Source organism: Schistocerca piceifrons, chromosome 11 (assembly GCF_021461385.2).
Source record: "Schistocerca piceifrons isolate TAMUIC-IGC-003096 chromosome 11, iqSchPice1.1, whole genome shotgun sequence".
In the NCBI taxonomy this organism is placed as follows: Eukaryota; Metazoa; Arthropoda; class Insecta; order Orthoptera; family Acrididae; genus Schistocerca; species Schistocerca piceifrons.
In genome coordinates this window covers 134,996,404-135,125,318 of record NC_060148.1, presented here as the reverse complement: position 1 = coordinate 135,125,318, position 128,915 = coordinate 134,996,404, and the positions used below count along the sequence as shown (strand labels likewise).

Sequence of the window (128,915 nt, the reverse complement as noted above, 5' to 3'; positions counted from 1 at the left end):
AAGAAAATGAAAAAATCTACAAAGTAATGGAGCTAAATAACTACAAATATTCCAGATTTTAGTTTTAGACCTCTTTCCTTCGGCAGATTCTTATAATACAGCGTTGTATGTATGTCTGTTTTCACCTCTGCAACTGAATGTAGCCCAGTCAACTGGTTGTTGTCCCACAACGAAACTGCGGAAGATCTTTTAATTACGTGTTTTGGCCTACTAAATAATAATTTCGTTGTTGCTGCCTTGTGGCACACTGGCTTCACAACGAGAGATCCAGAAAGCCTCAAAATTTTCACTCTCTTCTCAGATTTTCGTTCGTTTCACGAAGACTATCTACATCTACATCTACATTGATACTCCGCAAGCCACCCAACGGTGTGTGGCGGAGGGCACTTTACGTGCCACTGTCATTACCTCCCTTTCCTGTTCCAGTCGCGTATGGTTCGCGGGAAGAACGACTGTCTGAAAGCCTCCGTGCGCGCTCTAATCTCTCTAATTTTACATTCGTGATCTCCTCGGGAAGTATAAGTAGGGGGAAGCAATATATTCGATACCTCATCCAGAAACGCACCCTCTCGAAACCTGGCGAGCAAGCTACACCGCGATGCAGAGCGCCTCTCTTGCAGAGTCTGCCACTTGAGTTTATTAAACATCTCCGTAACGCTATCACGGTTACCAAATAACCCAGTGACGAAACGCGCCGCTCTTCTTTGGATCTTCTCTATCTCCTCCGTCAACCCGACCTGGTACGGATCCCACACTGATGAGCAATACTCAAGTATAGGTCGAACGAGTGTTTTGTAAGCCACCTCCTTTGTTGATGGACTACATTTTCTATGCGTTTCTCGGAGTTGAAAACCCAGCACAAAATTACAGCAGCCAAACTCTTCTACAAAACGCACCAATCAGGTCTGATTTTGTGACGAGCGGTGACGGCGCTAGAGCGCGCTGAAGAACGGCGACTGCCGAAAGTTCGGAACGCTCCTTTAACGGCCGTCATCTGTTGTTCTCTGCTATTCCGGCACACTGCAACGGTACGGCACGCTTCAGCAGAGGGGAAACAGCCCAGAACTCCGTCTGCGTTCTTCCCATCATCAAACACAACGGCATTCACAGCATATATGTTGTGATAAAAGTAAAGTGATATCTTTTGAAACGTGTTCGTATTTATTTAAACTCGTCTTTTAAAGTGTGTCTGGTATCTGAGTAATTGTTGAAATTTGATACCGAAATACGTAAATCTCAATACAGTGCAGCAGAACTGTATAAAAATGTAAGTGAAGGACACGCTACACGATGCGAAATCCCCTGTAGCCAGTTCATCAGACAATTTGCCTGCGAGAGAGCAGGCCGTTTTGAATGTAATTTATATACGCAGCTTGTCTACAAAACTAATGACTTAGATTAAAATGTTGGCCCTGGATACTGTTAATCCTTATCTTTGGACATGGAAACAATGACTGTACCAGAACTGCTTTTGTATTTGTAGTACAAATAAACATAGAATTTAACGCATCTGAGTTTGTGTCAAACTGCTTAAAAATTGACAAATAACACCTTTCTGAAACAATTTACCGATCAGAAACGTCTGAAATGATATGATATCTTCACAGATGCATTCTGGTGTGTGGCGGAGGGTTCTCTGAGTACCACAGGTGTTTCAGCCTTTTCCTGTTGCAGTCGCGAATGTGTTGTAGTCTCATCAAAAAGTTGGAAATCGACTGAAAAACTTTACGCCCACAAGAGTAAACAGCTTTCATAAGTTTCATCTCAAAGTATCAGTTCCACTTACGATTAGCAGAAGTACCGAGCGCATCCTTCACGTACTTCCGTTCAAAATTTAATTTTTATACAGTTCTGTTGAACTGTATTGAGATTATGAAACTGCATTGTCCTCCTATTTCCAAAAAGCTCCTTCACAACTTTAGTGGACAAGGTTCATTCTCACGCTAGGCTTACTGTAACTGAGGAACCAATCGAAAATGGAGCTGAAATTCTGCCGTTTGTATTGACATGCTTCCCATGTATCAATGATTTCGGAACGGAGGACTCTAGAATATTCGGTAAGTAAAAGGCCGTGCCAGGTTAGTCCTCAGGGACGGTGCGAGAAATATCTTTGGACTACTCGTCTGTTAAGAGCTCTGTCTGGTTTTTCGTCCTTTGGCGACAGATCGACGTTGGGCGGCCATTGCTCCCAGAATTCACTCAACTCGTGACGTGTTTATTACAACCGATCCAGCGCCGTCACGCATGCAGCACGCTATAATCTGGAGAACTTGGCCTTGAATTGTTCTCACTGTCTCTACGTGGTATTAGTTAACTGCAGGAGCGTCTACCGAAAGTTCTCAGAACTAATCTCGCTTATAAGCAGTAACAATGGTCACACAGCAGTAGGGACGGAAAGCTGCGTGAAACGCGAAGTCAGTAGCAACGAGATTCTAAATTCCGGTCGCAACGTAGGTCGTAAAGAGAGGTCGACCATTGGTGTTTAAAGCAGTGAAAAGTAGGATTGCATTAGAGAGATCAGTGGAGATCCCTAATGTAAAATAATTTTGTTTCAAGACAAGCGTTAAAGTTAGATCAAATGTGGTAATGGAACGCTTCTATAGACTCAGCAGCAACAATGGTGGAACAGTTTGAGGGAAACCTGGAGAATGTTTCGCGTGAAATTGCTGGCCATTTTAGGTGGAAACTTTATCCTGCCATCTATACAGGGAGACAGGTGGCTAAAAATGGTGGTAGGGCCAGAAAATCATAATACACTGATCCAAGTACTTTACGCAAAAACTACCCCGAGCCATTAATCTGAGAACCCACTGGTGAACATAACATCTCAGACCTGTCGGTAACAAAGAGACTCGAACTTTTCGAATCTCTTGGGGTAGAATTGGGAATCGGCGATGACAAGGCCGTTACAGCATCACTGAAGACGACTGTAAACAGGAATACAAAGAAAGGTGGGAAGGTCGTTCTGCCTAGCAAGAGCGACAAGAAACAGGCTTCAGACTACCTGAGCAGTCAGCACCAAAATTTCCTCTGCAGTACTAAAAGCGTGGGTATCAATGGAAGAAGTTGAAGAGTATCGTACAGTACGCTGTAGGATCACAGCGATGAGTTTAAGGCACTGATTTCCATACAAGTGCGCCTCGGCGCACGCCCGAAAACGAGAGAACAGTCTACAGAAATGGCAGAGATCCGAATGTCAACAATGAAACTCGAGCCACAGAAAGAGTTCTTTGTGGGAAGCGATCCACACCTGTAACATGTTGCGTTACTCTCTACGTGACGAAAACCTGCGTAAACATTCGGTCTGGTGGTTTAGGCAAAAATGCTTACGGCACTTTTATCCACGTACAAGTAGCTTCAGGGAGCGACATTTACGCCGCGGGGAAAGTCGCAGGTGGGGGCGTGACGCGGAATGTGTGCAGCGAATCCGGCCGAGGGCCGCGCATGCGCAGAAGCAGCGGGCAGGGCGGGAACAGGCGGTAGGGGCGCTGCATGCAGAGAGAGGGAGAGAGAGAGAGAGAGAGAGAGAGAGAGAGAGAGAGAGAAGACCGGCCATGCGACGGGGAGGCCGAAACTAAATCGGGATTATCACTTAGCATATAAAATCTGCAACACTGTTTGGCGATTCGAGCTCCAGTTCTACTCAACAGTTTAAAATTGAGCCGTGATTGCAGACACCAGCGTCCGGCTGGCAGTTAATGTCACGATATTACAAAGATATTTTCTCCCGATCTACCAGTAATTTCGCCATCGTATCTCAGCACTTCACATCTACCTAATGGCCGTATACGGTGTACTAACACTAAACACCATTTCGATAACAGTTGTTTCACTTATGAGACAAAACGTTACGTCGCATTATAAAATTTCTGCTGCAAACTTCAGCCATACGCAGTGTCATAACAATAACAAACTACACAAGTATGTGAAATACGGAAATGTTTTCATTACTCGAAGTATGTCGGTACAAAATCCCCCTGACCTAACGCTGTCTCCAGCACACGGCAGGCCAGTTTCCAGCCGAGTACGCAGCCAGACCGCCCGACACACACTGCCTGGTACTGCCGTGAAAGGAAGCAACACCTGTGCTGTCGGCAACAGACCTATAATGAATATGGTTGTACCAATACTACACAAGTTGATTGCATTTGTCAAATTCACGACTACACCCACATTTATGGCGCAGACTTCTAGAAAATTGACACAGCAAATAGGACACCCTGTTTCCATTTCTCATTTAAGTGCCAACACGAGATATTTCTGCATTATGGGCATTTTCCAAAAAGCGTGAGAATCCAGTTTAATGGCAATATCATCTCCGGAATCCAATCGAGGGTGGAACGGAGTGGAGCGCAGTAGAAACAGACCGACATTTCACCACCACTTACACACGTAACTTCATTACCGCATCCTACACAATGCAGGAAGGCCATCCTTGCATAAAATATTGCCCGGTTTCGGCCGACAGTTGTGAATTCTGTATGTCTGCAGAGACGCCCACACGGCCGTACCTCTTTAATACACCGACTCTCGTCCGCCGACCCAAGTTTTGTTGTTTCGCGTCCTCTGCTATTTATACCCAACATTGCGGTAGTAACTGCATTAATCATTTCGTACCACGTCGCACGCAATCTTCCACACCGTCGCCGTGGTACTGAACTCTCTGTGTAGAGGTGACACAGCGCACTCCTGTACCCAGTTGCTGCCTGTAGCGAGGTGTGAGAGGTTACGGCAAAACACACACCGTGGTCTCCAGAACTCAACGTAGTGCCGTCAAGTCGATCTCACGTCGTACACAATTCGCGCCACGCTCACTGTTTACACGTTTCGTCATTTATCCATAGCCACAGCTACACTACGCGCAGCAGAGAATAAATCCTTACCATCATCTGATGAGCGTAATTCCTGTTCAAAAAATTCTTCGCATTCAGTCTCGCCACCCAGGTCATAGGGAGTGCCGTGAATGTTTCGCAGCTTGCTACGGAGATTTAGGATTGGCGCCAACTGAATGCATCAAAATGAAACACGCACCAATGGCAAACACCTGTAAGGACTGTGTGAAGAACAAAATTGTTGTTAACCTCTCAGATGAGCGTTTAAATAGTGCAGTATGTGGTTCGTTGGGACTGAAATGCTCGATAAAACCGACTGCTGGTTCTCCGAAGTGAAGAAATCTAGGCAGTTACTCTCGTAAAGAAACGGCCAGCGATAGTGACGTAGATGACCAGCAAATGTTCCCGAAATAAATTTAAGAATTAAAATTTGCATGCCGCAAGTACGGAAAGCGTTGGTGTACGGTATGAAAGAACGTACTGAGAACTGGGTGGTGAGGAATGCTTACATACTGGTAGCCCTGATGGAAAGCAATCCGATGAATAGGGAGATGCAGAATAACGAGAAATCCGGTCGTTAATAATCGCGACGTTTAATATACACACTTTGGACCTATTCCTATGAAGCAATAGAAAAGTCAATCAGTGACAGAAACACCACCTTGTATGACATGGTTTCTGATATTACTAACGATATAAGGAGCGAAAGAATTTGTACCTTCACCAAGCTGGACTATCCGCTCCCAAAACATCGCAGAAATTCACGTCTAGAAAGATAATAAAGAAGGTACCGAGAAGAAGGTCTTAAAAGTATATAATTCATATTTAGGTGTTGGTACATCTTGCCTGATATGTAAAGAATAGGACCGCTGTTTACAGTGACTCTACCGTGAACAATGAAACCAGTCTCTGAATTTGCGATTAAAGGACGCTTTCATTGAGAGGCGTAAAGAAGCGGATTTGCAGTCAGTATCTGCACCCACATTTCTATACAAGGTATTATACATTATCATTCTGGATGGCTCAATGTTCATTGTTACCTGTGTCAATCGGCTGGAAAGTGCAGGACTTGTGCAAAGTAGTGACAGACTCATTGATATCTGGAAAAATGGCAACATGAGTGTTGTTACAGTCGTAATGCATCACGCTTTCCTTCCGCTTTCACAAAGCATATCGCTCTTCTTTATACATTTGTGTTTAGCAGATCGAAACGAAACTGAAAAGCCACAGTCTTTCCCAACCAGAATTAACCATCGAAGTGTTGCCAGAAAACAGTTCCACTCTTCCGCTAAACAGCTACTTTCTACATTCCGCGTCATACTCTGATAACAAATTAAGTTCAGCCTGTGTCACATCTGCAACGAAAAAAGTGTTTTCTATTTCTGGCGACAATTTTTTGGGGCCTTTCATCTTGCTACAGCTGCTTACGTCCGTCTGAGCAGCTGCCAGGGAGCGCCAGGAAACAGGCGTCACTGCGCACGCGCGGCGGCGACTACGTAGCAAGCCCGAGGTTCCTGTGAGCAGTTGCCAGCGCGTTCGTGCGCATGCGCAGAGCTGAATTCGCGTATGAGCAGTGCCCTCTCCCGCTCCTGGCCTCTTGAAACGCGGCTGTTTGCCGTATGAGCAGCAGCAGCGAGTAGCCAGATGCTACCCAGAAAACATTTTTAATAATGCCAGACTCGCGCATGCGCAGAGCAAGCTGAGTTACAGTGCGGGTTCATTCTCCACGTGACTCGTGTGTATGTTACGTGATATTGCCGGTCTCTCTTCCTTTACAGCTCCTACGTCAAATGAAAAGGAAACACATTTCTGTGTCTGGCAGCCATCAAGTGAATTAATATACATTCTCCTAATAATGAAAGATTAAAATAAGTTAGTAGGTTCATTTTTCTGATTTTGTATTATTTCCACCTTATTAGCAATCAACCATTAATGTCTTAATGAAGCTATTTCTGTCAGGTCTGTGGAGAAATTTGGATCTATTAATTTTTTCCGTTTATGAAGTTAAGTTTATTTGAAACGAAGTCTTTCGTTCCGCACTATTGGCGATAACAGGTATGAAGCTGACTAAGCAGGCATATTTGGTCAGTAGTTTTGAACTAAATGTTTTGTTTCAAATACACACATCAAATAAAGTTTTGCATCACCCCGGTTCCCAGATTTCCTGAAGACAGACGTTGGTTGTGGATATTGTATCACAGACACGGTCCCTTTGATTGTTCAGAGATGTTACTAAACTGTCCCAAAAGACGTAAACAACCGTGACTGAGCAGCGCCAATTAGACGGAGGGGGTCCGACAGCTGATGAGTTCCAGTCGTTCCACCAGGAAGGAGGTACACGGCTTGTGTTGTCTGTAGTTCAACCATGCCTAGACGGTCAATATTGCGGTTCGATCCCGTCCGCATTGTTACTTTGTGCCAGGAAGGGCTCTCAACAAGGAAAGTGTCCAGGCGTCTCGGAGTGAACCAAAGCGAAGTTGTTCAGACATGGAGGAGATACAGAGAGAGACAGGAACTGTCGATGACATGCCTCGCTCAGGCCGCGCAAGGGCTACTACTGCAGTGGATGACCGCCATCTATAAATTTTGGCTCTGAGGAAACCTGGCAGCAACGCCACCATGTTGAATAGTGCTTTTCGTACAGCCACAAGACGTTGTGTTACGACTCAAACTGTGCGCAATAGGCTGCATGATACGGAACTTCAGTCCGGACATCCCTGGCGATGTCCATCTTTGCAACCACGACACCATGCAGTGTCATTCAGATGGGCCCAACAACATGCCGAATGGACCGCTCAGGATTGGCATCACGTTCTCTTCACCGATGAGTGTCGCATATGCCTTCAACTGGACAATCGTCTGAGAGGCGTTTGGAGGCAACCCAGTCAGGCAGAAAGCCTTAGACACACTGTGTAGCGAGTGCAGCAAGGTGGAGGTTCCGCGCTGTTTTGGGGTGGCATTATGTGGGGCCGACGTACGCCACTGGTTGTTACGGAAGACGGCGTAACGGATGTACGAAACGTGAATGCCGTCCTCCGACCGACAGTGCTACAATATCGGCGGCATATTGGCGACGCATTCGTCTTCATGAATGATAATTCGCGCCCCCATCGTGCAGATATTGTGAATGACTTCTATCAGGATAACGACTTCACTCGACTAGAGTGGCCAGCGTGTTCTCCAGACATGAACGCTGTCGGACATACCTGGCATAGATTGAAAACGTTGTTTATGGACGACCCCACCAACCACTCTGAGGGATCTACGCCGAATCGCCGTTTAGGAGTGCTGCAATCTGGACCACCACCTCTGAAGGTCTCGCTGTATGGTGGTACAACATGCAATGTGTGGTTTTCGTGAGCAATAGAAAGGCCGGAAATGTACAGTTTCCAGAACTCTCGGAACCGAGGTGATGCTTTTAATATATAGAACGTAATAGTAAAAATGTTAACCAGATGTAATTACTTACCGAATGAAAGAAGGAGGTACTGGTTTCTGTGTGTTTAAAAGCGTTCTTTCGGGCAGAGCATCTTCATTTTGAAATAAAACACAGTTGTTGACAGAGAAAATAGTGGCAGCCAGATTAAATTCATAAATGTGCTGAAAAACAACAGGAGAACAATGCTATTAGTGCAGTTGATAAGGGAATCTGTAGACAGCATTGGAGATAGCAGAATGTAATGTTAAAAATGTAGCCAGATGTAATTACTTACCAGAGTAAAGAAGGTTCTCTACATCTGAAAGCCAGCTTTGCAGCAAGGCGTCTTCCCTTTGCAAATAAAACGCAGTCGATGGCAGAGTAAGTAAGATGCTCATTAACCTGCTAATAAAAAGAAGGCGAACAAACCCATTGCTACATTTCATACAGGAAGCGGTAGACAGCATTCGACGTTGCAGGACGTAATATTAAAATCGTTAATAAGATGTAATCGCTGTTATTTGCACTTCTGGATTTTGTGCGTACTATGTGTGACTCAGGCGCTAAGAGACACTTCTGAATCGCTTATCATTATTCGCTCGCAGTCTTTGCTCAGACCAACTATGTCGCTGGAAGGTGTGCTCGATTTTGTCATCGCTGCTGGAATGAAGGAAACATTTTTTTATTTTGTGACACTGCAGTCGCGCGTAGTTAGAGTCATTGTTGAATCAGACAGCCATGTGAAGGAAATTGAGATTTTTCATTAAAGATTGTTTAAGTTTCACTGTAAGGGTTTTTTCATCTCTGCCAATTATTTTTCTAACAATTGTGAGAGTAAGCATGTGACATAAATGTTGTCCTTTTTCAATGTTAGTGCATGTTGTAACATAAATTTCTTACAATTAATAATATATCAGATAATGTAAAAACAGTTTGTTACAGGCATATTTCACCTAAGAGCATTGTGCACATGTTCGGTCCAAGTCATTTTTGTTTAAAGGAGTCTCTCACTCAGTGGTGTGTACAACACAGTTTACTTGCTGTCTGGAGCATCGGCAGTAAGCTCTCAGCAACTGAAGTAAGAAATTCGCAACTGGCGCGCAGAGCAGCAAGCACTGCGTTTCCAAGCAACTACATTATGAGGTGAGACATTTCCATTTCACGATCTGTTTGTTACGAAAATGATCAGCGCACAAGGACCATTTCATGTACTACATTATTTGGCAGACCATTGAAGCACAGGGACAACTTTGTTTAATTCAAGAGATTAACAGTAAAGTTCAGGATTTAATCAGTTTGCACATTTTTACAATATGAACAAAGTAACAGAACGTATCATCTCCTTGAAAGACATATGATACACGCTATTGCAGGACAATGAAACAGCAACAAATGAATGTATACCATCCGGCTATAAACGTACAAACTGACTCACATAATTTCACCGCAGCAGCTGACTACGACTCTCCAGTTACACTGTTTTGTGATGCAGCATGTAATAAACGCAATGCCAATAATTCTTGCTCTACGATCCCAGTACAAAAGACTAAAGTTAGAGGACACTTAAAATTTACTCTCCATGGCCAGACATTTTATCCTCTCTCGTCACCCGGGTGGTCCGGTGACAGGCGGGTTCTGCTGATCTTCAGGGTTATGCCGACGGGTGTGAGGGAGCAGAGTGGTGCTGTCCAGACACCAACATTGTCATAAGAATGGCGGCGACACGCCCACAGGGGCCTGAAGGAGCGGCTGGGGTCAGGGATTCCGTTACTTCGCAGAAACTTTGTGAAAACGCTGTCTGAAGGGCTACGAGCAAGGTGTGGGAATGACTCGTGTTCCCAGGCAGTCTTGGCGGGCAAATTCCCGCCTTTTCTGCAAAATCATAACTGCGATTGGCCTGATCAGGGGATAGCTCCGTAACGTAGCAAAATCGGCGCAGAAATTGGCGCCAAGATTCTCCATTGGTGGAATAGCAGTGCTTCGGCAATAGAGTGGAATTTTCCACCGGTTTTCGAGTTGCTGATTGGCACGTTTAACCACAGCCACTGTGACGGGGGCCTGTGTTCGACTTGTACGGGTGCTCTTAGCAGTGCAGAGCCTCGCCTTTCGGTCTGAGTAGGTTACAAGTCTGAGCTCTCACTGCTCTGGACAACCTGCCTCCCGTCGCCTGTCTAACATACTTTCATTTAATTGTACCTGTTTGACGAAGTTGCTGAAGTTTAGACTTCAACGCAACTTTCCGAGTACAGTTGGCAATTGAGCATTCTGCGCACAAGCGGCCTATGTGGTCGGTCTTGAGCAGTTTTGACTAAAGTTGATTGTATCGGAGTTATGGTGTGACTTCGCTTGTTAAACTCAGTCACTCTGCCGTCAGTGATTGTGTGGTGAGCCTTCTTTGTCTCCCTCAGAGGTGCATTGAAACTGCTAGGAAATCTTAAGTCTAGAACAACCAGGCCACGAGAATTAGTATTGGGCTATACCCGCGACATTATCACCACCATGACGGGACGTCGAAGCAACAAGCCATCGCCTCCGGTACGCCAGATCATGTTCTTGCAGTAAAGAAAACAGCCTGGTGATGTACGTCTGCAGCGCGGCAGATTAGGGAGTTTTGCTACGTGATAATCAGAGCTCAGTGGAGCACACCTGTTTGCGTTCTTCCTATCTTGGTTCTGTCTTGGGTTTTCATTGTATGAGTTCTCACTACTGTTGTTGCGCAATTAATGTTCTGCTTACTGCGTGTTTTTCTTAAGATTTGAGTTGCACGTTATTGGCTCCACATACCACTTGGTCATAAATGTCACAAGCTAGTTTATGGACAACTTCACCTTCACAGCGATTATCTGTCTATCGAATTGGTGTATTGTAAATGTTTCATGCGTTTTTCATTTTGAATTTTGTCAGAATAAATCCAATTGTTATCTTGAACAGAACTTTCATTCTATAGTTAGGTAGAGCAATCCTTCCATCTGTCATGACATTAATTAAACTTTCCACTGACAAAGTAATTTTTCTCCAATTAAATTCCTATCTACTCCGCTTGCAGGGTCGATAACAATAAGTTTGCATTTCTTTTATTAATCCATGTGCGACAGAAAAAGTCGGAGTTAGGAAACGGGATCTTAGAGCATCATTTCCATATGCGAATTTAGCTGAATTTAGTGCTAAACACGGTGCTAGCCCCGGCACAGCTTATATGGCAGTAATTTGAGTATGGTGCAGTTTACACTAATCTAAGGTAGGACCGTACATGCTGCCAGCAAATAGGTTCCAGTAATCAGGTAATGTAGGGGACTGGTTCAAACAACAAACGCTAATGGAGTTTCCATGAGAAACACAAGCTCGACAGAGAGAGAAGTTGTGTTTCTTAGCAATGGACTATTTGTCAATAGATGTGAAGCTATTACAAAGATTCCTGTCACATTGTTGACAGTTCGTAGTAATAGACGGAGAATCATCGAAGGAAATAGAAGTGATTTCCAGCGTTTCCCAAGTAATGCTGTTCCTTATCTATATAAACGATTTCGGAGAGAATGGAGGAACCGTCTGAGGTTGTCTGCAGATGATGCTGTCATTTACCGTCTAGTAAAGTAATCAGAATATCAAAACAAATTGCAAAAGAATTTAGAAAAGATACCTGTATGGTGCAAATGTTGGCAGTTGAAAAGTGTGAGTTCATCCACATGAGTGCTATAAGGAATCTGTTAAACTTTGGTTAGATCAGTCAACGCAGTAAATTGAACTAAATACCTAGTAATCACAATTATGAACAACATAAAATGGTAAGAAAATATAGGAAATGTTGTGGGGAAGGCGAACCAAAGAGAGCGTCTTATTGGCTGGAGATGCAACAGATCTGCTAGAGAGACTGCCTACACTGCGCTTGTCCGTCCTGTTTTGGAGCATTTCTGCTAAGTGTGGGATCCCTACCACATAGAATTAACAGAGTACATCTAGAATGTTCAAAGAAGGGCAGCACATTTTGTATTATCGAGAAATAGGGGAGAGAGTGTCTCTGACGTGATACAGAATTTGCGTGGACATAATTAGAACAAAGCCGTTTTTCGTTGCGGCAGAAACTTCTCACAAAAATTCGATCACCAACTTTCTCATCCGAATGCGAAAATATTTTGTTGACGCCGACCTCCATAGGGAGAAATGATCATCATAATAAAATAAGGAAATCAAAACTCGCTTGGGAAGATGTAGGTGTTCGTTTTTTTCGCGCGCTGTTTCAGATTGGAATAATAGAGGATTATTGTGAAAGTGGATCGATGAACCCTTTGCCAAGTACGTAAGTGTGATTTGTAAAGCATCCATGTAGACATAGATGTAGATTACTAGTTTACTGCGAGTGATATTGTAGTGGACCTAAAAGGCCGTTTATTGTTCTTTTACTTGCTCGCATAAACTGTGGTAATAATTCATTTAATGCATGTATGTTTTTTTATGTTGTTACTTTCTTTTTTGTTACCCCAATTTTTTTGCGATATAACTTTTGCCTATGTAATTAATCACGTGAGCGGCAATGGAATTTTATTATATGTATGTGTATTATCTTTCTTTTCTGTGATACATTCTTTGGTTTCGGAATAAACCCCACTGCCTTTAAATATTGTTTCTAAGTAGCATCTGTGACTCAGATATGACGTCGGTCAAAGCCATAGAGTAGAAAAATCTCTGGAGTAAGCATTGCGTGCTGCGCGCGTTGTCAACATTAAGCTGAAATTGTGACGTGATCTCGGGATGACTCTTTTTAAGACCAGTTCACCTTGGGCATCAGGTTCCGTCACGTCAAATCCAAACATTCCACAATGCACTCCAAACGGCGGCATTCAGACAAGTCGTCGACAGACCGTCACGTCACGTCACGGCAGCTCAAGGTTTCTCGGGAAGGAAGTATCGACGGCATCATCGTCTGCTAACATCGTAAGTTAACCTATTTTGCCGCGCTCAGTCGTGGTATAGTAGTGGATTGAGTGCTTTTGTAACTTCTTAATCTATATTTAGTTATTGTGTTGTGTTTTCGTGGCAAATTGTAGATGTACCATGACGACTTGGATGTTTATTGCATTGGATATTGTTACACAAGCAACGTGAGATATCTGAAGGCGAAATATTATTTACGTTTCACGATAACGGAACAAATGCCCACTTTCCCAAAGCACAGATATGTCGATGTTTTGAAATGTTGTGTCACATCTCAGTACTTCAACAAACAAAACTGATCAAGAACGCAAGTAATGAGGTTTGCTTTACCCATTAATCACCTTAGTTCCTCAACTGCAGTACTGTACTCTGACGCGGACTAAGCGGAATGACGTGACGGTGCCATGACGTGATGCCCGCTAATTTTGCTCATCAAAGCTAAGAGAACAATTTATTCTAGGTATCAAATGCAAATTGTTATGGTGTCTACAAAACGCTTGTCCCAAATACACAGCACATATGAAGGGAATCTGTCTGCACTGACGATATGGCGGCATTCAAAATTTATGGGGCGTTTTATGGGCAAACCTACGCCGTCCCCAGATCACGTGCCCACGGTGGCAATGTGTGTCGACAACAGAAAATCAGTTCTGTGCATCTGAATGCGCACTCTGTGATTAAAGCCGTCGGTGAAATCGGACACTAGAATTTGTTCATTGTTTCTTTCTGTTTGTGTATCATTAAATGAGGCGTCTTTATCGTCCTCGTGCCAGTGTAGTTCGTATCCTTAACACCAGTGCAGTACTGTCGCATGATCTTGGCCTCTCACCTCCCTAGAATTGAATCAGTAGAGACTGCGCCAATTCGAGCTGCTGATATGTTGATTCATTTCGCTGTCAGGTTTGCCATTCAGGCCATAGATCTGACGCTATAGTGGTCTGCAACAAATTGCTTACAAATATTGTAATGGCAAACTTTCGCCATTGTCTGTACCATGGTTATATATGGCACATGGATATTTTTATCATTTAAACCGGTATATGATGTGGGTATTTCTTTCGGCATGCTGTCATATTTTTGTGCTATGAACATGCTATTTACACCTTGTGGTCACTATTAACAGATGATTTTATGTACCTATGATATTCCTGTGAACATGGATTGTCCATCATGGACTTACAACCTATGCTATTCATATTTGGCCATGTCAACCATCATTTTCCATAGTATATTTTCAGATGAAACTCACTACATATGTAACTGCTGTACTGATGTTCATTCTGTGGCTCGATTGTTTAATGACTGCAAAACATATTTGCTACCAGTCTGCCATAGATTTATACGATTCTGCACTTTCTGCACGCAGGGACATCCATTTCAATAGATCTTGACAATGACATCACTTAACAATATCTAATTTTACCTAACATTGTTGACTTAAGGCCAAAATCATGATGTTGTTGTTGTTGGGGTCTTCAGTCCTGAGACTGGTTTGACGCAGCTCTCCATGCTACTCTATCCTGTGCAAGCTTCTTCATCTCCCAGTACCTACTGCAACCTACATCCTTTTGAATCTGCTTAGTGTATTCATCTCTTGGTCTCCCCCTACGATTTTTACCCTCCACACTGCCCTCCAATACTAAATTGGAGATCCCTTGATGCCTCAGAACATATCCTACCAACCGATCCCTTCTTCTGGTCAAGTTGTGCCACAAACTTCTCTTCTCCCCAATCCTATTCAATACTTCCTCATTAGTTATGTGATCTACCCATCTAATCCTCAGCATTCTTCTGTAGCACCACTTTTCGAAAGCTTCTATTCTCTTCTTGTCCAAACTATTTACCGTCCATGTTTCACTTCCATACATGGCTACACTCCACACAAATACTTTCAGAAACGACTTCCTGACACTTAAATCTATACTCGATGTTAACAAATTTCTCTTCTTCAGAAACGCTTTCCTTGCCATTGCTAGTCTACATTTTACATCCTCTCCACTTCGACCATCATCAGTTATTTTGCTCTCCAAATAGCAAAACTCCTTTACTACTTTAAGTGTATCATTTCCTAATCTAATACCCTCAACATCACCCGACTTAATTCGACTACATTCCATTATCCTCGTTTTGCTTTTGTTGATGTTCATCTTATATCCTCCCTTCAAGACACCATCCATTCCGTTCAACTGCTCTTCCAAGTCCTTTGCTGCCTCTGACAGTATTACAATGTCATCGGCGAACCTCAAAGCTTTTATTTCTTCTCCATGGATTTTAATACCTACTCCGAATTTTTCTTTTGTTTCTTTTACTGCCTGCTCAATATAAGATCATGATGTTAATATAGAATAAGGAAGTTTTATACAGTCGTAAGGTGGAAATATCATTCAAAAGCTATGCTCGTCATTGTGTAATGCTGGGTTTCATTTTGGTGATACATAACTTATAGCAGTGACCGTCATTTGCACAGTTGTGCATCCCATGATGTGACAGGTTCGCCGACGACGAGTTCATCTAGGAGCACACACGCGAGCGATATATCACTAGCAATGTCGCTAGAAATTGGTCACAAAACACGGCAGCGATTTATACAGCAATTTTAATCAGTAATTCGAACGTCACTACGTATGGAACACCTGCTATCAAAAATTATCTGCAGTGATTAACAAAATTTCGTATGTCGGTTAATACTCGCAGAAAACAAGAGTTGAAATGTATTGCAGTTGTTTTGGGATGTTACCGACTGGACACTGTAACATATCAACTAAAATGGTGTTGAGATTTAAACTGTCTGCTCTTTTCCTTTTTTCATTACCTCGGCGTCAGTACGTTAATCTGTCAGTGGTTTAGGGTCGCGGAATGCTCCTTCCTGTTGCCAACCTTTTACCCTCTCCTAATTTTTGGAGTGAGTGGTGGGGGACAGAGACAGTTTCGGCATTCCTAACAAGGGCTCAGGAATACGCCATTGGAGCTTATATGTCTTTATAGCATATTTCATGGTGTATGACATGGTTGTCAGTTAATTTTTCTCAAAATTTCCCTGGGAAAGAACTACTCACGACAAATCAAAAGTATCGTCAGTGTCAAAGTAGGTTCAGGTCATACTATTCTCAAAGAATAGGGAGTAGGCAAAACAAGCACCATTTCTTGATAAGTAAAACAGGAAACTGGTGACAAACTGCTTTTAATAAATACTTTAAACATGGAGTCACATAACAGTACAACAGTTTAAATTCGTGGATCGGACTCAGATTATTCTGATTCTTTCTTTTTTAACACCTCGCCGTATTCTTTCACGTAGTTTAGGTGTTCGTTCAACGCAACTAGTCTCCCTACCCTGTAGCGATTCGGTTCTAAGCCAAGTCTTTATTGTTCGTAGGGTATTGAAGGATCGTTCCATAGTCACCGTTGCCATGGAATAGTACTCAAAATATTTAGTGCTTTTATAATGGTAGAGAAAAGATTCTTGCGCTAGTTGAACAGAGCAGCAATCTATAAATCACCTAATTTGGAGCCAGAGATACATTTTCTCCTCCATCAGTTGTACTGCAGGTGCAGTTCAACGGCAGTGACATTAAAACCGTGAAACTCTTAAAACAACTCTGCGTTTTTATGGAAGTGCGCTGTACTACTTCTGCCCATATTGAGCTGATGTACGTTGTTCAGAGCAAACGCCGGAATACTTTCAGGGAAAATTGAATTCTTAATGGAGACGGGAGTGATTCGATGTATGGTAATACGACCGAACGTCATCAGCACTTCCTCTCACTTTATGTCAAACATTTTCTTTCGAATTTCTATTTACAAACCAAAAGTCAAAATTTAATTTCCACCTCCGGTCCCCCTGCAGGAGCAGCCTGTGCTTCTACAAGTAATTCCTCACTCATCGTGTCTCCTTCACTTAGGTCTGCACTCAGAAGTTCTAGAAGCCATGCCGTGTGTTCACCCACCGACTTACATTGCAGGACATGAACAACGGGTACCACAACTCTAGAGACCTCGCTACTACAATTCTGCAAAGAATAGATAAACTACACCAACGTTTCCTTTGAAAGGTGGATGACGGAATACCATGTTCTGTTACTTCGTAAGTAATTATATCTCATTAACTTTTTACAAATTAATTTCCGACATCTCACTCACTTATTACAGATTCATACACGCCATGTAGTAATACGCTTATTCTCCTGTTCTTCATCAGCAGCATAACGAGTACCACCTGCGTGCCACCATTAACTCTGCCGTCGACTGAATTTTATTTGCAAACGGATGACGTCCTACTAGAAAGCTGGCTTTCAATTGTAGGGAAACTAGCACTTCTTCCATTCGTTTGATAAGTAATTACATTTGGTGAACATTATTAATATTACATTCTGCTACCTCACGTGCTATCTATAGATTCCTATATGAAATGTAGTACATCTATATTTACATGTACACAGAGAATCCGTAAGCCACAGTTCGGTGCGTGGCCGAGGGTACTCTGTACCACTACTTGTTGTTTCCCTTTCTGTTCCACTCGCAAACAGAGCGAGACAAAAACGACTCTCCATATGCCTTTGTATGATCCCTAACTTCTCGTATCTTCTCTTCGTGAATCTTACACACAACGTATGTTGGTGGCAGTAGAATCGTTCGGCTGTCAGCATCAATTGCCTGTTTTCTAAATTTTCCCAATAGTGTTTCTCGAAAAGAACTGTACGACCGAGTGCGTTTTATTTGGAAAGTGAACATGCCCTACTCAAAAGATAGCTTTGAGACGTAGGGAAATGAGTACTTCCCTGATTCGTTTGGTAACTAATTACGTCTGGTTAACATTTACAAAATTGCATTAATGCAATCAACATATTCCTATATGAAACGCAGTAATAGGGTTGTTCTCCTGTTCTTTATCGGCAGGTTAACGGGCTTCTTTTGATTGCCAACATTTACTTACTATGCAATCGACAGCGTTTTTCTTATTACTTTATTTATAAGATGCCCTACTCGATACCTGGCTTTCAAATGTAGAAAAATAGTAGTTCCTTCTTTCGCTTGTTAAGTAATTACATCCGGATAACATTTTTAATATTACATTCTGCTACGTCAAATGCTATTTACAGATTGCTATATGAAATGTAGTATTAAAATGATTCCTTTCATTTGATTTGAGATTTCGTACTAGTTTGCTGTTGTTTAGCTTCGGGTGATCTGTTCTACTGCGAAAGTAACGTAATATAACTGTCTGCCAGAACGCGACATGATTCTGGCCCTGTTGTATAAACATTCTAAAAAAATGTGAACATTATTATTAACATCTTTTATGAAAGAAAGTGGTCCCCGTGCGTTAATGGTCTGTAAATAATGTTGTTCGTGAAATGGTCAGTCTCCGTTGATAACTTCCGTAGCGAACGGCTCCTGAAATGAAAATACCTCACCTCGTAATGTAATTGCTTGGAAACGCGGTGCTTGCTGCTCTGTGCTCGTCAGTTGCAAATTTCTGACTACAGTCGCTGAGAGCCCAATGCAATGCTCCAGACAGCAAGTAAACTATTTCACACACATCACTGAGTGAGGTACTTTTAAATGAAAATCATTTGGATCGAGGTTGTGGACAATGCCCATAGGTGAAAATCCCTTTAACCACCTTTTTTCAAAATTATCTGATATATTATTACTTGTATGCAGTTCATGTTACAACATTTATTAACACTGACAAAGGACGACACCGATACCAAGCTGTTACTCTTGCAAACGTTAGACAAATAATTAACAGACATCAAAAACACATCACAGTTAAAATTGCACGATCTTCAATGAAAAATCTAAAGTTCTCTTATATGGGTGTCTCATTCAACAGTGAATCTAATTACGTGCGACTGCGGTGTCACTAAATAAGAAATGCTGCTTTCATTCCTCTTCATACTATTTTCTAATCTCATTACATCTCTTTCCGTTCTAAACACTGATCAATTCTTTCTCCTCTTTTTCACAACATTGAGACACAAATCTCTTTCCTTGAACACAGACGTAGCCACCTCCACGGCTACTCTGCCACGAGTCCCCTGCTCGGCGCCCGCCTCGCTACTCCTCTGACGTCACAACTCCCCCGCTCTTCGCTGCCAGCCAGCCACGGCAGGACAGACACATCTCCCAGCGACTCGGCTGCTCTGACCACAGGCTGCGCGCGAATCGTAAGCGATCCAAGATTGTCGTTTAGCGTCTGAGACTTACATAGTACGTATACATTTCTGAAATGCCAATAACAACAGTAGAACTCTTTCACTATTCCACAGCCTCTCCGGCCAGAATTTTGCAGGAGGATTTTTACATATGGCAAAGATTGTACTGAAACATTCGCCTGTGTCATATTATACGAAAATAGTAGTAAGCCTCGAAGTAGTATTGTATTTTGTAAAGAAACATAAAAAAGATTATGGAATATTCAAAACATACATGTCACGTGCACATAGTCACTGTAAACAAGTGATAAAAAGTAGTGGTGCTAAGTCGGTTATAAATTAATTTGCAAAAATCTTTGTACATTTCGTGCTCAGGTACACTCCAAACAAAGTTACAAATGTTGTTTATATTGGTGTTCAGGTTTACTTACAAAACTTTACATTCCGTTTGAAAGAAGTGTGCACAGGGTAAAAAAAAATTGTGCACTACATTAGTGTGCACTAGTGGCAAAGTCATTAATTGTGAGAAAAAATGACATTCATGGCATTTTTCTTTGTCGTTATTTTGCACAAAATCTCGTGTAACTGATTGTGATTACATTGTCTTTTAGCCGTAGCAAACATGTATCGAAGCAATAACTTTTCGTGGTTTTCATACACGAAGCTGTTGACATGAGTGTGCACAGTAAACGAAGTGACACATGTTGAAGTGTCTTCCAGCACTTATGACGCTGTAATATCCCATAATGTGAAAGCGTCGTATCGTGATTGTTTGGGAGGCGGCTGAGAGCACACCGTGTGGGCGCAGTACGTGTCTATAATAAATCCAGTGACAACTCAGAGCCAGACCGCTCACAAAAGGTATTTACATGTCATTTTAATACAATGTCTGTGCAGTCATCTAAAATCACGATAATCGATTTGGCATGTCGTGGTAAAGAAAAGCTTTATAATATTTCGAACTTTCTCACAGTGCAGAGAATAACTCTACTCAAGTCGATAAATGTGCTGTTTTCACAAAGTACTTATATTCTGTTACAAGACAGTGAAAGAAAATAGGGCATATAGATTTATCTAAAACTACATACGGTCAATTCTCAGATTAAATGACAAAAAATAACAAACATTTCTTACGAATATCGAAATTACAGATATGTCGGTAGTGACATCTCAGACAGAATCATCATAATCGAAATCTGTTTTACACTGTGAGAGAAAAGAAACATTAAAATATAGTAATCACTGGTTGATTTGCGTGTGGATTTTCCGTTGCCCATATTCGACAATTCCGTGTATTGACATAATTTGTCAGATAGAAGTGGGCGTCGTCTGTCCACAAAATCATCAAAAAAATATTCCAGTTAAGATGTGTTCTTTTGCAAATTATACTTCAGAACTGTAATAACATTATGAATTTTAAGTAATATATATATATATATATATATATATATATATATATTTCAGTTACTGTAATGATCATCAAAAGCAACATTAATTAATTCAATGTGAGGAAAAGTGCGAGAGCGAAACCTGAGTAAAAGACTTTGTAATTAACACAACTGTACGAATGGGCAGCTATTGCCTGAGATACCACAATTTTGCAGCAGTGCAACTTTTCCAGATTGGGAAGTAAAAGTTTGCGTGGCAGTGTTGCGCAACCCGCCAGCGGCCACGCCACGGCAGGGGACGTCTGCATCGCCGGTGAGACACGCTGCCCACAGACAGCGGGCAACAGCTGCCGGCGCCTTGCCGACAGCGGGGAAGCGCTGCACGTTCCGGACCACCCCTGTGGCGCCCTCTGCACTGTTCCCCGACCCTCGTTGGAACTTCCCAGAGTCCTGCGTCAGTGCCACCTGGTGAGGATAACACACCGGACAGCGACACTCGGGCAGAGTGCAGGCGGGCGTAGAGTAGCCGTCTTGCATCTTGCACGTGTTGTGCCGATACAACGCAGTCTTTGGTTTACTTTCCCCCTCAACATTATCTGTGTGATTGTTCCAGTTTAAGTTGAGGGGCAGCATAAATTGCATTTTCGTTTTATCTGAACGGTTATATAATTCATGTCAAAATATTGCCTGTTCTACGAGTTTGTTTGCAAGGCCATCCTTCACAGCAAGCACAGATATATTTCATTTGTAAGTAAAACAGACTTCTCTTGCGGCACTGCCTTTTATTCTCCCAGACGCGTTTCCCTGTTTTTCACTGTAAGGCATCATCATTAGGATCTGTAATGATGCAGTTATCATACATGTTTGTTTTGCTCTGTACTATTCGTATATTACAAAACAGATTTATTTCTGGTTTTATATAATTGCTGTTCTGCGTGTTTTTGGTTGGCATCTGCGTCTCCCCTCATCTGGTCGCATGCTGAAGGCCGCACTGCCGCTCTATTCACGAAACATAGGCACGTTTTTATGTTTCGAACACTTTTCTTCAAACTTTTCATTTTGTTTGCCCTTGTTGTTGTGATGTAGTGTCAGTCTTCTGTCACTAATATAGATATCTGATGGCAGACTGCGACTTCAAGACGTAACTACTTTGAGTTCACTGTGTATCCCGGAGTCTGGTATTTTTACATGCATGTGGCCAACGTAACGAAGTGTATACCTAAAACCATTGTCTATCTGTGTGTGTGTGTGTGTGTGTGTGTGTGTGTGAGTGAGAGAGAGAGAGAGAGAGGGAGGGAGAGTATACATGCAATGATTTTCTTCTGTAGAATTTTGAATATGAATGTAATACCTGTCAAAAAATAGTTTAAAGTTTTTGTGTTCAGTTGAGCTGAGTTTTGGGTCAATGTATTGTATTGTTATCATTATTATTGCTATTACAGCCCTCTATTGCAGTTTTACACTATTATTTTACCTGTTAACGTAAACAATGAGTTGTTTGGCATATGCACTTCATCAATCAACAGGGCTTTCTTTTCTGCTTTGATTTTCTGTGTGCGGTAATTTTCTTGCATGGATGTCTGCTTCTATTGTTGATTCTAATTATTTTCACGTCTTCTTCTCTAGTGGTTGTTTTGAGATTGTGTTCTCTCAGGTATTCTGGAAATGTGGAGTGATTTGTCCCATGCTTCGCGGATCTCATGACTTCTTTGTACCTGACATTAGCTGTTCTGCCTGCTTATCCTATGTATCTGCCAGCACAAGTGATACACTGTAATTGATACATACCTGCTTTCTGGTATATATATGTCTGTTTTTTGTCAGCTTCGTGGTGTATTTTTGGCAGAATTATCTGTTATGTTTGCGATGTTAATTTTCTGACTTTTCAAAATGTTGGTGGTTTTATGTGTGGGTTTCTCTTTGTATATCACGACTGTGCGCCAACCTGTGTTTTCTCGTATACTTTCCCGATTACTCTGTGTAGTTGTTATGGTACTGAGTGTAGTGATTCTGTTTGGTTATGTTGTGATGTTGTCATTGGTTTCGTGCTTTCTGCTTTTATTTTACTATTAATTTTGTTGTTTAAGAATGATACGTATCAAATCAGAAGTGTAGCATAACGGCATCATTATTGATCCTGATGATGCCTTAAACTAAAAAAAGGGCGAAACGCGTCTGGGAGCAAGGGAAGGCAATTTTTTTTTTTTTTTTTACAAAACAAATATTCGCCTGTTTTTTTCACCGAGCACTGCGGCTTCCAGTGTTCAAATGTCCAAATTCCTAAGGGACCAAACTGCTGAGGTCACCGGTCCCTAGACTCACACACTACTTAAACTAACTGCTGCTGAGAACAACACTCACACCCACGCCCGAGGGAGGACTCGAACCTGGGGCGGGAGGGGCCGCGCACTCAGCGACATGGCTCCTCTAACGGCGAGGCCAGTCCGGGCGGCTCACGGCTTCCAGTGGACAACAAATTACCGAATATCACCACAGACAGACATCCGTCTCTTCTGAAAATTCAGTACAAGTTATCCTTGTCTTCATAACCCCCGTTCCCAGATCACTGAAGCCTGGGAAATGTGTCAACACAAAAGGCAACATTTCACTCGAGTTGTTGACGGGTGGGCGAGTCACACATGGCCCGACATGCGAAAGACAGGGCCCCATCCGCTACTGTCCCGAGGCGGCTCTCTGGGAACTCGAATTCCACACTCAGTGTTTCAGTGCCGCGTTCAGTCCTTCTTCCAGTCATAGTGGGAACTCATACTTTCAGCTAAAACAGATCAAAGCAGAATTAATGTTCACGGAAGAGCAGTAAGTGAGAGGTCCAGTTACTTGGGAAAGGCCAGCAGGGAATTTTCCAGATGAAAAACTCGCATCGTACCACTTTCAACACGAGGAGCACAGGCACCAGTAGCTGTCCCTTGCTTATAGTCAACGTGAGAAGGGCGATCCTTTAACAAATGAAACGGTCATAACTAAACAGGTGCACTCATATTTCGTTCATGTTTCCACACACGGTCCGTCTGTGACGTCTTCCCTGTTACTGCAGGTCCAAACCTCACTGACCTCGGAGCACAGGACACAGTTGACAGTGAGGACCTGAGACTAATTTTCGGTGTGCCAAAAGTCAATCAACAGGTCTCGATGACATGCTCATCGGGTTTTTTCACACATGTCTGGACATAACTGGACCCACATTTACAGAGATTGTGAATGAAGTTACCGCTGCCTTCCATATTCCTCTCATGTTTCTTGAAGAGATCATTACACTCCTACCAAAGAAAACTTGTGTTCACACGGTGGGAGGTATTGAGCGAAGCTCTCAACTAAATGCAGACTACAAACTCTTCATGAAACGCTTCGTGTCAGAACTAAAAATCATAAATGCATTAGTCTTCACCGGAAATGCGGAGATGCACAAAACAACATTTCCCAAGTCGTTTGTGCGTACAGGGGTGTGGCAGCTCACGCAGTAAGGAACACGTGTGATGTCACCAGCTCTTCCTTAAGGCTTACGATTGTGTCAGCCATGAAGACATGTGGCACAACTCTCGCATAAACTTTTAGTGAACGTTTTACAAACTCCATGAGGAAGCTATTAGCCACTACAGGTTGTGTAATAGCTGTCAAAACGGCTCTGAGCACTATGGGACTTAACTTCTGAGGTCATCAGTCCCCTAGAACTTAGAACTACTTAAGCCTAACTAACCTAAGGACATCACACACATCCATGCCCTAACCAAGATTCGAACTTGCGACCGTAGCGGTCGCGCGGTTCCAGACTGAAGCGCCTAGAACCGCTCGGCCACACCGGCCGGCAGTCTGAAGAATATCGTGTTTAGTATCCTAAGAAACATTAGGAAGTAAGCTTTTGTTTCATGGACGTACATCACTACTTGGTAGTATTCTAATACTAAAAATGGTGGTCTGTTTTGTACATTTTATGGCATTGTAAGAAACTGGTGTGGCTCTTGCACAGTTCTTGGGGCTGTGAGTCGAATGAAGGAACCCGGCGAACAGCATCGAAATTCAGCCACCACAGAACTCAGACTACAGCCTGGCTAATCGCCCTGCCCATTTGTTTCGACACATTCAATGTGTGGGCGACACACCAGGCCCTTGACAGCAGAAATACGTTAAGTAGCTCTGATTTCTGAATTAGATTCAGCTTGCTGTTCGTTACAGCCGTGACAGTAATCAGTATTTAAAGCCAGTTTAATGTTATCGCATATGACATCTGCACACGCAGCACTTTGAATGTGTTGGCGGCGCAGCTCCAAGACGACCGGCGGAACGGAGTACAGGACACAGTGGGCAGTGGAAACTTGTGGCTCCAGTTTATCGTTGTGCCTGTTGCCTGTCGAAATAGAGAGTAAATTTTTTACTGGATGAAGATCAGATTCGTCTTTTAGAAAGAGGCCCACATCATCAGCGTACGCTGTGCATGTTACTTTTCTTGTTTCTACTGAAATTCCATTTATTGTTTTTTCAATCAATATGAAGAAGACGAACGAGGCTGAGACATACACGAGCACTGTAAGCAGACAGCCCTGCCTGACAGACCTGCGAGTTGCCACAGCACCTGTTTTTCAACAGTTGATATGTATTGTAGTACTTGCATTGCTCAGTAAATCGATCGCCAAATCTAAGTTGTGCACGAGTTGACGTAGCTGTTTGTATCTGACACTCAGTAAACGTGTGGAAGTGGGGCGGAAGAACCGCGGCTGGGTCACGTGCTGCTGCTGCTGTGCGTGGCATCACGCGTGTGTACGCACAGACGGCTTGGGGGCTGCTCCCCCGTGCAGGTCCGCATTGACGGTGATGGCTAACAGATTCACGAATCGCTGGTTTTAATTTCGATACTAGGATTTTTACAACGAGTTTGTAATCGGCATTTAGGTGAGTTGCTGGGCGAAGATCTCCCACTCTATGACTACGTGTTTGCTTTGGTAGGAAAATAATCATTTTCTCCAAGAAATTCTGAATTTGGGTGGCAACAACAAATTCATTCATATTCTCTGTAAAATGGTTCCAATAACGTCCAAATACGTTTGATAAAATTGATTTGGGCACACGCCTACATCTACATCTACATGGATACTCTGCAAATCACACTTCAGTGCTTGGCAGAGGGTTCATCGAACCAACTTCACAATAGTTCTCTATTATTCCATCTCGAAAGCACAGCGGAGAAAACAAAGACGTATATCTTTCCGTGCGAATCCTGATGTTCCATATTTTATTGTAGTTATCATTTCTCCCTCTGTAGGAGAACAAAGTATTTCCGCAATCGGAGGAGAAAGTTCCCAACTGAAATTTCGTGAAAACATCCCGCCGCAATGAGAAACGCCTTTGCTTCAGTGATGTCCACCACAAACCCTGTACCATGTCAGTGACACTGTCTGCTGTATTTGTCGATAAGACTCCAAAAGAGGGCGGCCAAGCGTAGTGTAGGCAATCTCTTTCGTACATGTGCTGTGTCTCCTGAGTTTTCCGCCAATAAATTGCAGTCTTTGTTGGCTTTCGTCACAATATTTTCTCTGTGTTCTTTCCAATTTAAGTTATTCGTAATTGTAATTCCTTGGTATTTAGTTCGGTTTACGGCTTTCAGCTTTGTTTGATTTATCGTGTAATCGAAGTGTAAGGGCGTCCTTTTACCACTCGTGTGGATGATATCACACTTTTCATTATGTAGCGTCAATTGCCAATTTTCGCACCATACACATGTCTTTTCTAAATCGTTTTCATCTTCTGATGTCTTTACTAGACGATAAACGACAGCATCACCTGCAAACAACCCAAGACAGCTGCTCCACCTGCCTTCTAAATCGTTGGTATAGATAAGCAACAACAGGGGGTCTGTGACACTAGTTTGCGGATCAGCATAAATAAGTTCTGTTTTACTCGATGACTTTCCGTCAGTTAGTACGAACTGTGACCTATCTGACCGAAAATAAGAAAATACAGTCGCATATCTGAGACGATATTCCATAATCACGCAAATTGATTTCAAGTTGCTTGTGAAGTAAAGCGTCAAAAGACTTTTGTAAATTTAGAAATACAGAATCAATTTGAAATCACGTGACAATAGCACTCAACTCTTCGTGTGAGTAAAGGGATAGTTGTGTTTCACAAGAATGATGATATCTAAATCCATGTTGACTGTATGTCAATAGACCTGCTGATTAATTTTTGGATATTGTTTTATAAATTGTCTGAAGTCATCACTGTCAACTCGGATCTATGGGCATTCCATGTGTTTTGAGCTGAGTGAGGTTTGAGCCTGCAGTGACGGGGAAGACACTGCAGAAGGGTCAGTCGGGCTGTGAGCGAAAAGAAGAGTGGGCGTGTTCAGTTATGGCGGTCTCCGTTGTTAAGCGGTCGCCATTCTCTTGCTGAATGCATGGGGATCTCTTTTCCATTCTGTGTTTTCCGTTTTCAAAGTGCTTCAGTGCGATATTTTCATCTGGAAATTTCCCTGCAGGCCTTGCCTAGCAACTCACCCTCTCTTGTGTTGTGTTTTGAAGCGCATTAGTTCTGCCTTGATCTGTTTACGTTGACAGTGTGGGTCGCTATCAGGAGCAGCAGAAGGCCTAGCGACACCTGAAGCAGTGTCTGTGAAGTTCGGCTGCAGTTTCTCATCACAAAGCTGCGTCACAACAGCAGCCGGTGAGGACCTTCCGTACAGCAGGCCTGGCGCAACTCGCCTCTGCACTGTGACTGGGTTTAAACTTTGCCGCTTGTGTTGACAAATTTCCGTGGTACCAGCGATTTCGGAACAGAGGTCCTGAAGAGGAAGAAACTAGTATTGAATTCCTAAAGAGAACGAGGTCCGTTTGTGAAGCTAATCTTAATTTTAGGCTCATTTCAAAGCCACAATCGTCCGTATACTCAGCAGGCAAAATTTCAGCTTGCGTTAGATAACCGGTTAGACTTCCTGAAACGTACTTTTCATCTATTCTACTCGCCACACTTTCAAAAATGTGCAAAATCATTTTGATCTTAACGTAGAATGTGCCATACGTCAGTTAAGCTAAAACAACTAATTAGTTGCTGTAGTTCTGCATATTTATTAAGTGTTATAATTTCGTCTGCAGATCCAGCAAATAATTAAAATCCCTACCACATATTATGCTACTATTTGAATTTGGAGGAGATTTGAGATATGCTGACCAAAATCATCCGATCGTGCACGTGTAAAGTTAGCCCCGATGGCGCGTCAATATTTATAATGAATGCCTCTCCGACAGAACATGCAATTGCTCCTTCGCTGGGCTAGAGTTGGAAATTTTTAACAGTAAGATTATGCTTTAAAAGAATAGCCGTTCCTCAGTTGATTACTGGGTCGATATTAATCATAGCTTCCAAGTCATGCAATGTTCCCATTCCTGTCGTTGAGACTTGCTGCAGAAATATGACGTCAAACGTGCCGTGTTGTATTAAATCATCTAGCGCACCATTTGTAACAGAGGTTGTTTTCGGATTAGTATATAGTGTTAGCACACGGTAGAGTGACATTACACAGGAGTAAAGTCCTGTGACAGAATTGCGAAATTGCTGGGAGAACGGGAGAAAGTATCTTTGTAATATTGTGACGTTAACTGACAGCTGGGTGCTGATGTCTTCGATCACGAGTAAATTTTAAACTCTTGAATAGAACTGGAACTCGAATCACTAAACAGTATTACAGATTTTGTATGAGAAGTGGTCATCCTGATTTAGTTTAGGCTAGGCGCAAACTGCGACGCGACGCGACTGGGACGCGACACGCGCCTGCGCCAGGTCGCGCGGCATTCTGGTTGCGGCACAGTTTCTCGCGCCGCGCGTCGCGCTTGCCAAGCTAGCAGCGTGGGAAATTTTTGGCGGGGAGCGGAAAAGTAGCCCGGCCATGTGCTCACATCGGAGCGGCTCATATGAGCAGTGGTAGCACTGCCCATACGATAAATTTTGTCTTACTGTGTACTAAATTTTATTGCCATTGGGTAGCGTTTCGTTTTACGCCATTTAAACGATCCAGCTTTCTTTGTTAGTACGTTATACTTTTATGTTATTTATATCTGCATAGTTCTGTTTCGTTTTGTTGTTTTGTTTTTCTTCTGTAAAGAAAAATGCATACTTCAGTAACTAATGAGCCATTGGCCGCTGCTGCCTGCATCTCGTGGTCGTGCGGCAGAGTTCTCGCTTCCCACGCCCGGGTTCCCGGGTTCGATTCCCGGCGGGGTCAGGGAATTTTTCTCTGCCTCGTGATGGCTGGGTGTTGTGTGCTGTCCTTAGGTTAGTTAGGTTTACGTAGTTCCAAGTTCTAGGCGACTGATGACCATAGATGTTAAGTCCCATAGTGCTCAGAGCCATTTGAACCATTTTGAACCATTGGCCGCTGGAATTGTATCATATGCTTCCGCGATGATTTCAGATCGCAAGAAGAGACAGAGAGTAGTGAATAAGGAAGCAAGGAATATTATAAAATCATGTGATTAGGAAGCAAGGCAGGAAAGTAAAACAAGGTAACCTTCTCACTGCCTAGTATGCTCGTGTATCTGTACGATCTGCTACAAAAATTTAGAAAGAGAGAATTTCCACAGGTGTGATCCGTTTGTGCTCCTGGTAAAAAGCGTCCAAGATCTGAAGCATAAAAGTCTCTCTGTGATTACTTAGATATGGATGTAATAATGTAATAGGACACACTGTACTACATGCATGTGAACAACATATTTCCACTGCAAGCTAGAAACAGTCGAAAAGCAGTCGCAAATAACAATGTTTTAATTGGTTCGCCGTGATGAGAAAAAGTATTTCAATTGTTGCATGCACATTATCAGCATTAATAAAAAAATTATACGACAGGCTACACATAGAAGAAAATGGTCGGTATTATTACGATAGTAGGAATGTTATGATTAGATATATTTAATTTGTTGAACTGTACTGTTGACAAAGGCAGATCTACTTTCATGACTGTTTTTCGAAGCCCAACTCACAAGGCACACATGGCTAGCTTGTGCATTCCTGTCGCGCGCATTATCCTCCGCTGCTGACAATACACTGACCATTGCGTTGTGCGACAGATCAATTGTTTATTTTTCTGAATAACGACTATTTTATTCGCGATCACGCATTGTCAGTTTGGCAAGCCGTAGGTGAGTAACCAGTATCTGGCATGTGCCTATCATTCCGCCTGAAGGATCGCTCGTCATTATCTTAATACTACTCCGATGAAGAGAAGCAATAAAATCCTTTGGTAAGTTTCCATTCCAGTGGCTCAGTGTTAAAAATACGATGGGTTACTAAAATTCCAACAGAATTGGCAATCTATTTTTCTGTCAATTGTTAACCTTTTCTCATTCGAAGAAGCATTACCGTTTGTGAGTAACGGCCACATTTCTCTTGGTGACTGGTTTAATTGTACGTCCTTTGTCACAGTGTAATTTGCCAAACTCATCTCACAGCAGCTATTGCGACAGAATTCCGAAACGGAGTGCCTCATTAAACAAGTAATTGGCAATCACAGAGCAACAATAGCTTACGAAAAACCTCATAGTGTCGGTTTGCAGTAACATACAAGAAGTAATTTCATGTTTATTTTCATACTAGGAAGCTCTTGTTTCGCTAGCTGTCGATAACTCTTAAAAAATTAGTCACTGGAGTGAAATAAATAGAAAGGGAAGTATAAGTACTGATATATCGCCATAGATAAGAAAGTTCCGTGTGCTTAAGAGTTGACAAAACACTCTCCTCCTTGTGTGCTATCATTCGCCAAACTTTCGTTTCGATGTCTCGAGCTGTTTAGGAGATATGAGAGATGTTGCGAGTATTTCAATCTCGCGGGCGTGAGATCGGAAGTGAGCACGCTACATAGGTTCCATTTCCTCGAGATCGGAGGCAGACAGAGTCCTCCTCCCAAGTCTAAACAAAAATTCAGCATGTTAGCTAAATTTCATACGCAGCAACAAATGGTGTAATACTCACCAAACGCAAAATCATAGCGACCCTTAATTTTCGTTGGAAACTTTTTGAGTTTTGCGTAGTGTCTTACTAAAACGTGTACATCACAAATGGTTCAAATGGCTCTGAGCACTATGGGACTTAACATCTTAGGGCATCAGTCCCCTAGAACTTAGAACTACTTAAACCTAACTAACCTAAGGACATCACACACATCCATGCCCGAGGCAGGATTCGAACCTGCGACCGTAGCTTTCACGCGGTTCCAAACTGAAGCGCGTAGAACCGCACGGCCACACCGGCCGGCCGTGTACATCACAATAAGAATGGTCATTAGCGAGATGATGGACACTTCGCCACGAAGCTGATACATAACGATTTTGAGGAAGATAACAGGTTGCGCGCGCTTCGGTTCTGTCAGCGCAGAGCGTCGCCAGCCGGCGGGTGCGAGGTGTCGTGTGCGCGTCGCAGTATGCTCTGGACACCCGCGCGACCCGTGCGTGTCGCGCTGTAGTGTCGGGTCACGTGACACGCGCTGTACGCGTCTCACCTTGCCTAACGCTGCCACTCACGGCGTATTTATTGCTGCGCCGTCACGTATGCGACTTTAGTCGACTCGCATCGGCCATGCATTGCTCTACTGTAACACAATACATTCTGTGCAACCGCTATCTACATGTCTGAGGAGACTGTGCAGCCCTGATTCGTGCCCAAGTAATGATGAATTATCGTAGAGTACAGCACAGAACACGAAAAACATAAAGATACAGGAAACAGGGCGACAGCCTTCAAAAATTCCTCAACTTTGGAATCTGACTTGAGTCTGTGTGTTTATAAGCCACATCTGATAGTAACTACTGTGTTCAAAATCTATAAAGGAACATGGCTTAAAGGCTTCGTGTACTCATGACAAACTACTGTGGCTGTTCTTATAGCGTTCTGCTCATGTGTTCCAACAATACGTTTTTGTTTCTTTCTTTATTTCTTTTCTTGGTACTGTCACTACTCTCCAACACAATACTTGGAGTCATTTTACATTTCACAACACTTCTGCAGAAATAGCAACGGTTCAACTACGGAAAGAGAAACGTAAAGATATAGTGCATGAAGTATTCGGTAGATGGCATGCCAGTATGATCACCATTGAAAGGGCACTATTCCAGGAGTAAAGCCCTTTCATAAATGATGCCGCTGTAACGACTCGCAGTAACACATTTCAGGTATAAAGGCAATAAAGCTCTTCTCATACCAAAAAAAAAAAAAAAAAAACTGTATCTATGTGTGTTGGATCCGTTACCGCTCTTAACTCATTTTGTCAAAATTTGGACTAAGGCTCTTTCAAAAATGATTCTTCAGTCAACTGTATCCCCTTACAGTAAACAAGACAAATCGTGACGTGACGCAGTTGTCAACAATACACGGCTCTCGTCATCGGCCCACGCCGTATCCCAGCAACGGTTTTGATCCGAAAGGCGAGCAAGGCGGCTGTTGCTGTCCCCGTCGCCAGCAGTCTCTCAAGAAACAGAGAAATGCGGCAACAGCACGGAGCAGCGGCAGCGGTCTGTGCCGAGTCACCGACCAGCGTCTGCTGTCTGCCAAAGCACGGCCACCGAAATGACTGCACCTTCCTGCGCATGCGTAACATTAATTCTCGACTCCTGCATGTCTAATAAATATGATCTTAGACGCAGCACATATATATTAAGAATAATATAATTTTACAAATCAGTCGAGCGGATTATTCGTACGAATCTATCTAAGGCAGTCACTGTAGGAAAAAGATTAATTTTATGTATCTTTTAACTACAGGAAGATCGGGCGTCTGCAGATTATAAATATTCCTACAAAGCTACCATGCCAAGTGCTTTCTTCGTTCGATCTATTGGATAATGCTCGACAACGTTAGCACATCGCCATGGTTTCTTGAGACACGCGCCCTCCATGGGCCTATCGTAAGGCATAGTTTATTTTTACAAGATTTTCCACCAGCCTAGATATGAATTTCAGGCATTAAGTACTACTTTGGTTCAATTCTAGTGTCCTATCCCACCCGTCAACTTTGACTAGCGACGTCGTGACATCAGCGGTCTACGATGCGAAAGATGAAAGTGTCCCGTCATTAAATGTTATCTGCAGTTGTCTCAGTGCCTGAAGTAAACTGTAAATATGTCGCGAATTCCGAGGGTACGGTTAGGCAGCACCGCAACCTCAGCGCGCAACTTACACTGATGCCAGTGAATCAAGCAGCAATCGTATTTTTCATACTTGGTTCTCACAAAATATTTAGCTATTTATTTCCCAATAAGATATGATTTCCGAATGTGAGGTCGGGCAGGAATCGAAAGAACAGCATAATTGGTGCGAATGGAACGGTTAGCTCGCATATTTATAATCTTGATTCCCACGAATATTTGGCTGTATTTTTCCTCAAATTGCACGATTTATGAGGGTGAGGTTAGGCAGGAGACTATAAGAGGACAGCCAGGCCTATACAGGTAAATTGTAGGTCTCTACTGCACGGTGCGTTATTTTTGCTGACATTTCATTAAGTATCTACTGTTATTACATTTTAGGATTTTTTTGTTTTGTTTTTGTCTTTGTACTTGAGTTGTCTAGATCAAGTTTAGTTATGGATTCCAGAATTTCTTTTTTTTCGGAGTACTACAGAATGCGACAGTAGCAACAGAAATACAGTGGCACAGAACAGCACTAACCAATTGCAAAAACGCTGAAAATAATGAAACTTGGACTCGATATGTTGAACTGAAATATGTAACTCCATTCTCGTGACCGGTTCGAACATTTGTCACTTTTTGTGAATTTTCCTTATCCCTGCAGTGCTTCTTTTTGTAATTCTGTGCTTATTTCTCCTTATTTCCTGCTTATCACCTCTTTAAGTTTTCTATTTTTTTATAATTGAATTTGATCAACTATAGACAGCTTAGAACCTAAGACAATGGTACGGCGTTTCTCTTCTTCCCAGAATCTCTTTATGCATTGGCTGGTGGCCTGGCTCTGTTCATTTGACATCAGCCTCCTAGGTTGTGAGTTTTGTTGTCGGACAAGAAATTTTGCACTACTGACCTGTAGCCTGAAATTTTCTCTGTTTTGTCTGGTGTCTTCTGTGACGTTCGGTTTTGTCATATCCTTTCTTGGCTGTTCCAGCCACCTCGTGATGTTTTTTAATTTGGAAATACGAGATTAAAATTTTTCTCCAATAGCCTGTAGTCATTCGTACAATGACCGTAAAACTTTCATCTCCTCTTTCTTATTGTGTCTGCGACTGTTCCTGTATTTCCCTATAGCTCTTCATTTCTCCTCTTCGTCAAGCTATTAGTTTAGTTCTTTTGTGGCCCTGAAGTCTTTCTGCATTTCCAGTTCTTCTCCTTCACCTCTTGTACTCGGTGTTAGGTATTTAGATCTGCATGGTGCATTCGGTGTAATTACTGTTGCGTGGTGTTAAATTTTTGCCTGGAATGATACTGATTTTTTATTATATCGGTTTCGGGTGAGTTTGTTTGCTAATTCAATTTTCCTCGATCTTTCTTTACTTGTGATGTTGTCTAACCATTTGATTGTATCCATTCTCCCACATAAGCTTATCAACTCTTTTGACGTTTCCATTTTGTGTTTGTATATATTTTTCTCTATTGTGTATATGTTCAACGTATTCCGTTTTCGCTTCCGACGTTTGTAATCAGGTTGTAGCTCCAATTTTGTACAGTGTTTCTATCATTACCTTTTCATCTGTTTTGTCCTTAGAAATCACAGAAATATTGTCAGATATTTCAAGTCAGATCATGCTCTTTCTTGTTCTAGATGGATTCCTTCGACGTTTTCCTCTTGTAGTTCTCTGTCCCTCCCTGTCATGTCCTTGTCTGATGTCAGACTGAAGAGAATCGGTGAGAGCCCATGGCGCTGCCCAACCCTGTGTCAGTTGTGAAGGCTTCAAAAACTTATCCTACGAATTCAACTTTTGAACTTGCGTCTGTAAGTGCCTGTTTGACTAATTGTCTGCTGATTTTCTCAGCGCCTACTTCTTCCTCTGTGAAGGACACTGTCTGACCGTTTACACAACCGTAGGCTTTTTTTGAACTCATTGAATATAACGACTGTGTTGTGGTTCTATATTGTTCTGATCCTGATGATTCTTTTCAAGTTAGAAATTTCCTCTGGGCAAAAACTATTTTTCCTCAATCCCGCTTGGTAAACGCCAGTTGTGCGTTCTGATTGGTCTTCTGTCTTACCCAATAGAGGTCCTACAATTAAGTTGGATACATGTGTGTGTCCGTCCTGTCTCCCTTCTTATGTGGCGGATGGATTATGGCTTCCTTCCAGTCGTCCCGTACTCCTCCTTTCTCCCAGCAACATTTCATAACCTCGTAAAAGGTTTCAGCTGCCCGCTCCCTCCTAGTTTTCACATCTCAGCCAATACCCCGTCTTCTCCTGGCGCCCTGTTGTTTTTCGGCTGGCCACTGTTTTGTTGAGTCTAATGCAGTTATATGGCTCTCAAGGCGCGATTTCCTTTAGAGGCTGTCTGAAAGACTGTCTTTGTGTTGGTTCCTCGCAGTTTAGAAGGTTGTTGAAGCATTTTGCTAGTAATACAGAGTTGTGTTGGTTGTTGGTAGTCAGTTTGCCTTTTGAATCTTTGAAGTACAACTGCTTGTACCCTGTTATTTCTGCTTTGAAAACTTTTTAGAATTCCCTTGCGTTGTTCTGTCTGAATTCTGTATCTATCCGTTTCCCATATGTTCCTAATTATGTCATTTTGCCATTGTTGTGTTTGATTTTAAATTGTCCCTGCCAGAAACACCCACTTTCCCATAATAACGAGCACCAAAACATATACTGAGATTAGTGAACACAGGATTGTCGTAGCGAAACTGAGTGTTGTAACTCCCTGACGAAAGATTCGTAACCCAAAGACTGGAAACTTGCACAGGTCACACCAATACTTACGAAACGCAGTAGGAGTAATCCATCAGTTTACAGGGCCATATTACCAACGTCTATTTGCAGCAGGATTTTGGAACATATATCGTGTTCGAACATTATGAATTATCTCTAAGAGAACGGTCTATTAACACACAGTCAACACAACTGGCTTTTATTCACACGAAGTATTGAGTGGTGTTGACAAGGAATTTCCGATTGATTTCGTCTTTCTAGAGTTCCAGAAGACATCTGACACTGTATGTCACAAGCGGATTGTAGTCAAATTGCGTGGTTATGGAATATCGTCACAGGCTGGCCAGTGACTTGATTCGTGATTTCCTGTCACAGAGTTCACAATTCGTATTAATTGGCAATTGATCCTAAATAATGAAAACTGTGAGGTCATCCACATGAGTGCTAAATGGAATCGGTTAGACTTCGGTTAGACGATAAATCAGTCAAATCTAAAGGCCGGGCCTGCCGAAGTGGCCGTGCGGTTAAAGGCGCTGCAGTCTGGAACCGCAAGACCGCTACGGTCGCAGGTTCGAATCCTGCCTCGGGCATGGATGTTTGTGATGTCCTTAGGTTAGTTAGGTTTAACTAGTTCTAAGTTCTAGGGGACTAATGACCTCAGCAGTTGAATCCCATAGTGCTCAGAGCAATTTGAACCAAGCCATCTAAAGGCCGGAAATTGAACTAAATACCTAGAAATCACCGTTACGAACAACATAAATTGGAAAGAACGCATAGGAAATATTGTGGGGGAGGAGAACCAAAGACTGCGTTTTATTGGCTGAAGATGCAACAGATCTACTAGAGAGACTGCCTACACTACGGTCGTCCATCCTCTCCTAGAATACTGCTGTGCAGTGTGGGATCATTACCAGGTAGAATTAATGGACTTCATCGAGGATGTTCAGGGAAAAGCAGCACATTTTGTATTATCGAGAAATAGGGGAGGGAGTGTCACTGACATGATACACGATTTGGGGCGGCCATATTTAAAACAAAGGCATGTTTCGTTGCGGCAGAACCTTACAACGAAATTTCGAACACTAACTTTCTCCTCCAAATGCGAAAGTATTTTTTTTTCGCCGACATCCACAGGGAGAAACGATCATCATCATAAAATAAGGAAATCAGGTCTCGCTCGGAAAGATACATCTGTTTGTTTCTTCCGCATTCTGTTTCAGACTGGAATAATAGAGGATTATTGTGAAAAATGGTTCGGTGAACACTTTGCCAAGCACGTAATTGTGATTTGCAAACTGTCCATGTAGATGTAAATTGCGAGTTTTCTACGAGTGATATTGTAGTGGACTGTAAAGGACATGCATGGTGCTTTCACTTGCACACGTGAACTGTGATAATTAGTTTGATGCATGTATGGTTCTTTATGTTGTTACTTTCTCTTTTGTTAGCTCAATTTATTTGCAATATAGCTTATAGCTGTGTAATTAATCGCATGAGCTGCAATCGAATTTTATTGTATGTATGTATATTATCTGTCTTTTTTGTGATACATTCATTGGTTTAGGATTGAATCTCATTGCCTTTAGATGTCGCCTCTAAGTAGCATCTGTGAGTCAGATATGGCGTCTATCAAAGCCATAGAGTAGAAAAATCTCTGTTGTGAGCATTGCGTGATGTGCATGTTGTCAACATTAAGGTGAAATTGTCGCATGATCTCGGGATGACTCGTTTTAAGACCAGTTCACAATGGCCGTCAGGTCTCGTCATGTGAAAACATCCCACAATGCATTTCAAGTGGCGGCATTCAGACAAGTCGTCAACAGACCGCCACGTCACGTCACGTCACGGCAGGTCAAGGTTTCCAGGGAATGAAGTGTCGACGGTATCATCATCTGCTATCAGCGTAAGTTAACTCGTTGTATAGTAGTGGAAATTGTGCTTTTGTAACTTTTTACTCTTCATTTTCTTATTGTGCTTTGATTTCGTGGCAAACTGTAAATGTTCGATGCCGACTTGGAGGTTTTTTGCACTGGATGTTCTCACACAAGCGATGTGAGATATCTGAAAGCGAAACATTATTTAGGTCTGGCAATAACAGAAGAGACGCGCACTCACCCATAACATAGAAATGTCGACGTTTTGAGGTGTTGCTTCACGTCTCAGCACTTCAGCAAACAAGACTGATCAAGAACATAAGTTATGAGGTTTGCTTTGGCCATTAATAACCTTAGTTCCTCAATTGAAATACTATACTCTGACACGGACTAAGCGAATTGACGTTACATGACGTGACAGACAGTGTGAATACACGCTGACGTGATGGTGCTGTGACGTGATGTCTGCTCATTTTGCTCGTCAATCCTGAGAGAACAATTTATTCCAGGTATCAAATGCAAGTTGTTATGGTGTCTGCAAAACGCCTGTACCTAATACACAGCACATACGATTGGAATCTGTCTGAACTAACGATTTGGCGACATTCAAAATTTATAGGACGTTTTACGCACAAACCTATGCCACCCCAAGAATACACAACCAATGTGACAACGTGTGTCGACAACAGAAAATAAATTATGTGCATGTGAATCCTCACTCTATGGTCAAAGCGGAAGGTGAAATCGAGCACTAGAATATGTTCATTGTTTTTTTCTGTTTATATATCATTAAATGACGCGTCCTTGTGCCAATGCAACTCGCATCCTTAACACCAGTGCAGTACTGCCACGTTACCTTGGCTTCTCATCTCCCTAGAACAGAATTAGTAGAGACTGCGCGAATTCGATCTCCTGATATGTTGATCCGTTTCGCTGTTAACTTTGGCGTTCAGGCCATAGGCCTGACACTATAGTGGTCTGCAACATACTGGTTACAACGCAAAATATTTTAATTACAAACTTTAGCAATTTTCTGTACCGTGCTTATGTATGACACATGGACATGCTTCTCATTTAAACCAGTATATGATGTGGGTATTTCCTTCGCCATGATGTCATATTTTTGTGCTATAGCCATAATGTTTACACCTTGTGGTCACAGATAACTTTTCTTCCAAACATGTATTTATTTATAAATGTATTCACAGATAACATAGTTCTTCCAAAGATGTTTGATTTTATGTACCTACGATCTTCCTGTGAACATGGATTGTCCAACATAGACATGTTATTCATCTTTGGCCATGTCAACCAGTATCTTCCATAGTATAATTTCAGATCAGATTCATTACACATGTAACTACTGTACTGATGTTCATTCTGTGGCTCGACTGTTTAATGACTGGATAATATACTTGCTACCTGTCTGTCGTTGACTTAGACCATTAAGCACTTTCTTGATGCTGGAACATCTATTTTAGATCTTGACGATGCCTTCACATACACTATGTGGTCAAAAGTATCGCGATACCTGCCTGAAAATGACTTACAAGTTCGTGGCGCTCCCCATCAGCAATGCTGGAATGCAATGTGGTGTTCGATTTGTTATCATCCACAACTTTAAATGGATTACACGCTTTCTCTTTAAAGTACTTTAATCACCACATGGGGTCGCAGTAACCTTGAAAATTAAATTTCAAATGGTCTTGGGAAATCGTAAATTAAAGAACAGGAGAAAAGTTGTGCATAATTCGGGCTAAGCTTGCCAGGACTTAGTCAGTCGTATTCCACGCTAAACTGCAGCAGCGACAGAGATGTCCCTCAGACGCCGACTTCAGTTCTCCAGGCTGGAGTGAGAGCGGCACTGTTGCAGGGACGTCGCTGCTGAGGAAAGTGGAAGAGGAAAAGGGGTTCATCTCGGAATCCCAAAGTGGGAGGAGAGAAGATTAAAGAGAAAGGAAACAGAAATAAACGCGGAAACACTATCTAATACAACGTTTCTGGCGATTGGCAACCCAATTTGGCCCGACCCGATTCTGCCGAAAACCCGCAGAAATTGACAGGTATGTGGTATTAACGTCGGAGAAAAACGGTACATTGCCTCCTGTGCGGTAAACATTCGTCACAAGTAGTATTGCTGTGTTTGGGACAGAATTGAACATTTGGATTTGCAGCTTCAGATTGAATAACGTAACAGTTTCTGAGACAACCTGCTGGACCCCCAGTACTTGCCGCCTACCAGAGTGAAAACTTTCTGAGCCGAATTACCTCAATGAGTGTGCCGAATTACCTCTCTAAGTGTGCGTCATCATGGTTTGGTGCAACTTACAGAATCGCGACCTTCGGTTGTATGAATGAAACGGAGAATGTACTTTATACTCGAAATTGTGGAGAACATTCCCAGGTTCGCGCGAATGAAGCGAATCGGAAAATATACTTCACCGGAGAAATTTCTCAGCTTGAGTAAATGAGTGGAAGAAGCCGCTAAAAACAAAGAAAATGCTCCTATTTCGTATGAATAAAACTAGAGGGGCGAATCACGAACCGAGAACATTCTCCGTTTTTTGAAGTGTGCTCTGTAGCATACATCGAACTGATTAAGTTTTGATGACGTTAGCTTTTGCACACTTTTTGGTATTAAAGGCAGAGTTTATATTGCCTGGAAGGCAAGAAGGTATACGTACCCGAAGAAATACAGAAGAGAGGAACCGTAGAAACTTCTACGAGTTTTACAATAAAAACATTATTTGCATGGCGAATTTCCTTCGAAAAAATCATGAAAGAAGAGATGAGCGACCTTTCAAAAGAAGTGAAAATTAAAATGTTTTTGTTGCTATTTAGTAGACTCAAGTTTTCACACTGATGTACGAGAAGACTTTGGTATACACAACACCTGTGCCGCTGACGTTTCCGGAGATTCATGTCTTCTCACACCGTAAATCTTACACTTCGTTAAGTTCGAAATATAGACGAATCAGAAAAATTAACAGCTGGTTGATTACAAAGCTAGCGATCGGTTTCTCGTAACGAACCCCACGGGCGATCGCTTGCATCCTTGACGCGCAAGCACACCATTCTGCGTCGTATTTAAACAAAATTATCTCTTCTTAGAGAACTCGGCCATAGTTCCGGTTTGGAGTCGATGAAAAATGATGTAATTTTAAGATTTCATTCACATAATGTGTTGACCTAACTTCAGTAACAGAAAAGCTTCCCACATGTCGTAAATTCAGTACGATCGCAGAAAATGCATTTTTCTAAATTGTCTTCAATCGTCTTAACAATTTGCTGCCGCACATAAAAGTGAAATCTAAACGTAGTGCAACTCTTCCCAAACACACTGACGCCAGTTTCATCTTTGTACACTGAACGCTTTGCCTGTTTGAGCGAGCTGAATGAAGTCTGACGTTATGCGTGCGTTCTGTGCGTTCTGTGCATACGACACACACAGAGAACCTTCTCAGGGAGGTGGGGAGGAAGTGGGAAGGAAACTCTCTCGCCACAGAATACGCTTCCGATTTTTCATTCATGCGAAACTGAAAACTTTCTGAGAGAATATTCTTTTGCTCTGATAATCTTCTCCGGAGAAGGATGTCTATATGTATACGACTCCTAATCCTCATGATTTCTCCCCATGAATGCGAAATCGAAGGGCGTACTCATGACATAAACTAGAGAAACTGTGGCGGGAGGGGGCAGTTCATGCTATTCGCAAAGAATTGGGAGTAGGCAAACCAGGCATCATTTCTTGATAGAGAAAACAGAAAATTGGTGACAAACTGCTTTCAATAAACATTTTCAACATAAGAATGCACTCCCGAAAGAATACAATAATTTAAGTTCTTGGATTGGACTCAGATGTTTCTGATACTTCCTTTTCTTAAATCTCGCCGTATTCTTTCACGCAGTTTCGGTGTTCGCTCAGCAGGAACAACGCAGCCAGTCTCCCTCGTCTGTCTCCATTCGGTTCTAAGCCAAGTCTTTGCTGTTCGTATGGTATTGAAGGACCGTTCCATAGTCACCGTTCCCGTGGAACAGTACTCAAAATATTTACTGCTTCTATAATGCTAGAGAAAAGGTTCTTGCCCTAGTGAAACAGAGCAGCGACCTATAAACCACTTAATTTAGAGTCAGAGACACACTTTCTCCTCAATCAGTTGTACTGCGGGTGCAGCTGAATGGCAATGGCAATAAAACCGTTAAGCTTTTAAAACAACTCGGTGTTTTTATGGAAGTTCACTGCGCTACTTTTGCCCATATTCAGGGGATGTAGCTTGTTCAGAGCAAACGCTGGAATACTTTCAGGGGAAACTGAATACTTAACGGAGACGCGAGTGATTCGATATACGGTAATACGGCCGAACGTCTTCAGCACTTCCTCTCATTTTACGTCGAACATTTTCTTTCGAATTTTTGCTTACAAGCGGAAGGTCAAAATTTAATTTCCACCTCCGGTCCCCCTGTAGGAACAGCCTGTGCTTCTACAAGTAATTCCACACTCATCGTGTCTCCTTCACTTAGGTCTGCACTCAGATGGTCGAGAACCCACGGCGTGTGTTCACCCACCGACTTACACTGCTGGACATCCACAACGGGTACAACAACTCTAGAGACCTCGCCACTACTATTCTGCGAAGATAAACTACACCAACGTTCCCTTTGAAAGGTGGATGACGGAATACCACTTTTTGTGACTTGGTAGATAATTACATCTGGCAAATTTTTTTAGAAATTAAATGCCATTATCTCACACACTCATTACAGATTCATACACGCCACGTAGTAATACGCTTATCTCCTGTTCTTCATCAGCAGCATAACGAGTACGGCCTGCCTGACACCATCAACTCTGCAGTCGACTGCCTTTCATCTGCAAACAGAACATCCCCTGCTCGAGAGCTGCCTTTCAGATGTAGGGATGTGTCTTTATTTCTTTAATTTGATAAAAATGATATCTACAAATTCCTGTAAGGCATGTAGTTCATCTACACATATGGGTTACTGCTGCTACGATGGCAGCTTATCAACATTTAAGAGAGTCTGAACGTGGTGTTATAGTCGGCGCACCAGCGATAGGACACAGCAACTCCGAGGTAGCGATGAAGTGGGGATTTTCCTGGACGACCATTTCAATCGTGTACCTACAATATCAGGATACAGGAAAACATCAAATCTCCGACATCGCTGCGGACTAAAAAACATCCTGCAAGAACAGGAGCATCAACGACTGAAGAGAATCGTTCAACATGACAGAAGTGCAACCCTTCCACAAATTTCTGCAGATTGCAATGCTGGGCCATCAGCAGGTGTCGGCGTGCCAACCACTCACCGAAAAATCGTCGAAAAGGGGTTTCGGATCCGAAGGCCCACTCGTGTATCCTTGATGACTGCACAACACAAAGCTTTACGCCCGTCAACACCATCACTGGACTGTTGATGATTGGAAACACGTTGCCTGGTCGGACGAATCTCCTTCCACATTGTATTGAGTGGATGGACGTGTACGGATGTGGGTACAACCTCATGAATCTATGGACCCTGCATTTCAGCAGGGGACTGTTCAAGCTGGTGGAGGCGCTGTAATGGTGTAGCTGGCGTGATATGGGACCCGTGACACGTCTAGATACGACCCTGACAGGTGACAAGTACGTAACCATCCTGTCTGATCACCTGCGTCCATTCACGTCCGTTGTGCATAACGACGGACTTGGGCAATTCCAGCAGGACAATGCGACATCCCGCACGTCCAGAACTGCTACAGAGTGGCTCCAGGAACACACTTCTGATTTTAAACACTTCCACCGGCTGTCAAACTTGCAGCATACTGTTCAGAGGAGATCTCCACCCCCTCGTACTCTTACGGATTTATGGACAGCCCTGCAGGATTCATGGTGTCAGTTCCCTCCAGCACTACTTCAGATATTAGGCGAGTCCATACCACGCCGTGTTGTGGTACTTGTGCATAAAATATGTGGACTTGAACAGCAAATTTTAAGTGCGTCTTTAGGGTTACATCTACTCCTTTTCCAGAAACTGCTCCTCTAGCTTTAGACTTATCTAATACGACTGTAGGGCAAGAATTATTCGGATTGCGTTTATTACATGCTGCGTGACTAATCAATGTAACTGGAGATCCATAGTCAGTCACCGCGGTGAAATTACGTGAGTCAACTGATGTGTTGATAATCGCACGATACACATTCTCTTGTGGCTGTTCTTTTCCCTGCAATAGCGTGTCTATTATGTCTTCCAGTGCGATAATACGTTCTGTTACTGTGTTCATATTGTAAAAATGTGCAAACTGATAAAATCCTGAACTTAAGTATTGATCTCCTTAACAAAATCAAAGTGGTCTGCGTGTGTTAATAGTCTGGAAATAATCCTGTTCGTGAAATGATCCCTGTCCGTTGATAATTTTCGTAGCAACTGATCCTGAAACGAAAATATCTCACCGCGTAATGTAATTGATTGGTAAGTACTAGCGCCTACTCGCTCATAAATTATTTTGCAGAAAGCTTCGTCCATTTCGTGCTCAGGTGAACGCCACGTCGAGTTACAAATGTTGTTTACATTGGTGCTCAGGTGTACTCAGAATATGTTACATTTCGTTTGAAAGAATTGTGCACAAGTTAAGAAAATGGTCCACTCCAGTATTGTGCACTAGCTATAAAGTCAACAATTGAGGCAAAAAAATTACATTCATGGCATTATCTTTTATCGTTATTCTGCTCAAAATCTCATGAGACTAATTGTGATTATATTGTCTTTTAGTCGCAGCAAGTATGTATCGAAGCAATGTCTTTTCGTGGTTTTCACACACGCAGCTGTTGGCCTGAGAGTACCCAGCACGCTATGCAGCACATGTTGGAGTGTCTTCCGGCATTCGTGACGTTGTAACAGCTCACCAGGTGAAAGCGTCGTATCGTGACTGTGTGGGGGGGGCGGCTGAGAGCAGACTTGGTGCACTCCGTACGTGTCAGCAACAAACCGAGTGACAACTCAGAGCCACACCGCTCACAGAAGGTACCTCCATGTCACTTTAACAAAATGTCTGTGAAGTCACCTAAAATCATGATAATCGATGCGGCATGTCGTGGTGTAGAAAACGTTAATAATACCTCCAACTTTCTCACAGTCCAGACAATAACTATACTTGAGTCCACGAATGTGCCGCTTTCACAAAGTACGTATATTCTGTTACGATACAGTGAAAGAAAATAAAGCTGAGACGTTTATACTGTGTGAGAGAAAAGGAACATTAAAATATAGTAATAATTACATGTACAATGCATTGTGAAAATATCGATAGGCAAACATTGTTATCAGTCTTCTTACATTTTACACGTGCATGAGTCGACCACTCGTGTTGTTATGCAAGAGTACAATGCTGATTTCTACACAGTGTATGTTTTTATATACTTGAGTACACTCGTCGAAGGATACAGCCTAAAGGGAAGGACAGGAAAGAAATGTGAACAATATTTTACTGCTGTAGAGGAAAAAAAGAAATTATCACATTTGTCTGTCATCTGTCAGTCGTAAAACATAAAGCAAATGAAAATGTATTCCGAAAACTTTAACTTATGCACACGCCAATTACTTATAATTACCCCAAATGCAAAATTTAAGTAGTATCAAGGCGAGTACTTAATGTCTGTCAACAAGTAAAGTCACCGTGCAGAATGAAAATAAATAGGAAATTCTCTCTTTCCGATGAAGTCGATTAGCTATAGGCGAAAAACAATGACAAATGATATTATCCTGTGAATGAGACGAAAATCGATTAGCTCAAGCCAAGTCACAAATCGATCAAAGCAAGTACATGGCATGGCTATAAGGGTCTTCAATCCTTCACGTTGCCGTTCACAAAATGATGAATTCTGCTAAATGACAGTGTTTATCTTCCTGTAACTTCATAGCCTTGTATTATCGTTTTGCAACGCCTTGTCACAGGCCGTTAGAAATAGCACTCGTCAGAGAAACGCAGCAAAACACAATCAACAAATCACGCACCAAGGCTAAAAACATGTAATCCGCAACAACTTCTAGCATCAATACGCCAAACTTCATATCTTAAATCATAAACGCCTGCATAATAGTCATAAAAAGTTCGCTATCCTCACTTCCTACACTCCTGGAAATTGAAATAAGAACACCGTGAATTCATTGTCCCAGGAAGGGGAAACTTTATTGACACATTCCTGGGGTCAGATACATCACATGATCACACTGACAGAACCACAGGCACATAGACACAGGCAACAGAGCATGCACAATGTCGGCACTAGTACAGTGTATATCCACCTTTCCCAGCAATGCAGGCTGCTATTCTCCCATGGAGACGATCGTAGAGATGCTGGATGTAGTCCTGTGGAACGGCTTGCCATGCCATTTCCACCTGGCGCCTCAGTTGGACCAGCGTTCGTGCTGGACGTGCAGACCGCGTGAGACGACGCTTCATCCAGTCCCAAACATGCTCAATGGGGGACAGATCCGGAGATCTTGCTGGCCAGGGTAGTTGACTTACACCTTCTAGAGCAAGTTGGGTGGCACGGGATACATGCGGACGTGCATTGTCCTGTTGGAACAGCAAGTTCCCTTGCCGGTCTAGGAATGATAGAACGATGGGTTCGAAGACGGTTTGGATGTACCGTGCACTATTCAGTGTCCCCTTGACGATCACCAGTGGTGTACGGCCAGTGTAGGAGATCGCTCCCCACACCATGACGCCGGGTGTTGGCCCTGTGTGCCTCGGTCGTATGCAGTCCTGATTGTGGCGCTCACCTGCACGGCGCCAAACACGCATACGACCATCATTGGCACCAAGGCAGAAGCGACTCTCATCGCTGAAGACGACACGTCTCCATTCGTCCCTCCATTCACGCCTGTCGCGACACCACTGGAGGCGGGCTGCACGATGTTGGGGCGTGAGCGGAAGACGGCCTAACGGTGTGCGGGACCGTAGCCCAGCTTCATGGAGACGGTTGCGAATGGTCCTCGCCGATACCCCAGGAGCAACAGAGTCCCTAATTTGCTGGGAAGTGGCGGTGCGGTCCCCTACGGCACTGCGTAGGATCCTACGGTCTTGGCGTGCATCCGTGCGTCGCTGCGGTCCGGTCCCAGGTCGACGGGCACGTGCACCTTCCGCCGACCACTGGCGACAACATCGATGTACTGTGGAGACCTCACGCCCCACATGTTGAGCAATTCGGCGGTACGTCCACCCGGCCTCCCGCATGCCCACTATATGCCCTCGCTCAAAGTCCGTCAACTGCACATACGGTTCACGTCCACGCTGTCGCGGCATGCTACCAGTGTTAAAGACTGCGATGGAGCTCCGTATGCCACGGCAAACTGGCTGACACTGACGGCGGCGGTGCACAAATGCTGCGCAGCTAGCGCCATTCGACGGCCAACACCGCGGTTCCTGGTGTGTCCGCTGTGCCGTGCGTGTGATCATTGCTTGTACAGCCGTCTCGCAGTGTCCGGAGCAAGTATGGTGGGTCTGACACACCGGTGTCAATGTGTTCTTTTTTCCATTTCCAGGAGTGTATTATTTCATCACATCTTCAATATAAAATTCCATAATTCATTGCTACACATACTTCATCTATAATTAATCCTTGTCTTCACTTCACATACGACATCTATAGTAAATTTCTTACAGTCACTGAAGAAACCCTGATTGTACCTCCGTGTTAGAGTATCTCAGTGGAAGACGCTGAAATTAAATATCTCCTCCGACTGTTGAGAGTACGTGTTATGCCTGTGCAAATAAATGTACTCTACCCGTTTTCTCAGTACTATCTGGAATCCGTTACTGCATACTTCTGTACGTTATCCTGTAAGAGAAAATGCATTACGACGACCAAAATTCGATGTTATTGTTTCTCATGTTGCTTTTATCTTCTGTGATGCCTTTTCTTCTTCGAAAAACTCATTGCTGTCTTCTTTTACCTAACCTTTGCTTGTAAAATGATGTATTCTAAAGATCTGGGTAAGTTATGTTAGAACATGACGTGGTATATCCTCTAACGATCATTGTATCTGTAACATAAAAGTCATAAGGCAGTGAAAATAGAGGTACGAAATGGCTTGTACTTATAGTACTGTAACAGGAAAAATATTATTTTCGTCATTTACGTGCGAATGAAAGAAAACCCATAGAAACAGCTTGACTACTGTGTACAAACGGTTGATGTCATAAGAAAATGAAATACGTGTTGTCAGAACGTAATTGTTATATGTCGGTATGGTGGTGTCATTAAGGAGTAGGAAGTCAACCAATTATTTAGTGAACGGTTTTATATTGGTGATGTGATGAAGACCTCTCGAAGCTTTCGTTGTGAATGTTTCAAGATGTCCTACATTCGGAAATGGGATTCGTCGAGTCCGAAATAGTCCGTTATAAAGTAATACAAATTTCTGACACCTGTTCTTTGCTTTACCAGATAATCGATGTGCTCGAACTAAAATTGTTTGTCGAACTTGAGATATTCCAGTGTGATTTACCTTCTTTTGTAGCATTTCCTCTTCTCAGCTGCCTCTTTTGCATTAGCCATTGCAATGTCAATGAGTTCACGATGACGTAGACGCCGTGACTTGGGGAAAGAAACAAGTTCTTTTATTTTGTCTGGCGGATTTTTATTCTTCAAAACTAAATGTGGCGAGAGCAAAGTTGAATCAGTAGGAAGTGTATTAACGGTGTGCTGAAAAATCTGTCCCATTCAGTGTGCTTTTGGGACCGTCTGTTGGTGCTTCAAAGCTGTCAACCTTGTCTTTGATTACTCATCTGCATTGTCGGTAGCAAAACACGTGTCAGTGGAAAATTGTGTACACCATCGTGTATTGTTGTGCGCGAAAAAAGCTCTAGTCTGTTAATTTCTCGTTCGTCCATTGAAAAGCTCGGCTGAAACTGTAATGCCGGTTGGTGGTGAGTCATTATACCTGGTTAACATTTTTAATTTTACATTCTGCTACCTCAGATGCTATGTCCTGATTCCTATATGAAATTCAGGAATAGAGCTGTTCTTTATCAGCAGGTTAACGACCATATTGTGGCTGCCACCATGTACTCTGCCATCGAGTGCGTTTTATCTGCAACGGGAAGATGCAGTAGTCGAAAGCTGGACTTGAGATGACGGAAAATGAGAATCTGTTTCGTTTGATAAGTAATTGCATCTGGTTAACATTTTCAACATTACATTCTGCCGCTTCAAATTCTATCTAGACGTTCGTATGTAAACAATAGTAACAGAATCGTTATGCAGTTCTTTATCATGGGGTTAACGAGCATTTCCTCGCTGCCACCGTTTACTCTGATGTCGACTGCGTTTTATTTGCAAAGCGAAGACGCCCTGCCCGGAAGCACGCTTTTAAACGTACACAAATCAGTACCTCCGTCTTTCTTTTGGTAAGAAATTACATCTGGTTAATTTTTTTTTTCCTATCCCGATTGGAGGGCGGCGCGTGGGTCTGCTCCTGAAACTGAAAGGTTGGACGAATGAAGGAAGTGAGTAGGAGCAGGAAAAGGTAAAACTCGTCGGTACTGCAAATAAGTAAAAGTGGTTTACTGGTGCATGGATATATACAGAGGCATGCCTAACTCTGTACGTGGGTGCGAAGCCTTAGACGCGTCGTAAGCAGAGCAGAGCAGAGCAGAATGCCGACATGGAGCGCAGTGTCCCGGCCTCCTGCCCTTTGATCAAATGGGCTGAACGCGCAGCGGAGCTCGCAGAGCAGAGCAGAGCGGCACAGCGCCGGCCGGCTAGAGGCCGCTGTCGTCCGTGTCCGGCGTGCCGCCACCTTGGGAACTTGCACGTACGCCGTGGCAGCGTAGCTATCGATACCACAATTTTTACTACATTAAAAGTGTTAAAATTTTGTGATAGTAACGGAAAAGAAAAAGGTTGTTATCTAATGTCGTATTATCAAGACCTTGGTGAGTGTCTCTGCTGTTTCTTTGCGATAGTCTACCGTTAACTGAAGACCACGGCATGCGCCTCTTGCTGACACACTGGTGACGTCATAACACCACCGCCACACACGTTGGCCCCGTAATCGAGTCAGCCTGACATTATTGCCTCTCACCGGAACAGCAAGTCAACACTTTGAAGTCTGGAAACAAACAAACTGAAAGGCATTTACTAAAAAATATCTTAATACACAACTAAATTAAACTACAGTTCTTTTACAAATAATCTGTATACGTAATTGGCTTTCGTGTGAAATGGCTCAAAGCATTCTGGCATGCACAGCGCAACATCACACACTGGACAACAGTCTGTTGTTTCTTTCCTTTCCCACACTCCATTTTCTTTTTTAGCTTTGCCACCAGACACTTAACACCATCTCCACGGCCACGCTTTGCTGTCAGTTGGAGGAAATTTTCTTCCAAAATGTCGCCCCGTTAGTCTGTCGCCTGCAGTCGAAGGGTCCGCCCATACTTGTTCCTTTCCGGCCACCGTGGCCAGTGTTTCTCCAGTTAACACACATGAGTTTATGTGGAGGATGTGGTTACCTGTGCAGCATTTTATACGTAACTGTTTACTATTCCCCAAATCAAAATTCTGTAGATAAGTAAGTCAGATATAGGACTTGCCAACATGTTTTGTATTATTTACAGTCTGTTACGTCATGTGAACGAATTGTTTTATTTTTTTTTAATTATGTAGTGCTAATTACTAATTATTCTTACAAGTTTCAAATAATTCAAAATGTATTTCATGCTTTACTTCAATCCTGTAGGCTACATTTGTAAATAATTTCCGAACACCGGATTTTGCAAGATTCAGCTGCCACTCACTCACGTTACGGAAGAAACGTTTGCGGTTAACCCACGATTTGCACCGAGCAATGAAATCTATATTCACCGATGTTATGTGGAGGAGGTTACAATTTAATTTCCGTTATCCTCTGCGAATTATTTTGGAACGAGGTAGACCTTTTTTTGCTTTCACAATTGCAGTGTCACGGTCGGTAAAGCTGACAGGGGCTGCTTCGTAATCCTGCACAGTCACTCACAGCCCGCTGTGGTGTGGAGTCTGTCAGGCCTCGAAGCTGACACTGGCGAGGCGTGCGTGCAGTGAGTGCGTGTGGCGGCGCGCCGCTCAGCTGCGGCTCCCGTGTCCAGACCTGCAGTCAGATTTTGCAGGGCATAACACAAGGGTGTCGCGCCTTTTGACTCTATCGCCCTTAAAATACAATTGAAATGTCCTGCGCTGACGAAGTCGCCTTTTGCCTGTCTCAGAAAATACGGGACTCGATCGCTGAAAAATCTTTCCCTTGGAGCTCTCTTGTTTGATGTGGAGGGAGTGCAGAGGTTTAGAGAGGTGACCACATTCACAACGCCTGTCACAGTTCGTGCTCCCGGCTCTTTTTCTACATCCTTTAGTTACTGTGTTCGTGAAGAGTTACTCACCGCAAAATCTGCATTACGAAACTCTGCACTTGGCCGGTGGCCACCCGAGCGAGAAGCAGAAGGCGTACTTCTGCGCATGCGCGGGCGTAGCGAATCCCTCTGCTGATTCTGTGATGCTGGCACCCTTTCTGCCTCCAGACGGCTGTCGCGCTGGACCTGCACCGTACGTTTTTGACAGTTCCGTCACTCTCTTAATAGTAACTGGTTACAGAACAGAGGAGCGTTCCGTTCGGACAGCTAGGCCAACAAATTTAATTAGAATCAATGTTCATGTACATCGCATGGTACAGTAACTGTCACAATGTATCTGTGAAAATATATCATTTCAGAGGTTCCAAATACGTAAATGAAGTCTAAATACAAAGATTAACAATCTTCAGGGCCAACATTTTAATCAGAGTCATTTGTTTTGCAGACATATGACATATACAAATTAGACTGAAATCGGCCAGCTCTCTCGCAGGCGAATTGTTTGACGTACTGAGCAGCCCCTAATTCGCATCGTGTAGCGTGTGTTTCACATATACATATTTACCAAAAGATGTGGGAAATCCTGATTAAAAAAAAAATAGTCCGATCGTGCATATGTAACGTCAGTCCCGGATGGCGCGTAAATATTTAAGCGGAATGTCTCGGCGACAGAACATGCAATTGCACGTCTGCTGGGATAAAGTTGGACGTTTTCAGGTGTAAACCCATCCCTTAAAAGAACTGCCGTTGCGTTGTTTATTTCTGCATCGATAGTAATGACAGCTTGAAAGCCAGCTGATGTTCCTACAGCTGCCGTTGAGACTTGCTGCAAAAATAATACATCAGACGTGACATCTTGTATTAAATCATCTGGCGCACTAATTGTAACAGAGGTTGTTATCGAAATAATGTTTAGTGTTAGTACATCGTGGGCTGCCATTAGATAGATGTAGCGTGCTGTGACGTAACTGCGAAATTGCTACGAGAGTGGGAAAAAATATCTTTGTAATACTGGGACATTAAATGGCAGCTGGACGCTGGTGTCTGCGATCATCACCGACTTTGAAATTGTTGAGTACAACTGTAGCTCTAATCGCTAAACAGTATTACACATTTTATGTGGGAAGTGATGGTCCTGACTTAGTTTCGGCCCCCCTGTCGTGTGGCCGGTCTTTTCTCCGCCACCGTGGTCGGAACGCCCCTACCGCCTGCTCCCGCCCCGCTGCTGCTTCTGCGCATGCGCGGCCCTCTGCCGGATTCGCTGCCCGCATTCTGTGTCGCGCCCCCACCTGCGAGTTTCCCCTCGGCGACTGCGCCGGCCGTTTGCGCGGGCAGTCTGACGACGGGAATTCTGAAGCGCGAATGACGCCACCTGTTGCTGTTTGCAAGTGAATAGCAGTGTTGTAAGCGTTTTTGCCTAAGAGACGAGACCGAATGTTTACACAGGCTTTAGTTACGTAGAGAGTAATGCAACATGTTACAGTTATGTTGCTCTTCCCGGAAATAACTGTTTCTTTGGCGTCATTTTTATCGATGAAATTCGGATCTCGGAAATTCCTTTGTTATCTCGTGATCTGGCGTGCAAGACGCGTACTTAAATGAAATCAAGTGCCATGAAGTAGTCGCTGTGAAACCGGCCTTGAAACGCATTTGGTCGGTACACACCTGTCTGAAGCGTATTTAACAATGTTCTTCCACTCCTTCCACTAATACCCGCGCTGTTGGTGCTGCAGAGGAAAGGAAAGGAAAGCTGAAGCCTGTTTCTCGTCGCTCTTGCTGAGCACAATAATATTCTCAACTTATTTTCTATTTCTCTTTACGGACGTATTCAGTGACACTGTAACGCTCTTGTCATAGCTGATTCCCTGTTCTATCCTAACAGATTCGAAAAGTTCAGGTCTATTTGTCACTTGCAAGCCTAAGATGCTGCCTTCACGACCCGTTTCTCAGATTAATGGCCCGAGGTAGTTTTTGAGTGAAGCACTTGGATCAGTTTCTCACGTTTCCCTGGCCCTGCGAACAGTCTCAGCCACCTATGTCGCCCACTGCAGAGGTGGCAGGTTAAAGGTTCCACCTAAAACTATAACATGGCGAGGAAATGCACCCCAGATGTTCTCCTGGTTTCTTACTTTCCATTCAGAGCTCTTAATAGACGAGTAGTCCAAAGATATTTCTAGCATCGCGACTGCAACAGGAAAAGGCCGGAACAGCTGTGGCACTCAAACTGTCCTCCGCCACACACCAGAATGTATCTGAGAAATTATCATTTCAGACTTTCCAAATCGGTAAATTATTTCAGAAAGGCGTTATCTTGTGAAATTTGGAGCAGTTTTGACACAATGCGGGATGCGTTACATTTTATCTTCATTTGCGCAATAGACACGACAGCAGATCTGGTGCAGTTATTGTTTACAAGTTTGAAGATAAGGATTTACAGTATTCAGGACCAATATTTTAATTTCAGTTATCTGTTTTGCAAACAAATGGTATGTATAAATTACATTGAAAACCACCTGCTCTCTCGCAGGCGAATTGCTTCACTGTACTGGCTAGCCTGGATTTCGCATCGTGTAGCATGTGCTTCGCATACTCCCGTTCAAAATTTAATTTTTACACATTTCTGTCGCACTGGACTGAGATTTACGTATTTCGATATCAAAATAAATTTTAGCAATTTCTCAGATACCAACCACACACTTACAAGCACTAGTTTAAGTAAATGCGAACACGTTTGAAAATATATGACGTCCGTTTCGACAGCGGATGTCTGCCGTGAGTGCTATTGTGTTTGACGATGCGAAGAACGCAGGTGGAGTTCTGGGCTGTTTTCCGTCTGCTGACGCGTGCCATACCGTTCCAAAGTGCCGTAATAGCAGAGTGCAACAGGTGAATGGCGTAAGGCGCGATCCGAATTTTGGGGAGTCACCGTTTTTTTAGGACGCTCTAGCGCGGTCACCACTCGCCGTCAGAAAATCACTGCTGATTGCTGCATGTTGTAGAAGAGTTTGTCCAATTTAATTTTGTGTTGGGTTTTCAACTTTGAGAAACACGTAGTCTTTGTGAAATAAATGAAAATCTGAGAAAAGTCGGAAAATTTTGAGGCTTTCGTTGTGAAGCCGACATACTACAGGGCAGGAAGGACGAAATTTGGATTTAGGAGCCCAAAACGTATGATTCTGGAATCGCTGAGAAAAGCTCCATCGCAGTTTGTTACCAATTGGTATTTTTGGTCATTGCACGCAGGGTGGCTCTGGATAGTTATTCCTAGGTATTTTACGGTAGGTAACTTACGGTTTCCACCAATTTGTGATCAGCAGTGTAATTGTACAGTAGTGGATTTCTTTCCCTGTGTATGCAGAGTATATTACATTTATTTATGTTGAGGATCAACTGGCAGAGCCTGAAATATTCATCAATGCCGTGGAGGTCACTCAGCAAGTCAATACTGTCTCCTGGCGCCGCTGCTTCCTCATAGAGAATGTTAAGGAGCTTCCGTGTGTAACGCCGCCACATGAGGGCCACAGAAGCTCTCGTTCAGAATGCAGTCTGCCACTTTGGTCACACATGCACGCACGGGGATGCCAAGTCTTAATTGTATCACAGCAGAGAATGGAATGAATGTTCCAAATGTGGTCTGCTTCCAACGCGTGTACAGAGACGCAAAACTGTACTTTGGGAAAGTGCCGTATAATTCCAGTGATGGCTGCATGTCCCACGTGATTGAGTATAATTCCCTGAGAGATGGTAGTTTGTTCTGTAAGAGCAGCAAGTGAGGTGTGTGGGAGAGGAATGATTTTAGGTGGTTCTCCAATTCCCTTTATTTGAAGGTGAGCTGGGAAGACTGTTGCAGATGGTGTGAGCATGATGTGGTGTGAGCACTGCTAAAAATGTGACATTACAGTTAAACATGAAAATTGCTTGTGCGGTGCACGCACTGAAGTGAATTCAGTGTGAAATCTGAAGTGAAGATACATTCTAACTAAACAGCTTATATGGTAGTAATTTGAGTAAGGTGCAGTTTCCGGGGATGTAATGTAGCAACATAGACACTGCTAGCAAATGGTTTGGAGTAATTATGTAATGTAGGAGACTGGTGCAAAGAACTAACATTAACGAACAACAACCGGTATTCTCGCATTTGTCTCTTGGAAGAGATTAGGTGTTTACATTTCGAAATACAGGCGGTTGTGAGAGACGTCGGCTGTATTCTTGTAAGCTGTTTGAATATTGTATGTGGGACGAGAAACGCAAGACAGAGAGGGAGAGAGAAGTGGAGTTTATGAATGATGGAGTATTTGTCAATTGTTCCTGAGCTTTTGCAGAAATTGCTTGTGAAATTTTTTACAGAGTGAATTCTGAAAAGGAAGCTTTGTCACGTTGGTTTACAGATATCTCCTGTTGTTGCAGTAGTTGTGGTGTTACTGGAGTAATTGTGTGGACTGCAAAAGGTAGAAATGAATAGAGAAAGCGATCTTTTTTTCAGTTTTTTATTTTAATATTATGTGGAATGAAGTAAGTACATGATGTCATTTCCTCTACTGACACGTATTAACGCTGTGTTAGCATCTCGACGAGCTGCTGATGGTCGCACAGCCTGGCCATGTCCAGGGGGGTGCTCCCGTCATCATCAGCCCTCGCCCCCCTGTCGGCTCCGGCCTGCAGCAACGCAGCCGCCGCTTCTGCGTGGCCATTCTGTGCCGCCCAGTGCAGCGGCGTCCACCCCCACTGATCCCTGCCGCTGGGGTCGGACGCCGCAGAGAGCAGCAGCCGCACCACAGCCGCGTCGCCCCTCTCTGCAGCGAAGTGCAGGGCGGTGAACCCGAACAACTCGTCCCTCGCCGCCACGTCCGCCCCAGCCGCGAGCAACAGCCGCACCTCCTCCACCGCCCCCACCTTAGCCGCCTTTATCAGCCTCCTGCCTCGCTCCTCCTCAGAAGGGCTCCTGCACAAAACATCGACACACTTACTCTCTACTATCGAGACACACACACACACCAAATGAAAGAAACTGTCACGGCCGCAAAACTGCCAACAATTCTGAATACACTTCCACAAATCTAGAAATCTCGCTTCTGCGATACAGGTTAACCAGCGTATTACAGACAGATCCACAGCACTAGCCCATAATCAAAAACTTCAGCCATCTGCCATTAAAAATAGGTGCACTCCATCTCCTAACAAATTCATTTGGCACATTTCCTCAATTCACTCCACAGATCCGCCTCCTTTCACCTCGGCATGCAGTTGCTACCCAATCCTTCATCTACATTCAAACACACCCCTAAAACTACCTTCTCTGGGTACCAATTCCTTCTGTCACTTAGGAAGAAAACACTAGAAACCATACACATCTGTAAGTACTGAAATAATACTTCCTCACCAGACAGCTAAGTGATTCAGACCAGTAACATGGAAATTTTCTGGCATACCGACAAAAAATATAAAAGTCACTGCTTCGTACACAATAAGTTGGTCGACATATTTGAAATACAACAAGGGCACCAGGTCGACTTTCCCTGACACACACACAAACACACACACACACACACACACACACACACACGCACACACACACACACACACACACACACACACACACACACTACCCGCTGCATAATAATCGTCACATGTGCTCATATAATCATGCATGCAACAAGAGATACATCCACTGGAACATTCATTTCCATCTACTTACACACTTTGCAAGCCACCATATGGTCTGTGGCAGAGGGTATCCTGCACAACTACTATACTCAGTAATGTTAACTTTGTGTAACTTTTTGCAATTTTTGAAAATTCTGCACAGAAACTAAGTTACACACCGCGTGAGGCAGTATAGTTAAAAAGGTCTTCGGAACTGAAAACGTATACCAACTATGTTGCTCTTGAATAAAATTTTTGTTTCAGTAGTAGTAGGAACACTTAAACCGTAACTTTAGACAAGTCTCAAAAAAGTACTATATTTCCTGTATCTAATGCTATGCATAAATTAGATCATGCCAGAAAGAAATCAGGTGTCTGTAAGAAATAGAAACAGACAGTGTTGATTCATTATCGCATGTTCACTTACAAATATCAAAATACTTGTACAGATCTGGCATTGCTGAACTTGAACCAATGTCGCGAGAACCTCTCCCCACAGCTGATGCAAGTTAAAGGCTAATCCCAAGCGAGAGGGCCAGTAAGAAGCTCCAAAGACAATTGAAATACTAACTAGAAACTACAGAGGTAATAAAACTGGTGCATTTAGTACAAAATAATCAATGTAGGTGGAGCAGCAACCGTATGAAACAAAAGTAATAACTGGTACATATAAAAAGTTCTCGACTGACTGCAGTCATCTGCTTTTTCCGTTCCGCTCCCAAACAGAGCGAGGAAGAAACGACTGCCTGTGTGCCTCTGTACGAGCGACAATGCCTCTCACCCTATGTTCGCGTCCATTGTGTCAAGTGTACATTTGCCAGAACTAGAACTGTTCTGCCATCAGCCTCAAAAAACAGTTCTCTAAATTTTCTCAACAGAGTTCGTCGAAAAGAACGTCGCCTCCCCTCCAGTGATTCCGATTTGAGTTCCTGAAGCTTCTGCACAATACCTCTGCGCCACTCGAAACTACCGGCAGCAAATCTAGCAGCCCAGCTGTCAGTCCTTTAGCTGTCTTCCGTTAATTCTACCTGTTGCCAATACCAAACACTCGAGCAGTACTCGAGAATAGGTCGCACCAGCGGCCTACGTGTAGCCTCATCTACAGGTCAACCACACTTTCCTAAAATTCTCCCAACAAACTAAAGTCGACCTCCCGCCTTCCCTACCACATTCCTCTCACGCTTGTTCCATTTCATTTCATATCGCTTTGCGAACTTTCGCTCAGACATTTAAGCGACGCCTCTGTGTCTAGCGGAACACCTCTACTGCTGTACTTCAACATTACGTGTCTGTTTTTCCTACTCACCTGCATCAACTTACGATTCTCTACATTTACAGATGGCTGCCATTCGTCACACCAACTAGAAATTTTGTCCAACTCGCCTTGTGACCTACGCTCACTCAACGACGACATCTTACTGCACACTAGGGGACAATCAGCAAACAGCTGCAGATACCTGTCCACCAGACCATTTATGTATACAGACAGTAACAGCGGCCCCACCACCTTTTTCTGGAGAACTCCTGCCTCTGGCGAACGCTCGCCACTGAGGACAACATACTGGGTTCTGTCACGTAAGAGCTGAGGTCCACTCACATACATAGGAACCTATTCCACATGTTTCTATATCCTGTTCTGTGGACATGTACGAATATGTTATTCAGAGGTGACCGATTAGCGCACCACATCACAGGAAAATCTGCACAATGCAAAGAATTGCGATCTTTGGGGTAAAAATTGCTCAGTCACCTCTATTGCAATCACGGATTGTATTAAACAGTCGGAAGAGAAAGAACTGGGTGCTAATGTTGCCTATCACAATAAAAGGATTGTAGTTTACACAAAAGACAGCCTTGCCGCTATTGGACGCATCAGAAAGGCACCCGAAAATAAACCACACGGTTTGCCAGAATCGCCCAGAAAGTGCACTAAGAAATTTGGGGAATAAATCCATCATTGCAAGCAGCTTCTCAAAATAGGTAATTTGATCAACCATAGGGACTTTTGTATGGCTGACATTACACAAATTAGTTGTTGCCGTAAAAACAGAAAAAATTATTTTCCTTCGAAGAAAGCTGTTTAGTGTAAGACACTGCATGAAATGCGATTTACTTGCAACAGACCTCTAAGTAAAGAAAAGGTCTCTAGAGAGAAGTCATTACTGACTGTCGATGCAAATACTTGATACAAGTCAGGAAATTAACAGAACTCTTTTATGTCGACGAAACTTGGGTGGTGAACCAACGACATTCCTCTTAGAAGACGATGACAGGGTCGTGACGTTGGCACCAAAATGGACGATATGATAGTGCAAGCAACAGCGGTGAATGTTGAATCCAATACTTGGTTTATTTATTGGTCTACATCAATGTCGTCTTCACCAAGATATTTCCCATTACATATTATACATTTATTCCAGTGCTTCTTCCAATGCTTAAAACTATTCTGGAACAATCCTTACAGTAGCATTTAGTTCTCTCAGAGGTGCAGTTTGAATCTCATCTCTTATGTAAAAGACAGCTCTTTAAGGTTTGTCTTTATTTTTGAGAACAAAATGTCACACATGGAGCGAACGTGTGGTCGAGGCCATCACTATAGTATTGTTTCTAGCCAAACATGCACAAGCACGCAACGAACTGTGAGCAGGTGCGTTATCGCAGTGCAGAAACGGTGAACTGTTCCGCCATAAAACCGGACTTCTTTCCGCGTTGCTTCATACCATCGGGGTTGAGCTGGTGAGAAGTACTGCATGCTGGCTGTTTCATCTTGGGACATGGAGTCGTGGTGCACTGTACTGTTAAAACCGAAGATTACTGTCAGAAACGTAACATTCACATTTCAGTGGTCTTGGCCATCTGTCACCGAGACGATCGAGTGTTGGTTTACGCATCGTTTGATTTAACTCTCAGCTCGTATTCTATTATGACCTTCTCGTCATTCTCATCTTCTTCGAAAGGTTTATACCAGTCGTAAACACGTATTTCACTCTTAGTATACTCACCAAAAGCAGTATATAATATTTCAAAAACCACGATGCATTTTAATCCGTTCTCATAGCAAATTTTAATACAAATGCGCTAATCCGTTTTTACAGTAAACAAATAATCGCTGATACTCTTAAAATACCAGTAACCTTTATAACACCTGACAACACACTAAATAACCGATACGCATAACGTTGTACACACAATGACAAAAAGGAAGTAGGAATCTGAGTAATAAAACGCGTGAAATGACAAGTTTCCCGTATCACAAGAATGGTTGCGTTTCAATCCACCCAATCAAGGGGAACTTTGACCTCTTAGAGCAAACACAATGGAAGAGCAAGTCTTCAATTTTCCAGTATAACTACACCACATTTCGTTTATAATCGCTTCGGAACATATCCATCCATTTTGGAGGAAATTGTAGACGAAGATGCATTCAGATGAACAGGCATTCGGTTCTGACATATATTTGTAATAGATGTAGCAATCCTGGCTTTTGATTTCTGTTACTGTGTTGATGTAATTTACTCCACAATGTTGTGCTTCGGGAGGTGGCTATCGTCTGCTGTCTCGCAGTGGTGCCAACTCATTTACCCAAAAATGAACGCTGCCCGGATGGGTCTGCACAGTGCGTCGCCACCGATTTAAGGCGCGCGCCGCGGAAACGCCGGCACGGCATTTCGGAACCGAGGCGCATAGGAAAAGCAGGCAGGCCATTCCGGCCCCAAGCGGGTAAAAAACTCGCAGACGCCCTCGCGCGCCTTGACGTCACGGAGAGGAGGCTGCAGCGCCGAGCATTCAGTTTCGAGACAGCCACGAGCAAGGCTCGCTGTAACTGCGCCGTGGCAACATTGCATCAATAGTGCTCGGACGACGACGGACGTTACGTATCACGTTTTTCCCAAGGATGAGCACTAGCGACGTGAGTGGAGAGTTCGATGCAAACGCAAGGACAAAGTGAATGTGAAAACTGCACGTGTGTGGTCAGCTCACTATCGGCCACAAGATTATGAACGGGATTTGAGAAATGAGCTTCTAGGGTTACCTTCAAGAGAGACGTTATTACCAGCAGCAATCCTCTGCATAAACATTCCGAACTGGCGTGGACAAGAAATTGTGGAAAGCGGTGATGCAAACGAAAGGGTAAAACGTCTTCACATACATAACACTTACAATAATTGAAACTGAAAAATTACCATAATAAAAACGAATTCACATAAATGCAACGCTTTTTGACGCATTACTATATCGCTTTACGGGAGTGAATGACTCGTTAGGTTGTACAGGCAATAAATAATCAGCGTATTTCCCGTAATTTGTTTAGATTTACTTCTGTAAGGATAGCTGACGCTGATCAGATGACTTCGTAGCGTAGTGGTATGGTTTCTGACTCCCATCTTGGAGGTTAAGCGTTCATATACTTGTATTTTCTATTACATTTTTATTTTTATATTTTATCAAACTAAGCTATTGTAGCCGCTTATGCTACTGATATTTCATCGCTTTTGTCAATTGATCTGATTTTTAGTGAGAAATTAATGCAGTTGAGTAGTACTTAGGAAAAAATTTTACGAGTAGTAGGCATACTCGGTAAATAATTTTAGGAATAATAAAACTAAAATTAAATTCATTCCTTAGAGATCCGGAAGTCGTGCACAACGCTGTGGAGCAACATGTTTGCAAAAGCGAGCTTTGACGCCTTTAGAAACTGTGTCACCGAAATAAAAGATAGTCGACGGAACCACATGTACAGACTGCGTTCATGAACCCACTGAAGTAGTGAATAATGATTTTGAAATTAAGGAACTAAGGGCCGAGATTGAACTTTTAAAAAAACTGAATGCACAGAAAGAAGCGGCACTAAAAAATGTGATGCAGCCTTACGAAGTAAAACAAAAGATCTCCGACGTGTTCTTTCGTTGAAGCGGGCAGAAAAGTCATCTGACGTGAAAGAAAAAGTCAAATTGCACAAAAGTGTAAAAAGTGTATTGTCAAATTGTTTTACACCGGCGCAGATAAGATGCATATTAAACGAAAATAAAAGGGTAAAGTGGAATTCAGAGGACATTGCCCATGCATTAATTTTAAGAGCTCTGTCACCTAAAGCATACACTTATTTGCGAAAGCGAAAAATTCGTTTGCCGTGCAGGGCAACCCTTCAGAAATGGACAAAGGAATTTAAATGCAGACTTGGTATTCTTGAAGATATCCTGTGTTTATTGAAAGCCAAGTCACACACTTTTACTACTCGAGAGAGACTAGCTGTTCTGACATTTCACGGAATCAATGTTGACGGCCGCATATGTTACGATTCGTCTGAAGACGTAGTAGTCGGACCACATTCCAATGTACAAGTTTGCATGATACGTGGCTTGTGTAAGCAGTGGAAACAACCAGTTTACTGTGATTTTGACACTGTGATGACCAGTAATTTGCTTCAGAGCATCATTAAGGCAGTTGAGGAATCAGGAATCGGTGTTGTTGCTGTGACGTGTGACATGGGCGGAAAAAATATAAAAGTTTGGAAGGAACTATGTCGATACACAGAACTTATTTCGTAAATCAAGCAGACGACACCACGAGTGTATAGGTTTTCTTCGATGTACCACATCAGTTAAAGTTATTACGGAACCGTTTCTTGGATACAGGCATTACGCTACCTGATGGGTCCAAAATATCTCGGGCAGCTCTACAGGAACTTTTAAAGCATCAGAAGAGTGACTTAACGATAACACACCACATTACTGAAGCGCTCTTAAACGTAACTCGACAAGCAAGGCAGAATGTACAGACGGCAGCGCGACTATTTTCACGACAAACAGCTCAGGCTTTGAAGTATATTCTCCATAAAGACGTTGAAAGTAATTTTATTGAACTCGTTAACGACGTCTTTGATGTCTTGAACTCTAGAGTTCCAAAATATGAATGCTCATCCCTGCGTAGTGGGTTTGGAATCAATCTCTCAATTTGAGAAAATACTTTGAACAGATTCTTAGATATCTGTCCAGCAATGCGCGTTGGTGACAAAGAAAGAATGTTGCCTTTCCAAAAAGGTTTTATAACTTCAATGAAATCTCTCTCTTTGGTCTTTTCGAAAGTATGAAAAGTGTGTAAGTTAGCTATATATTAACTTGTAGACTGAATCAAGATTGCTTGGAAAACTTTTTCTCTAGAACACGAGAATTAGGTATATTTTTTAACAATCCTACAGCTATTTAAGTAAGGAACAGGGTAAGTCTCCTTATACTGACAGGTAATGCAAGTGATATCTCTCTCTCTCTCTCTCTCTCTCTCTCTCTCTCTCTGGGAACACGCCAGTTACTAAAGAATTAAACACAGAGTCTTCCCAGTGTGACGTCGACCCGGATCCTGCATCCCTAAGTTTCATTACCAGTGAGCTCTGTGTAAATGTTGTTGAAGCGCCACTATGAGAAATCCCAGAAACTGTGAATGTGGAAGAAAATTTAGTGACATGTAGTAACAATGGGGGACGACTCTGTAACCTCAAATGTTCTTCCAGATGCGGTAAAATACATTGAAGGCTATATTGCATCTAAGTGCCACAACATTGATAAATCACTAGGCTTTCCAGCAGCGAAAAGTGAAGGAGATCATGCTGCAGACTGGATATCAATTACATCTCGTGGTTGTCTTTACACTCCAACGCCAGCATGGAAAAACAAGTGTGTTGCAGTTTGAAGAAGAATTTGCTGCTTTTCACGGAAATGGACTGTGTAAACAAAAAAATGTCGTGAAGTCTCTGTGGTCTATTACAAAACAAAAGTTCCCTGAAGTTCATGAAGCACTTATTACTCCTTACGTAAAAACGAGAATATTTGTTAGGATTAGGCATCTCAATCAAGAAGCAAAGTTGGAAGCAATGAAGAAATGTTGGTTGGTTGGTTGGTTGGTTGTTTGAGGTGAAAGGGACCAAACAGCAAGGTCATCAGTCCCTCGTTTCAAATAGACTCCATTCTGCTAACGGGACATCTCAGAAAAGGCAGAACAATAAAACGGAAAAAGGGGAAACGTAAAAGGGCAGTCACGTTGTCATTAGTAAAAACAAACGAGGGAAGTTGGCAAGAGAACGAACCCAACACTATGCTGAAGCAGCATAGGCAAGACCACCGGTGACTTAAAAGGGACAACCGCTATAATGCAGAAAGTACGTATGGGAATAGAAAAACTAACCAAGCCTTAAAAAGAAGGGGTAAAAACAGAGTAAAAGGGAAAGAAAAGAGGATTCCAGGCAGGCAGGTGAATCGGGAATCTCTGAACACCGCCTACAGTGGGAGACACCCAAACACTCACCGCCCTGCCCCAACACCAGAGGGAGATTAAAAACTTTAAAACTGAGAATAAAAACCACTCTCCCGGAGGAAACCTAGAACCAGAGAGACCATCCGGGAATCGTCAACCAACATCAAAGGTAAAGTGTGGGGGAGTCTGTACTTAGCACGCAGAGCCAAAAGAAGGGGGCATTCAACCAAAATGTGGGCCACTGACTGGAAGGCTCCACAACCACATAGCGGGGGTGGCTCATCACGCAAAAGGAAACCATGGGTCAGCCTGGTATGGCCAATGCGGAGACGACACAGTGTGGTCGAGTCCTTGCGGGAGAGGCGAAAGGAAGAACCCCATGGGCCTGGATGCACCTTAATGGCACGAAGTTTATTAGACAGCGGAGTAGCCTCCCAAGAACTGGCCCATGACTGTGCAAAGAGGGATTTGATGTGAAGCCGTAAATCCACTGCAGGAGGGGTTACAGAAAACGGGGGGTAAGTAACTGCTCCCCCAGCCAAACGATCAGCGAGCTCATTACCCGGGATACCCACATGGCCCGGGACCCATAGGAAGTCAATGGAACAAGCAGCACGGTGAAGATCAGCGAGGTGGTCATGGATGGCAGAGACCAAGGGATGGCGCGAAAAACACCGGTCAATAGCAAGAAGGCCACTCATCGAGTCCGTACATAACAAAACGCGGTTGTGTTGGGATTGTTTAATAAAGGTAAGGGCCCGGGAAATGGCCATCAATTCCGCAGTAAACACCCCACATGAGGGTGGCAGCAGATGATTTTCCGTTCCAACAAAGGACGTGAAGGCATACCCAACATGATCAGCAGATTTAGAGCCATCAGTGTAAAAAACAACAGCATCCTGAAACTCCGATAAAATTTGGCGGAAAAAGGAACGGAACACCACAGGGGAGATGGAATCTTTCGGACCGCGGCGGAGATCCATCCGAATTCGAGGCCGAGGAACTAACCAAGGAGGGGTGGAGGGGAGGGAGCGAGGAAGACAGGACAAAGAAGGAAGCCGAAAATCACGGTTAAGAGACGCAAGGCGCAGCCCAACCGGTAAACCCGCCCGAGGGCGGGAGTCAGGCGGGCGACGTCCATGGTCTGGGAATAGGATAGAATAGGAAGGATGAGCGGGAGAAGAACGGATAGTAAGGGCATAAGACACCAGAAGCTGGGACCGCCGAACAGAAAGGGGGGGGATCCCAGCTTCAACCAGGAGACTATCAACAGGGCTAGTAGGGAAGGCACCGGTGGCCAAACGGATACCACGATGGTGGACTGGATCCAGCACGTGCAGCGTGGAAGGAGCAGCTGAACCATATACTTGACAACCATAGTCCAAACGTGACAGAACTAGAGCACGATAAAGACGGAGGAGGAGGGAACGGTCCGCACCCCAAGAGGAGTGGGCAAGGAAGCGAAGGACATTGAGTTTACGGAAACATCCTACCTTCAGGAGTCTGACATGGGGCAGCCAAGTGAGCTTGTTGTCGAAAAGAAGACCCAGGAAACGAAACTGTGGAACCACAGGCAATTGTTGTGCAGCAAGATAGAGCTCTGGATCAGGGTGGACCGTAGTACGGCGACAGAAGTGGACCACCCGCGATTTTAAAGGAGAGAATTGAAACCCGTGTGAGTGGGTCCATGCAGAGGCACGCCGTATAGCCACCTGGAGCTGCCGTTCTGCAGATGCCATCGAGGAGGAACTAACCCAAATGCAGAAATCATCCACATACAGGGCAGGAGCGACCAAGGGACCGACAGAGGCCACAAGTCCATCGATAGCAATGAGGAAAAGAAGGACACTCAAGACAGAACCCTGTGGGATGCCCGTCTCCTGGGTCCGTGGAGAACTAAAAGCAGTACCAACTCTAACTCTGAATGACCGATGGATCAGGAACTGGCGGATAAAAATCGGGAGTGGGCCCCGAAGACCCCACTGATGAAGGGTTAGTAAGATGTGATGGCGCCAGGCCGTGTCATAGGCCTTGCGAAGGTCAAAAAACACTGCAACCAAATGGCGGCGCTGGGAAAAAGCCTGCCGAACTGCGGATTCCAAGCGAAGTAAATGATCGATTGGAGATCGTCCCTCTCTAAAGCCACACTGGTATGGGGACAATAGATCCCGAGATTCGAGGACCCAAGTGAGCCGACGGGCTACCAGCCGTTCAAGTAACTTACAGCCAACATTGGTCAAACTAATTGGCCGATAGCTGTCAACAGATAGGGGGTTCTGACCAGGCTTAAGGACAGGAAACACAATGCTATCCCTCCACTGAGAAGGGAAGTCACCCTGGAGCCAGATACGGTTAAACACCCGAAGAAGATGGTGCCGTTGTGGAGCACTGAGATGTTGAAGCAGCTGGTTATGAATGGAATCGGGGCCAGGGGCCGTATCATGAGAAGAAGATAGAGCAGAAAGAAATTCCCATTCAGTGAAAGGTTCGTTGTAAGATTCTGACGCACAAGTGGTGAAACATAAGGCGACAGCTTTAGCCTGCTGTTTTTGATGAAGGAAAGCAGCTGGATAGGAGGCAGACGCCGATGCCACGGCAAAATGGGTCGCAAGATGTTCTGCGAGAACTAATGGGTCCGTACAAATGCCATCTGGGAGGTGAAGGCCTGGGAGGGTGGACTGCCGATGGCAACCTTGGAGAGAGCGAAGTGTAGCCCATACCCGCGACAGAGGGACAGTGGAACCAAGGGAAGAAACGAATCGTTCCCAACATATCCGCTTGCTCTGTTTGATTAAATAACGGGCTTTAGCGCGAAGGCGCTTAAAGGTAGAAAGGCTGGCTACAGATGGGTGCCTCTTGAAGTGTTGCAAAGCTCGACGGCGATCACGGATGGCAATGGCAATGGCCGTACTCCACCACGGGACTGGCCGACGACGAAATTGGCCAGATGAGCGCGGGACAGCAAGGGTAGCAGCGCGAACAATCGCGTCAGACACGTCACGTACGACGTCATCAATACAACCCGACAAAGAGGGAGAAAACTCGACCTGTGCAGTGTATAGAGGCCAATCGGCGCGGTGGAAAGACCAACGAGGTAACCTATCCATCGGGGAGCGGGAAGGGAGCGTGATAATCAACGGGAAATGGTCACTATCACAAAGGTCGTCGTGTGGCGACCAGTGTAATGAAGGGAGGAGAGAGGGAGAAGAAAGAGAAAGATCAATGGCAGAAAAGGTACCATGACCAGCACTGAAATGAGTAGGGGAGCCATCATTAAGAAGGCACAGGTCGTGGTCTGCAATAAATTGGTCGATAAGAAGACCTCGTCTAGATGGAAAGGCACTGCCCCACAAAGGATGATGAGCATTAAAATCCCCAAGGAGGAGGAAGGGAGGAGGAAGTTGCTGAAGAAGGGTGGTTAAGGCAGCAGGTGTAAAAGGCCTGTCAGGAGGGAGATAAAGATTGCATACTGTGACTGCAGAGTCTAAGTGGACCCTAACAGCAACCGCTTCCAATGTAGTTTGGAGAGGAATCCACGTGCTAGCAATGTCTGTACGGACCAACGTACAAACGCCACCAGAAGCCCGCAAGGGTCCGACCCGATTTCGACAGAAAACACGGAACCCACGGAGGGTCGGTGAGTGAGCATCAGTAAAATGAGATTCCTGGAGAACCACACAAGCTGCTGAGTAGGACGAAAGAAGGGATTTCAATTCCGGAAGGTGACGATAATAGCCATTACAATTCCATTGGAGAACCACAGAACGATGGTTTAAATGAGGGCTGAACACGCTAAATCCAGTCATACCGCCGGGTCCCCACCCGTCACCGACAAGGAGGGGGCGACGTCCATAAAAGACAGGTCAGAATCCGGTTGCGAAGTCGGGGAAGGGACCTCCGGTGATACCAGAGGCTCTTTGTCCCGGGACTTATGTTTCTTCTTCTTTTCAGGCTGAGATCGAGGAGGGCTGTGTGGCATAATGGAGCCAGCTGCAGCAAGATCAGGAACAGAAAGAGACCGGGCGACCTGGGGGCCGATAGACCGCGGCTCTCGCGGTCGCCGCGCTGCAGCAGACCTCTGACCTGGAAGGTGCCGGGAAGGGGCATCCCGGGAGAGGCACCCTTGACCAGCAGACGCCGAAGGAGTGGGACACTTCTCCGGCTGGGGAGGGGGAGCAGTGCCCAGAGGAGAGGGTGTGGGAGCCGCAGGGGAGGGGGGAAGGAGAGGGGTCCGGGATGGGGGTAAGGAAGGGGGAGGAAGGGATGAAGATGTAACCAAGGCGTAACTAGATGTCATGGACACAGGGTGCAATCGTGCATATTTCTTACGGGCCTCTGTGTAGCTTAAACGATCAAGGGACTTATACTCCTGTATCTTTTTTTCTTTCTTATAGACTGGGCAATCTGCTGAACGTGGAGAATGACTACCATGACAATTTACACATACAGGAGGGGGAACACAGGGACTCCCCTCATGGAGTGGACGTCCACAGTCACCACAGAGAGGGTCCTGGGAACAGCGAGAAGACATGTGGCCAAAACGCAAGCACTTAAAACACCGCATAGGAGGTGGGATGTACGGCTTCACATCACAGCGATAGACCATAATCTTAACTTTCTCAGGAAGGGTATCCCCTTCAAAGGCCAGGATAAAGGCACCAGTATCAATACAATTATCCTTAGGACCCCTCTGAACACGCTGAACAAAGTGAACACCCCGCCGTCCGAGATTGTCCCGAAGTTCCTCATCAGTTTGAAGGATGAGGTCTCTGTGAAAAATCACACCTTGTACCATATTTAGAGACTGGTGAGGGGTAATGGACACGGGAATTGTGCCAAGATGGGTACAGGCACGAAGGGCCGCAGATTGGGCAGCCGAAGCAGTTTTTATCAGCAACGAACCCGACCGCATCTTGCTCAGGGAGTCCACTTCGCCGAACTTGTCTTCAATGTGTTCCACAAAGAACAAAGATTTGACACTGGTGAAAGTATCTCCATCAGTCCTAGTGCAAACTAGATAATGGGGGAAAGGTTTTGCCCCTAGACGACGGGCCTGACCCTCCTCCCAGGGGGTAGCCACGGAAGGGAAGGCCAAAGGAGCAAGAGAAGCAGCACTTGAGGAATCAGTACCACGCAGAGAGACGGCCGCAGAAGAGCGGCCAGAGTTTTGGACCCATATGCGTTTCATCTGCATAGCGTCCGCCCCGATACCACCCACTCCGATCAGGGGCTCTCCTCACGGGCGCCACCCAGCCACAGCAAGGGCCGTCTGGCACGGCGGCCATTGCCGGGAGTTCCGATGCTCCAGGATGACGAGCAACCACTCCAAGGCATGCATGAGGAGGTCACAGCTCAGGTATCAGAAGTGTGATCCCTGTGTGTTCAGGGGGCTCAACCAAAAGGGTACATAGCGACCCCACCACACGGGCTGGCTACCATGCTGGCTATGCACCCTAGCATCAGACAACGACGTAAAAGAAAAGGTGGAATGTACTAGGAGGGCGCACGTCGGAGACACTAGGTAAGGTGCTCTTCCCCAAATGGCTCACACTACGGAAGAGAAATTTTGGAATGGAGGTCAAACCCCAGAGGGGGACCAAGGAATGCCAAAAAGGAGGAGATGATTACGCAACAAAGCCGGAGTGTAAAACCAACAGAACCAGGAGGATAGCGCGGGCCAACATAAGCAAGGACACCAATAGAGGGAGAGGAGAGGGCGAGGGGAAAGGGGTATGGAGGGGAAAGGAGGGGAAAGGAGGGGAAAGGAGGGGAAAGGAGGGGAAGGGAAAGGAAATGCAGCCCTGGAGAGAAAGAAGGCTGCAATGGCTCGGGGCCCCGTGCTCGCCACGCACGTATCCACGAAAGAGTTGTGGACCCCCTGGGGGGATGAAGAAATGTGCCGCAAAGACGAAGCAGTTATGGATTGCATCGTTGTCTGATAAACGGCAGTAGAAACAGACTACATTCATATCTACTTCTTCATCAAACGAGAGTTATTTTTCAACTTAATTATCATATATTTGCTCTTAATGTGTACAAAACCTGTCGTGCCCCTTGTTTTGACTTGTACAGATGCGTATCGAACGAAAGCAAAAGTAAAGTGAACGAGTAACATGGCACCGAGTCTGTGGTGCGGCGCACTTGCCGTCTAAGCACACGGCTGCGCCGCGCCAGGGTCCTCGTCGTGACGTCACGGCGCTCCACCCAATAGCAAGCGTTTTCGCTTGAGTGCCCCCCCGTGACCCCCCCCCCTGTTCTGGAATATCGCGTAGAAGCAGCTCGTGACGTAACTGGGTAGGAAGGGTGGGCACTCTCTAGCTCGCTCGCTCACGAGATTTCAGACACACGGTACTCCGCTGTAAACAAAACACGGCCAGGCTAGGCTACGCCACTGTACCAGACCCCTCCACTGTTTACTTGTCTGGACTGCCGAACTACCAAGCAACTGTGTCGTCTATATGCAGGTCATTTCTGGTACAATTTACGTTGCGTGCAGACGTGTACACTAATGAGGCGAAGTTAGACTACTACTTTTATATGGCGAATGTCAAATTCTGTCGAAACTGGAATGTCTGTCCTTCCCGTTGTTCATCGCGCCGGACCCTTGCATGCTTTATTAGGTCAGTAGTGCGAATAGGCAGCTTCGACGTCTCACAGAGGACGAGGGAGAAGGCTGCAGCCGACAGGGCACTGGAGGAAGCTGCTCTGGCTGCGACGCCTATCAGTTGGCACAGTGGCACCAGACGTGCAGCCAAGGAATGAGGGGTCGGCAGACCAGAGTCACTCCCACCTCGCATTTACATTAATGCCACCCTTACCATCTGACACTCCACAGGGAACTCTTGAGGACGTGATTCCGAACGTGGCTTAAAATATTGTCTTTCTGCACTGCAGTGCAGGCAGACGATACTGAAAATCATCATAAGTACCAGGCTCTTATTATGAATGCATCAATTGGCACGATACGAAATTACACTGTGGGACCTCACTTCATCCACGGGGTGATTAAACGGAAATACATATGCACATATTCGTACTAACATTCAGCCTGTTCTCGTAGTTCCGTGGACAAGCGACAATGTATGTGGATCGAACACGGCTGCTGTCCAGACCCTCCCCTGGTCCAAAGCGACCAATGAATAGAAAGTTTCCCGGCCGTTGTGTGGGACGGATTGCTGCAGTACCAAGGCCAGCCAGGTACCCTGACCTGACTCAAATGGATTTCTTTCTACGGGGAGCACTGAAAGATGCAGTCTGACATGAACCCCAGGTGTGTCAAGATGATGCGCGCCAGACCACACAACGACGTATCATCCAATGTAGCTTGTCCAGTACATCTCTCTCTCTCTCTCTCTCTCTCTCTCTCAAACAGCCATTCCAAACGTGTCTAGCAGTCGATGGTGTGCAATTTGACCATATTGTACATTAAAATGTGAGAACACACTTCACTAAGGAAAGTATTTAGTTTGTGGATGACAAGGCATCAGTTATTTTGAATAAATGTTTAGCTTATTTAAAATCTACTCCATCTACGTACAATTTCGAGTAGTTTCTAATTTCTAACTGACAGCAGGTCTTTTGCACTGTAGAACCATCCGGGTGCTTCCAGGCAGAGACAGGCTGAGGTGACAGGTCATGGGATAGCGATATCTACGCATACAGATGGCAGCAGTATCGCGTACGCAAGGTATAAAAGGGCAGCGTGTTGGCTCCGCTGTCACCTGTTCTGAGGTGACTCCTGGCAAAGGGTTTCTGATGTCTTGATGGCCGCACGACGGGTTTTAACAGACTTCGATTGCGGAATGATGGAACTTGTTTATGACTTGATATTTTTAAAATTTACAGTATCCGATGTATCGATATTTAGTAAAATACCGTTATCTACTCCCCATGTATCGAGGAAAGTATGGATATATCAGCGCAAAATCATCAACGTGCCTGCCTATAAGAATATGGGCTGCACGTTGTAAGTACACTGCCGGTTTTAGAGCTGTACGTTGGAGTATTGACTTATTATTGGATACTCTGTACATCAACAAGCTATCCCCCTCAGAGCAAGAACTGAAAGGAAAACGACGGATGTTCACGCCTCCCTATAACCACCGTGCTAGCTACGGTAACTGCTTGTAGGTGACACACTGAAAGGTATCTCATGGGTCCATCGTTCGGTATCGTCACGTATCCGATTTGTCCGCAACACTTCACGTCGACTTTGCTATTTTTTCATTTCTGCAAACGCCAGCAACCCTGCAGCTGTAGCGCCAGAACTGGGTCGTGAATCTAAACGTTTGCCGTTTCTGTTGGTAGCGCTGGGCGCCAATTACGTCAGCAGTTCCCTCAGTTCATTGCAGCGACCAGTCTTGTCATTTAGATTTTTGTTCATTTTCAACGCCTGATTTTGAAGAATGTCGATGTGAAGAAAGAGCACACTAGTTTCGATAAAAATTGTGTAACGCAACTGGTGTCCTGTTTCTTCGCATTTGAAATCATCTTATTCCATTCAAACCGCCCCTCCCCCCAGGGCAATGGGTCTCTCATATACTTGCCTCACATAGTCAAAATTGAACACTGGACCTGATGAAAGTTCAAAAAGCAACAACACTCCTTGACAGAGCGAAAGTAAAATTACGCCTCAGTACAAATTGAAAAAAGCAACTTCAATATTTTCCGAAAACTGTGAAAAAATCTAAATTAGAGAGACTGTCTTTAGTTCACGTTGCGAGAAGACGTATTTCTAGTGATGCAGTATGTTGTCTGAATAATACACTACTGGCCATTAAAATTGCTAAACCACGAAGATGAAGTGCTACAGACGCGAAATTTAACCGACAGGAAGAAGATGCTGTGACATGTAAATGATTAGATTTTCAGAGCATTCACACAAGGTTGGCGCCGGTGGAGACAACTACAACGTGCTGACATGAGGAAAGTTTCCAACCGATTTCTCATACACAAACAGCAGTTGACTGGCATTGCCTGGTGAAACGTTGAGATGCCCCGTATAAGGAGGAGAAATGCGTACCATCACGTTTCAGACTTTGATAAAGGTCGGATTTTAGGCTATCGCGATTGCAGTTTATCGTATCGCGACATTGCTGCTCGCGTTGGTCGAGATCCAATGACTGTTAGCAGAGTATGGAATCGGTGGGTTCAGGAGGGTGATACGGAACGCCGTATTGGATCCCGACGGCTTCGTATCACTAGCAGTCGAGGTGACACGCATCCTATCCGCATGGCTGTAACAGATCGTGCAGCCACGTCTCGATCCCTGCGCCAACAGATGGGGACGTTTGCAAGACAACGACCATCTGCACGAACAGTTCGACGTCGTTTCCAGCAGCACGGACTATCAGCTCCGAGACATGGCTGCTGTTACCCTTGAAGCTGCATAACAAAATGGCTCTGAGCACTATGCGACTTAACTTCTGAGGTCATCAGTCGCCTAGAACTTACAACTAAGTATACCTAACTAACCTAAGGACATCACACACATCCATGCCCGAGGCAGCATTCGAACCTGCGACCGTAGCAGTCGCTCGGCTCCAGACTGTAGCGCCTAGAACTGCACGGCCACACCGGCCGGCGCTGTGTCACAGACAGGACCACCTGCGATGGTGTACTCAACGATGAACCTGGGTGCTCGAATGGCAAAACATTTTTTCGGATGAATCCAGGTTCTGTTTACAGTATCATGATCGTCGCATCAGTGTTTTGCGACATCGCAGTGAACGTACATTGCAAGCATGTATTCGTTATCGCCATACTCGTGTATCACCCGGTGTGATGGTACGGGGTGCCACTGGTTACACGTCTGTCACCTCTTGTTCGCATTGACGGCACTTTCAACAGTGGACGTTACATTTCAGACCCGTGGCTCTACCCTTCATTCAATCCACGCGAAGCCCTACATTTCAGCAGGATAATGCATGGCCGCATGTTGCAGGTCTTGTACAGGCCTTTCTGGATATAGAAAATGTTCGACTGCTGCCCTGGCCAGAACATTCTCCAGATCTCTCACCAATTAAAAACGTCTGGTCAATGGTGGCCGAGCAACTGGCTCTTCACAATACACCAGTCACTACTCTTGATGAACTGTGGTATCGTGTTGAAGCTGTACGGGCAGCTGTATCTTTACACGCCATCCAAACTCTGACTCAATGTCCAGGCGTATCAAGGCCGTTATTACGGCCAGAGGTGGTTGTCCTGGCTACTGATTTCTCTGGATCTATGCACCCAAATTGAGTGAAAATGTAATCACATGTCAGTTCTAGTATAATATATTTGTCCAATGAATACCCGTTTATTATCTGCATTTCTTCTTGGTGTAACAATTTTAATGACCAGTAGTGTATCTTATAACAGAAATCGTAGGGTCAGTATTGCCTCATATATTCCTAGACATCTACAAAATCCATACTGATATTCCCCGACATCAGATTCTTCGAGTTTTTTCCATTATTCTGCAAGGATCTCATGTTAATAATTTGCAACCCAATGATTAGTGAATTTCATTAGTGCTCACACCTGTCAGCAACTGTTTTCTTTGGAACTGAAATCTCATATTATTCTTGAAATGTGAGGGTATTTCGCCTCCTTCATACATCTTGCACACTAGATGGGAGATTTGTGCCATACCAGATGGGATAGCTTTGCCATACCTCGCTCTCCCAAAACTGTCAGTCACTCTGTACATCAACAAGCTATCCCCCTCAGAGCAAGAACTGAATGGAAAACGACGGATGTTCAGGCCTCCCTATAACCACCGTGCTAGCTACGGTAACTGCTTGTAGGTGACACACTGAAAGGTATCTCGTGGGTCCATCGTTCGGTATCGTCACGTATCCGATTTGTCCGCAACACTTCACGTCTACTACCAAGTTCTTGAGGTCATCGGTCCCCAGACTTCCACACTACTTATACTAACACACACACACACACACACACACACACACTAACACACACACACACTAAAACACACACACACACACACACACACACACACACACACACACTAACACACACACACACACACACACACACACACACACAAACCTTCTAGACAGTCCTCCTTAGCCATTTTGCACTTCTTGTCAATACTTTTTTAAACATTCGTATTTCCTTTTTCCTGCTTTATTTGCTGAACTTTTATAGTTTCTTCTTTTAACAGTTGAACTCAGTATCTCCTGCGTTAACCAAGGATTTCTATTTGGCCCTGTTTTTTTACCTATTTGATCTTTTTCTACCTCTGGAAGCTATCAATTCATCCCCCAAAACTTTATTCTTTGTTTTTCATTGTCCTAGTTTGTTATTGTGTGTGCTGTAAGTCCATTGCTTCCTCCTCTAACAGTAAGTTTCTCACTTTTCTCATTGTAACATAACCTGTTGTGTTTGCATCCCAAACATTTCCCCACTTCTTACCTTTCCAAGTCTTGCATCTCATCCTGGGATTCTATTTTTTCTGCTTTGTTTCACATTCTCTACGGAGCATACTGATATTGATATTAGCATGTGCTGCATAATTAATACTATTATCCTGGACACTAAGTATAAAATTCGACACTATTGATGATGTTTTCAGTGTGCATGTAGCACTTGTAGGTGTCTGTCATCTTATATTGAGTGTTTTTAAAATTTTTTTACTTGTAGGTATGTACTTCCTCTGCCAAATTACGCGTTATTCCCCGCATGATTTGTATGCACGAAAATTTAAGAATTTCTGTTTGTTGCCTGCTCCTGATATAATTTCAACACTAATTACATTGTGGGACCTTACTTCTTCCACGGGGTGATTAAATGGAAATACGTATGTACATATTTTTAGTAACAATCAGCCTGTTCTTCTAGAGGTAGTTCCGTGGACAAGCGACAGTGTATGTGGATCGAACAATGCCGCTGCCCAGACTCTTCGCCTGCTGTAAATCGACCAATGAATGGAAAGTTTCCCGGCTGTTGGATGGGACGGAATGCTGCAGTACAAAGGCCAGCCAGGTACCCTGATCTGACTCAACTCGATTTCTTTCTATGGGGAGCACTGAAAGATGCAGTCTGACATGAACCCCAAGTATGTCAGGTGATATGCGCCAGACCACACAATGACATATCATCCAATGTAGCTTGTCCAGTACATCTCCCTCTCTCAAACAGCCATTCCAAATGTGTCTAGCAGTCAATGGCATGCAATTTGACCACATTATTCATTAAAATGTGAGACCACACTTCACTAAGGAAAGTATTTAGTTTGTGGATGACAAGGCATCAGTTATTTTGAATAAATGTTTAGCTTATTTAAAATCTACTCCATCTACGTACAATTTCGAGTAGTTTCTAATTTCTAACTGACAGCAGGTCTTTTGCATTGTAGAACCACCCGGATGCTTCCAGGCAGAGACAGGCTGAGCTGACAGGTCATGAGATACCGATATCTACACATACAGATGGCAGCAGTATCATGTACGCAAGGTATAAAATGGCAGCGTGTTGGCGCCGCTGTCACCTGTTCTGAGGTGACTCCTGGCAAAGGGTTTCCGACGTCTTGATAGCGGCACGACGGAAATTAACAGACTTCGATTGTGGAACGATGGAACTTGTTTACGACTCTTCATATTTTTAAAATGTAGTTTCCAATGTATTGAAATTTAATAAAATGCCGTTGTGGCATTTTCTAAGTGCTCTGCCAACAAAGAGCAGTCTGTTTCACCTTCGCCACAATATCTGTGTGGTCATTCCTATTTAAGTTGCTCATAATTGTAATTCCTAGGTATTTAGTCGAATTGACAGCCCTCAGATTTGTGCGATTCATCGTATACCCAAAATGTATCTGATTTCTTTTAGTACCCACGTGGATGACCCTGCACTTTTCTTTGCTTAGTGCCAATTGCCACTTGTCACACCACACAGAAATCTCTCTAGATCATTTTTTAATTGGAATTGATCATCCGATGATTTTAGTAGATGGTAAATTACAGTGTCATCTGCAAACAATCTAAGAGGGCTGCTCAGAGTATCTCTTAGATCATTTATTTAAATCAGGAACAGCAGAGGGCCTTTGACACTACCTGGTGGAACGCCTGATATCACTTCAGTTTTAGTCGATGTTTTGCCGTATATCACTACGAACTGTGACGTCTCAGAGGAAATCACGAATCCTGTCACACAACTGAGACGATACTTCATACCCACGCAATTTCATTAATACAGGGTATATACATGGACAAGGAAAAAAATTTCTGATTTTTCTCGGATCTCCCAATTAAAAATACACTCTCCCCTGGGCGAAAATACATTTTTTCCATGTTAAGTGGCAGTATACTTTCCCTAGGAACTGTAAAATTATGTCATTTCAATGGTTATGGTTTCATACAGCGGCTTAGAATTTCCTGGCACTTTAGAAAAGGAAACTCAGGGAAAGCAAACACGTTTTGGAAAGTTCTTTGATGTGCAGCAACATATACGCTACATATTTTAGTATTACGAAAGTACAAATCCGAATGTCACCAAACATCGTATGTTACTTTCCGAAGCATTGAAATGGACATTGCGATGCGCTGCTGTAAGCCAGTCACAGTTCATGTCACATGATCTCGCCCGCCGTTGACAGCGGGTGTTCAGACCATAGGACACATGATATAGTCAGTGAATAGCAACATCACTTAATTAGGGCAAAAACAAAAACAGGAAAACTTAATGGTTTAAACTAATTACATAGTGTTGGTACAGGAAAAGCAAAGCTTTCATATATAATATTTGCTGCGAAGATTAATAAGCTACAAGAGAAGCTGAGCTTTCACATATAATGTTCATCCTTCTTGCGTGTTTCCACTTTTAAGATACATCACACAATGTGTCAGTAAAACGTTTAACACTAACATCAATCTCTGATCTTCTGGGTTCGAAAATTTTTCTAAATGGCTTGTCATCATCAAAGAGTTGGTCTTTCAATTAGCGTCAAACGCTGTGCGATTTAAGAAATTCATCGTAAATAAAAGCCGAATTTCTTTAGCAAAGCGACAAAAATAACTTCGTTGTTCTGCAAGGCGATTAATGCTTGACTGTCAGAAAGGTGAATATTATATTAAAATCTGGAACTAGTAACATATTTTAGCCTTCCGTAATTATGTGAATGTATTTTAATTCACTTGATAGTTCCCAACGACAGAAATCCTTTTCTTTCCATTGGCGTGAGAACAGTAAACGAAGAGGAAACAGCAAAATCACTAAACGTAAATACATATCACGTGGAGCTCCCCCCCTCCCCCCAAACCACTACAAGTCAAACTGCTCTGCGCATCAGCCCCGGATCTATGATATTTCATACCAGGGCAATACTAGACGGTTACATGGTGGCTTTACTCCGCTCAGCTCGTGTAACCCCGTGTCCTTTTGTCTGCAGGAAAGTTTATTTCTAGATGCGACGAGGCTTCCCCTGGCAAGGACATCACGTACACTATACACACATTCAAAAATCAAATTATGATTCATTTAGAAATCAACTTAAAATGTGATCAAAAATGTTCAAAATGCAACAGGGATTACCTTCAAAATCATTTGAATAATCGATAGACCAACATGCTCTAGATGCTAGGTGCTTTGTGAAACAACGTTCTTTTTCCTCAAGAATACAAATTTGCCCCCCTCGCCACCGAAATTGCCGACCGGTTGACATACTCCGGTTTGCTGCGTACACAACCAACAGCGACATTTCTGTTTCCAGAAGTGGAAGAAGGTACTACTCAGACGCGACTCAACTGCGCATGCGCGTGATTCCGCTCGTAACTGCTTAAATGAATCTAATGTAAACAGTTGTGACATCACGCTCATCGGAGGTAATTTGTTGTTACGAAGCAGTTCATAGTCTTCCTACAGCCTTTCACACATTTTGCTGTTGGCAGACGCTTGTATGATATATATATATAAAACAAAGATGATGTGACTTACCGAACGAAAGTGCTGGCAGGTCGACAGACACACAAACACAAACATACACACGAAATTCAAGCTTTCGCAACAAACTGTTGCTTCATCGGGGAAGAGGAAAGGAGAGGGAAAGACGAAAGGATGTGGGTTTTAAGGGAGAGGGTAAGGGGAATGACTCCTTACCCTCTCCCTTAAAACCCACATCCTTGCGTCTTTCCCTCTCCTTTCCTCTTCCCCGATGAAGCAACAGTTTGTTGCGAAAGCTTGAATTTCGTGTGTATGTTTGTGTGTCTGTCGACCTGCCAGCACTTTCGTTCGGTAAGTCACATCATCTTTGTTTTTAGATATATTTTTCCCACATGGAATGTTTCCCTCTCTCTCTCTCTCTCTCTCTCTCTCTCTCTCTATATATATATATATATATATATATATATATATATATGTATATATATATATATATATATATACACACACATTTCCTTTGCAATTTACATTTCATTCTCTCGTTCATATTTTGTTGCTGCAGTATTATTCTGCAGTAGCTGGATACAGTAATGTCCTTTGTTAGAATATCTGTTATTACCAGTCAAAATGACAAAAAATTAACTGAAAACTAAATCAATGAAAAACTCCCGGGATTCTAGAAAATTCCCGTTTTTCTCGGTTTTCTCGCGGATGAAAAATTGCTGGGTCTTTCTCGGATCTTCCGGGCCGTATACACGATGTAATAGTTTCTTGTGAGGAATGGTATCAAAACCCTTCTGGAAATCTAGGAATATGGAATCGATCTTAGATCCCTTGTCGACAGCACTTATTGCTTCATACGAATAAATAGCTAGCTGTGTTGCACAAGAACGATATTTTCTGAATCCGTGTTGGTTATGTATCGATAAGTCATATTCTTCAAGGTGAGTCATGTTAGAGTACAGTATATTCTCCAAAATCCTACTGCAAATTGATGTCAGTAATATGCATCTGTAATTCAATAGATTACTCCTATTTCCTTTCTTGAGTATTGGTGTGACCTGTGCTACTTTCCATTCTTTAGGAACAGACCTTTCGCCAAGTCAACAGTTGTATATGATTGCTAAGAAATGCACTATAGTGTCTGCATACTCTGAAAGGAACCTGATTCGTATTCCATCTGGACCAGAAGACTTGCCTTTCTTAAGTGATTTGAGTTGTTTCACAACACCTCAGATATATAGTTTTATGTCACTCATGCTAACCCCTGTTCTGGTTTCGAATTCTTGAATAGTTACCTCGTCTTTTTTCGTGAAGGACTTAAGGACAGCTGTATTTAGTAACTCCAGTTTAGTGGCACCATCATCATTGTGGAAACTCTGCTGTTGGTTATATATACACTCCTGGAAACGGAAAAAAGAACACATTGACACCGGTGTGTCAGACCCACCATAGTTGCTCCGGACACTGCGAGAGGGCTGTACAAGCAATGATCACACGCACGGCACAGCGGACACACCAGGAACCGCGGTGTTGGCCGTCGAATGGCGCTAGCTGCGCAGCATTTGTGCACCGCCGCCGTCAGTGTCAGCCAGTTTGCCGTGGCATACGGAGCTCCATCGCAGTCTTTAACACTGGTAGCATGCCGCGACAGCGTGGACGTGAACCGTATGTGCAGTTGACGGACTTTGAGCGAGGGCGTATAGTGGGCATGCGGGAGGCCGGGTGGACGTACCGCCGAATTGCTCAACACGTGGGGCGTGAGGTCTCCACAGTACATCGATGTTGTCGCCAGTGGTCAGCGGAAGGTGCACGTGCCCGTCGACCTGGGACCGGACCGCAGCGACGAACGGATGCACGCCAAGACCGTAGGATCCTACGCAGTGCCGTAGGGGACCGCACCGCCACTTTCCAGCAAATTAGGGACACTGTTGCTCCAGGGGTATCGGCGAGGACCATTCGCAACCGTCTCCATGAAGCTGGGCTACGGTCCCGCACACCGTTAGGCCGTCTTCCGCTCACGCCCCAACATCGTGCAGCCCGCCTCCAGTGGTGTCGCGACAGGCGTGAATGGAGGGACGAATGGAGACGTGTCGTCTTCAGCGATGAGAGTCGCTTCTGCCTTGGTGCCAATGATGGTCGTATGCGTGTTTGGCGCCGTGCAGGTGAGCGCTACAATCAGGACTGCATACGACCGAGGCACACAGGGCCAACACCCGGCATCATGGTGTGGGGAGCGATCTCCTACACTGGCCGTACACCACTGGTGATCGTCGAGGGGACACTGAATAGTGCACGGTACATCCAAACCGTCATCGAACCCATCGTTCTACCATTCCTAGACCGTCAAGGGTACTTGCTGTTCCATCAGGACAATGCACGTCCGCATGTATCCCGTGCCACCCAACGTGCTCTAGAAGGTGTAAGTCAACTACCCTGGCCAGCAAGATCTCCGGATCTGTCCCCCATTGAGCATGTTTGGGACTGGATGAAGCGTCGTCTCACGCGGTCTGCACGTCCAGCACGAACGCTGGTCCAACTGAGGCGCCAGGTGGAAATGGCATGGCAAGCCGTTCCACAGGACTACATCCAGCATCTCTCTACGATCGTCTCCATGGGAGAATAGCAGCCTGCATTGCTGCGAAAGGTGGATATACACTGTACTAGTGCCGACATTGTGCATGGTCTGTTGCCTGTGTCTATGTGCCTGTGGTTCTGTCAGTGTGATCATGTGATGTATCCGACCCCAGGAATGTGTCAATAAAGTTTCCCCTTCCTGGGACAATGAATTCACGGTGTTCTTATTTCAATTTCCAGGAGTGTATATAATTTTATATATATATATATATATATATATATATATATATATATATTTTTTTTATGTAGGACCAACTATCTTTGCCCACGTCGGTTGCTCATTTCTAAAAATAAAAGTTCACTATGCCATGGAATTATGCAAAACTTCTCCTCGGTGAACCAAAACCACTACTCATCACACCTGGTGACCTCCATCATCCATCAGTTGCAGGAATTTGTTTACAACTGACGATCCATACAGTGCTGTACGCATCTCCACTCAGCCACATCCAGTGGATTTCCCACTTCTCCAGAGCAGGTACCTCAACCATTAGACCAGCTGAGCGCATTTGCTGGCTTAACTGGAATTTCCATTGTGGATGATGTTTATTACCCATGGTTTGCAAACACTACCACCAGAGATTCTCATGTACATCCTCTGCAGTAGGATAACATCCACCCATTCGATTTCCCTTTTGCTGCTCTTCCCACATGTCCCCTGGGATAAACTCTAGTGGAAGTGTCGATGAGACACTGAGTCAGAAGTGGCGGTGTGCTCAGGCAGCCTACTGTTCAAGGAGACTGCCTGCAATAAGCAGCAAATCTGGGTTCCTGTTCCAGTGCGGCACAGATTTCCAATAGTCACTACAGATGTAACTGACCAGAGAACCATTTAAGGAATATTCGAATTACATTTTAAGACATACGCAAAACAAGCTGTAGCTTCATTACTGTACTAAATATTAACTTTTTGTCATTATTACTTCTATTTCTGTTTACCTTATTTTCGCCATTTCTTCTTCAGTGTCTTCAATAACTTATACCTCCAAATATTCACATAGATTTTGTTGAGGGGAATTGTCTGAAAAGTCCCATTTCCACACCTATTTCGTTCAGAATCAATTTGTAAGATACACAATCATCACTAAAAACAAAATCTAGATTTAACACAATATATAAAGAGTCTTTGGGAACGGGTATGATTTGTATGCGACACTTCCTACGTAACTACAGTTGAGTGACTGAATTGAACGTAATTCTCACGGCAGATACAGAAAACAACAAATCTTCTGCATATGTGCTCAATCTTCAAAATATCATAGCCATAAAAACATAAAAAGGAGTAATGTTTAATGGCAACTGTAACCTCTAGGCAAAAACCGAAGGAATTTGTATCTTATTTTATTTACTATATCGGCTGGTTAATGCCAAAATAAGCAGTACAGTGAGGGTAAGACTTGGGCACATGTGGTAACACAACTCACCGGAAGCGAGAGACGGCTGCGTCATCAGGTGGAGGGGTGTGTCGGGCAGACGTGGGAGGCGCAGCTGCAGCAGGAGTCCGGCTGTGGCCGCTGCGGGGTTGACGGTCAGAGTTGGGGGTGGACCCGCCCCCTGTGGCGGTCGGCAAGCTGCACAGTGAAACACTGTGTGGGTGGGCGTGTTCACACAGGGGCTCACTGCAGGCGGTACAGCTGAGGGATTGTCCACCAGGGCAACAGAACACTCAGTGCCAACAACACCAGCCCGTCACTTAACGTGACTGTACCACCAATTGACTGGTCTTTTTCTGCACTACTTCTGCTATATTCCCCACTGGCGTAGCTTAAGATGCAAAACAACAAATTGTTCACAATGAAGCATAAACCAAATCCCAAACATAAGGGCAGGGCCACAATATTGCTGCCCTGACAGAACAACTATCAGACAGAATTTAGAAGCAGTTAAAGTCAACTGGCTGCTACTTTTGGTTGTGAGGTAATCTGAAAACTGATATATGGATGCTGAATTATATCACTGGCGGAAGAGAGAGAGAGAGAGAGAGAGAGAGAGAGAGAGAGAGAGAGAGAGAGAGAGAGAGAGAGAGAGATAGGGAAACAAACTGATTAGTTGGGGCATCAACTTACTGTTGAAACTATATGGTCATGGATATGCAGGGGTTGTTTGATGTGGAGCCTGAGGGAATGAAGAAGATGGACAAGAATTACAAGAGCTATGCTATAAAATTTATGGAGAGTATATTCAAAATTTGCATTTCAATAAAGCAAATAGGACTAAATGTCCAACGTATTCATAATTCGATTCCTGGAAAAGACAGCAGTGGTGATGTGTTTCTTAAACAATTTTCTTGGTGAGCAGTTTGCAGTACAGACCACCATTAAAAGAAAAAAAATGGGTTAGGCCGTGTATGCAATTTTATCTGATGGACAATGGTTCCAACTTGTGAAGTAACCTGTAGTCTATTGAATATGGATTTTAAAAAAGTTGAAAAGGAAACGAAATAGACTTGTATGGAGTAAATGTATCCAAGAGACAGAGGCACCAAATGATAGCTGGATGAAAACGTCACATCAATACTGACGTTGTGGGTGATATGTCGTACACCTGCTGTATTCCAGTAGCAGGAAATCTGATAGGCATCCCTGGACGACCTCTGGTAACGCCACGGAAAACTTCAAACAAGGCAGGAGGGCAGAGATTGTTTGTTTGTTTAGTGAAAGGGAATGCACAGAAAATATTCAGGGCGATAGCTGAACAGAGACGAGAAGGAAATGTGATTGTAAGGCACAGCATTGAGTGTGACAATGTTATTGTGCTCGCTGGAGTATTCTCTTCTTGTTTGCCTCCAGTGTGCATGACTAGCCCCAGTGCTCATAGCTCCTGCTTTACTCGATATCTCAGGGAGTCATACCCTGCTCTTTGGGGCTAGTCACCCAGGGGTAGCGTCTTTTTTAGTAATCAGGAAAGTCCTCAGTCCCGGGTTCAAACCTCTCAGTCGCTTAAATTTTGAATAAGAATAATCAGCATTGGTGTCTGAAGACTTGCAGCATAAGGTGTCACCCTCTTACGGCCAACAGCCTTTCCAAAGAGGGCGGAGGGGCCCACAGAGGTTCAGGGCACTCTTTCCCTTGAGGCTGGAAACTGCTCCTAAATGAGGACGAATTGGCAATGACCAACAACATGAGCATACAGAAGGTCAAGTAAACCACTGCATAAAGATACGTAACGTGCATCAACATGACATGTGTCATGTGATTCAATAAGAGCCATAACGGTCTTTCCATTGGCAAAAGACTAGTCCCACATTCAAACCTCCAGGCGAGGAGGCCCAAGGGGGAGGTGACCACGAGAAAAAGGTTGAGTAACCAAAATTGTATGATTTGGGAGCTGGAAAGTGAGGAGTTCGAATGTGGTTGAGAAGCCAGAAAATAAGAAAAGGGAAATGCTGAGGACATATGTTGCTATAGTGGGTGTCAGTGATGTGGGAATGGGAAAGGGGAAAAGATTTCTGTCCACATGAGAATAGGGTAGTAGCAACAGCAGCAGATAACAGGAGTAGGATTCAGTATCAATAGAAAGGCAGGGCAGAAAGTGAGATACTGTGACCGGATGAGTATAGATGTTCTCGTGAGAATCGACAGCAAACCAACAACATCCATAGTTCAGGTATACATGATGACGTCGCAAGTTGAAGGTGGAGAGAGAGAAAGTATGAGGATATTGAACAGGTAATTCGGTACATATGTAATAGTCATGGAGGTATTGAAACGCAACCGTACGGGAAGGAGTAGAAGAGAGGGTTACATGAAAATATGTGCTTGATAATAGGAATAGGAGAGAAGAAAGGCTAGTTAAGTTCTACAGTAAATTTATCCTAGTAATAGCTGGTATAGTCTAGTCAAGAATCTTGAGACAATGGGTATACTTGGAAAAGGACCGAAATATGGGAGGTTTAAAGTCACACTATATTATTGTCAGGCAAACATTTTGAAATCAGATACTGGACTGTAAAGCATACCCAGGAGTACATATAGACTCATAACAATTTAGCAGTGATGAAGAGTAGGCTGAATTTTACGAGACTCGTCAGGAGCAATCGATGTACAAAGAAGCGGAATACAGTAGTGCTAAGGAAACAAGAGATGAGATTTATGTTCTCTGAGGCTACAGATACTGCGATAATAAGCAGCTCAATAGGTAGTTCAGTCGAAGAGGAATGGGTATCTAACAACGACAGTAACAGAAGTTGGAAAGAAAAACGTAGGTACAAAGAAGCTAACTGCGAAGAAACCATGGAAAATATAAGAAATCCTTCAGTTGATCAATCAAAGAAAGAAGTTCAAAAATATTCAGGAAAATTCAGTAATAGAAAAATATGTCACTTAAGGATGAAATGAATAGGAAGTGCAGAGAAGCTAAGGTGAAATGGCTGCACGAAAAATGTGAAGAAATCAAAGAAGAAATGATTCTTGGGACGACTGATGCAGCATATAGGAAAGTCAAAGCAATCTTTCACGGAATTAAAAGCAAGCGTGGTAACATTGAGAGCACAATGGGAATTCCAGTGTTAAATACAGAGGCGAGATCGGATAGTTGGAAAGAGTACACTGAAGGCCTCTCTGATTGGAACAACTTGTCCGATGGCGTGACAGAAGAACAAGCAGGAGTCGGTACGGAAAATATTGGTGATTAGAATCAGAATTTAAAACCGCTTTGAAAAATTTAAAATCAAAGAAGGCATAAGGTATAGACAACATTCAATCAGAAGTTCTAAAATCATTGGGGGAGGTGGCAAAAGGTCTATTCTCACTGGTGTGTAGAATGTATAAGTCTGGCAATATACAATCTGACTTTATATTTCTCTCAATCATCACGATTTGGAAGACTGCAAGAGCAGAGAAGTGTGAGAACTATCGCACAATCAGGTTAACAGCTGAAGCATCCACGTTGCTGATAAGGATAATACACAGGAGAATGGAAAAGAAAATTGAAGTTCCATGACGTTCATAGGATTTGTGGTCCTGGAGAAAGCGTTCGGCAATATCAAATGTTGCAAGATGTTTGAAATTCTGAGAAAATACGGGTAAGCCATAGGAGAAGTCGTGTAATTTGCAATATGTACAAGAGGCAAGAAGGTAAAATAAGAGTGGAAGACCAAGAACGAAGCACTCAGGTTAGGAAGGGTGTCAGACAGAGATGTAATCTTTCGCTCTACCGTTCAATCTATATACCGAAGAAGCGATGACGGAAATAATGGAAAGATTGAAGAGTGGAATTAAAATTCAGGGTGAAATGATATAAGTTTTGCTGATGACTGATTCTCTCGGTGACAGTGAAGAAGAATTACAGGGTTTGCTTAATAGAATGAACAGTCTAATAAGTACAGAATATGGAATCGGAGTAAATCAGAGAAAGGCGAAATTGATAAGAAGCAGAAGAAGTGAAAACAGCGAGAGACTTAGCATCGTGGCTGACGATCAGTAAGTAGATGACGAACAAAGCAAGGGCGACGTCAAATTCACACTAGCACTGGCAAAAAGGGAATCGTGCTTACCTGGCTTCTGCTGGTGGCTCACCGAGCATTCTGCTGACTTCAATCACCTCTTGCGGGTGCTCGAGCACAGCGTCCGCCCAGCCCCGCGTGGCCATCACCTGCAGGTGGTCCTTTATGAAGGCGACGGCAGCCCTGGTGGCGTCCGGGCACGAGTGCCTCACTGCCCTGACGGCCGTCGCCGCTGCGGTCTCGACGGCCAACTGCGAGATCAGCTGCCGCTCGCAGGCAGCCTTCAGGCCCGACAAGCCGTACTTGTCGGCCGCTGAGAGCAGCTGGGGGGCCGTGTCGGGCAGCTGGGGGGCCCGCAGGGTATACGCGTAGGCCACCAGGAGCCTCAGCACCGGGCCCTCCACGTCGTCGATGCTCACCTGGCCGCAGCTGGCCTCCAGCATGTCGTGCGCGAACATCGCTTCGAACACGGGGCTCGCAGCTGCCAGCACCGCCCTGTGAGCCGCCACCCTCGTCTCGCCCACCACCAGCGTCACCAGGGAGCCGTCACCCCCGTCTAGCAGGGCGGCCAGGGCCTCGGTTGTGGTGTTCTGAACCTCCGTAACTGCCGACATGGTGGGTGGTCCTGAAACACAGTGCCACTGAGCAGCCCTTACACTGCACCCTCAACACTTGTACGAGGCGCATGCAGACCTGTATGAAACAACAGCTGTTAAAGGGTTGTACACCCTAAATCAATTGCAACGTCACCAGTTTCCTTCAAATGACAAGGGTCCGTACTGCTTCGTGATCACCTAAGGTTTGTAACTACCAGCGTCGTACTATGATAAACTGCTTTCACCTTCTAAAAATGTTATCGTTCTCAGTCAAAAGATGGTTTATATATGACATAGCAAAAAAAATGGCAAAGCAACAAACTTCTTTCAGCACTAAAGTTACAGGACTTATATTTAAATCCAAGCTCGTGGCACCTCTGAGAAAAATTTTCTTCCTCCTTATCTCAGGTTCCACATATCAGTCACACATCAGAAGCAATGTACATGTAATGCAAAAATCATTTTCCTCGGTGAATGTCTCAGGGTAGGCACGATTAAACTTGACCGGCCCCCTTGACCGAGCGGTTCTAGGCACTTCAATCCGGAACCGCGCGCCTGCTACGGTCGCAGGTTCGAATCCTGCCTCGGGTATGGATGTGTGTGATGTTCTTAGGTTAGTTAGGTTTTAGTAGTTCTAGGTTCTATTGGACTGATGACCTCCGACGTTAAGTCTCATAGTGCTCAGAGCCATTTGAACCGTTCTGAACCACTGTAAGAGTCTAAATTCATTAGTATGTTTAACTCTCCTTTTAACAGACTGATATCTGTGTCTTCTTTCTTAAGAAAAAGATTCAGCGCCCACCTCCATCGTAAACAATGCTGCATAATACAATCATAAATCATGTCGCCATTTTATCCGAATTTTGCAAGCTATGGTCTACCCAGGTATTTCCAGGTTGAGCAGTTTAGAAATGAAACTCGTTGCTCCATTTCCAGAACGTGTGTTGTGGAACTTTCGCACAAATATATATTTGTATCTCCTTTTGGCGTGGACGTGTTTGAATAGCATCTTTGCTCCACAGAACGTTCGGATACTTATTAGATGACATACGTCATGGCTAAACCAAAGTAAGCTCTGTCACAGCTCCGACATCACTCTTCACTCTCCTGGTCGTATGAGGGGCAAACGACGGAGTCAGTGAAATAGTTCCACACCCTACAGTGTAAACTGGTTTCCGAAATTCAGACAAGTGGGGTTCACGAGAACGGCGTCCACTTTTTTCGAAACGTGCCGACTTATCTCCATTCCACCAGCGTAAGACGTCTGCCGGACCGTTACGGTGCCAGCAGGGCGCCTAAGAATTCGTCCCAAGGCTTCTGTCGCGCCCGCTCGACGTGGATCGAGACGCCGAGGCAGTGCTGTACGGAGTGTAGCGCCGGAGGTCACCTCAGGGTCGCAGGCCAACACGTACATTGCAGGCTACTGGAAGCCACCCGACCAACCCGAGTCTTCCTTCCCCATCCCTCATTAGTTAATTGTACATTTGCTTCCGTTTTACATCGCTTTGTGGTTTTCTCGCCTCCCCATTCCAAGTATGCACTCAATGTTATAGGCTCAAAACTTTGGACACTGGCGTTGTAATCGCATAATGAACGACTTTTTACTGTTGTTTACAGGTATTATTGCCGTATTTTCCTACATCCAAGTGGTGCTGCATGTAAATAAACGAAGCGGTAAAAGCTGTAAAGCCGTTTACATTTCCATACAGTCTTCGAGCATCGATATGTTCCTCGTCTAAGAATCAGACGTCATTGTCTTATAAATGTTTAACGTATCCTGAGATCAGTGGTGTAGTATTCTACTTTATTGTGACACTCACAATGCGACTGTAGTTTACACTGAGCTTTCGCAGATTCTTTCACTCAAACGGTTTTCTAGGTAATCACAGATTTGCCAAGATACTGAGCGGGATCGTGTCTGAATTATTAGTAGACAGAGAGCCATGGTCCCGATCACCTTCAGCATATTTTGGAGACACTATCTTCGTGCGTGTCTGCGCCATGTAACCGGCAGAGAAACGTGTGTGAAATGCAAGTAGTGGACTGGATATGCAGGGCGCGGCGGTGAGACACTCTGGGCTCTCATTCGGGAGGACAGTGGTTCGACCACACACTGTGCAGTGGTCTGCAGACGAAGGGCGAATGAGTGGACGTGGCTGCTTGTCATTTGTGTCTTCTGGACCGGTTTTCTGTTTGCTGTCCACCTACACAGGTTTTTCTTCATAGAGTGTCTCTCAATAGGAGTGCCGTGATGGTGCCCTAGAAGAGGCATGACCTTTAAGGTAGCCCTACCGGTCTTCATTACCGAATGTTCCACAAATTGCAACAGGTATTTAGCTGTCTGTGTCTCATTTCCCAGGAAAACCATGAGGAAGTGGTCTCACTTCGTCCATCATTAAAGTTGTTTACAAGCTTTCCAATGAGTACGACGTGCATTAAACTACTTTTCAATATTTATATAATTTCCAATGGTGGTGATGTTTTCTTCTGCAGTGCAATTTCCGTGTGTGGGTCACACAAGTCAGAAACGATTTCACGGTGCCATCAATTTGGAATCATTACAGTCGTCTCATCAGTATGAATTGCAAACTTCTTTATTCTTTTTCCATCCAAATTCGAAATTAATCAGCAAAAGCACTCTACGCCCTCTCTAAGGTTTTTTATTAATGAGTAAACATTTGGCTGAGCTTTTGATATTAATAGATCACTTTCTTCCACCCCTCAGAGGCGTTTTCGATGTGATGGGGCCTTCCACTGTAATTCCACATGTCTGATGGCATCTGGTCTTTATCAACCAACTGGTCCAGAAATAGTCAAATAATCGACGAAACTAGTTTTTCAGACAGTATTTTCTGAATAGACAGCCAACCATGATCCAATATTTCTAAGACAATATATCGTACTCTGAATAGATTGTTAGATAACAATGTCTTTCTTCGTTTCGTTAAGAGGGGACTTCTTTCCACGTTGTTGATTAAAATGAAAATTGCAACTCGTAATCTCTGGTTCAGGAAATAAGTTCCAGCTGATTGGAATGGACATTAGCAATTTCCAGAGTCATTATGAGAGAAGCAGGGTTCCATCCGAGCACATTTTTATTTGTTAAGTAATAGTAAATATTTGGACTATGTAGTATGTCTCAAATAGTGAGGTGCATTCTGACTCCTACCATGTACACAATTGTCTTTCATGATTCAAACCAACTGTTAGTGGTTAAATTGTGCTCTGTGCGAAATTTTGCCAGGCAGCTTCCCCTTTCATTCCCTTACTTCACTTCTTTTCTCCTCCAACTTTTTTTCCGCTTCGTATTCTGCCTATCGATTTCGAGTGCCCCATCACAAGTTTTCATCTCGCTTAACGATCTGACCAATTTCTTCTCTCTCAAAAAGCATTTCCTTAATCTCTTCGTCATTTTCGGAACCAGTTCGCGTGCAAGCCAGTACTTCTGCAACTGGTTTGGCTGTGTGTATGTCCTGGCTGTGGTAACGACTTCTCTGTCCAGCTCAGATATCAATAAGATGTTAGTGTTTTCGGCCGAGAACGATATTAAACAAATTTCCAGTGACGTCAGGGAGAAATCTAGGGAGGAGTTATTCTCAAACACACGCATTTCTTGCTACCAGATGCTGAGACGAAGACAGGCATTGTGAAGAATCTAGCCACACCAAGATCGAGGACCCTGATTAAAATACATAAGCATAATCATCGTCCAACGGGGGCATTCGATCTGCACCGCTACACTTTTTTCTCGGCCAATTTCTGTTGGGAAAATGCGGAATTTGTGAGACATCGTGGAATATTCCACTTCAGCCCCTACAGTTTCATGAAATTCCAACAGCTGACAGCACCGTATGCAGCCTCCAAAGTGGCGTCCGTAAAGGAGGTGCGACCCAAGCAGAGAGCTGTCACTGAGTTTCTTTCGGATGAAAACCAGAGCGTCGAAGATGTTCATACCCGCTTGCAGAATGTCTGAGGAGATTTGGCAGTGAACAGAAGCACCGCGAGTCGTAGTGCGAGGTGTCTGTCAGCGTCAGAAGAGCTTACTGGTGATCAACGCCTGGCCTAGCAGCGCCATCGTCGCAGCAAGGTTGTGCATATCTGGCCGACCCCCGCGTGTCGGTCAGCTGCAAGACGGCTGTGACTCCTGCGATGTGGGAACGTGCTCTCCTTCAAGGTGACCGGTGGATCACTCAGAGCTGAACAACCCGCATCTCGCACCTTCCGACTTCCGTCTATTTGGTCCAATGAAGGATGTACTCCACGGCAAGCAGTACACAGATGATGGGCAGGTCACTGATGCAGCAAGACGTGAGTGGCTAATCAACTGTTTATTCACTCGGTCAGCTTTATCAGTTTAATGAAACAACCAGATGAAACTGGTCATGTCAGCTATATGAACACTTTTTCAACCACTCTCTGGGTTTGCAATGTAGCTAATTATTACGAATTGTCATCTTACATCGAAAGCGTAGCTTACCACGGAGCTGGGAGGAGAGCAGAATTTTGGTTCTCACGCTGGCACAGCTGATTTCGAGTGAATAACTTCAGTACTTTCGGAGATATAAATTTTTACCTAAAGGACGACTGTGATGGATTCATCTATAGTATCAATTGAAACTACAACCAGAAGTACAGGTCCATAAAATCTAATTGTCTGGAATTTTCTTTCTTTTCATTACCACAGATTTCTGACTAAATAGAAAGTACTTTGGAAAATTATTATTTCATTGTGTTATGGTTATGTAAGTGTTTTGCTGGGTCTGAGGACATACGTTGAAATTATATGGAAATTAAGTAAATCTATGTGTGAGAACGTTTCTTGTACAATAGTGGAATTTGTGACGTATGCCCGACTTACTTTGGTTTTGTAAAAGGCAGCCAGAAGGGTCGTTGAGTATTAAATCTGTAAGTAATTTATGTTGCGGAATGGAATCTAATTTTGTCTTCATTAAATTTTATTTAGTTTTGGAATTACGTGATTTCCAGTCTAAATTACCTGCAGTAATCTGATTGTCATTAAAAATACCTTAAGTATACAAGTGCTCGAAATGATCTGATTGGCTGTTTAATATATTAGCCAATAGGAATGAAGCATATCCCGTGCGTATCAGTATGGCTTTGTGCCTCCGATCTAGGAGCTGATGAAGTCGTTCGGGAGCCATCTTCTGGTAAACGCCTATGTTAAATCGCGCTGATCAAATTTATTCCAAAATAACGAAATTTGCGCGTTTTATTGCTTCTCTTACCGTTGACAAAGAGCGACTACAGTACTGAATATTCTGTGAGAGCTTGAGATTTGTGAGTGATTTATTTTAGGAGATATTCGAATATGAACATTTTATTTCGTACACAAACACTGCGCGGCGTGTTTCGTGCTGATTACGAGACATTATATGCATTATAGTAATGTTTCTATACTGAGTCTGGGTGAGTGATTTCACTGACTTTTGTTTTCAAGTCTTTTTGGAATGCCGCAATTGTTAAATCAGCCCAGAATTTTGCCATTCCGCATGCTTTTCGAGGAGCTAAGGACTGCACTGAGTGCAGGTGATTTCTGGAGGAGACAATATTCCATAAAAACACATTTAGAAACTGAACCAACGTCAAATCCTGACTCTGCGAATACATCTTAACTCCATTCGTATGGCTCTCGCACAGATCACGAAGACAAGTTTAGACTGATCACTGCACACACAGAGGCACTTTAATGATTCTTCACACACCCCTGAACGTGAATGGACCATGAGTAACTCTTAGTAAGTGATACGATGGATGTACCCACTGCCATGCACTTCACAGTCGTTACAAGGGAGTAGATAAGTGAGACTCAGTTTGGGAGGAGGAAGAATCACACTATCTTTTAAGGGACTGTAACTGATTGGTTCCTCCAGTAAATGTAAGGGCCTTGCTGCTCTCACACGTAGACAACTCGGGTAATACATAACGAGTCCGTAATTATGAGCAATACATCATCCATCTGCGGTAACTATAGACTTTGCATTACTGTACTGAAACTTCCTGCAGAGCTGAAAGGAACATTTAGAACTTAACGGTCGTTACTGGAAGAAACCCATAGTGTGTGGCTTTTTCAGTCCTTATTACGACCATGTGCTCCCTCTGAACGTCATCACGTCATCAGCGCACACAAATGTAACTGTGAGGCTACATAAATGGTCGGCTGTCAATCGTTTTTTTTTTTTTCGCTGTATGCAGACATCGTGAAGTGATCAATGGGCAGACTTACTCACAACAGAGTCAGTGCCCATACTGACACATACGATGAGTTTCTTTATGCACTTAGTCGGGGAACTGCGATTGTGCAACACTATTGCATTGTAAGTAACATATGAGACACTTCACCCGGCTAAAAACCAGGACGCCCTTCCTGCTGAAAAAGACACACGCGAGATTCTCCTATCCTCCGGCAAAGTGGCTCTGCTTCTCCACTCTAACCACCAACCTCCGAAAACCATGCAGTCCTTAAAGGACTGCTTAAAACCTGTTCGTGGCTCAAAGTCATATCCCTTATCAGTGAAGAGCCGTCGAATGACTAATCAGTTGAGTGGAAAAAGCTAGTCAAGAGGTATCGATTATATTTATCAAATCACCCACCAAATGTCTGAAGTATGGCAAGCTGCAATCATTCTGGAGTGTTATACATGTGAGAAACAGATTTCCTCTGGAAAAAATTAACAGCAGCTACTGCACCTTACAAACACATTTTCTTTTGCGAACTTCCAGCATGCTGCAGTACCTTAGGGCAACAACTACTATTCATCAGTACATAAAAAAACAGCCCAAGTTGCAAATTTTTACTTCTTATTGAATCGATGACCAGTTTCGAGCCGAGACCCATTTTGAAAACGTCATAACATAATCGGATGCTGTTTTTGACTTATGATGATTTGAAAATGGGTCTCGGCCCGAAATTAGTCATCGAATGAATAAAAAGTAAAAATTTTCTACTCCGACTTGTTTCCCTTTCTACTGACTTTTTTTGCCACTGAGTTCTTGGTCGTAAGCTTGTATAATAAATCCATCTGAAAAACCTACACAAGGCAAAATTCTAACTTCAATAAAAGTCGAACTGAAGAATTGTTAATCTCACAAACTAAGAATCAAAAGTAGTCTTTCCTCACCTGGGTTCCGCGAGTTCCGGAATCTGTACAGAAAAATGGAGTAGACAGCAACATGAACATCATTTCCGCCCTTTTTATTGCTCACGAAAGCCACACATTGCATGATGTACCACCACACAGCGAGACCTTCAGAGGTGGTTGTCCAGATTGTAATACCTCTAATACCCAGTAGCACGTCCTCTTGCATTGATGCATGCCTGTATTCGTCGTGGCATACTATCCACAAGTTGATCAAGGCACTGTTGGTCCAGATTGTCCCACCCCTCAATGGCGATTCGGCGTAGATCCGTCAGAGTGGTTGGTGGGTTATGTCGTCCGTAAAGAGCCCTTTTCAGTCTGTCCCAGGCATGTTTTGTAGGGTTCATGTCAGGAGAATGTGTTCGCCACTAGTCGAGCAATGTCATTATCCTGATGGAAGTCATTCACAATATCTGCACGATGGGGACGCGAATTGTCGTCCATCAAGACGAATGCCTCGCCAATATGCTACCGATACGGTTGCACTATCGGTCGGAGGATGGCATTCACGTATCTTGCAGCAGCGACGGCGCCTTCCGTGACCACCAGCGGCGTACGTCGTTCAGACTGACCTGGTTGGCTCCAAACACGTCTCGGGCAATAGTCTGGTTAAAGGCATATGCGACACTCACAGTGAAGAGAACGTGATGCCAATACTGAGCGGTCCATTCGGCATGTTGTTGGGCCCATCTGTACCGCGCTGCACGGTGTCGTGGTTGCGAAGATGGACGTCGGGAGTGAAGTTGCGCATCATGCAGTCTATTGCGCACAGTGAGTCTTAACACAACGTTCTGTGGCTGCACGAAATTGCATTGTTCAACATAGTGGCGTTGCTGTCCGAGCTATTGCGACGCATAATCCGTAGGCAGCGGTCACCCACTGCGGCCTGAGCGAGGCACATCATCGACAGTTCCTGTCTCTCTGCATCTCGTCTATGTCCGAACAACATCGCTTTGGTTCACTCCGAGATGCCTGGACGCTTCCCTTGTTGAGAGCCCTTCCTGGCACAAAGGGACAATGCGGACGCGATCGAACCGCGGTATTTACCGTCTAGGCATGGCTGAACTACATAGAACACGAGCCATGTACCCCCTTCCAGGTGGAATGGCTGGAACTGATTGGCTGTCGGAACCGCTCTGTCTAATAGGTGCTGCCCATGCATAGCTGTTTACATTTTTGGGTGGGTTTGGTGACGTCTCTGAACAGTCAAAAGGACTGTGTCTGATACAATATCCACAGTCATCGTCTATCTTTAGGAGTTCTGGGAACCAGGCTGATGCCAAACTTTTGGTGTGTGTGTGTGTGTGTGTGTGTGTCGGGGTTTTTGTAGTTACACTCACTGCACGAGAGGGCTCCCATGAAAAGTGAGTCATGTTAGGGCAATGAAACGATGTTGAAACATTTGTGAGGTTGTGAGGACATGGGGAAGAGTACCAGTAAACAAACCATTAAAAATCGCATTTTAATTTCCACATGAGAGGGTAAACGTTGTTAATTGCGTTCAGTGTTTACATTCCTCGTTACGAACTTCCGTCAGTGTGAAGACCACCTGCGTCCACGACAGCCTGGAACCGCCCTAGAGGTACCATTCCACGGCTGTTCACGGCGCTTCGCGAACGGCGGGCCGCGGGATGTCCGGCTGCCGCGACACAGCTCGTGCACTGCGTGGGAGTCACACATCGCGGCCAGCATTCCCAGCCACGGCAGCAGCAACTTCTTCAACAGTCTGGGGCGCAATCGGCTGTCGGCCTTTCTCAGGAGCAGTTCCCAAGTCGCCATTACTTGAACCACTTTGGTCAACAACGGTGCGGAGAGAAGACCTCTCTGTATTCCGTTAATGCTTCGATACTCGCGAAGAGGAGCACCACTACTGCTGAAGCATCGATAAAACATCTTCCCCTGCTCACCTTGTGCAGATCCATGTTTAATTCATTATGGGGAACGGATCGGGATAGAGATGAGATACAGCAAGGTGTTTTAGATGAAAGTTGTAGGTGCCAAAAAGGGTCAACCATTGCTACTAACTTGACACAACCTTGAACGTGATTTTCAAGGTGATCTGGAGGTCAAAGTGATCTTTAGAATGGGAAACCAAGTTTTTCATTCAAAATTTAAAGGAGCAGCAAATTCTAGGAATAAAATGGCACATAATTCGAGGTCGTGGCTAGGTTCCACGAAGATGAAATAATCATGTTTTTTCGTTCTAGTATGGATTAATTCACAATACGGAAGATGCAGCAAAATTCAATGTTAGATACAAACTGGAAGGCGCATAAAGTATCATGTATCATTACCAATAATGAAGGTCTTACAGATAATTATAGGTCATTCTCAAGTTGTGTTTTGTTTCATGGAAATTCCAATTAGTGACGTTGGATATGGAAACTAAGAGATTTGGCCTTTATGTCTCAGCTGACGTGTTTATTGGAAAAAATAAATGAATCATGAAGTATAAATGTGATTTGGACGTTTGGGAGACAGAACATGTATAAATAAACCTGAGATCACTGGTTTGCAAGTCGCTAAGCGAGTCCCTCGCCTGTCTTCCCTCAGCATAGCTCTTCTGATTTGTATCTAACATTGTATTCTACTGTATCCCTCATATTCAGAGTTCATCCATGCTAGATTTGAAGACGTATTTGCTTGTTCGACCTGCACTGAACCTTGCCATGACCAATAATTTATCATTTTCCGCGTAAAATCTTTCTAATCTTAACTCCAATATTAGGATCTCATTTTAAAAAATCACTTTAACCACCAAATGACGTTCAAAGTTACGGCCATTGGTAGCAATGCGTGGCCCCCTTTGACACATATAACTTGTATCTAAAACACCTAGCTATATCTAGTCTCTATCCCGAGTTCCCCCCCCCCCCCCCCCTATGAACCATTGACCTTGCCGTTGGTGGGGAGGCTTGCGTACCTCAGCGATACAGATAGCCGTACTGTAGGTGCAACCACAACGGAGGGGTATCTGTTGAGAGGCCAGACAAACGTGTGGTTCCTGAAGAGGGGCAGCAGCCTTTGGTAGCTGCAGGGGCAACAGTCTGGATGATTGACTGATCTGGCCTTCTCACGCTAACCAAAACGGCCTTGCTCTTGTGGTACTGTGAACGGCTGAAAGCAAGGGAAACAACAGCTGTAATTTGTCCCGAGGGCATGCAGCTATACTGTATGGGTAAATGATGGCGTCCTCTTGGGTAAAATATTCCGGAGGTACAATAGTACCCCATTCCGATCTCCGGGAGGGAACGACTCGAGAGGACGGCGTTATCGGGAGAAAGAAAACTGGCCTTCTATGGATCGGAGCGTGGAATGTCAGATCCCTCAATCGGTCAGGTAGGTGAGAAAATTTAAAAAGGGAAATGGATAGGTTAAAGATATAGTGGGAATCCGTGAAGTTCGGTGGCAGGAGGAACAAGACTATTGGGCAGGTGAATACTGGGTTATAAATACAAAATCAAATAGGGGTAATGCAGGAGTAGGTTTAATAATGAATAACAAAAAGCAGTGTTTGTAGGATACTACAAACAGCATAGTGAACGCATTATTGTGGCCAACATAGACACAAAGTCCATGCCTACTACAGTAGTACAAGTTTATATGCCAACTAGCTCTGCACATGATGACGAAATTGATCAATTGTATGATGAGATCAAAGAAATTATTCAGCTAGTGAAGGGAGACGAAAATTTAATAGTCAAGGGGTGACTGGAATTCGAGAGTAGGAAAAGAGAGAGAAGGAAACATAGCAGGTGAATATGGATTGGGGGTAAGAAATGAAAGAGGAATCCGTCTGGCAGAATTTTGCACAGAGCATAACTTAAATATAGCTAACACTTGGTTCAGGAATCATGAAAGAACGCTGTATACATGGAAGAACCCTGGAGATACTAGAAGGTTTCAGAAAGATTATATAATGGTAAGACAGAGATTTAGGAACCAGGTTTCAAATTGTAAGACATTTCCAGGGGCACATGTGGACTGACCACAATCTATTGGTTATGAACTGTAGATTAAAACTGAAGAAACTGCAAAAAGGTGGGAGTTTAAGGAGATAGGACCTGGAAAAACTGAAAGAACCAGAGACTGTACAGAGTTTCAGGGAGAGCATAAGGGAACAATTGACAAGAATGGGGGAAATTAATACAGTAGAAGAAGAATGGGGAGCTTTGAGGGATGAAATAGTGAAGGCAGCAGAGGATCAAGTAGGTAAAAAGACGAGGTCTAGTAGAAATCCGTGGGTAACAGAAGAGATACAGAATCTGATTGATGAAAGGAGAAAATATAAAAATGCAGTAAATGAAGCAGGCAAAAAGGAATACAAACGTCTCAAAAATGAGATCATGTAGGTAAAAAGACGAGGTCTAGTAGAAATCCGTGGGTAACAGAAGAGATACAGAATCTGATTGATGAAAGGAGAAAATATAAAAATGCAGTAAATGAAGCAGGCAAAAAGGAATACAAACGTCTCAAAAATGAGATCGACAGGAAGCGCAAAATGGCTAAACAGGGATGCCTAGAGGACAAATTTAAGGATGTAGAGGCTTATCTCACTAGGGTAAGATAGATACTGCCTACAGGAAAATTAAAGAGAGCTTTGGAGAAAAGAGCCACCTGTATGAATATCAAGAGCTCTGATGGAAAACCAGTTCTAAGCAAAGAAGGGAAAGCAGAAAGGTGGAAGGAGTATATAGAGGGTCTATACAGGGGCAATGTTCTGGAGGACAATATTATGGAAAGGGAAGAGGATGTAGATGAAGCTAAAATGGGGGATATGATACTACGCGAAGAGTTTGACAGAGCACTGTAAAACAAGGCCCTGGGAGTAGACAACATTCCATTAGAACTACTGACAGCCTTGGGAGAGCCATTCCTGACAAAACTCTACCATCTGGTGAGCAAGATGTATGAAACAGGCGATATACCCTCAGACTTCAAGAAGAATATAATAATTCCAATCCCAAAGAAAGCAGGAGTTGACAGATGTGAAAATTACCGAACTATCAGTTTAGTAAGTCACAGCTGCAAAATACTAACGCGAATTCTTTACAGACGAATGGAAAAACTGGTAGAAGCCGACCTCGGGGAAGATCAGTTTGGATTCCGTAGAAATGCTGTAACACGTGAGGCAATACTGACCCTATGACTTATCTTAGAACAAAGATTAAGGAAAGGCAAACCTACGTTTCTAGCATTAGTAGATTTAGAGAAAGCTTTTGACAATGTTTAGTGGAATACTCTCTTTCAAATTCTGAAGGTGGCAGGGGTAAAATACGGGGAGCGAAAGGCTATTTACAATTTGTATAGAAAGCAGATGGCAGTTATAAGAGTCGAGGGTCATGAAAGGGAAGCAGTAGTTGGGAAGGGAGTGAGACAGGGTTGTAGCCTCTCCCCGATGTTATTCAATCTGTATATTGACCAAGCAGTAAAGGAAACAAAAGAAAAGTTCGGAGTAGGCATTAAAATCCATGGAGAAGAAATAAAAACTTTGAGGTTCGCCGATGACACTGTGATTCTGTCAGAGACAGCAAAGGACTTGGAAGAGCAGTTGAACGGAATGGACAGTGTCTCGAGAGGAGGAGAACATTAACAAAAGCGAAACGAGGATAATGGAATGCAGTCGAATTAAGTCGGGTGATGCTGAGGGAATCAGATTAGGAAATGAGACACTTAAAGTAGTAAGGAGTTTTGCTATTTGGGGAGCAAAATAACTGATGATGGTCGAAGTATAGAGGATATAAAATGTAGACTAGCAATAGCAAGGAAAGCGTTACCGAAGAAGAGAAATTTGTTAACATCGAGTATAGCTTTAAGTGTCAGGAAGTCGTTTCTGAAAGTATTTGTATGGAGTGTGGCCATGTACGGAAGTGAAACATGGACGGTAAATAGACAAGAAGAGAATAGAAGCTTTCGAAATGTGGTGCTACAGAAGAATGCTGAAGATTAGATGGGTAGATCACATAACTAATGAGGAGGTGTTGAATAGGATTGGGGAGAAGAGAAGTATGTGGCACAACTTGACTAGAAGAAGGGATCGGTTGGTAGGACATGTTCTGAGGCATCAAAGGATCACCAATTTAGTACCGGAGGGCAGTGTGGAGGGTAAAAATGGTAGAGGGAGACCAAGATATGAATACACTAAGCAGATTCAGAAGGATGTGGGTTGCAGTAAGTACTGGGAGATGAAGCTTGCACAGGATAGGTAGCATCGAGAGCTGCATCAAACCAGTCTCAGGACTGAAGACCACAACAACAACAATCTGACTCCCTTCGGGGCTGTATTTTCAGCAAAACAGAAATACGTATTATTTTATTATTTTCTGACTGAGAAAGGAGATTCCAGTTTTCAGAACATCCTTCATTCCCCTTTTCACCCCATTCCGGGTTGAAATTTGGGGCAATACCTTCCTAGACGACGCGTACAGTGTAAAGTCCGCACCCCCTGGAGACTTCGAGTTCCTCACCTTATCTGACCTGACCCCGTCTAGCAGGGAAGAGGCCAGGAGCGTCCCACACAGCGTATCCTACAGCGACTCTTGTTCACGGTCGGTACAGCAGTGTCCGCAATCTGTGGTTAGCGTCCACGGTTCGATTCCCGACAGAGTCGCTAATTTCCTTCTCTCGGGATATGGGTGTTTGCGCCGCCCCCACAACTTCAGCTCATCTCCACCGCCGAGCAGGTCGGCCGAGTCGCGTGAAACGGGACGGCTTTCTCCTACCGGCCGAGCAACCCCGGGTGCAAATCTCCCGGCCAACACCGCCACCTCAGTATGTTTCCATGGTTCTGCAGCTCAGTCGGTAAAAACTAAACCCTTGTAGGACCACTCTAATGTGTGTGTGTGTCCGCGCCAATCGACAATCAACTTTTACGATATCTATACTGGAATGCAAAATTTATACAATTACTGTTGTCAAATTACGCCAACATGTAAACTTCTGTATCATTTTAACAGGCTGAAGGAAACGTTCTTCTGCCGGAAAACTTCCTGTGGTGTACACATTTTTTACGCCCCCAATGTTTTCCGACTCAGCGTGAAACATCGCTTTCAAACGATATGAAGCACACAAAATGCACGGTCATGAATGTAACTGTTTACCCTCATGTGCATGATCGTAATACGTTACAGTGCTCTTTTCCAACACACTTCTCGTGTATCAATCAGATGTAAACATAAAGCACCACAAAATTAATATCGTGATGGGACACGTAGTGTAACTAAGTAGCCACCTACAGATCCAAACCTGAGACGACTTTGCGCAATGTGGTGGTGGGTACTTTGTTCACCGAAGCCGTTCTTCGCTGCGCCGTGACGTCAGTGTTGCTGCTGCCGCCGTCATCGCCCGCCCCCATCTGTTCACTCCTGGATCGAGACGTGGCTGCACGATCCGTTACAGCTATGCGGATAAGATGCCTGTCATCTCGACTGCTAGTGATACGAGGCCGTTGGGATCCAGCACGGCGTTCCGCATTACCCTCCTGAACCCACAGATTCCATTTTCTGGTAACAGTCGTTGGATCTCGACCAACGCGAGGAGAAATGTTGCGATACGATAAACCGCAATCGCGACAGGCTACAATCCGACCATTATCAAAATCGGAAACGTGATGGTACGCATTTCTCCTCCTTACACGAGGCATCATAACAACGTTTCACCAGACAACGCCGGTCAAGTGCTGCTTGTTTATGAGAAATCGGTTGGAAACTTTCCTTATGTCAGCACGTTGTAGGTGTCGCCACCGGCGCCAGCCTTGTGTGAATGCTCTGGAAAGCTTATCATTTGCATATTATAGCATCTTCTTCCTGTCGGTTAAATTTCGCGTCTGTAGCACGTCATCTTCGTGGTGTAGCAATTTTAATGGCCAGTAGTGTACAGAGGTATCAAAGAAGGGGGTGTTAATAGTGGCAAAATCACCAGATGAGGTATGTAGAGCAAGATTATTTTTCAAGTACCTGTTTTTTAATCTACATGTGACCCTTACAAGTGCTTGTTAGTCAAATAACGAGGTCAGTACACTTGTTTCATTGTAACTTTATCTTTCGCAGTATAAACCTGTGTGCAACAGAACGTTTCCTTCTTCCTGAAAAAGGAAATTAGTTTTGTCTGTTACAACCTTGTTCTGGGCGGCTATTTAATTGTAATACTAGTCTCTACTTTGCCGCTCTTTATACTGAATTCAAGGTATTACTACCGGCAACAACTGCAAAATAAAGCTTACTCACTTCACAGAACAGTACGTGTGTCACTGGATACGCGATGTTCTGTGCCTGCAGGTCCGAGCGCATTTAGACGAGCCTCGAAATAAAACACGACGCTGTCTTCAGCTTTAGGAATAACTTCCGACAGCTCAGGGACATTCACAGCTGAGTGTACCTGGCGTGAACATGACAGCGACTAAATTCTTAGACCCAAATCCTACGCATTAGATCGCATGCATTACGACAATTCCAAGCGTAAGAACTAGGAAAAAGAAATAAAAGGTAACTGTCATCATAAAACAGGAAAACGGGACTATGACATACGACATATTTCTTTTAACGATAGCTTACTCATGACCATTTATGCTTCTGCTCTCGCTCTCTCTCAGCATTAATAAACTAGTTATACAACAGTCTACACAAATGAAGTACTGGTCGGTATTATTTCGAAATTACGAGTATCGTCAAAGTCTGTGGTGATTTGATGTATTTAACTTGTTGAACTGTATTGCCAATGAAGGCAGATCTAATTACATGGCGATGTCTTTCGAACGACGTGATCTCTTCCTCTCTCAAGGCACACACGGCCAGCTGCCGTATTCCTGTCGCGCGCATTATTCTCAGCTCACTGACCACTGTGTTGTGTCGCCTATCAACTGTTTACTTTTCTCAGTAACAACCGTTTTATACGCGAATCAAATTTTGTCAGTTTGCAAGCCGTAAGCCAGTAACCAGTATATGGCATGTGTGTCTCGTATTGCCCCACGGCTACGCTCGTCATTGTTTTAATACTCCTCAGATGAAGAAAAGGAATAAAATCCTTTGTTAAGTTTCCATTCCAGTCGCTCAGTGTTGAAAATACGATGGGTTATGGGATCCAATCACAATTCCAACAGCATTGGCGGTTTATTTTTGTGTGAATTGTTACCCTTTTCTCATTCGATGAAGCATCACTATTTCTGAGTAACGGCCACATTTCTCTTGTTGACCGGTTTAATTGTACTTCTTGCCAAAACACACTATAATTTTAACATTCATTTTTGGAACAGCTACTGTGACAGAATTCTGAAACAGTGTGTCTCATTAAACAAGTAATTGTCGACCAGAGAGCTCAATAGCTTACGAAGAACCTCATTGTGTCGATTTGTGGTGTAGTTAAATTCTTTTATCTTGGCGGCTCGCGCATGCCCGCCCAAACGCGGGACATTGCTGCGTTGCCAGTTGCACACGACGCACGCGCCAAGAGAAGCAGTGCTATAGTGTAGTTCGCAAACTTACGTTTAGGGGGGAACGCGCAGTTCATGAAGTAAAGCCACCACGGCCGCATTAACCCTTTCGCTGCTACAGAGACGTGCTCCCCGCATTCCGCGATGGGCGCAATTTTGTCATCATTGCATTGCTCGCCTGTGCAGACACATGGTGATTCGACTGCTTTGACACACCTTATCATTCGATTTCATAAAAACTATTTGGCCCAAAAATGTCATTTTTACGCATCATCTTGACTGATACCTTCCGCCCGTAAATGACAATTTTGTTTCGATTTTCGACGCAGTTATTGTGCAGCATTAAGTGTAGTAACCCATTGCACGAAATTTTGAAGAGTTTGCAGAGGTAAAAGTCCATAGCGTATACTTTCCATATGGCCGATTTTAGTTGCCACTAGAAGTTTCAGATAGTTACATTCAGATGAATGAAATTCATGAAGACAATTCGATAATTTTTTAAATGAAGAAAACATTAAACACCGCACAAGCTTTGAACTCAGAACCTTTTGCTTAGCAGCCAAGTACCTTCACCATTACGCTAACGCAGCTCGTCATTCAACGTAATTCCTGGAGGACTTATCACGCAAAATACCGACAAACACTGTTGGTATGACTATGAATTATTCACGTTTCGTCGAAGTACAATAGGAAATAGCCGGCCATGGTGACCGAGCGGTTATAGGCGCTACAGCCTGGAACCGCGCGACCGCTACGTTCGCAGGTTCGAATCCTGCCTCAGGCATGGATGTGTGTGATGTCCTTAGGTTAGTTAGGTTTAAGTAGTTCTAAATTCTAGGGGACTGATGACCTCAGATGTTGTCCCACGGTGCTTAGAGCCATTTTAACCATTTATGTAATTACTGAAAAAATGTGAAGTCACTTTAAAGCAAAGTCAACAGTTAGCAAGCTACTACAGCTACCGCAAGATTTAATTGAAACAAGAATAGCTCTTTTAAGTAATGACACAGCTATATTTAAATTTCACTATCGTTAATGACGAACATGCTTCGTTGATGAACTTTGATTCCGATACGACATTCTACATCTAGCAGTACTAAATGAGTACTGGGCTGGAGTGCGATCCAAAAATAAAAAGAACAGCTACTTCCGGCCACTTTACGGTGTGTGGCGGAGGGTACTTGGGGCAGGAAGGCCATTGTGCGGTCCGTCGCCGCGTCAGCCTCGCTGCCGCACACTCCTCTCCCCCACAGCAACAGGTACTTTTTTTCTGCGGGTGTGGCCGCACTGCGCCAGCTGCCACGGGAAGTCCCGGCCCCTGTGGAGCCTGGGCTGGCCGCTCCCCGGTGGCAGACCGCTCGCTCTCTCCTCTCTCTCTCTCTCTGTCTCTCTCTCTCGCAGTGGCTGTGTGTCTCCTCAGTGTTTCAGCCTCGCAGGCAGAGTATTTGCCTCCGCGGCTATCAGCAAAGCGTCATCCACACCCACGTATTCAGGCTGTTGAGACGTTTACGCCCTACATGAGGTTGCCAACGTGGAAGCTTCACTCTTGCCAGCTGAGGTATCCGCCCACGCCTTATGACAAATTTCAACATGTCTAGATACGCAAGCTTCATCCATCGTGCTTCACAAAACTAAAGTATCAGCAAGTTTTACAATAGTATAAGCAACCCGGCAGTGGTAACGATTCACTTTAAGTTATCTCCTTTATACAGAACATGTGCAAGCGTAACATCTGATACAGTAATGAAAAACTTACGAAATCGCCATTTATTCTGATTTTTTCCGATACACAAGTTGTTAGGGCTTGATAAACATATCCCTATATATAACGGTAGGTTCGTGTAGATGGGAAACAGTTTTACATTTATTGGGTATTCGAATTTCGCGAATCCAGACTGACCGCCGCTGTTAGCAAAACACGAAAATTTGGGCCGGTTCTGAACTCTAACCCGAATGCCGCACAAACTTCCACAGCTCACGTCAATCCGGGTTCGTAGAATGCGAATCCATTTGGTAATGTTTACCACAGCTGCAATCGTGAGAAGAGAGTGTCTGCATCTCTCAAGGGCACTGGAGTGTGATCCGGAGATGGAATTAACGCGTACATTGCAAACATGGGGTTGAATTTATTGCAGAACTACGTATCACTGTATTTCGATTTAGAATCTCGTTGAGTACACTGGAATACGCAATTGGAATTATCGTGCATTGACGGAGACTAATCGGTTACGATTTCCCACAATACTGTTGTCACAGCGTAAACATGCGACTGGAGCTATGGCTTGGCCCACTTTAAAAGTATGCTCTCTTCTTCATCAGCGGTAGGTTTAGCTTCCGTTTTGTTTTGCAAAGACGTAGTTGTATTTCTTGCACGAAAGGACGTTTCTAAGGGAACCTGTAGTTTTCTTTCATTTCTATTCCGAGCTCAGCAGCGAACTGCAATAGCGAGTGACGTCGGCACGAGAGCTTCCTGCAGCACATTCCTGTCTTCTGGTATCACGAGATCTCAAAACGACGTTGTCCTTATGTGTGAAACACAGCCGATATCGGTAATTTCGAAATTTGTCTGTGCCCGTACCTCTTCAAACTGATGTCCGCATATAACTACCAAAACCAGTTATGTTTTTGTGAAAAAAGCTAACGCACTCCAGAGAACAAGACGGGCTGCATGTCGTGCAGAAATAAATGGCCGCCGATATGCGGCAGTCTGTGTCGGCAGCCTTTAGTGGCCACCGCGAATACGGCACGACGCTGCTTTCAGCTGTAGGGACAATCTGTGGGCGCCTCACGCCGCCCTGCACGGCGTGTGGAGCAGCCAGCAACGACGCTCTTAAAGCCAACTCCAGAAAATAACCTGCTTATGTGTGAGCAGTAATGAAGAGGAGATGAGGTTATTGCAACATTTTCAACATTTCGCGGCCCTGTCAGCAACTATATAAATATTAATTTGAAATTAACAACAGCCCCAGTTGCAATGTTTACCTAGGTTTCAGTTGGGATAACTCAACCTACTTCAGAATAAAAGGAACTACGATTTGTCCATACTGGGCAACGTCAGAAACTAAAAACTATAATACAGAAATACGTCGCCACGTTGTAACAACTTATCCGGGAAACAGCCACGGCCCCACTCCGCGACCGCAGTACGGCAGCAACGGACGTTGTGCTGGTACTGTCCACAGCCTCGAGAGCGCATGCGCGACACTGTGTGTTAACACTCGTACCAACGTGTACTCCTAAACTTAAAATTTTATGAACAACCGCGTGCAGCTAACGAAATTGACGTACACGTTGTCCTGTAAGGAGCACAGATATAGCGACTGTCTTAACATTTGTAATAATTTGTTGGACGTCAAAAGTGAAGGGACCAATGCGTTTACTATTTTAAGCCAACCTAGCATATTTGAGCTAAACATCGAACTTGACCGCATGGTGGATAACTACGGGTTTGAAATACCGGATGATCCCAGCTATTCGGCAAAACGGGAGTGCTAAAACATGTTTATTACTCCCTACGATTATGGCGGATGGAATAACGGTTGAACACCTTCCTTCAAACAAGTTTTTGCTTCGCAGCTGCAGCTGGTTGTTAACAAGGTTATTTTTTGTCATGTAGTACGTGAACTTCGCAATGCAAGAGCTTAGTATTATTCGGAGGGTTGAGTGTGTGAGCCGTTTGCACCAAGTGTTCAGCGAATGTCGAACCACGCTTGTCATCCGCAACTTTAGTAGGGATAGGCTCCTTGTATCTCGTTAGTAAGGCTCTTCCTGTTTGGCCGATGTCAAATTTCGAACAATTGCCACATGCAATCTTGTAAACTCCGGATAATGACAATTTAGGCTTTTTTAAAGTGTGAATCAGGTTCTTCTCCAGCCTACTATTAGTAGGCAAAATGGTCTAACTCCGGGTTCTTTAGAAGACGACCTATTTAATATGAAACTTTATCTATGAAGGGACTAACTTCTGGCATGATACCTAATGTGCAACTTTTAGTTCCATTATTATTTACTTTCCTGTCTTAGAGCCGTCTCTTCATTTCAAGCTCGTAACCGTTATTTGGCGCAGTTGTTTCAAGGGTTGCCAGTTCGTGTTCCAAGGCTTCTGCGGATAGGGGAATGGATATCGTTCTATGTATACTAGAGTGAAAAAGTGCCATTTTATGCGCCAGCGGGTGTGCAGAACCGGCAGGTATGACATTCTCAGAAAATTTATGCTTCGTGGAGATGAAGATGTCATATTCAATCTGATCATCTACTATAGATAACGTAAGATATAAGTAGTTTAACATCCTACTGGGTGACTTGTTTTCAAGAGTAAAAATAATTTTCTCGTGGAGATCGTTAAACACTACCAGTATCTGATCTATGTCTTCTTGGAACGAGTCAATTAGCATGAGAATATCATCCACGTATCTTGCATTAACTTTATTTTCTCCGCGATCTCTAAATTACTAAAAAAAAATTGAGATTCTATCACATTCATAAATATATCGGAAAGAATCCCTGCTAGAGGACTACCCATTGCTAACACGTACGGTTGTGAGTAAATTTTGTCATTAAAACAAAAATGACTATTTCAAAACAATGCGCAGGAGATTCATGAGCTCATAAATTTCAATATCTGGGAATTTCTTATGGAAACGTAAGTTCCGTTCCGGAATATTTAAAGTCTGATCTACAAGTACGTTGGTAGAGAGGCTGGAAAAATGAAAGGGAGCCAGCTTTGACGTCGCATTTCAGATTACATTGTTCTTGTTGTTGTTATCTTCAGTCCTGAGAATAGTTTGATGCAGCTCTCCATGCTACTGTGTCCTGTGCAAGCTTCTTCATCTCCCAGTACCTACTGCAACCTACATCCTTCTGAATCTGCTTGGTGTATTCATCTCTTGGTCTCCCCCTACGATTTTTACCCTCCGCGCTGCCCTCCAATACTAAATTGGTGATCCCTTGATGCCTCAGAACATGTCCTACCAACCGATCCCTTCTTCTGGTCAAGTTGTGCCACAAACTTCTCTTCTCCTCAATCCTATTCAATACTTCCTCATTAGTTATGTGATCTACCCATCTAATCTTCAGCATTCTTGGGTAGCACCACATTTCAAAAGCTTCTATTCTCTTCTTGTCCAAACTATTTACCATCCATGTTTCACTTCCATACATGGCTACACTCCATACAAACACTTTCAGAAATGACTTCCAGACACTTAAATCTATACTCGATGTTAACAAATTCCTCTTCTTCAGAAACGCTTTCCTTGCCATTGCCAGTCTACATTTTATATCCTCTCTACTTCGACCATCATCAGTTATTTTGCTCCCCAAATAGCAAAACTCCTTTACTGCTTTAAGTGTCTCATTTCCTAATCTAATACCCTCAACATCACCCGACTTAATTCGACTACATTCCATTATCCTCGTTTAGCTTTTGTTGATGTTCATCTTATATCCTCCCTTCAAGACACCATCCATTCCATTCAACTGCTCTCCCAAGTCCTTTGCTGTCTCTGACAGAATTACAATGTCATCGGCGAACCTCAAAGTTTTTATTTCTTCTCCATGGATTTTAATACCTACTCCGAATTTTTCTTTTGTTTCCTTTACTGCTTGCTCAATATACAGATTGAATAACATCGGGGATAGGCTACAACCCTGTCTTACTCCCTTCCCAACCACTGCTTCCCTTTCATGTCCCTCAACTCTTATAACTGCCACATGGTTTCTGTACAAATTGTAAATAGCCTTTCACTCCCTGTATTTTACCCCTGCCACCTTTAGAATTTGAAAGAGAGTATTCCAGTCATCGTTGTCAAAAGCTTTCTCTAAGTCTACAAATGCTAGAAATGTAGGTTTGCCTTTCCTTAATCTTTCTTCTAAGATAAGTCGTAAGGTCAGTATTGCCTCACGTGTTCCAGTATTTCTACGGAATCCAAACTGATCTTCCCCGAGGTCGGCTTCTACTAGTTTTTCCATTTGTCTGTAAAGAATTCGTGTTAGTATTTTGCAGCTGTGGCTTATTAAACTAATTGTTCGGTAATTTTCACATCTGTCAGCACCTGCTTTCTTTGGGATTGGAACTATTATATTCTTCTTGAAGTCTGAGGGTATTTCGCCTGTTTCATACATCTTGCTCACCAGATGGTAGAGTTTTGTCAGGACTGGCTCTCCCAAGGCCGTCAGTAGTTCTAATGGAATGTTGTCTACTCCCGGGGCCTTGTTTCGACTCAGGTCTTTCAGTGCTCTGTCAAACTCTTTACGCAGTATCATATCTCCCATTTCATCTTGATCTACATCCTCTTCCATTTCCATAATATTGTCCTCAAGTACATCGCCCTTGTATAGACCCTCTATATAATCCTTCCACCTTCCTGCTTTCCCTTCTTTGCTTAGAGCTGTGTTTCCATCTGAGCTCTTGATGTTCATACAAGTGGTTCTCTTATCTCCAAAGGTCTCTTTAATTTTCCTGTAGGCAGTATCTATCTTACCCCTAGTGAGATAAGCCTCTACATCCTTACGTTTGTCCTCTAGCCATCCCTGCTTAGCCATTTTGCACTTCCTGTCGATCTTATTTTTGAGACATTTGCAGTCCTTTTTGCCTGCTTCATTTACTGCATTTTTATATTTTCTCCTTTCATCAATTAAATTCAATATTTCTTCTGTTACCCAAGGGTTTCTACTAGCCCTCGTCTTTTTACCTACTTGATCCTCTGCTGCCTTCACTACTTCATCCCTCAAAGTTACCCATTCTTCTTCTACTGTATTTCTTTCCCCCATTCCTGTCAATTGTTCCCTTATGCTCTCCCTCAAACTCTGTACAACCTCTGGTTCATTCAGTTTATCCAGGTCCCATCTCCTTAAATTCCCACCTTTTTGCAGTTTCTTGAATTTTAATCTACAGCTCATAACCTATAGATTGTGGTCAGAGTCCACATCTGCCCCTGGAATGTCTTACAATTTAAAACCTGGTTCCTAAATCTCTGTCTTACCATTATATAATCTATCTGATACCTTTTAGTATCTCCAGGGTTCTTCGATGTATACAACCTTCTTTCATGATTCTTAAACCAAGTGTTGGCTATGATTAAGTTGTGCTCTGTGCAAAATTCTACCAGGCGGCTTCCTCTTTCATTTCTTAGCCCCAATCCATATTCACCTACTACGTTTCCTTCTCTCCATTTTCCTACACTCGAATTCCAGTCACCCATGACTATTAAATTTTCGTCTCGCTTCATTATCTGAATAATTTCTTTTTTTCATCATACATTTCTTCAATTTCTTCGTCATCTGCAGAGCTAGTTGGCATATAAACTTCTACTACTGTAGTAGGTGTGGGCTTAGTATCTATCTTGGCCACAATTATGCGTTCACTATGCTGTTTGTAGTAGCTAACCTGCACTCCTATTTTTTTATTCATTATTAAACCTACTCCTGCATTACCCCTATTTGATTTTGTATTTATAACCCTGTATTCGCCTGACCAGAAGTCTTGTTCCCACCTGCCACCGAACTTCACTAATTCCCACTATATCTAACTTTAACCTATCCATTTCTCTTTTTAAATTTTCTAACCTACCTGCCCGATTAAGGGATCTGACATTCCACGCTCCGATTCGTAGAACGCCAGTTTTCTTTCTCGTGATAACGACATCCTCTTGAGTAGTCCCCGTCCGGAGATCCGAATGGAGGACTATTTTACCTCCGGAATATTTTACCCAAGAGGACGCCATCATCATTTAATCATACAGTAAAGCTGCATGCCCTCGGGAAAAATTACGGCCGTAGTTTACCCTTGCTTTCAGCCGTTCGCAGTACCAGCACAGCAAGGCCGTTTTGGTTATTGTTACAAGGCCAGGTCAGTCAATCATCCAGACTGTTGCTCATGTAACTACTGAAAAGGCTGCTGCCCCTCTTCAGGAACCACACGTTTGTCTGGCCTCTCAACAGATACCCCTCCGTTGTGGTTGCACCTACGGTACGGCTATCTGTATCGCTGAGGCACGCAAGCCTCCCCACCAACGGCAAGGTCCATGGTTCATGGGGGGGGGGGGGGGGCATTATTAAGTTTATGTACTAATTTCACAGTTTTTGACGGAGTAATTTTTCCCGAAAACGAAGTTGTCCTTAATTTTGTAACGTAAACAGATAGCCAGCTTATGGTACGTACTATTTGTACTGTCTACGATAGGACGTATCGGATGGAAGTTTTTGTGAACTTTGAATTGACTCGTTAGTATGGGCGCCATTATTAATACTTTTCACCGGTCTATAACGTAATGCTTTGATTGAGCGACAGACAATTCATTTTCTAAGATTTCACAGAATTCTTAGCCTAACCGCGTTTGAACATTCTTTGGCGTTTTGGTACACTCCAAACCTAATTTAAGGCCTGCTATGAAATTGTCTACTATGTGTGGTTCTTTAATCGCAGGTGCGATATTGAATTTCAGCGCTTTGGACAGTAACTGGGTCTTAGCTGTTGAAAACATTAGAGAAGTTTTATTAATAAAACGTTCACAGAACGTGGGTGTGAAACCTGTATTATTGGAACATCCTTGTTGGTTACCTCTGGTAACACCCTTGGACAAATTTGACAGTTTTTTCGCATGCCTTGCAGCGATTTCTTCTTTCTGTTTACCAATGGAATCATTGGCCAGTGCCCAAAAATCATCTATTCGATAATTTTAAGACTTCGAATAGTGCATCGATATTTCAAGATACACCTAATAAGCTTTCTTGTTTAACCAACCTTTCTTTGTATACAATTCCGCAATTCTGTTATTGAGGATCTGAGCTATGAATTTCTTTTTGAAAGTAGGCGATTTGTAATATAATTTTTCTACATAATTCGGAGTACTAGCATGGCCATTTCATTTATTAACAAGTGTAAACAGAATAACGTGACCCCGAATTTTGCTAGCGGATATTCCATGCCGCAAAACACAATCGTTGTTTCCGTTGAACGGACAGCACGGCTCTTATCAGAGACCCATCTGAGAAGAAATTCGCATGTTCTAGGTCAAAATGCGAGTAGATTTTTGTTTTGTAGAACATCTTCACCCCCCCCCCCCCCCCGGAGACAAAACGCGACGTTGTTAAGGCGGTAATGAACGGAAGAATTTCGAAACACTGACTACCTCTAACAGGAAAGAGAGGTAGTGAGCCCCACACAGCGTATCCCAGACCGACTCGTGTTCACGGTCGGTGCAGCAGAGTCCGCAGTCCGTGTTTAGCGTCCCAGATTCGATTCCCGGCCGAGTCGCTAATTTCCTTCTCTCGGGGTCTGGGTGTTTGCGCCGCCCCCGTAACTTCGGGTCATCTCCACCGCCGAGCAGATCGGCCAAGCTGAAGGAAACGTTCTTCTGTCTTAAAACTTCCTGTGGCGTACACATTTTTTACGCGCCAATGTTTTCCGGCTCAGCGTGAAACATCGCTTTCAAACGATATGAAGCATACAAAATGCACCGTCATGAATGTACCTGTATACCCTCATGTGCATAACCGTAATACGTTATGGTGCTCTTTTCCAACACTTGTCGTGTATCAATCAAATCTAAAGCTAAAGCACCACAAAATTAGTATCGTGATGGGGCATGCAGTAAAACTAAGTAACCACGTACAGACCCAAACTTGAGACGACTTTGCGGAATGTGGTGGTGGGTACTTTGTTCACCGAAGCCGTTCTTCGCTGCGACGTGACGCCGGTCTCGCTGCTCGCTGCTATCCCCAGCCCCCCCCCCCCCCCCCACACCAGTGTGCTCGCAGCAGCCGGTTTCCACCAGCCTCGCCGCGTGACGTCACCCGCTGACCCTGGACTGGCGCTCGCAGTTATCTGCACTGCGCGGACGCCCGCTTTCTGCCCACAAGCGGCTGTTCCGCTGGGCCAGCGCGTCTCCTCGAAGCTTCCAGGCTTGCAGCGAAATAACGAGAACAATCGAGAAACTGCGGCCAATGAAGACGCCTTACCGAGGATCACCCTACCCACGCGCCATTCGTGGGCGGAAGAGGAACCTAAATTTTTCCGTCTGTTCCCTTGTGCTGCGCCGAGTACGATGGCCGGAACTTATTCTGTGGCGGCTGTTTTTTGCAGTAACCCTTATATATTTGCGCTGGTCACTTTCAACAGTTCTCAGTAAGTGGCTGTTGTCTGCGCTCTGATTCGTTGATGCAGAAGAGACTGACCGGTCGCTGTATTCGGTTTTATACTACCGGAGCACTGGTGCCACATTTTGTGGCTTTGTATTGAACCAAGAGCAAGGAAAAAATCCCTCTAAATCTCGTAGTTACAGGTACGAATTCTTACAATATAACCGCGCAGAATATCGCTGTATGACGTCATCCCCGCAAGCTGCACTTACTTTAGGTTCAAATACCAAGTTTAATTTCTGACGCTTCAAACTAAGCACAGTAAGAAACTAACTACAGTAAGGTCCGCACTGTGGATCACCACACAAAAACTGTCAAGAGTTGACGCCATCGTTGTTTTCTTTAGTCCTGTCTGAAATATTTCGGTCGAGAAAAGTCACGTTAATAAATCTTTGCGTGAGTTTATAAAAAACTGCACCGTTCATCACGTAATGAATATATTTTTAAAGCACCTACATGAAAGAGGCTACAAAGATGGTACTAATTCTCTTTTAGCCAATTTAGAGACTAACCGTCCACAGATATAATTTTCATGTTTTATGTCCATCTAGGTGGTAACGATTATTCGCATATTTTTATGTAAATAAGTAAAAAAGAGGAAATAATTTGTACACGCGGTAAGTATAAAGAAATACGCAATGCTAATTTCTGTACGAGAAAAAGAAAGATAAACAGCTATTTCAAACTGACAGATAAGGGGAATGAAATCCCTGACTTGCCGGCCGTCCTGTTTCCTTGGAGTTGGCAAAATTTACACGACAGAAGAAAGAAGGCATGAAGGTCGGGGGCATATTTAGATAAACAGTAAGGAGGACGGTATTTGCTATCAGCAGATTTGCCCAAGTATTAAGCATTTTAATCGTCAATAAACGAGAGACGGAATTATTCGTGAGTGGTAGCGAAAATTCATTGTATCAGCTGTGCAACTCAGAGACAAGCAAAGGTCCTGCAGTGCTTTAGAGAACGTTACTACACCTACTGTGGCATTTCGTAACTTGTAATCGCAGTTTTACGTACGGAAAGGAACGACGCTTCAGTGATACTGTAAGTGAACTAAGGGTAGGTAGGGCGTGAATTACAAGTTAATGAACAGCAACACTGACAGGTCACCATACACTAGGTATTTACGCGTTAGAAAGCACTTGTGTATAAATTCCTCAGCATTATTTTGAAAGAAGAATAAAGCCATTGATGCAGTGGTTTTCCGTACTTGGCTCTCCACATAACGAACTTCTACATCCAATTTTAGAATTCAAACACTTACACTCGACCTATTAACGATACCTGCGTCTTTGTATACGTCAGTTACACGCGGAACTGCATCGGTTACGTGTACGTACATAATTAGCTTGTGTACCACAGAGGAGTAATATGGGTTCAATAGAAGCAGGCGTATACTGATCACTTACGTACATTATCTTTCATTGCTTAAGGAAAGATTCCCGACAGTAAGCTACACAGTGTATGTACTGGGATTAAAGTCAGCACGTGAAGTGTAACCAAGCGTGTTCAGAAAGTACCAGATTCTGTGAATTAAAATTAGGGGCAGCAGTGATTAATTGTAAGGGCACAGAAGTACTTTGATGGTTAACATTTCGCACGTGTTCTTGGAGGCACATTACGTGTACAGATATTATGTACGTTATTGAAATTATTCGTAAATGCAATATTGTCAAGCAGATTGACTAAGAATTTAAAGAATTCCTGGCCTTGTGTAAAATGAGCAAGGGGATCGAGGCCATGAGTTGGGCTGCTCAGTACCGCACTGGTGTAGAAACTAAAGACGACAGGTAAAAGGCGGGACAGAGGGCTACCATCAACGATTCACTCGTTTCCAGAATTCACATTTTTTCGCAGTATTAGATGTACGAATATGACTGCATGCCATTACGAATTCAGCGCCTTGCCAAAATGCGGACAAGGCAAGACTTTTCATGTGTTGGAACATGCGAGGTATTTGACCAAATGTGGCAGCTGCAAAAAACCATGTAAGGGGGTGGGGGTGGGCTGAACGAGATTTTTGTACGCAGTCCACACAAGTCAACAGCAGCCAAAAGCCACGAACTCTGAACACCGCAGCAAAGTGTGTGGAAGACAGTGCGTCGGCGGTTACACTTCAAACCGTACCGTCTGGATCCCTTACAACAAGTAAAAGCGGACTGTTACGGCCGGCGCCTTCAGATTTGCGCCACATTGCAGGGATTGAGGATGGAAATTTCGCCCTCACGCTGATATTCAGCGACAAAGCAACTAACACTTTTCTGAAAAAGTTTATCTCCGCAATGTGAGAGTGTGCCGTACTGAAAATCCTCACCAAATTTCGGTGCATGAACGCGATTCGCCGAGGGTTAATGTATCCTGTGCAGTGACAGGCGAAACTGAATGGGCCGTTTTAATACTGTGACACAACTGTGGCGGATACATCTTATCTCGATATGTTGCAGTTGTTTCGACTACTCATTCCTTCAGGGAGCATCGATGTTTGTTGCTACCTAAACGACGAAATTTCGCATCGCTGGATTGGCCGTAGGCGGTTAACGCAAGTACTGATCAGCTTGCAAAAGCACTTAACAATGGATGTTTGAAAATCTGAAACTGGTCACGGGTTTGTGTAATTAAGCTGTGTGTGTCGTAATTGCGGTTGTCTGCTATATTCAAGTCATAATGTTTATAATTCTACTACAGCCCTGTTTCTCTTAATGTTTATTTTCGAAAATCTAGCGATTAAAATAGGGTTTCATTTCACTGTGGCTGACTCAAATGAACTTGAAATATTAGCAGAAGGCCACTCGATCACTGATTACACAAAATAGAGGCCATACTGGATGTTGCCGAGAACTCGCGTGACAGGTATGCACGATGATCTTCAGAGCCATTTTCTTTGTTTTTAGACCACTCGGCCAATGGGCTTGCGAAAATTTGAAAGGGCGGGAAACACAGGAACGTAACAGTGAGACGCAGTACAAAAAACGGTGGGCGGGAGAGAGCGCGGTCTGCACTCGTCCGGGGAGTGGCGGCTGCCGCTGTCTGCCGTGCTCACGTGTCAAGGGGCGTGCGCGGCTGCACAGGTGTGGACCTGCCTCCACACCAGGGACAAGCGGTGCCCGGCACTGAACCTGCCGATTCCAACTGTGCGTCACCAAAACGGACATACAACACTCTCCGAAAGCTAACATGCGTGAAATACGTGCCACACAAAAATTGTTACTGTAACATTCCATTTCTTTGGCTCCGCTGACTGACAACCATACTGTAACCTGACAACCTGTCCCAGAACTCTGGCCGAGCAACGGATCACTTTTCCACCACAAGACTTTACAGAAAATAATATAGCAGCCACGCGTTCTGTTGTATCCGTGAGTGTGTGTGACGTCACGCAGCACACCATTACGCCACGGGTCAATGTCGACGGCCGCTATCAGCAGCTGCGAGCTGCTCCAGTTTAGGCAGCCGCCTGTACTGGAAATACGGGTACTTGCAGAGCGTTGATCCTTTGAGAAAAGTGAAACACACGACGGAAGTCTGAGAAAACTGCAGATTTTTTAACTGATTAACTACTGAATGGTGTATCACCAAATGGACCACCAAGGCGACAGCGAAATTTTCGCGAACCGTTTTTTTTTTTTTCTACATCTGAGACACTGAAGTACCGGGTGTTCATAAGTAAAATGCAGCTACTGACCGAAGTCCACTGTGGTCTGAGTATGGTAAGGCAGCGAAATACTGTAGACGTGCTAATGCGTTAACGCGAAACCAGTTGGCGCCGGAGCAAATCAATTCCAATGTCGGTTACCAGGTGCGAATCTGTCACTGTGCAACACCTCGCAGAAGTCTCCGGTGCTCATACTGAACAAGTTCTGCAAGTGGCGGTTAACAATATCGACATTCTGCCTTTCTCACTTGTTTGTCCCTTCCTGTGCACGTTCCGTTCCCAATCCATTACATATGGGAACATTTCTTTCCAGTGTAGATCGGTTCCGCAAGGGCGCATTAGCATACCAAGTTTCGCTGCCATACAGCAGTTACAGCCCACGATGGACCTCTGTGAGTGGCTGCTCAACTTCAGATTACAAGCACACAGTGGTGCAGCGAATGACGGACATTTGCCACGCTGGACATTTGCCACACTTGCCCCTTCGCCAGGTAGCTTGACTAGCGATCCCTCAGGTTAGGGACGCCCTTCCTCATACTACTTCTGTCCGCTTTCAAACCGGCGTCTTCCCATCTTGCTCGATGCAACCAGTACGTAAGGGACCTCCTTCATCGACATCTCGGGGAAATACAGAGCTTCTCCGAAATCGAAACATTTATAACATTTGGGAAACGAAAGCAATACCGACGACTAAGTATGTGATTAGTTGTGCCAAGTATAAATACAGATCCCTCTGTCTGTACGGTAGCTTCCTTTCACGCTTACTTATTGAGATAGAAACAGTCCATCGCCAAGGGAACAACGAGAACGGAAAGATGTAAAAGAGTGCGAATGTACGCTAATCATTTTTTTTTTGTCGCTGCATTTGTGCCTACTTTAATTACTAAAACTGCATGCCCAAAAGACAATAAGGAAAGAAGAAATGGGTATGTGAACGTTTGAAAAGAAGAACGACATACTCCATATTAATTTACTCTCTAAAATCCGATATCTCTTGCGGCGAAGCATTAGTTAATAAAGTGTAGCGGGACAATGTTCAAAACATGACTGAAAATACGCTACTAAATAGAGATAAGAACTATGATTGACAAGTCATCTAAAGTCTACGTACATTTTTAAAAATGTTAGAGATAAGTAACTGTGGTAATACAGAATGCTATGCTTGTAACGTACGTTGTTCTACATTGTTTAGCTCTGGTATTTACAGAGTCACAGAGAAAACATCCTACGTTTTGGAGGGAAAAACCGTAATTGTAATGATCTACACTAGAACAGAAACAAGAAGCACAACGTAAGGAAAAATAATGTAATGCCTGTTCCAACTCACAAGTGACATTGAAGCAGATAGTTCCTGTCACTTAGGGTGGTCAGCGGTTATATTCGACAACCTGAATAAATTAATAACTGGCTCCTTTTACCGACCCCCTGTCTCATATGAAACAGTTGCTGGACAGTTCAAAGACAACTTGAGCCTCATCACAAATAGGTAAGCTACTCATACAATTATAGTTGGTAGCGACTTCAATCTACCTTCCATATGTTGTCAAAAGTTCATTTTCAGACCCTATACAAAACAACTTCTGTAATTGTTCTACATGGTCTCTTCAAATTATTTTGAACAATTAGTTAACGAGTCCATTCATATTGGAAATGGTTACGAAAACACACTTGAACTCTTAGCCACAAATAATCCCGAGCATCACGACGGATACAGGGATTAGTGAACAAAGTCGTAGCGAGGATCAATTCCGTAAAAAAGAAATTCACCAAAACTAAAGACGAAATATATCTATTTATAAAAGCTGCTAAAAATTCGGTAGACTTCTTTCTAAGAGACACTCCCCAATCCTTCCAAACTATGTAAGTGAAGACCATATGAGGCTTAAAGTTCAAAGAAATGTTATCAACAGCACTCGAGAGATTCGTACCAAATAAATTAATAAGAGACGGAACTGATACCCCATAAATGTGGCGGAAACTCCTAAGAGATTCTGGTCCTGTGTTAAGTAAATCAGCAGAAAGGCTCAGTAAGTAGCTTTACTACGCGGCGGGTGAGCAGGGGGGGCGGGGGGGGGGGGGGACGACACAACGGACGCAGCCCTTCGGAGCAGCTAAAATCGTGGCGAATGTCCGCACACCGGTACAGGACGGTTACTGCTGCACGCAGGTTACCCTCAGCCACGTGTCAGGGCGACACCTCGCCACCGTCTCCACGTTTACTGCCAGCCGAAGTATCATGTGAGACACCACAGTGTGAAATTTTATGCAGCTATCACATTTTACTGGTGGACAGAACACCTAATGAATTGAAAGCACCCGGAAACACTGTGCACATTCCCAAGTCACGAGTGACCTTACTCCCTTATTACTGGATATCTAAGTGTGACCTAAAGAGCCGATTCCACACAATCGCGATTAAATGGCGGCCTTCTTAGGAAACTGTTTTGGCTGCCGCTACTGCTCATCCGTGAACGCCACAGTTTTCTACAATTCAGCAAATCTTGTCTCGCTACACACGACACGTTTCGAACAGGTCTTTAATACGGCGTGAATGAATTGCGTTGTATATTTTGTGATAGGCGAGTATAAATACGAAAGCCACCACACATAGTTCCACGTCGCGAAAGCGAAGGGCATTTAGAGCACCGATTCCGGGTTACTTATTATACATAAAATTCGCGCAACTTTTATCAAATCATCCGGTCCCTCACCTGTGACGACAGTCACTTTTCCGTGACGTCACGCGTTCTGTGCTGCCATTGGATAAGGGGAGCACACTGAACAGTCGTGTTGATCTACCTGTTTGCGAAGTTAAAATTGTCAATTTCATAGTTTTGATAGTGAAATTTGCGTTTTACGATGATGTGCAGTCTACCTGATACACGACATTTCTGAACTTTTCAAGGCAGGTCATATTCAGTTCTTTGTCACGCCCAAGTGTCGGCAAATGTGACGTCAGTGGCCACCCACGATTCCGAAACTGTGACTTACCATCAATAACGGGTAAGGCTTCTGTAACAGTATCTGGCTAAACGAAATAATGTTTGGTGTATGTTTCTGTCAAACATAATTAGCAAATGCCACTACAAATGTTATAATTCTGACGTGATTAGGTCCTCTGACGGAAACTAACAACAAATCTACCTCTATTTTCGCAACTGTTGCACTGGAAATGGCACAAATTAAATCTAGGTTCTGCCGACATTAGTGCCTGCACATAGAAATCTACACTGCACTTCAATAGTGTAATTTGAACGTCAAATGAAGCTGGTAAGTGACGGCGTCAGAATCACCGACATTCATCCCTCCCTCACATAATATACGGCTGAAGCGCAGGCCGCACAGAACACGGCGCGCCTCACAGATCGCTGACGCGTTGCTTTGTCGACACACCGGGCTCTCTCATCAGACAAATAGTGACACGAGAAGAGCCAAACAAAGCGATGCAGCGTTGTAGAGTGCTAAAAAAAAATTTCATCAGCAAATCACAAACGAGGAGACGTGACAGAGCGATAAAAAATACGAAATGTTTATTTCGTGAAGCACGAACATTACGATAAATTCTCAAGAATTAGCCAATTACTACGCAAATGGTCGCCTGTTTGTAATGAGGGTGTTGGGGAAAGCTACAGATTGCTCGTTCACCATAACCTTTGAAACGTCCCCTTAGAACTATTATATACGACTGTGCTTAAACTGACACACAATATTTTTAGCGCAACGCAATCTGACTTTCAAAAATCCCCACAAAAGAATGGATCTGACTAACATTAACCTATACCTTTCACAAATCACTTACCTCACAAAAATCTTCATTACTCGAACTACTGCAATACAGCGAGCGCCACAGACTGCACACAGCACAGCCAGTGATTTTCATACAGAGTGGTACGTAACGTTGCCAATAAGAAAACAAACAGCCTACTTACACCTTAATTCCAGAAAATTGTGAAAATACGCAAATGAACGCGAGTGCTGCGTCTCACCGCCACAAGCGTGCCAGCGTGACGCCACGAGTTGTGATTCGCGAATGGATTTCAGGATCGGCAACGCCCACGCACGAAACAGCTTCCTACGTCTGATTACTTTGCAGACGAGTTTACGTGTGTAACATCTGACGTTAAGAATGTAAGCGAGATAAAGTATAGAAACGGTTTGAAATTGTTCTTAATGTGTGTTCGAAAGCAAGTGCTCATTCCGAAATACTAGGTAAACACAGTGTGCTTAATTTGCGCTGCTTTTTAAAGAAAAGCCCGTTTATCGCGCGTCTAAATTTTTGACACGTCATGTCTACCGATGTGTGGGCCGTACGACGATGTAATTTTTGCAGATACCCTACGCGGTGTGGGGATACTGTCTGCAACGTCTGATGCCTAAGTTGACTCCATGAACAGCGACAACCTGGCCGGGGGGGGGGGGGGGGAGGGTAGCGGAAAAATCTCTCCAGTTTTCGTAGTCTGTAGTCTTGCGTGCAGTTTCTTGGAAGTCGGTAACTGCCCTCATTCTGAAATACTGGCTGAATAACGTCCGCGTATTTCAGCGCCCTTAGTCACGTTACCTCGCGACGCGCAATGTTTCCAACTTCGGTACTTCTCTTACTGTGTGAAAGCCGTAATTTAAGATTATACTTCTGAATGAGTACATCACGACAACATTTTAGATGTCTGAATTCGGCCACATTACGCGAAACATTAAAAAATAAATTTCTGCCACGCCTGCAGGCCGCTACACGCCTTGTCGCACTAATACTCGCTTACTCCAAAGTTCTGCGTTTGACGGTTTTCGTAAAATTGCGTCCTACGAACTTAAGAACGCGAGGTTTTCCATTTTAAATACCTGTGCTACGTGAATTCTGGGGAAATCGACAGTGGCAGATCGGAACACTAGCCGACTGAATGTAGCGTTATTTTCCATTCGTTCCAAGTTATTCTCGCTCAAGTTTTCACAGACTGGAGCAATACCACAAGTAACGACCTATAAAGTACTGAACACTCAAGACGGTAATTTAACACACTGTTAGCCACTCCTTTGTTCGTAGCGGTCGTAATTTTTCAAAGTAAGACAAAGTATTAGACAAGAGCATTAAGTGAGTTACGCGACAAACCACACAGAAGGGTGCAGAACACCCGCCGCTCCCATAAATTCCTGCCTTACCTTTCTGTGGTATTCCCGTGCAGACACAAGATACACAAGCTCTGTCTGGGTAGGCAGGACAACGTGGCACGCCGCTTCCCTCCAGGCTGCTGCGTCACAACTGGGCCGCACAGACAGCCGGCTGCCCCCGCCCCCCCCCCCTTGCACTGACGTCACGGGGCGGCGTTGCCAGCTCGCGCGGCAGGCGAGGGAACGGCTGCAGCAGGGCGTCTACGTCTGTGTCGGCACTGCCGGACCGCCTGCGTCCCATCCACGCCACAGTCAGTTATCTCGAACCGCGCTATAGAGCTCGCAACACACACCCCCTTCGCCTGGCGCCCCAAAAACCGGATTTCGTCAACCGATTTCCCAGCACCGCTTTTGGTCAACGCAAAGTTGGAACAAAGACGCTGCATTTTGGTCACGGGATGAGGAGAGGTGTGAACACAACATCTTCCATCATCGTGCTGAGTGCGAGTGACTTACGCGCGAGCTTCGCGATTCGTATCGATCATTATCTACTCCAGAAATGACGGACGAGTGTGACAAGTTTTCGTTAAAGAAAGTTGCGGGGATATCAATGCTGAGATCATCGGTGCCTGGGCCCACGTACTACTTTAAGTTACACTGAGCACGACACACATTTACCCTCAACGTGTGGACCAACTGAAATCATTCTGTGGTTTCGTTGATACTGGATACGGCAAAGTTCTGGGTAGTATTAAAACTAGATGGTTGTCATTGTTGCCAGGAGTTACGAAAGTTATTGAACCTTTGAAATCTTGTTTTCTATCTCAGAATAGGTGTTCCACGTTGCTGAAACAAATTTTCGAAAACCAATAGTCACTTCTTTGGCTTCATTTCACACAATGCCCATTGAAAATGTTTTTAAATTCAATCCAAAAGTTGGAAATAACCACGGTTTCAGCTTGCTTCAAGAAATAATCAATACCATTTTAATTAACTTGGAAAACGAAGGTACTTTCACTCAGTCAAAATACGAGCCTTTTACCAATTCTAAGACACTTCGACACTTTTGTGACTTGTTTGGAAAAGTAGAGTTCTCCACTTCAACCTCTGAAATCATTTCATTGGAGAACACAAAAAAAAACTGTTTCTTGGGCTGAACTTTTAAATTTTCTGATAATTCTTAAGGCAGTAGACTCATGTGCAACGTTTCAGACGAGAAGGATGCGTGAACAACATTGTATCCCAGAAACTTGAGGAATTGCAAAAAGCTAATTTGGAAACAGATGAGAGACTATGCGATGTATTCAATACACTTAAAAGTACAGGTATTTCATCTAAAAATATAGACACGCTTGTGAGCTTTGCTCCTGCTGTACCAGACAAATATTGTTGTGGAAAGAATATTTTCAATTGTGAGTTCCCTTTGGAGGGTGGAATCTGTAGTGCCAGAACCACTTCATTCCCCACAGGTGTTAGTGTGTCTCATATTAGAGGCCAACACCGAACATAAAATTCTTTGTCAAGTACAGAGTAGAGGTGTTCTTATTCGGTAACTGTACTGTCTAATTATTGGATTTATAGTGAATTCTTGCAACGGGCCTTTGTCCTCAGAAGTTGACTGTCGAAAGTAGTTGTTGTCTGTCCCAGTGTACTTAAAAGCAGAATAAGGAAGCATTCTTCAAAACTATATAATGTATGGATGGTCAGTGTCTGCATCAAGTAAATCCTACCCCATATTTAGCAGATTGGGTTCTGCATTTGGGGGCTGCATTCGAGAGACACGTACCATATGTCGAAGTTTAAGCACCATTTAATATTTTCGTGTGTTTTAATTCAGACATAAATGTCGAGTGGCTCTTTACATACCACCTCATAGAGCCACTCTGCTTCCTAGTCAAGCTCCCTCAAATCATTCAGTTCTTATCTTCCCTTAATAGCGATCAATCAACAAAATTGTAATATGTTGTCTTGTGTATCCAGTACGAGGATATTTCATTCCTTAGCTCATACAACAGCCTGACAGGTGGTGGTTCAAATGGTTCAAATGGCTTTGAGCACTATGGGACGCAACTGCTGAGGTCATAAGTCCCCTAGAACTTAGAACTAGTTAAACCGAACTAACCTAAGGACATCACAAACATCCATGCCCGAGGCAGGATTCGAACCTGCGACCGTAGCGGCCTTGCGGTTCCAGACTGCAGCGCCTTTAACCGCACGGCCACTTCGGCCGGCTGACAGGTGGTGGTTTTCTCGGCTATTTTTCCAGTACTTGAACGAATTTCAGCCACAATCTAAGTTTGTGTGTCTGGTGCGTGCTCAGTGAAACGAAAACGAAAATAACCTCTGTTTGCCTGGTGGCTGTTGGTATTTGAAGTCAGGAACATGTTTCATTCTGAACACCGACATTGCCATTAAATCTGAATTTTGCGAAGAACAGGTTGCCTTCATAACGGCGAGACCCTTTTGCACAGGATTTCGGTCACCCAGGGATCTTATGTTTATGCTGTGACATTGTTAGGGTGTACTAACATGTAAATTTTATTTTCTACAGATCTCACACAATTACTTCATTGTGGTTGATCAGCGTTGTTGCTTGCTTTATGAAACAGTGTCGTCTTTGATGTCTGTTTTGAATTTTGTGTGAAGTGTGTTTATGGTACTTTGGGAGCTTTTCGTTGCAATCCTTTTCATTGGGGAGTTTTTTAAATGTAATTAATGTTCGTGTGACGATTTTTCGCTGGGAATTGCGTGTGAAGCTCATTTTCATTCTACTATGTTGCATGTGATGAATACTCATGTTTAGCCAGTGTGACGAACTTGGTAAAAATTTAGCATTTTATTTAAGTGTGTTTCAGTTAGTGTTTTTTCTGTATAAAATTTTCATTTGCGTTATTCGAAAATAGTTTACGTGTAGTCGCTGCAAAAGCAGTACGAGGTGAGGAGTCAGCAGACGAAATGCCCAAAAAAGAGACTGCGACGGTACAGAGACGTGTAGGAGATGGATTCTCCCCACTTTTAGCCACGAAAATGTGCAAAATGAAACAGTAGGTTCCTCCGACGCGAGGAAAATGAGTGAGGCAGACTTCAGTGGTGCAGCGGGAGATGTTTAGATTTAGGACGTGCACAGCCTGTTCCACTCACAGCTAGCAGTGTTTGGGGTCGAGTGCACAATTTACCACGTGTGAGTGCGAGCGAGGCTGAAGCAACGACAAGTGAACAGAGGGAGCAGTGCATGTAGCTCTGAGCAGAACATGATTGGCCAATTTGGCCACGCTGATAAAAAGAATAAGCACACAGCGAAGAGTTAAAGGCAGACTGCAGACTTGCTGGCGTCAAAGGAGGAGCTAAACTGAGATTTAGTTGCCGAATATGGTACCTTAACGAATACAGTAGAATCACTGAGCTCAGAAATTGATGATATGGAAGAAACTTTCAGAACTTAGCAATCAAAATCAAAGGACGACACTGCGCAATTTGAAGAAGCTAAGGTCATCGGTCTCTAGACTTAAACACTACTTAAACTAATGTAAACTAACTTATGCTAAGAACAACACACACACACACCCATGCCCGTGGGGGGACTCGAACCTCCGGCGGGTGGGGCCGCGCAATCCGTGACACGGCGCCTCAAACCGCGCGGCACTTGGAGAGGCAGGAAACAGGTTAAGTGGGACAGCAGGAGAACAGGAAAGAGTGAGCGGGAAAGGCTGGTTGCCAGGAGGCTAGAACAGGAGCATGGGGGATGTGACTGATGGTGATCATAGGGAATTCTTTAATCTACTAAAACGAATGCCCATTTTCACTGGCAACATACAGGGTGGCGCACGAAATGTGTTACCATTTTGTTTTTGAATATGAACTTTACTGCCAATACGATCTGAAAGGAACATATACTATAATGAAGAGTCGTCCATGGAGATTTGTTCTAACTCAGCGCATACTCAATATGTCCACCATTTCGTTTCCGACCTTCCTTCAAACGAATACTGAAGTTAGTGATTACCTACGGCACATGTCGTCCGTAATTTCACTGCAAGCTTGATGAATAAGTCTTCTGAGCTCCATTAAATCTTGTGGACGTTTCGGGGAAATTTTTTCGTTTAGGAACCCGCAAAGAAAAGAGTCACATGGATTGAGGTCTGGACTATTGGAGTTTTTACACGAGCATTTCGACATGCGGATCATTTCACTCAGGTTTCCAGCTCGCTTCAATCACGGACAAAATTGGCTCCCCAATGGCAGACATATTGACCATATGCTCAGAACAAATCTCCATGGATGGTTCCTCATTGTAGTATATGTTCCTTTCAGACTGTATTGACACAGTTTATATTCAAAAACAAAAATGGTAAAACATTTCGTGCGCCACCCTATATGTAAGCCAAGTACGGACATTATCGAGACACTTGGGAGCGAACAAACAGCAGGAAATTTGGAACTGGAAAGTACAGGTGAGGAAACGCTCGATGTTGCAGATACAGTACATGCACAGAAGCCTTAGGAAATCATAACAAATACCTACAGGCAGTCCACTTAAACTGGAATCTTTAACATTTTATAGGAATCCACAGTATTTGCGAGCTGAAATGAGAAACATTAGGTAATTTTGAAAGAGAAAAATGGGAGCTCAACTTGGAATCGACCGAAGTACAAGTAGGAACAACTGTGGATGAATAGGCTGACTCGAGAAAGTGCAGAAGAAATTGAGAGCAGAATTCCTGCGTCTGTGATGAAACGAAAATTAAGATGCACTGCGATGAAAAAAGAAAAGAAAATGAGAATGAGAATTGCCCGAAACTACGGAAGACGCTGTGATAATCCGATGCTAAACAGCATCATCTACATTTGCATCTACATCTACATCTATATGCTCTGCACACGACCGTGGCAGAGACTGCGTCCCACAGTACCAGTTGTCAGGGTTTCTTCCTGTTCCAGTCACGTATGGAGCGCGGGAAGAATGACTGAATGCCTCTGTACGCTTAGTACTTACTGTAATCTTATCCTCACGTTCCCTATGTGAGCGGTACGTAGAGGGTTGTAAGTATATTCCTAGCATCACCATCTAAAGACGGTTCTTGAAACTCTGTTAATAGACTTCCTCGGGATAGTTTGGGTGTGTCTTTAAAGAGTCTGGAAGTTCAGTTCCTTGCGTACTTCGGTTACACTCCCACGGATCAAACAAATCCATGACAATTCGTGCTGCCCTTCTCTGTATACGTTCAGTATCCCTTGTTAGTCTTATTTGGTGTGGGTCCCACATACTTTAGCAACATTCTAGAACCGGTGGTACGAGTGGTTTGTAAGCAAAGTCCTTTGTGGGCTGATTGATCTCCGCCAGTATTCTTCCAGTCAACGGAAGTCAGTCACCAGCTATACCTACAATTAAGCGTATGTCGTCATTCCATTTCATACCAGGTACTTTTTATGTGTCGGCCGATTCCAACAGTGACTCGTTGATATTATAGTCATAGAATACCATTTTTTCGTTTTGTGGAGGCACAGTCCGTTTTTCCACCGCTTTGAATTCTTATCAAGATCAGACTGAATATTTATGCAGCATCTTGCAGACAATACATTACAGATAACCGGATCATCTGAAAAACTCTGAGGTTACTATTATTATTAATACACTACTGGCCATTAAAATTGCTTCACCACGAAGATGACGTGCTACAGATGCGAAATTTAACCAACAGGAAGACGCTGTGATATGCAAACAATTAGCTTTTCAGAGCATTCACACAAGGTTGGCACCAGTGGCGACACCTACAACGTGCTGACATGAGGAAAGTTTCCAACCGATTTCTCATACACAAAAAGCAGTTGACCGGCGTTGCCTGGTGAAACGTTGTTCTGATGCCTCGTGTAAGGAGGAGAAATGCATACCATCATGTTTGCGACTTTGATAAAGGTCGGATTGTAGCCTGTCGTGATTGCGGTTTATCGTATCGCAACATTACTCCTCGCGTTGGTCGAGATCCAATGACTGTTAGCAGAAAATGGAATCTGTGGGTTCAGGAGGGTAATGCGGAACGCCGTGCTGGATGTCAACGGCCTCGTATCACTAGCAGTCGAGATGACAGGCATCTTATCCACACGGCTGTAACGGGTCGTGCAGCCACGTCTCGATCCCTCAGTCAACAG

At 43.9% G+C, this 128,915-nt stretch overlaps 1 protein-coding gene across 1 annotated transcript; it reads right to left on the bottom strand.

The window, feature by feature from the left end:
- Positions 1–55,360: 55,360 nt before the first annotated feature.
- LOC124720125 (TD and POZ domain-containing protein 1-like) lies at positions 55,361–122,907 on the bottom strand. Its single transcript, XM_047245422.1, has 4 exons — positions 122,820–122,907; positions 86,745–87,318; positions 82,675–82,821; positions 55,361–55,787 (listed from the first exon to the last, which is right to left on the bottom strand). Exons 2-4 carry the CDS (start codon positions 87,305–87,307, stop codon positions 55,394–55,396), a joined length of 1,104 nt encoding a protein of 367 aa, XP_047101378.1. The 5' UTR covers positions 87,308–87,318; positions 122,820–122,907; the 3' UTR covers positions 55,361–55,393.
- Positions 122,908–128,915: the final 6,008 nt, after the last annotated feature.

Coding starts and splice junctions, on each gene's coding strand:
- LOC124720125 (XM_047245422.1), bottom strand. CDS start 87,307: ATGTCGGCAGTTACGGAGGTTCAGAACACCACAACCGAGGCCCTGGCC. Junction 82,822..86,744: donor GAGCCACCAGCAGAAGCCAG/GTAAGCACGATT, acceptor TTCACTGTGCAG/CTTGCCGACCGCCACAGGGG. Junction 55,788..82,674: donor GCAGCCGTCTCTCGCTTCCG/GTGAGTTGTGTT, acceptor TGTTTTGTGCAG/GAGCCCTTCTGAGGAGGAGC.